The 144,179-nt window shown below is 38.6% G+C and overlaps 4 protein-coding genes and 2 pseudogenes across 7 annotated transcripts; 3 read left to right on the forward strand and 3 right to left on the reverse strand.

Annotated features, from left to right (window-relative positions):
* Positions 1-1,050: 1,050 nt before the first annotated feature.
* Positions 1,051-3,443, reverse strand: LOC125269775 (annotated as a pseudogene).
* Positions 3,444-32,309: 28,866 nt separating this feature from the next.
* Positions 32,310-39,469, reverse strand: LOC125269777 (membrane-spanning 4-domains subfamily A member 12-like). Its single transcript, XM_048192737.1, has 4 exons — positions 38,787-39,469; positions 38,484-38,603; positions 38,348-38,404; positions 32,310-32,719 (listed from the first exon to the last, which is right to left on the reverse strand). The coding sequence occupies exons 1-4, from the start codon at positions 38,952-38,954 to the stop codon at positions 32,519-32,521; spliced, it is 546 nt and encodes a 181-aa protein (XP_048048694.1). The 5' UTR covers positions 38,955-39,469; the 3' UTR covers positions 32,310-32,518.
* A 16,611-nt stretch (positions 39,470-56,080) lies between these two features.
* Positions 56,081-57,206, reverse strand: LOC125269778 (annotated as a pseudogene).
* Positions 57,207-68,148: 10,942 nt separating this feature from the next.
* Positions 68,149-75,234, forward strand: actr5 (actin related protein 5). The gene is made up of 9 exons (XM_048192738.1): positions 68,149-68,590; positions 69,731-69,969; positions 70,200-70,369; positions 71,540-71,757; positions 71,833-71,970; positions 72,218-72,328; positions 72,473-72,612; positions 73,650-73,782; positions 74,762-75,234. The coding sequence occupies exons 1-9, from the start codon at positions 68,204-68,206 to the stop codon at positions 75,032-75,034; spliced, it is 1,809 nt and encodes a 602-aa protein (XP_048048695.1). The 5' UTR covers positions 68,149-68,203; the 3' UTR covers positions 75,035-75,234.
* A 12,663-nt stretch (positions 75,235-87,897) lies between these two features.
* On the forward strand, positions 87,898-108,313 carry bpifcl (BPI fold containing family C, like). Of its 2 annotated transcripts, none has more exons than XM_048192739.1 (16): positions 87,898-88,033; positions 89,112-89,221; positions 93,640-93,751; positions 93,996-94,124; positions 100,377-100,529; positions 100,785-100,848; positions 100,953-101,013; positions 101,920-102,011; positions 103,075-103,251; positions 103,472-103,531; positions 104,627-104,794; positions 105,078-105,145; positions 106,118-106,160; positions 106,257-106,320; positions 106,469-106,545; positions 106,661-108,313. In XM_048192739.1, exons 2-16 carry the CDS (start codon positions 89,125-89,127, stop codon positions 106,709-106,711), a joined length of 1,416 nt encoding a protein of 471 aa, XP_048048696.1. In that variant the 5' UTR covers positions 87,898-88,033; positions 89,112-89,124; the 3' UTR covers positions 106,712-108,313. The 2 variants fall into 2 exon arrangements, with proteins under 2 accessions (XP_048048696.1, XP_048048697.1); XM_048192740.1 differs by having other exon boundaries at positions 87,953-88,033; positions 89,115-89,221.
* A 13,401-nt stretch (positions 108,314-121,714) lies between these two features.
* On the forward strand, positions 121,715-134,800 carry LOC125269781 (bactericidal permeability-increasing protein-like). 3 transcript variants are annotated; one of them, XM_048192743.1, is made up of 16 exons: positions 121,715-121,898; positions 123,184-123,293; positions 124,409-124,520; positions 124,740-124,868; positions 129,379-129,531; positions 129,773-129,836; positions 129,948-130,008; positions 130,419-130,510; positions 131,428-131,604; positions 132,744-132,803; positions 133,019-133,153; positions 133,446-133,513; positions 133,830-133,872; positions 133,970-134,033; positions 134,171-134,247; positions 134,364-134,800. In XM_048192743.1, exons 2-16 carry the CDS (start codon positions 123,197-123,199, stop codon positions 134,412-134,414), a joined length of 1,383 nt encoding a protein of 460 aa, XP_048048700.1. In that variant the 5' UTR covers positions 121,715-121,898; positions 123,184-123,196; the 3' UTR covers positions 134,415-134,800. The 3 variants fall into 3 exon arrangements, with proteins under 3 accessions (XP_048048700.1, XP_048048699.1, XP_048048698.1); XM_048192742.1 differs by having other exon boundaries at positions 121,726-121,898; positions 123,187-123,293; positions 132,986-133,153; XM_048192741.1 differs by having other exon boundaries at positions 121,730-121,898; positions 132,986-133,153.
* Positions 134,801-144,179: the final 9,379 nt, after the last annotated feature.

The following is a 144,179-nucleotide window of genomic DNA, read 5'->3' on the forward strand; positions in this document are numbered from 1 at the left end:
ATATGGGACGTCACGGCCTTCGCTGCTAATCCTGTCTGCCGGCAGTGTTTAAAAGCACGACAGGACAAATGCTAAGCCAACAATCTTGCTCACCAGGGGCCCGTTTCAGAAAGGAGGTTAAAGGTGCCATAGAACGCTTTTTCACAAGATGTAATATAAGTCTAAGGTGTCCCCTGAATGTGTCTGTGAAGTTTCAGCTTAAAATACCCCATAGATTTTTTTGAAGCTGCCTATTTTGGAGCATAATTAGAAATGTGCCAATTCAGCGCACGGCCCCTTTAAATGCTCGCGCTCCCCGCCCCCAAGCTCGCTACTCTATAATACATTGCATAAACAAAGTTCACACAGCTAATATAACCCTGAAAATGGATCTTTACAAACTTTTCATCATGCAGCATATCAGATCATGTGAGTATAGTATTTATTTGGATGTTTACATTTGATTCTGAATGAGTTTGATAGTATGCTGTGGCTAAAGCTAACATTACACACTGTTGGAGATTTATAAAGAATGAATTTGTGTTTATGAATTATACAGACTGCAAGTGTTTAAATGAAAATAACGACGCCTCTTGTCTCTGTGAATACAGTAAGAAACAATGGTAGCTTTAACCACATTTAACAGTACATTAGCAACATGCTAACAAAACATTTAGAAAGACAATTTACAAATATCACTAAAAATATCATGATATCATGTCAGTTATTATTGCTCCATCTGCCATTTTTCGCTATTGTCCTTGCTTGCTTACCTGCATAAAGTCTGATGATTCGGCTGTGCTGCTCCAGACGTTAATACTTGCTGCCCTTGTCTAATGCTTGAACATGAGCTGGCATATGCAAATATTGGGGGCGTACATATTAATGATCCCGACTGTTGCGTCACAGTCGGCGTTATGTTGAGATTCGCTTGTTCTTCAGAGGTCTTTTGCACAAATCAAATGTACATATGAAGGAGGAAACAATGGTGTTTGAGACTCACTGTATGTCATTTCCATGTACAGAACTCTAATTATTTAACTATGCCGAGGTAAATTCAATTTTCAATGCTAGGACACCTTTAAAGTGAACTGCCAACTAATTAAAGTGCCAATGTTTATTTGCATTCATCACAGAAAAGCCAACTGAAAGTACATAAAACATTGTTTATTTCTATGATGTATGAGACATATTATATATTATATGATATTATATTATAAATGACTGTATGTGAGATAAAGCAATTGAAAATTGAAAGAAAAAAAAAACATTGAAAGTTATCATATATTACAGCATATAGTTTACATGCACATTAACAAATTATTTTAATGTTATGAAGACAAAGTATTCTCTTAACTAAATCCTCACATAGTCGAACATACAGAAAACACTTCATGCTTTAAAGCACATAAATCAATGAAGAGAAGCAGACTAGGATACATCCATGTACAAATACATACATTCTTAGGTTTATTTATATTCTGAGAGATTGTAGTTTTCAGATTGTATCCAGTCCAGCTTCTTTTCTGATTTTTCGAGCAGTATCTGCCAGATCATTTAATCCTTCTTTCAACAGGTACTTAGTAGTAGATAAGGATATTACTGCAGCAGCAACACTGCCCACACCTGGAACGAGACTAATAAAATATTCGACAGTAGCAATTCCAGCAGAGGCTTGCACTCTGGTCAAACCTTTTTCTCGGATGGCAACAACAAACTTTGATTTGGCCAAATCTATTATGTGGGGCTTGTTCACTTTTTCTGAAAGCCTTGTCAGTGATCCTTCATCCAAACCAAATGTATAATAACAACTTGTGAGAAAAAGTACCCCCATGACGGCATCACATCCTGCTGATAGACCAGGTAAAGGGACCACTGCTATACCAGCAGAGGCAAGAGATACAGCCCAGATCATGCCTTTAAACATCTTGATCTTCTTCTCAAGGCATTCAGTGGAGCACACTGGCCAAGCTTGTAGAAGAGCAGATCTTTTTTGTTCTGGAAGCTCTTCTGCTAGTGCCTTTTGAAGGTTTTCAAAATCATATTTCTGCACATCATTAGATGATATCAAGAAAACTTTGGGGTCTCCCACTTCTTTCAGGTTTTTTTTGGCAGTCCTCTTTTATAATGGAAAGGACTTTCTGCTCATCAAATCCCTTTTTCTTTTCCTCTTGTTCGATGTCATTGTCAATCTTGGAACGAACAAAATAAAAGAGTTTTTTTTGTTTTTTTATTTCTTTAGCCAGCATGATGTCATTCTCTGTGAACCTCTCTGAGCTAAGATTAATGAAGAAATCATAAATTTTAAATTTTACATCTTTAAGGTATTTTTTTGCTTTGAAGTTTGGACTTCCAATTCCAGGCAGGTCCCAGATCTTCACATTTGGCATTCCAGGATGCTCATACATGGTGACCTCCACTGTAGTTTCTGTGACTCCAGTAGGTGCTGCTCCAGCATCATTTACACTTACACCTCTAAATGCATTTACAAATGAGGATTTCCCAGATCCTGTATTTCCAGTCACGGCGATGTTGAGTGAGACATTTAACAGCTGGTCAAGTGTTTCTTTAGCTTTTGCTGTAGCCTTTTCCAGGGTGGACTCGCCTGATGCGTTTACTGCCTCAACCACAGCAGGGTCTTGAGTTTCCATGTTCTAAACAACAAACTGAAGCATTAATTTAACGGCTGCTCAGAATTAGAGACATAATACTTATTTTGATCATATAATTTAATAATGGAACTGACTACAAAGAATTCTAATTACCTTAATTTCTTAGTTCCAGAAAGAGTGAAACAGTGTTTGTGTGTTTGTCTTCAGTTACAGGGGAGGCTTGAGAAAACACTGTAAAAGTTTTAAAGACAGAAACTGATTATGAAACAAATGAACAACATTTGTAACAAGAGTCAAAAGACATCATACAGGGCAAAAGTACTTTTCATTTTACACATTTTTTTTTAATATTATTCGAATGTAAATTATTTATAGCTATTATTTTATTTTTTGATTTTTTTGCATGAAATAGCCAAAGTGTAAAATTGTTTTTCAAAATGTGACTTTTGTCATACATACAAAAGACATACATATTATTAGGTCATATGAAAAGGTGTTATTAAGATGCATTTTCAACGTACCTTAAACTATTTCGAACCATACAATGGATTTCCGTATCTTCTGTACTGTAACACTCCAAATGTAGAAATGCCTTCTTGAGTTTGTGCGGGGAGTTTTTATTGATCAAAGTGCAAATAGGAGGAGCTTCTCAGCCTCAGCCAAATAATGCAAATGAACATATTTGTAAAAGATATATGTAATATTTAATTATATATTTTAAGTAGTTAAAAAAAAAATATTCCTCCTAGCTCTTAGCCACCTTTTTAAATTTTTATTTTATCTTAAATTAGCTATACTATGACAGTAGATATGTTAAAGGTTTACAGTATAGTGTCCAAACTAGCACTTCTGAATTTTTGTTTTTTAATTTTGTTTTGTTTTAGTAAAGTTAGTATAACACATTTAAAAAAAAAAAAAAAAAAAAAAAATTCTAATTTGTCTGAATATTGCCTGTATTATTATTTAACTTTTTTTTTGTACAATTTCTAGTCTAGGCCTATATAAGTATATCTCCCATGAGAATAAAATGACAGGAAAATAACACAAGAACATTTACTCGGAGGTCAGCATCTTTCTCACAGGTTTAAAGGGTTAGTTCACCCCAAAAATGATCAGATCAACGTACGCAGAAAATGTAAAACTCTTGTAGTTCACAAAGCTTATGCTACATCCTACGCTTTCCCTATTCAACTTACAGAAAAAGTGTAACTGACGTGACACCAGTTTACAATTTCTTCGTAACTTCAATATGGAAGGAGGTCTGGCTGAAGCTAAATATTTTACTTCATGACTTGTTAAATATGGATTTTTTTTTTTTTTTTACACAAATGCTTTTTATACACTTTTCGCTTCAGAAGGCCTTTATTACAACCCCCCCCCCCCCACCCCTCATTAACTTAATCTGTTTAAAAGCTTTATATATTATATTTATTTAAATTTAAAAGCAAAGTTTAATATTGTAAATTAATAATAGGCCTAATTATATGAATATGTCATAAATTATTCATAATTTTAATTTATAAATATAATAAATAATTAACAGCAAAAGTTTGACCTGATTGGTCAAGTTTGGGTTTGTGATCTCTATGTTACACGGAGCAGGTTAGCCGTGTAGCGTAAGTTACCATAGCAATGAACCCCGCTACAAACCAATCCACCTTCATAAGCCTGAAAAACCAGAGTTTGCTCAAACTAATCTTGAACTTACCTGGATAGCAACTGAAACCGGCTTTGTGCAACAGGCCACTGGAAGTAAAGTAACCTGTGCATGCGTTTTCACCGATTATAATGTATTTACTTAATTAAAACACGTAAGAGATGATCGTGCAGGACAAAACGAAGGTGTAAATATGAAAATATGGAGAGCAGTAGGCTCCTTCAGAAGGTTTTTTCAGCTGTGCTACAGTGCAACAGAGGCTCTACTTAAATGTACACATTTATTTATTTTCTATTTTCATTTATTATTTATTAAACCAACTATAAAGCTGGGGACACTCTTAACAACCATCTGAAAAATCAGAACACCGAATCCGCCATTTTGTCCGATAAAGCAGTCAGGAGTTAGAAGATTAACCTCGGTGGAGTTAAACTTGAAAAATTGTGTATATTGACATCTTTCCGCGTTTGAAACAACATTCCTTCAAAGACTGAGGGAGAACACGGAATATATACAGGTCAGACAAAGGGGCAAACAAGGCTAATGAACAAGAGACACCTGGAACTAATGAACTCAAATCAGGCTAACCAAGGTAACTAACTAGTGGCGGGGAAACTGAACAAAAGAACATGTGACACAAGGGAAACATACACAGAACACTGACAGTTGCAAGGTAAGATGAAACAGGACCCAATTGCAGCAGTTTTCAGGACTTATTTTAACAAATACTCAGGATACATAGAACACGGGACAACAACCACTTAAAGGATTATTTCCATTTCAAATGAAAATTAGCCCCAGCTTTACTCACCCTCTAGCCATCCTAGGTGTATTTGACTTTCTTCTTTCTGATGAAAACAATCAGAGAAATATTAATCTTTTAAATGCAACAATAACAGACAACTGAACTGAACTAAACACAGGGCTTAAATACACAGGGACTAAAGAGTTAATTGATTGAACAGGTGACAGGAATACAACAATCAGAAACACTAGGAAACTGGGTCAAATGAGGCTGGCCACACACTTGTGAGCTTTGGTTAGTGGTGGCTGAAATGCATCTTTATGCACAACTGCCAGCCTGCATGGAGAGCTTCTTGAGACTCCAGAGAAACCAGCAGCTTCAAATACCTGTTTGCTGCTCAACACTGGCTTTTTTTTAGCTGCCCTTTTAATACAATACATTTTTTTGACAGGAACTTTCATTAATAAGCCTTTATCTGACCGGGTTCTGCTGTGCTCTAAATCACTCACAAATTTTATGATAATTTGGTAATCTCCATTCAGTTTTCACACAATATTAGTTGTTTTCATGCCTTTTGCACAACAGTTAGTTTATTAACTCTCCTGTATGGTTTGTTTGTTAGGTAAACTCAGTGTCATTTTTGGTCTGTCAATCAAACTCCCGGCAAAGGGTGAATTTCACATCAGTGAATAAATACATAATAAATAATAATAATAATAATAAATACCCCCCCCCCCCCCCCCCCCCATTAAAACCGGCGTTCAGTGATAAAGCGCTCTTCTGTGTGGACTGTGCACAAGTGCCAAGAGAGCACAGTTGCATGCCACTGATAACAGCAGCAAAGTCAACAGACGCTCAACATGATTTCAAAAACAACACATATTAGTACTGTATTAATGGCAGTTTGGCTTTAATTATTGGCTTATTCTGGTCAAACTTGAATATTATTGAATAAGTGCCATAATTAATGAGGATTTAACTTTCATTTTAAAATAGGGGGGTCAAATTGCCTTTATTAGTACTGTATTAATGCCAGTTTAGCCATAATTATTGTCTTATTCTGGTCAATAAACTTAAATATCACACAATAAGTGCCATAATTAATGTGGATATATCTTTCACCTTGGGGGTCAAATTGTCTCTATACTATTTTAGCAAATTATAACTAAAAAACAATCGGCAATTAAACAATCACTAGCTTATTGTTCTGTTAACTTAACAGAATGGCACAGAAATATAATTACATCACTACACAAAAATAATATATGGCTTATTAAGTTGTAGACAATGACTAAAAAGGCGTTTACTGTACATTCAGTTAATCATTAATTACTAAGTTAAACCTTTTGTTTATTTAATGTGTATCTTTCAAATGTTTAATCATTTGTAATATAATGGCTGATATGCCCAACTACTGTATATGTTAAGTTAATCATTACTATTGTGTCCATGATTGACTAATGCATAATTCAGGACCCTTAAAATGTACAATTAAGAATTAACACTAGTAATTAATGATTAACTTGTTCACAATTAAGCATTAGTTAATCATTAATTAATGCTTAATAATGCATTATTCTGGACTCTTAAAATAAAGTGTTACCCATTTTTCACCTGGGAATGTGCGTGTCCGTGGGTGGGGCTCTGTGGCTGCGGTAATGTGGGCTGGTGTGGCTACAGTTCCAGGGCTGAATTTTTGTCCCAGTCCGCCCCTGAGACACCAGAGGTTCTAATCTGGGTTCTAATCCCCCGAGCGCCAAGAGAGCACAGTTGCATGCCACTGATAATAGTGGCAACATCACTGAACGCTCAGCATGATTTCAAAAACAACATTCCAGTGCCAGATCGCCTCTTATTTAACAAACGAATGAAATACATGCTTTGCTAGTCAACTGGAGATGTTTCATGTTCCATGCCACGAGATGTTTCAAAAAGTGGTGGTGAAAAGTGGTGGGGACCCGTCCCACCCGCAAATTACGCCTATCAGACTCCGTGTTTTTGTCTCTTGTGTGTGCATGGAATGAGCATTCACTCGTTCTCGTGCGCTTTGTCCTATTATGTGAGTGTTCGGTTTCGAGTTCGAGTGCTTTCATGCTGTCTTGTTTAGTGTGAACACGTTACTATGGAGTTAATATTGTGCCATAATTAAACAAATCCAGCATTTTGTAAACTAACACAAATCTGCTTTGCAAAGACAAAACTCGACTCACAAACAAACAAGTCGGTTTGAGCGAAAACGCAGATGAGTAAGAAATATGTATTGTGTTTTACAAAAATAAAATTAATATAAATAAATGAGCCTACATATTTCACAAATAAATACAAACCATCCTGGCATGTAATCTTTGAACATATACCAAATCTAGTGCATACAAACGCACACCTCTCTGTTACGATTGTAAGACACTGTTTTGATGTATGTTTCTATCTTTTATTTCAGCCTGGTCTCATTGTTTATACATAGTTATTAATATGTTACTTTCAAAGACACAAAATGTACCTTTTTGTACGTTTAGAAAGGTGATAAAACGTACAATATTGATGTAATTATGGCACTAAAACATAAAAATACTTAAGTTTTTACAGCGAAAAAATCATGTCATAAAATTTTTCATGTCATAAAATTTGTATCATTTTGTAGATAAATGTAAGATCCCTAAACCCACCCTGAACCTAAACCTACCCATTTTATACAGAATGTTAAAAGAATAAAACATAATGGACAGAAATGTGTAGGAAAATTACAATTTTAGTAAAATATAACATTAAAACGATATTTTGAGCCACTAATCCTACACCTACCCCTAAACCTACCCATAACCATTTCTTAAAACTTCACTCCTGCATTTATGAAGGTGAAGAGAACAAGACCAGCTGCTTTTATACAAACTCCCTCTTCAAAAGAATAACAGACAAACAAGTATAATCACAATAATTTATTTCTTGCGAAAATGTCAAAAATGGTACCAAAAGTAATTTAAATGATGATGAGTTCCAGTCCTCTCTGGCGGTAATATTTTTTTATAGGGTACAGAGCAGAATTTAATTTATTAATCCGTTAAATTATGAATCTGGCTTCTCCCTGTGAAGGCGCGATACTCATTTCAAATGTCAATCCACTTAAACACGGCATGTCGCAATCTGTGACGAAGCAGGTGAGAACCAATGAGCGTTCGATATCAGTGCCGTAAACCATGTCGTAACGCTTCTCGAGGGTGGCGCATTGGCACTACTTTCAAATTTGAATCATAACGAGCGCAGACTTTAACTGTGACGGTCGCTGCTGCTGAGAATGAAGATGAAGATTGACGGATAAAGGGCTGAATTTGGATCTGTTCCTTACAAACATATGGATTCTAAAGATATGAAGTACAGCAAACAAATAAAATGGGTGTGAATTTATGTTGTGCTTTGGTGTATCTTATGGTTGTATTGTCATTCGCTGCGTAGGAGAAAACGCCTTCTGTGTTGCACAGCAAACAAACTAAATATACAAGATGGTTAAACAATTACAGAAATTTTATTAATTTTAAGGTTTCAAAGTGTAGTCTTGTTTAACATTATGTAATCCTCCGAAACAAGTTTGCAGCACAAGTCACGAACAGAAATGTTATTTCATATTAAGTAGATGAGTGTTTTCAAACTGTTTTCAATAAATTCGACAAAAAACATAATGACATGACAATTGAATACAACAGATTTAAATAATTAAAGCCACAATTTTAATATTAAAACATGGGAATTCATATACATTCACACTTTACGTTTGTCAGGGTTCTGTCACTTCTGTCTAGTTTATTTCTTGGTTTTGTGACAGAGCTCTGACACTCCCGTTTTTGTCCTGTCTTTGTGTGAGCGTACGGTCTCGAGTGTTCTGGAGCCGTGCGCTCTCTTGTCTGCGTGCCTTGTTTCAGGTTGGGAGCGTGGCGTTCGGATCCCGGCACTCATGTCTAGTTTGGTTTCGGTTTCATGTCGGGATTCAGACACTCGCACTCCCAGTCCTGTCTTTATTGTGAGCGCACGGTTGAGTGTTCTTTCACTTGCCGTGCGTTCTTGTCTCATGTTTTCTCATGTTTTTCTTGTATTGTCATGTTTTGTGTAGCACGCGGTTTGTTTCCACCTGCCGCGTGCTTTCATGTTGTGTTTTTGTCTTGTGTTGTGTAGCACGCAGTCTGTGTTTCACGGGCTGCGTGCTCTCATGTTACTTGTTTTGTGTGAACACGCGGCTTATGGGTTCTCTCATAGTCGCGTGTTCATGTCTCGTCTTGTGTAAGCACATGGCTTGTGATTTGTCTTCATTGGCCTTGTGCTTGTGTTTTTGTTAGGGTAGAGTGGGGGAAAACGCCCCCCACCTGTTTTTCTCAAAATAAGCACTAAAGGTAGTCAATATACATTTTCACTGTTGCTATGCACTATGTTTGACAACGGGGATAAACAAATCTCCTTGGAGAAGCTGACACCAGCGACATATTTGAAGAGAAGAGGATTACATGGCAAGCGCTATAATTTTCAGATATTAGTAAACAAGTGTTTAAGAGAATACTGTTCTGCAGGATATCACAGTGATGTGTGATAGATGAATAGTGAAGTCTGTAGTTTGAGAGGATATGTTATTTATAAGGAATATAATTATATTTTTAAAATTAAACATTTTTTAAAAAAGTCGTAGCTTGTGGGGTAAAACGCCCCCTACGCTGAGGGGTAAAACGCCCCCCAGAGGGCATAGTTTATCTCATAAATTACATCATAATTACTATAATAACATATTTCTGTCTATCAAATCCTTTGTTTTACACTTAATGCAGTATAACTAGGTGGTAAAATCAAAATATTTTAAAATTAAAAAAAAAAAAAAAAAATACATCAAGTGCATTAGACTAGCTTGATAGCACAGTTAACTCACTGATGGAAGGTGGTTAGGTGACCCAATGAAAAAACATAGGGGCTTTTAATGCATTTATTGGATATATTTCAGTACATAAATATACAAATTTATAAGTTTCATATTTATTTGGGGTTTTCTGTTTGTCTTGGTGATAGTGGTGAACAAATACATCAATTATCAAATGTTAAAAATTTGGATATGTTGGATATTCCTCAAATAAATATTAAAAATATTAAATATATAGGCCTATACATGTTGATACATTACTTGCCTTTTACTTTTAGAGATTAAAAGTGTTGATCTATGAAGCAAACTGGTTGGTAAGAAAGGGGGCATTTTACCCCACCTTGGGGGGCGTTTTACCCCACCGCTGGGGCAAAACGCCCCCTTTGTACAAAAATATTTTCAGTCAAAATACTAATTAATTATGAAGGCTGAGCAATTTTAATATTTGGTGAATAACTCCTGCCATAGTCACTCAAAACTGGGATGGCAATTCTAGTCACATTTATGTTTTGTTTCACTGTAATGTCACATTTTCCTTAAGGGGGGCGTTTTCCCCCACTCTACCCTATGTTTGGTGTGAGCACATGGCTTGTCATATGTTTCTTTGTGCCATGTGCTCTAATGTCTTGTCTTGACCCTTGCAGTCCTGTGCTGGTTCGTTATCATTATCGACGTTTGTTTACCTTTTGTCGAGTCAAGTCTGTTTTCCCCCTCGAGGTAGTTTTGTTTGTGTTTTGTTTCTATTATTGAATAAAGCCCTCCTTTCCTGCATTGAGTCCTCGCTCCTTCCACCACCCAAAATACCTGACAACGTTACATGTTTTTCGTTTTTTTGCTGTTAATATGCAAGTATTTTTACGTTGTACGTTTTACGTTTTTTACGTTAGTGCTATAAATACGTCAATGTTGTTTTTTGTGTGTATGAAAACGTAAGTAAATGTACGTGTGGTAGAACCAAACTTTACGTTTAAAATAAACACGTTGTTTATTTCCCCTATTACATTTTATTTGTATGTTCTTGTAAAGCGCTTGGAGATGCAACTTTTAAAAGGTGCTATAAAACAAAGTTTATTATTATAAATGCGTGTTTTGGGGCTTCTCTATGGATACTAACGTAAATTGACACATAGATAAGTGCCATCTGCGGTTTTGGAAGAGGAATTTGCTCAACAGCATTTGTGAGAAAATCAAGCAGAGAGATCTCATAAAAAGGCAAGTGTTTTACAATCGTAACAGACAGGTGTGCGTTTGTATGCACTGGTGTTTGTTCAAAGATTACATGCCATTTGTAGGATGGTTTGTATTTGTGAAATATGATGTAGGCTCATTTGTTTATATTTGTAACAATTCATATATTTGTTACTCCACTGCATTTTCGCTCAAACTGACTTTTGTATTTGCACATCACTTTCTGTTTGTTTGTGAGTTGAGTTTTCCTTTGCAAAGCAGATCGTGTTTGTTTGCAAAATGCTGGATTTGTTTGTTTAATTATGGCACAATATTAACTCTATAGGATGTGCTTTCAGCCGTCTCTGCGAGAATCTTTCTGAAACGTCTCAAAAATGAACTGAAACTCAGAAAATAATTATCACACAAACATGAAACATGTATAAAGAAAGCTTGAAATGTCTACTTTTAAATAAAACAATTCACATTTAAAGATGACCTATTATGCCTTATACCTTTTGACAAAACATAATATAGTCTCTGGTGTCCTCAGAATGTGTCTGAAGTTTCAGCTCAAAATACCCCACAGATCATTTATTATAGCTTGTCTAATATGCCCCGATTTGGGTGTGAAAATCAAGCCGTTTTTGTGGGTGGGTTGCTTTAAATGCAAATGAGCTCGTGCGGGACAGCTGCACTCCAGGACCAGTGTTACTCATCGCTTGAGAAAACAATGGCGCCGCCATGGGTGGAAACATACAGATTCAGGGGGCGGTAATACTATGATAAGTTCCCCTTCCTACATCACAAAGGGAGCGAAATCAGAACAGCTCAATTTTTCACATACTTGTAGAGTAAGGCTTACCAAAACAAAGTTACTGGGTTGTCCTTTTTCACATTTTCTGTGCTGGTAGATGCACCATAGACCTGATTATAACACTTAAACAAGTCAGATTTTCATGATATGACCCCTTTAAAACAAATATTCTCCTGCAATGTAATCTGTATGAAACTGTACAATGCACAATTTCTGGAGTGAGCGGTTAACTGCCAAACTGTATGATTTGTTGCTGCTTCACCACGGTAAGAAAAAAATCCCATACCGTCACAGCCCTTGTTGTGTGCCTCTGTATTTTCTCTCTCCCTTCTGTCAGTTTCTTAGGCTCATCTATACGAGATGGAAATTGGTTCGGGAAGCTGTCTGTCTTTATTAACCTGAGTCACATCACAGCCTCCACTACCAATCCTGTCTGCTGCTGGTGTTAAAAACAAGACAGGACGTCTCTTGCCTTTGCCCAGACAAAGCTTTCACTATCTCAGGAAGCTGGTAACACACTGCTTTATCACGGTCAGCCTTACTTACACCCTCATCTAGTCGTTGACAGTGCTTTTGCTGTGATGTCTTTCTTATGTTCTCTGAGAATGTCTGAGCTACGTACCGAGGAGCTAAAGAGGTTGCAGAGTCGCTGCAGTAGTCCTAAAACTGAGGTTGAGGTTATGACTTCTGCAAGGAACACAAAAAGCCTTGTTAATTACAAGCACTCTTTTTTGAACACCTTGTTTTTCCCCTGATTGTTACTTGATTATCATAGGACTGGCCATGACAGTTGGCAATATTCAAACCTAGGTGACCTAGTAATGACTCGCACAAGCCCTTCCCTGTGGTATCCATTACATTGAGAAAACCGACAAAATGCTCATGAATGGAAACACCTTTCAAATTCTCAAAAAGAATTTACAATTCTTTCCACCAATGACAGCTGCTCCTGATGACTAAAATCTGTTGTGTAGTCCATGATGACAGAGAAGTATTTGGTTTTCTAACTCTCTCAACTCTCAGCATTTTTCCAAAATGGTAATGAGCTCATTGTGAATGTGTTTACTGAGATAAGCGTCACATAACTCTTTGGTTTGTATTCTCCGCAGGTGCTCTTGCATGACAGGGTCAAACTGAGACATTAATTCAAAGAAAATCTCCATTTCCAGATTCAAATAACCTCTTTGAATGGCCCTGGAAAGTAAGATGCATTCTGCTAAATGACTGACGATTGTAATCAAACATCTCGAGACCTTCCAATGTTTCATTTCCAGAGATAGAAACTTCTGCTAATCTGATCAAGAGCTGTGATGGTTTTTAGCCTCTCTGGCAAACCATGCCAGCTTTCCGTGTTTTATTTTATTTGTTTTGAGGTAGTTGCTGTGTATGAATCGACGGCCATCATTGCTAACTGGGAACATTTTTTTTTATTTGAACTGGCTTTCAAACAGCAACCGCAAGCTCACAGCATTCTTTTGTCTGACAGGTGTTTTTGCCAGAAAGCAGGATTGTCGCTCATTAATACGGCCTGTGTGCTGTTTGTGGGCTACACTCACCAGCACTTTGTAATTTTCTGGGGCCGGGAGTGAACTCATTTCCTGTATCTGATGGAGAGGGGCTGCTGTGGGAGCAGCACTGACTGTGTTGGTTGCCATCGGTGGATTTTGTGTGAAAAATAGAAGAGACTTTTGGGAGTTTGGCCTCGTTTTTTTGTTGTTGTTGTTGTTGTTCTTTTTTTCTTATTTCTTTCAGCTCTGCTTGGGCAGTGTCAGTGTTGAACAAAGAATTTCTGAGTAGGTTTAGAGTTGACAGAATCATACAAATCCAACCTGGGGTCCGTTCTTCATACCTCGTTTAATACATCTGAGATGCTAGATCTTCTAATCATGATAACTGATCTCTGGCTAATTTAGTTCTTCAAACGAATTTGTGAATTGGATTAAAATATCTGGATTAAGTTGTCTGAGATTACTGCGCGTTCTCGTGTTCCTTGAAAAGGGCAGATGTATCGATACTCATGATCAGCAATGCAACGATTGGCTGGCGGCAAGACAGCAACGTAATGACATCATAATTAGAAAAGACACCTGATGAAAAACTTGACGAATTTCTAGACCTTTATAATGAAACAGCTAAGCGAACAAAATGGCAGAACAACATACATGTTACAATAGATAAATGAAATGTGCAATTATTTTGATTTACAAGCATTTGTACAGTTGCACATTTTTATTTCAATGTTGTAATTCACAATTTATTTAATTTTATATTTGAAGCAGATTTGTTACATGACAACATTGATTAAAGTTTTAATTAAATTAATTAAAGTCAAGATCAAGTTATCTGCATCTCCTGCGCTTCATCAAGCCACTCCCATAATAGCGTCACCATTCAAATTAATGCACGGCTCAGAATAACTGTACAAGCATGTGTGTAAGACCCATAATAAAACTGTAAAGTAATTATTCCATCATGAATAAATCTTTCAATTAGTAAAACTGGCTGTGCCTATAGTATTATAGACTACACAACATTATAATATTATTTTCAAAATAATTTGTAAATTATTATTTTAAATGATAGTCCCTGGATAAGTAGAGTACTCTTGAAATAAATCAGCAGTGGCTGGGACAGATTGAAAGTATCAATAACACTTAAAAAGATGCAATCTAATCCTGTTTACATGAAATAAGTCTGCTCCCGAGCAGGTTTAAGCTTACGGACCTGTGGCAGCAAGTCCAGGATGAGCATTTAAGAACCGAACAATCCAAGATCATGCCAAATTGTCATCAATCAAATCCAGCTAACCAAGTTAGCGACGTACGAAGAAGTTTTAACTCAGAGTTGGTTAAACCTCCTTATTAAAACAGGCCCCTGATCTAAACCTATGAATATGAAAATGCCATGACTATGAAAAGCCATGATCAACAGCACCTGAAAAAAAAAAAAAAAGATTGCTGCATATTTCTCCCCAGTAGAACTGGAAGTGCTGCTGCAAGTGTAGCAATACATGCTGGTGTCAAAAGGAAATCACTTATTTCAGCCTGCAAAAATTATTTTAATAATTTAATATATTTCTGTCTGTGGCTCGAGATGTTGGGATGGACTGTAGTAACACCATGACACTCAGAGGATAAATCATTTGAAGAATAGATTAATGGATCCATGGATATAACAAATAAAATAGTCATTTTAAATTGACAGCAATATAATTAATCGTGTCTGTTAACTTGACATATTTTAAATATTATTAGGATATATAAATGTCACGGGTCAGTGACAGAAGAAAGAAAAACATGATTCTTGGATAAAAATGCAACAGTCCTTCTTTTACTCAACACAATAATAAAATCTCTTTCCCAGAAAAGGAGCACTACACACCAACCATTCAATAAGCAACGCTAAAACTAAACTGGGTATAAATACAAAATGAGGCACTAAACTAGACACAGGTGAAACTAATCAATTAACTAATCAGAAACTAATGTCAAAAAAACAAGATCATTCTCAGGAACTATGACAACCAACATAAAAACGAAATGATCGATAAGCACAGTTTTGGGCTTTATTAAACTTTATGGATCTAAAATGAATTTATATGCATTTAGTCGTCAATCTATTGAACCATTTACACGGACTTTAAACTATGAGATCTAAAAGTATTTGTTATCCTGTGGCTCCCTCTGAAAATGACTGCGCCATTGACCAACCAAAACCTGCTCTAAAGTCAATGGCACAGTATTTTATTATTATTTAAAGGGTGCATTACACACACAGGGACGCGCAGCAGCACACTAACATGACAAATATTAAAAAGAAAAGGATTACAATGTAAAAGACTATTATTGTGTGCATAAAGATAAAAATGCCTACATGTCAAAATGGATAGTCATTGCACCTATTTGCAGTAATGACGAATGAAAATGGCTAATTATTTGACCAATCGTGGCAATACACACATATTTAAAGTGACTCGTCAGGTTGAGGGTGCGTACATCCAGCTTGTTACTTTATAATCCATGTACAATGTACAAAACAATCGTCCTAGCAACACAAGTATTCATTTTCAATACAGTCGCTAAGTGAACGCAAGATGGCGCCAGTGAGTCATGGTTTGTTATACAGCTTTGTTGTTATTGACAGTCATTATCTGAAAATATCAAACCTTGGAATGTTTAAATCAATGGAAAACTGTATGCATGCTGATATACGTTAAAATATGAGCTTTAAGTAATAAATGGATTAGCATCTCTTTCTATCTCTCTCTTATGGACACACATTATGAAAAACTATATATTATACGAAAAAATTTATAAAACGTAGTACTAGGTTTAAACCCAGGTGAAAAAAAAGTATACTTGAGTGCATTAAAAAAATACTTAAATACAAGCAAGTACATTTGTAGTACATTCTTTATTTTGGTGCTAAATAAAAGTGTCAAAGTTATACTAAAAAGTATACTAAATACCAGCACTACTTAAATTGATTTTTAGTGCATTGAAATAAAGTATACTACCTCAAAAATATACATAGGAGTTTTATTAGTGTATTTGTTAAAAGTGTGCTTTCAATGCTTTAAAAATTAGTTCAATCTTAGTAGACTTTTACGTAGTAATCCTAAGTTTAAATGAAGTTCATTTTATTACAAATATATTATTAATGTACTAGTCATAAGTACATTTTCCCAACTGTGGTACATAAGTACACTTAATATAAATGCACTAATTAGCACTAACATTTAAATAGTTTATTAGTGCATTGAAATAAAGTATACTACCACAAAAATATACAGAGGAGTTTTATTAGTGTATTTGTTAAAAATGTGCTTTCAATGCTTTAAAATTAATTTCAATCTTAGTAGACTTTTACATAGTAATTCTAAGTTTAAATGATAATCACAAATATATTACTAATGTTCTAGTTATAAGTACATTTTCCCAACTGTGGTACTTAAGTACGCTTAATATAAATGCACCAATTAGAACTAACACTTCAAATGATTTTAAGTGTAGTCAGATAAAGTAAACCAAATAGTGTTTTATAAGTGCATTACTTAAAAGTGTGCTATGAATGCTTTACATAAAATTCTACTGGATTTTTATATATACTGTCATTAAGTTAAATTTTAATGGATTTTCATGAAACATACAGTACAAATGAATTAATAAACAGGTGAAAAAGACATAGGCCTAGTATTAAATGTATTAAAAATATACTTGAAATGCAAGTTGTTAATAATACATTTGTATTCCCAACATGCTTATTAAAAGTGCATTAAAAATATTTTGAATTGCATTTTAATATATTTCCAAACCGTATACTTGAAGTATAACAAATACAAATCACCAGATGAAAAAATGACTGTATTTACATTGATTTTTTAAGAGCTGCTTGCACTTGCTTAGAATAAATGGACTAATATTTGAATCTCTTTTTTTCATTCTTTCATTCGTGTGGCCAGGACACGACACATACACATGCATAGAAATCATACTGCCGCCTTCTATCGAACCACACACACAAGTGATTTCTCTATTGCAGTTTTTAATAATTAAGTGGCACCGATATATCTGCCAGATAAAATAATAAACACAATATAGATTGATCTCAGTTAGCATATCATCATATCGCCCTGATTTCTTAATGTTAAAGCATTAAGGGATAACATAACAGCTTTACCCTAATGCAGCTCTGAAATGAATTATATTGTGGAGTTGCTACACCAAGTTTTACTGGACCTAAATGGAACAAATACATGATTTCTTGACGAGAGAAGCTAAACAATCAGTCAAAGGTGTGCTGTGTCGAATTATATAACAAATAACATTTCTAAATGTGTTTTTGTACATTATTCATGGCGTGAGCACTTACATATTCAAAAGGATCAGAAATTATGAATCTGTAATAAATAAATACAAATGACAAAGCCACATTTTGGTCAAGTTGTTTATTTTTCATTGTGTTTTTACCTTCACCATTGTGTTGTTTCCAAGCTTTCTAGGGACATTCTAACACGCATAATGTGAAAAAGCTTAATGTGGCTTAATTTACAAAAACAGTGTTATTAACAAACAAAACTTAGTAAACACCAAACTAAGCGTACTATGTACATAAAATCATATGAACCCAGAATATGAACGCAACACATTTAATTACACGTTAAACATTTTCCTCCCATGTACTAAGACAGTGACATTAATGTGTGGTCTTCAGGGTCTTTTTGACCTGCAAATGATGTTTGCTCAAATGTTAAAAAAAAATGTTCTCTTTGTCCAAATGGCATGAGACTTTGTACGGTGGTTAACACTTTTAAGATCTACAAATAAAAAAAATTGGAGTGATATCTTGTTTTTATGTTAGTGTAAAAAAAAACGTTACGTTCGTGGCCTTCGGGGTCTCCGGGCAACAAAATGTAATTTTGTAATAATATAATATATTTTTAAAAAACCAATGTAATTTTACTGTTTATGTTTTTTCTCAACATTTGTGCAGTTTTTGGAGGATTTGTGATATCTTTTAAATTTATATAAATAAATTCAAAAATATTTTTTTGAAATAGGTTTTTATCCATGAACAGCTTTTTATGTAAAATTCACTTTATAAAAGGCCCAGATTTATAACTTTCATTCATGGGGATAACATGGATAATTTGACATGGTTTAGTGTAAGATTTTTGCCCATCTTTTGAAAAATGCAGTTATAAAAGTTAAAAAAAAACTATCACTTTTACCAGTAGAAGTGCTATTTGAATGACTGAAAGACATCTTTTCACAAGTTTTTTTTTCAGTTGGATTCATGTCTAAAAGTTATGAAATCACAATTATAACAATAAAAATTACTTTGTCAAAGTTTAGCATTTTTTGTGCAGGGCAAAATCAGTTTTTCAATAATAGTTTTATAATAAAAATAATAAAATTATAAAAATAATAATTTTTATTTTTGTGTGTGCGCGTGTGTGTGTGTGAGCTTGTCCATTTTGTTTTTTGCATTTTTGGAAGTGTGCCACTTCATTTCTGTCTGTGTGTATTGTGCGTTGTTTCTGATTTTGAGAATGGATTTTGTCCAGTTTCTAAGTGGGGTCTCTGTGGGTTACATTATTGATGATATTATTGAAAAACTGATTTTTTTCAGTACAATGCTAAACTTTGACAAAAAGTAATTTTTATTGTTATAATTGTGATTTCATAACATTTAGATATGAATCCAACTGAAAACAACTTGAAAAAATGTCTTTCGGTCATTCAAATAGCACATAGCAAATAGTGGAGCTCTGCAGCCATCTTCTGGTAAAAATGATAGTTTTTTTTTACTTTTATAACTGCATTTTCCAAAAGATGGGCAAAAATCTTACACTAAACCATGTCAAATTATCCATGTTATCCACATGAATGAAAATTAGAGCCTTTTATAAAGTGAATTTTACATAAAAAGCTGCTTTTGCATAAAAACTATTTTAAAAATATTTTTTAATTTATTTATATAAATTTAAAAGATATCACAAATCCTCCAAAAACTGCACAAATGTTGAGAAATAACATTAATAAACAGAGTAAAATTACATTGGTTTTTAAAAAATATATTATATTGTTACAAAATTGCATTTTGTTGCCAGGGTCTCTAGACCACGAGTGTAGTCCCTTAAACGAAGACCGCATAAGGGTTAAAAACCAAACTTAGTAAACACTATACTAATAAAGCATACTATACAGAAGAATTGGTGTGTGCAGAATTTGATCTTTTAATATCACTTATAGGCGTTAAGCGTTTTCTATAGGAAAAAAATTAAACGTTGCGTTCATATTCTGGGCTCATCTGCTTTTCTGTACATAGTATGCTTTATTAGTATGATGTTTACTGAGTTTGGTCTGTTCACATTTTAGCCCTAGAGAACCCACGGGGTCAAATTTGGCCACTGTTAATTGCTGCTGCCCAAAATGAACAAACAAAAAATTGTCAACTTCAAAAGCCCAGAGTGCCACTTCTGGCCCCTGCATAGAGACACTTAGTGGATGAATATTGAACTCACAGTTGCCAGAGTGGTAGTAACAAGATGGCTGACCACATGCTGTTTTGTTGAGCTGGAAACCTACCCAAACAAAATCTCTTCTCAGCAAACCAGCAGTTGGTAAAATTGTGTATTTTTGGTTAATCTATTTTGTATTAGCTTGCAGAATGCCTAGAAGTACGTTTTATATTCTTTTTGGATAAATTAGCGACTCTGAGCTAGTTCAAAAAACGATGGGCCAAAAATGACCCTCTGGTTGTATGGGTTAAAAAATGTTGGGTCAAAAATGACCCTTTGGTTCTTTGAGTGACTTTGTAGATGGAGAATGGTGACAGGCCTTTATTTGGCTAAAGCCTTAAAAATAAATTCATTTGTATAATATATTTTACTAAGTTACCTCAGTAGTACAGGGCCAGAGACTAATAAAGTAAATACCTATATCTTTTCAGGGAGTATGGCCGCTCCCTTTTCAGGACAGGGAAAGCAACAGAGAAAGATCACTGTAAAACAAGTACTGGAGCAACTTGAAGCTGATGATAGTGACTTTGGCCCTGAATTGGACAGTGATAGCGATTCTGATGAATTGTTTCAACCGCATGAAAGTGATGGCGGTGAATCTTCTTTCCAAGACAGTGACTCATCCAATGACTCGTCCAGTGATGAAGATGTGCCATTTGCCGAGACTGCTAGCCCACAGATGTAGCCAAATCGTGCAGCAAAAAATTACAGTTGGCGAAAGAAAGGCTTTGAGTTGCCTGACGTGAACTTTCAAGGTGAACGGGTTGAGTCGTACCAGGATGCCACGACAGATACGCCACTGGTTTACTTTCGACGCTTTGTTTCCCTTGATATGTTGGAAAATATTGTTGAGCATACCAATCAACACAGTGTTCAAAAGCATGGGAAATGTGTAGACACTTCAGTAAAGGAGATAGAACAAGTTCTAGGAATGTATCTCAGGATGGGATTAGCTCAAATGTCTGGAGTACGTCAGTACTGGGAAAGTGAAGTTCGTTATGGGCCTGTGGCAGACGTAATGAGTCGCAACCGATTCAACCTGCTACTCTCTGTCATCCACTTTGTAGACAACAAAATGGCCAGTGAATAAATAAAAAAGGATTGACTTTGGAAACTAAGACCATTTTTGGATTATTTTCGGAGATAATGTCTGACTATTGCTCTTCGCCAAAAACAGTCCATCAATGACATGATGGTGCCGTGCAAAGGGAAATTTGGTGGCATAAGGCAGTACATCAAAGGGAAGCCACATCCATGGGGATACAAAGTGTGGGCGTGCTGCTGTGTCACTGGCCTCCTGCACGACTTTGACATATATCAGGGAAAAGGTGGTGGCAATGAACAAAAAGGGAAGAGTCAGTTGGGAGTTGGTGGAGACTTTGTGGTGAAGCTATGCGAATCGTTTGCAGAGAAAGTACATTTCCTGATTTTCGCTGACAATTTCTTCACTTCGATGCCCCTCATTAAGAAATTATTGGCAAAGGGAATCTACTACACAGGAACTGTGCGAAAAAAAACGTATGTTGAAGTGCAACCTGATAACGGACAAAGACCTGTCCAAGAAAGGCCGTGGATCCTATGATTATCGAATCGAGTCCAACACCAACACCAACACTGTTTGTTTGAAATGGCAAGACACGAAAGCAGTCAGTTTGATGTCAACATTTGCTGGACCAGAGCCTTTGGGAAAAGCTTGGCGCTGGGACAAGTCCAAAAAAGAGTACATCAACATTGATCAGCCGAATATCATCAAGGAGTACAACGCTTCCATGGGAGGAGTAGATATGATGGATGTGCATCTTGCACGCTGTAAATTTCCCATCAGGACCCGTCGCTGGTATATGATACTTTTCTGGCATTTCTTGTCTGTTGCGGTGATCAACGCATGGCTTCTTTACCAGCATGACTGTGAGGCACAGGGAATCACTGGATCAAAAGTACTCAAACTTCGCAAATTTCAGGGTTTGGTTGCTCAAGGCTTGGTTGAAGTTGGAACAGCAAGAAGGCGGGGTAGGCCACCAACTCCTGGCCCCTCCTCCTCCCCGCCACCACCAAGATTTGTTCGTTTATCAGAGTGCAGATGTTCATTTCGACCAAATCGCCCATTGGCCTGTCAAGGAGGAAAATCGCCGTCGATGTGCTGTGCAAGGACCTCAAAACTGAAATGCATTGTGAAAAATGTGCAGTTCCTCCCTGCATCAACAAAAAAATAAATTGTTTCAAAGACTATCACAATGTCTAGGGTGAGTTCCTCTCTCTAGCAGAACAGATTTTTGGATAAGCAAAGACCCATGGTGTTAGTTTTTTTCAGTCGTAATTTTGGCCTTATGTTCTTGTTTCCATTGGCCAAAGTGTGTTTGTACATTTGATATCCAGTTCTAATGCAACAAATAAAGCAAAAAAAAAAAAAAAAAAAAAAAAAAAGTTAAATGTAGCTGTTACGGTACACAGGAGGCAGACACAGATGTTATCAGGTAACTTGCGTTTATTGACACCAGTAGAGCTAAGAGCATGAAACAGGTAAGCAGAGTCAATGGATGATTAGATGATAATGGAGATAGTTACTGTCCTTTTCCTTTCAGATATGTACACGCTGGAGCTTGGAGATCGCTGGAGGTGACTGGAGCAGACTGGAGCACACCCACACAGAAGACGAGGCACACAGAGGGAAGGAGACACGCTGGAGACAGGTAGGTATGGAACGAGGAGTCCTTGAGGTAAGCATTAACAGAAGTATATGCGAACGAGACCGGACATAGAGTGCTGTGTGAGTGTGCTCTTTATAGTGCTGCTGATGAGTATGGTGATGAGGTGCAGGTGGCGGTGATCAGTACTCTGGGGATGGTGTGCGCTGTGATTGGTGGATGTTGGAACCTGACGTGTCTGTGACAGTACCCCCCCCTCCACGGCCCGCTCCTGAGGGCCGAGGACCTCAACGCCGTGGTGGTCGTCCTCTTCCTTCTATCAGGGTGGCTGTCGTGGAAAGTTTGGAGTAAGTTGGGATCAAGGATGTCGTTTCTTGGGACCCATGAGCGTTCCTCGGGGCCGTATCCTTCCCAGTCGACTAAGTATTCCAGCTGACCACCACGACGCCGGGAGTCCAAGATCTCATGAACCTCGTATGCCGCGCCGTCCTCCAGGATGAGTGGAAGGGGGGGGTTCAGCGGGAGCCACGTCAGGTCCTGTGGAGAGAGCAGAAGGGTGGTAAGGTTTGAGGAGTGAGACGTGGAAAGTGGAGTGAATGCGGTACCCTTGTGGCAGCTGGAGTTGATAAGTGACTGGGTTGACCTGCTTGATGATGGGAAATGGGCCAATGAACCTGGGACTCAGCTTTCTGCAGGGCAGACGCAGTCTGATGTCCCGGGTGGACAGCCAAACCTTCTGTCCGGGCTGGAAGACGGGGGTGTCGGAACGAAGGTCAGCTGTCATTCTGCGTCTGCGCAGGGCTCGTTGCAGCTGATGGTGCGCTGAGTCCCAGACCCTCTCGCTCTCTCGGAACCAGTAATCCACTGCCGGAACGTTAGAGGGTTCCCCGGTCCAGGGGAACAGTGGGGGTTGGTAGCCGAGTACGCACTGGAATGGTGTGAGTCCTGTAGTCGACTGCCGGAGAGAGTTCTGGGCGTACTCGGCCCAACCCAGGAACTGGTTCCAAGAGTCCTGGTGGTCATGACAGAAGGTATGGAGGAAGCGGCCGATCTCCTGGACCTTCCTTTCCGTCTGCCCGTTCGACTGCGGATGGTATCCTGACGTTAGGCTGACTGCCACACCTAGGAGGGAATGGAATGCCTTCCACACTCTGGAGATGAACTGGGGTCCTCTGTCTGATACAATGTCCTCTGGTATCCCAAAATACCTGAACACGTGGTTGAAGAGCATTTCTGCAGTTTCCATGGCAGTGGGCAATCCTTGTAGTGGAATGAGACGACAAGATTTGGAGAAACGGTCTATGATGACTAGGATGCAGGTATTTTCATCTGAAACAGGGAGATCAGTGATGAAGTCCACTCCTAGGTGTGACCATGGTCGGTTGGGAACGGGCAGAGGAAGGAGTTTCCCAGCTGGCAGATGACGAGGACTTTTGGAGATGGCGCACTCCCGACAGCCCTGCACGTACCTTCTGACATCAGATGCAATCCCTGGCCACCAGAAGTGTTCTTTCAGCAACGAGAGGGTTTCATTGACCCCCGGGTGACCAGTGCCTAGTGACGTGTGAGCTGAGTGGATGGTTGGAGTGCGTCGTGTCCGGGTGATGTAGAGCAAGCCAGGTGGACAGCCCGGCGGAGGGTTTGTGGAGGCATTGGAGGAGGGAATGGTCTCCTCTGACCAAGTGATGGGGCTTACAATGAGTGAGCTCGGGATGATAGGCTCGGGTTCTTCTGCCTTTTCTTCTGGAGCATGGAGACGGGAGAGAGCATCGGCTTTGATGTTCTTTGAGCCTGGGCGATAGGAGATGGTGTAGTTGAATCGGGAGAAGAACATGGCCCAACGGGCTTGTCTTGGATTTAACCTTTTGGCAGACCGAAGATACTCCAGGTTTTTGTGGTCTGTTAGTACCAGGAACGCATGTTTGGCTCCCTCCAGCCAATGCCTCCACTCTTCCAAGGCAAGCTTTACAGCTAGGAGTTCCCTGTCACCGATGGAGCAGTTGACTTCCGCCGGGCTGAGCTTGCGGGAGAAGAAGGCGCATGGATGGAGTCTACTTGGCGTCCCCTGCTGCTGCGACAACACCGCTCCCACTCCGGTGGTAGAGGCGTCCACCTCTACGATGAAGGGTTGTTCTGGATCGGGGTGAACGAGTAAGGGAGCGGTGGTGAAGGCTTCCTTGAGGCGGTTAAAGGCGTTGGTGGCTGCGGGGTTCCAGGACAGAGACTTGGGCTTGTTTCGGAGAAGGCTGGTGAGTGGATGGGTGATGGAGCTGTAGTCTTTGATTAATCGACGGTAGAAGTTTGAGAATCCAAGGAAGCGTTGCAACTCTTTGATGGTAGTGGGTTCTGGCCAGTTGGTGATGGATTCCACCTTCCTCTCGTCCATCCGGATGCCACTGTGGTCAATGATGTATCCGAGGAATGAGACAGTGGGTTGATGGAATTAACATTTTTCTGCTTTGAGGAATAGATGGAACTGGCATAGACGGGTGAGGACCTCTGCAATGTGTCGGCGATGTTCGGCCTGGCTCCGGGAGTAGATGAGTATATCGTCGATGTAGACTAGGACGAAGCGGTTGAGAAACTCCCGGAGCACTTCGTGTATGAAGTCCTGGAATACGGAGGGGGCGTTGACCAGGCCATACGGCATGACAAGGTACTCATAGTGGCCAGCAGGGGTGATGAAGGCAGTCTTCCACTCGTCCCCCTCACGTATCCGGATGAGGTTGTACGCGCTGCGGAGGTTCAGCTTTGTGAACACAGTGGCACCACGGAGATGTTCCAGGGCCGCTGGGACGAGAGGAAGGGGATACCTGAATTTGACAGTGATTTTATTGAGAGAGCGATAGTCAATGCATGGCCGCAAGCCTCTGTCTTTTTAGCCACAAAGAAGAAACTGGAAGCAGCAGGGGAAGTAGACGGCCTGATGTATCCTTGGGCTAGGGCCTCCTTAATGTAATCCTCCATGGCCTTCTCCTCCGGGATGGATAGTGGGTAGATCTTACCCTTCGGCACTGGTTCACCCAGAAGCAGGTCGATGGCACAGTCCCATGGCCGATGTGGAGGCAGCTTGGAAGCCCTCTGTGGGCAGAAGACGTCGCTGAAGGGGGCGTAACACTTGGGGATGTCGATGGAGCATTGTTCAACTGGACTCTCGATGGATGTAGCACAGAGGGAGAGATCAGAAGATGGAGAAGGTGGCAAAGGAAGTTCAGTTAGACAGCGAGAGAAACAGGTGTCGCCCCACTTCAGGATTTCGCCCGTCTTCCAGGAGATGGTCGGGTTGTGCTGCTCCAACCAAGGGCGCCCTAGAACCACGTCAGCGGTGGAATCCTCCAGAACCAGCAGATGTAATTCCTCTTGATGGAGTAGACCGACTTGAAGCTTGAGGGGTCCTGCTACTGTGCGGACATGCTTACAGCTGAGAGGCTTGCCAGTTATGGAGTTGATCTGGTAGATCATTGGAGACGGAGAGGTCTTGAGACGTAGCTGCCGGCAGAGGGCGCCGGAGACGAAGTTGCCGGCTGACCCTGAGTCGAGGAGCGCGACCACTGTAAGGGAGATATCAGCGGCAGTAAGATTGACGACAGTGGTGAGTGGTTTCATCTTTTGAATAGAAGGAATGATGGCACTCACCATGGGTCGAGGAGATCGTGTGGGGCACGCTGCAATAGCATGCCCAGGAGCGCCACAGTATAAACATAAGTTCAGGGTCAGCCGACAGCGGCGCTCAGCAGGTGATAGACGGGAATACTCAACATCCATGGATTCGTTGGCTGGTTCTGGGGAGCTGACGGGTTCGGATCGGCAGAGGAGCGTGTTGGGAAGTGACTGGTCCTGGTGCGCTGGGAGGCACGCCTGCATGCGAGTGGCACAGCGGATGGAGAGCTTGATGAACTTCTCGAGGCCGATGGAGTCCTCGCATGCAGCGAGATGCAGCCGTACCCGAGGTTCCAATCCTTGGCGATATGTGGTAATCAGAGCTTGTTCGTTCCATCCGCTAACTGCAGCAAGCATTCTGAATTGCAAAGCATAGTCGTAAATAGACATTGATCCTTGTTTTAAATTATAGAGTTTCTCACCAGCAGACGAATCTGTAATCGGTTTTCCGAACACCTCCCGGAAGTGGGAAATAAACGCCGGATAGGACTGTGTCACTGCACCACGTTGTGACCAGATGGAATCGGCCCACTTCAATGCTTTGCCGCTTAACTGAGAGATGATAAAGGCGATTTTGGATGTTTCGCTCGGGTACAGGTGCGGCTGCATCTCCAGGACCAGTTCGCATTGCAGCAGGAATCCGCTGCAATCCTCCGCCGATCCTGAGTAGGGCGCCGGTCTGGCCATGGGACTGGCGTACGGCGGCGGTGAAGAAGATCCTGAGGTGCTGGCTGTGGTGTTCGCTGGTGCAGGTGAGGGAGAAGTGACTGGAGATGGTGGCGGTGGATTGGAGCGCATCCACCAGGGCCTGAAATGGATCCGGTTGGCTCATACTGGGTCTGCGGTGTTGGTCTGGTCTTCTGTTACGGTACACAGGAGGCAGACACAGATGTTATCAGGTAACTTGCGTTTATTGACACCAGTAGAGCTAAGAGCATGAAACAGGTAAGCAGAGTAGAGTCAATGGATGATTAGATGATAATGATGGAGATAGTTACTGTCCTTTTCCTTTCAGATATGTACACGCTGGAGCTTGGAGATCGCTGGAGGTGACTGGAGTAGACTGGAGCACACCCACACAGAAGACGAGGCACACAGAGGGAAGGAGACATGCTGGAGACAGGTAGGTATGGAACGAGGAGTCCTTGAGGTAAGCATTAACAGAAGTATATGCGAACGAGACCGGACGTGGAGTGCTGTGTGAGTGTGCTCTTTATAGTGCTGCTGATGAGTGTGGTGATGAGGTGCAGGTGGCGGTGATCAGTACTCTGGGGATGGTGTGCGCTGTGATTGGTGGATGTTGGAACCTGACGTGTCTGTGACAGTAGCTGTGTGATTGACTGATTATTTTCCTAAATTTAAAATAGTTTGCAATGACAGTGTTTGTTATTGTGATTCTTTGAAATGATACGCCTAAAGCCCAATGGGTCAAATTTCGCCCTAATCCTAAATTAGGGAATAAAGGGTTAAAATTGAAAAAGTGGATATTTTGGTGTTCAGTGAACTTATAGCAGTAATTTAATGCATAGTTCATAATTTTCCAAAGAAGAAAAGGGTTCTTGGGTTCTCCAGAGTTAGAATGTCCCGAAAAAATTATCCGTTATTTCCGAAGCTGTAGATCAGGAGATTGACACTTTTTATTTGTGCAATCTTGTTTTCTTGTTTGTTTAGTTGGAGAGTTAGGGCAGATTGTTGCATTTTATTTGTCATTTTCTTTGTTAGCCAAGTTAATCTTTTCTAAACACTTAGTTGGTTCCTCTTCCATTTGTTGTTTTGGCCTGAACCCACTTCCGAAGAGAAGTTTCCGTTAATTGTTTTACAAATGAGTCAAAAACTTTGTGGTTATTTGTTATTGTGAGCTGGGAGAGGAGGAATTGTCATTATTTAAAGTCCCTTACTATTTAATTTTTCTCTTTTGTCACCAATCTCTCCAACCCTAGACTAGACAGATCATGACAGGTTGCACTGCACAAGCATACTATAACATTAATAATATTGTCTACCATAGTTATGGTTGTCACAACAGAGCTACCAAAACCATTTATTTGGTTTATTGAAGCACTGTTCAGTAGAAGCAGGTGGTTTTAGAGATACTGAGACCAGATGCAGAGAATGAATTGACCACAAACATTTACCAACATCATGCACAGGGACAGCATCTTGTTCATTAAACTGAAACATGGTTTCAATTTTAGGTCAAAGCAAAAAAAATAAAATAAAAAAAAGTGCATGACTATGATGAAATTGTTTGATGTACTTTAATATCTCACATTACATCAATCAGTATTATCTCTCTGCATAGAACAGAACTGTGTGTGTGTGTGTGTGTGTGTATTTTCTCCACTGTATCACAACAGACTGAACATACAAGTCCAGGATATATTTATTCAATATCTTGGTTGATAATTACAAACTTTGGCCAATGTCAAATATGAAATGAAAATACAGGAGTATATTATGAATATAGAAGTATACTATGAGGCCAATTTTCTAATAATTATAAAATATGCACAAATATTCTTGCTCTGTTACAGATGTTTAAGCTTTTTTTTTTTTTTTTACATGATATTAATTTCTTGCAACCTTTACACGGTAAGATCCTTTCACTGTGACTCAGTATCCCTGTAAAAAAACAGACAAGATACATTAGTACACTAGAGATTAACAAGATCCACACACCATGAAGACTGTTTTATAGGCCAGAGGTCTTCAACTCTTCTCCTGGGGACCCACTGTCCTGGAAAGTTTATTTCCAACCTGCTTTAGCACACCAGCATGTGTAGTTTCAAGAAGAGCTTTCCTGAAGAGCTTGATTAGCTGTGTCAGGTGTGTTTGATTAAGGTTGGAGCTAAACTCTCCAGGATAGTGCACTGAAAAAAAAGATTTTTTGACGCTGTTCACTTTATTTAAACAACTTATTTTGATTCAACACCATTGTATTCGGTTTCTGGTTCAAATTTAATTGCTTCATGTTAAATTGACTTAAAACAATTTCTTTTTGACTTAACTCGATGTTTTCATATTAAGGCCCAGTTTACACGTACATGGTTATTTTGAAAAACGGAGACATTTCCCTTCGTTTGCGCCCTTCGTTTACACGCAAACTGAGAATTCGCCTCTGAAAACGAGTCTTTCTAAAAACTCCGGCCAGAGTGGAGATTTTGAAAATCTTCGTTTGCACGTTTGCATGTAAACTGAGACAAACGGGTGTTTAGGCAGCCAACGTCACAGTATGCGCCAGAGCTCGCACATATGTCAAAAATGCGACCTATGTTTACATGTGATCATGGAAGCGTTTAGAGTAGCAGTCGCATTTATGTTGGTGCAAACTCTTCTCGTGTGTTTGCATTTGCAAATACAGCTGCTCCATTATGTTGAGGAGCAGAGACGAATGAGTTCTCAGAGATCAGCAATTTTGCAACAACTTCGAATCACTTCAAGAGGAATTCGGGATTCTTTTTCGTGATTCTGATTGGCTTACGTGGGCTTGAGCTGCTCGTTACACTCTTGACGTCATATGTACACGGGTACGTGTAAATGAACACTTTTCTGAAAACTGACATGTGTGCACGATGTTATTTTTGAAACCGGAGAGGTTGAAATGTCCGTTTATGAAAATAGCTGCCCACGTGTAAACGTAGCCTAAAATAACATGTTTCAATCAAGTAAACCCAACCAGGACTCAATCAAACAGGACTTTCACTTCCCATCATGCTTTGCAAAGGGGCTGAACTGGGAGAGTAAATGTTGAAATAAAGTGTTATTTTAAGCAGTTCTTAGCGAGATGAGAAAATGGAGAGACATTTTAAATGTTTATTGTTCTATTATGTTGGTATTTAAAAGTTTCTGTTAGTTAATAGTTTTAGGGTTACCATTGTGGTGAATTGTTGCACTTGTGCTTGGGTTGAGGACCTGCTAACAAAATTTCATATTACTTTAATATTAAAGTATTCACTATGGTAGTGCTCTGGGTTGCGTTCCCCATTGTAAGCTTATGATGACCGTAAAACCATTACCACCAATGGACTTATGATCAATTTAGGCTTTACGATGATTTTGGGAAATGCAACCTTGGATGAAACCAGAATCACTTTTAGATTGCCAACACAGAACATCACATCACAAAAGTTATATAAATCATAAGACTAAACAAGAAACATTAATTGTAAAAATCAATGTATATGAAAACAATTTATTTTATATAAACTAAAACCATTCAAGTTAAATGAACACAATTGATTCTAGATAGTTTAACATGGTTGATTCTATTGGATTTTACTTGTCTCAATCATGTGGAACCACTGTCCATGATTAAATTGAGTAAGTTGGACATAACTATTTTACATAGATTCTCCCTCAGTCAGTTGTGTTGTCACAACTCAAGGATTTTGCATAGATAAAAATAAACCTTTAATGTTAATAAAAACTAAGTTGGTTGTGTGGAACCACTGTCCATAATTGACTTGAGTTAGTTTAAAGTATCATTTTTTTGAGTGTGGGTCCCCAGGAGCGCAGGGTTGAAGACCTCTGCTATAGGCTATACTGTGATGAAGAATAGGAGAAATGCCTACCCACCCACTTCAACAGTTCAGCAGAAGGAAAAGTTTACTGTAGTTTACAATGAAGAATGTTGATTTTTGTACATTAGTTTTTATCTATGTAACATAGCTACATCTCAACAATATAAGACTAAAGACAGTTTACTGAAAACTGAACAGTTAAATTTGTAATAGACTGTCTTAGATCCAGGACCACTAAGGTTGCACTAAGGTTCTCTAAAAACCTTGACTCCAGCAGAAATGTATATCTAGATAAAAAGAAGTATTGGTTGTTGGGATAAAACTGACTGACACCAGCTGGTTAAAGCAATTACATCATCACCACTAAATCATTACCTGGTTTAGTGCCACATTGACCACTGTAGAGTCTCTGTTGCAGGTGGCTTTGCAGGCAAATCCTGAGATACAGATGGAGATGATGAACTGAAGGATGGATAGCACCATCATTATTCCAATGATCCCCCAACCATATCTCTAAAAAGACAGAGCCATATATGAAAGCAGTTCCACAAACAACATCCCAGCAATTGTATTGAGTTTCTAAAAGTTACATTACACTATAAGCAGATATCATTCTGACGATCAGGAAACGTCTCAAAAAGCAGGATGTATATCAAGTTTACAAGATGAAATTCTGTCATCATTTACTCACCCTCTTGTCATTCTTAAACCTGCATGACTTTTTTAAAGATATTTTGAAGACTGCTTTAATGCAATCACAATAAATGATAACTGGAGCTTTCACACTTCAAAAATACAAAAAAAGCACAATAAAACCATAAACTGGTACATACAACTAGTTCACTATCCTCCAGTTCTTCTGAAACCATCCAATTGTTAGGGTTCATTTGTTTTGGTTTTGGGTGGATTGTGTTTAATTCAGTTTCCTTAGTTTCTATTAAGGCTTGTTCACACTGTGCGATTTTGGCCAAGATTTGGTCGTCTGAGACAATTTTTTTAAATCCTAGAAGATTCCTATAATCCTAGTCTAAAATCTGTAGTCTTTGATCTCTAGTTTGACATGCTCACCGACAGCCGATTAATGACCAAATTTTTCCTCAGACGAAATTCTGGCAGTGTCAGAAGATTTGGCGCACAGTCCTGCAGTGTGACTTCTCCTACGACAAATGTCAAATTATCTTAGTTTTTCAAGACAAGTCATGATCAAAATTAACGATAGAGATGCCTTTTTAGCCACAATTTCAGTCCCGTGTGAAATGCAGCTCACTGTCAACGAACGTGTATGAGTTGATGAAGTAAAACTCGGAAAAGTTTTCATGCACACGTCTGTTTTTAACGCGTATTGACTGTTGTACAATCTGACATAAATGACAGCTGAGATCCCACAGTGTGACATGAGGATCATGTTCGTACATTCTGACAAGTAACCATCGTAAAGGACTATTATAAAGTGTGCACCCGGCTTTAGTTAACTTGGTTATTCATTGTTTGATCATTATTTGCACCTGATTGTTCATTTTGTTAAGTTTGTATTTAAGGCCTGTGTTTCTTAATGTTCACAGTCAGTTCTTGTCGTGTGTATAGCGGTTGTCACGTCTCATGTTCTGGGGGTTGTTTTTTTTTTTTTTTTTTTTTAAATAAAGATCCACACTGCTGTGAATAGATTTTTTCTCACATCTTATTCAACCGAACGTGACATCGATAGCTTTGTGTGGGGAACAAACTGAAGTTTAAGGATGTCACGATTTTCAATGATTAGATTTGAAAGTAAATTATGGCAGAATTTTAATTTTTTTGGGTGATTAATGAACATTAAAACAAGATATCAGACATTGTACATTTAGTACCTCAAAATATATACAGAAGTCACTTTCAGAGTCACTATATGAATCGTAGCAACTTGGATATCCCCTTGGATCGACTCCTATCTGTATGCCCATCAGAAGAACGGCTATCGCTGAAGTTATGGCACTGATCACATTCATTCCAAGAGAGGCTTTCACCTACAGGGAGAAAAACTTTTTAAGTGAAAGGAATAGTAATGATGAACACTAGTCCTAAACTCTGTTTTTAACTATCTAAAGTAATGAGTCAGATATCTTGATCTGTGATTGGTAAAAGGATGAATGTCTCAGTTTGTTGCTCACTGGCTGTAATTGTACTAGCATGTCTTTCAGTCCCATTTTATATTAAGTGGTAAAGTACTATGTACTAACACATAACAGGATCAGGTGTGTTTAACACCCCAAAGGGTCCAATCCTGCTCCTGCAGGGCCACTATCCAGCAGAATTTAGTTCCAATCCTAATTAACACCTGAACTAATCAAGGTCTTAAGGGGTTACTAGAAACGGTAACACTTTACAATAACAGTACATGAATAACCATGAACTAATACCTGAATTAATAGTTACTTCAACATGAACTCATGATTAGTTAAGATATGAACTAATCATGAACTAACGAAGAGTTATCCTTAACTACGACCGGAGTCATAAGGAATCATGCATGGAAACAGAAGCCTTAACTACGCGTTAATACGTTTGATAATTAATGCATTAATTAACATTTAGGGTAAACAAAATCAAACAGTCTCTATAAGAAGGAATAATACATATTTGGACTTTGAAATAAATTTAAACAATTTATTATTGTCAGAATTTAAACTACTGACATCAGCAGCTTCATTATAAACATTACTGAAAGGCACAGGATTAGTTTGTAATTATTTTCACTGACCCTCCTTATCAAACATATAAAATACTAAATACACTAATAATTTATCTTAAAAGGTCTTATTATGTTTTGTGACATTCTTTCCTATCAAACTAAACTACTGTGACTTACATCAGTTCCTGAGGAATCGGTTCCCCAAAAAATAACCAAACAGGAAACATGAACTAAGGTTAGGGAGCGTTTGCTGGATTCAGATTCAGAAGTTCTCTCTCCATCCAGACGCAGGCCGTGATCATACTGTACCTCCATTCTCTGTCTTTTTGAAAAGTCACACAACATCACTTAACTGGGCTGAATACTTATATAGTTGTGTTAGTACATGTGTATTTGATAGTAAGTTAATGATAATCATGAGCTGAATTTGGTAAGTAGTTAACAGTGAATTAATTGTGATGTGCCCCCTCAAGTAAAGTCATGACGTAAGTATACATTAACAAACCATTAGTTGATGTCTGTATATGGTTAGTTAATAATGAGTTATTTATGATTGTGCCCCCTCAAGTAAAGTCATGACACGATGCACTTACAAATCATTAACTAATATATGAATAAACACTAAGAGTGCCATCCTTATTCCTTTACACCCCGGTACAAAAAAAACAAAATAAAATGTATTTGTATTTTATTTTTATTTATATAATTAAACATATATGGACTTGAAAGCAAGCCATAAACATACCTGTAAAGACACACATAAGGCACATTTACATGTAAAATTGGGCGCGTCCACAAGCTAATGCTAATCATTTAACCCTTTCGCACGTAAGTTTTAAATATTCTGGCTGACCCCCCAGCGTGAGTTTTTTGAAGCGACAGTTATTTAGAACGTATCACTTTATGGTTTCCATGGTGACGCATCATTGCTTGTTATGTGACACACCGCAGCACTGTATGAATGATAATCTGCTTTCATTTAATTTTTCCTTTGTTATTCAAAATATTCACAAATTTGTTGACTATAGCATGAAATATCTAATATTCCGATTGACAAATATGTGCAAGTGGATGTGTTTTGCAGTTTAAACACCTTTATAACGATCATGTTAGTTGAGCCATATGCGCGATGGGCGCCGCCATGTTAGTTTGCGCCGCACAGAGAATCGGATCTGTTGGATTTACAACCCGTGAATTTATCCACTTCTCCCGAAATACATAAGTGAGTCGGTGAACTGGGGAAGAATAGAGTAAGCTTTAAAGTTACTTTCACAATGTGTATCTGATATGAATAAAATGTGTCGTCTAATTATAATGGAAAGGGTTGTTATTTCTGCTTCTATAGACATCATTGTGTATTTTATAAACTCTAAATATATTGTTTTGTTAGTATTCGTGTGTATTTAAATGTCTGAAATCTACAATAAACATTATTTGGTTGAAAACACTGCATATATGTAATTATGAAAAGCGCTGCGCGCGTCCGTCTCTGGTTTAGCGCCAGCCAAAGCGCGCACGCACATTTGAATTTGGTAGTTGATCACGCGATGCACTGAACGTTCTAATCACACCGGTGTGATCGTACGCTCCTGGGGCCAGCCAAGACTGATCACACCGTTGTGATCGTACGTGTTAAAGGGTTAAACAACAAAAATACAAATACAGTTAATAACTGCACATAACCTCCTGAAAACCCCAATAAAACATACATGTAAATATGTCTTTAATTATTAATTCGGCTTACCAAAGCAGTCAACATTTATTAGTTTAAAATGCCAGCAACACAACAAACGCGCCAAGAGAACACCTAGCGTGCGCCACTAATGAGTGTCCCACCAGAAACAAACCCTACATACTTTAGTTCCGGGAATAAACTATGACTATTTAGCTATGACTAAATATAAATGAACAATAAAAATCAGAAAACAGTTTAGATCAAATTAAATTTATTAGTGGTAGTTAGTCTATTTTCCACATTTGATTAGACAGATCTATGTAATTAATGGCTAAATAATCATGTGCCATTCCAATTATTTGTCACAAAGCTGCAGATGGCAGATTATGATATTACAGTGTAAATTATGACAGTATTAAATCACGTTTAATTCAAATTCAGAGTACTTCTTGTTTACTCTTATGGAGCCTTTTTTTTTAGTTTACCCCTAAATGTTAATTAATGCATTAATTATCAAACGTGTATTAACGTGTAGTTAAGGCTTCTGTTTTCATGCATGAATCCTTATGACTCCGGTCGTAGTTAAGGATCACTCTTCATTAGTTCATGATTAGTTCATATCTTAGTTCATGTTGAGGTAACTATTAATTCAGGTATTAGTTCATGATTATTCATGTACTGTTATTGTAAAGTGATACCCTAGAAACTTCTAGGCATGTGTTCAGAAATGTTGGAGCTAAACTCAGCAGGACATTGGCCTTCGAGCAGGACTGGACTCCCCTGTACTAACATTTAAATGAATCATTTGATATAATGCACTTATTATGTATACAGTAAGTCTGTTTTTACATTGTACTCATATTTACAAAAATACCTGCATGTAATTACAGCTGTAATTAAACTGTTGTCTTTCACTTAACCCACTTGTAAACCTATAACCAAACCTGTCCATAATCTTACCCGTATCCCACCTCTATAACAGCAAAAGTGTTTTGCAATGTGTAGTGATATGAACTCAAGCAGTCATGTATGTATTGTTTATCATTAATATTATTAGTTGTCATTTGTTAAATATGGTTCTAACGTTAAATGTATATGAAATATATTTGTATAGTACTGTGCAAGGATGCCAACTTGAACATCACTTAGACCTGTAAACGCTGGCGGGTGACGCTAGAGGGTGATCGTGAGCCGCAGGATATAGAGCTTCATTTATATATGAAGAAGCCACTCTGGCAGTCACTAATATACAGTTGAAGATAACTAATTCTTATCTCTGTTTATGTGTGTTTACAGGTAAGATGAGTGATGTGGCATCACAGTTTGTGTTCATAAAATGTTTATACGTTAGTTATATGTGTTAGTTTGATGAATTTGTATATTAAAGCGATAGATTTAGCGGTTGATATGCGGCCGGCGGCGCCCGCGCCATGGATTGCGCAATCGCGGCTGGGAGGCGGCCGACCCCGCTGCGCTGGTGGAGGCCGCGCGAGACATCACGACATAATATTACTAGTGCTTAATGTCGTTAGACAATATAATTGCAATCAGTCGTTGTTATAAAAGAGTTGATATTTGTTTATTGTTATGTTTGTGTTCTATAAATCTGTCATTGGTTAGGGACAACTAAATTGCTGATAGAGATCGTTTACAACAGAGCACATAGAGAGAAATATATAGTCTACTAAAAAGGAAACAAAGTGCTTATACACCATTTGTGTATGTTTATTGAGTATTGTCTGTTTGATGTAATGTTAATGTGTTACAGACAGTATATAGCAATGTATTCTCATTCTCTTTTGATGTATTGTCATAAGATTGTGCAAAGTGTGTTTATTGAGAGAAAGCTTCATATATTATTTTATAAATGAAGAAGCCACTCTGGCAGTCACTAATATACAGTTGAAGATAACTAATTCTTATCTCTGTTTATTAGGGGTGTAACGATACGCTCAGGTCACGATACGGTACGTATCTCGATACGGAGTTCACGATACGATACGTATCACGATATTTTGAACAAAATGAAACTGAAATTCAAACAAGATTTATTAAAAAAACATGAACAAATTTCAATAATTTTCCTTGTTGTACATACAAGATCACATTTCAATAAAATAAATAAATATAAAATTTTAATAAAAACCTTCTGTATTCAAATTAACAGTTGAATAGGGCTGTCTGTCACTGAAAAAAAATGTTAAATTTAACATGAACTTAGAATTATGAATAGGGGCCGTTCACATATCGCGTCTAAAAACGCGCGGAAGGAGCGGCCGCACCGCTTCTCCTTCTTTCCAAAGCGCTTGCGCTCCCGTGGCGTCGGTCGTTGCTATGCAACCATGAACTGAGCTCTCCAAGAGGATCAGGATGTTTCTGCAAAGGATAGGCTAAATGATTTCTAGCCCTTGCATTAGTTTTACTACGAGATATATTGATGGAGATAAGATATAAAAACCACCATGAACAGCTATGATCAGCTGTTCGGCTGAGCTTTTGATGTTTTGTTACGGAAAGGCCATAGCTGATCGGTTGATTCTTGTCACACGACCTGCGGTGCGCTTGCGGCATTCTGAGAAGTTGAGAATTGCATGTGCGTCGCGACCGCGTTGATCCCATTATGAGCGCGCCTGCCGCCTGGCTACATTTGAAAATAATAACTGACTTGCACGCGGAAAAGACGCAATATGTGAACGGCCCCTAACTTAAAGCAAAGCATCGCAAGTGTCTTTTGCTTTTCTGTGAGCACAGCTGTTGCTGTGCACTGCGGTGAAAGAAAGCCACGACTTTTCTCACACGACCATGCAAGAGACTGACATGAGAAACGTTTAAACCTGCTTGCAAGATTCAATGTGTGCCCGAAACACTTACTGAACTAGAGAGCTGATTGAGACACACCATCTACGATAAATCGTTACACCCCTAATACTTATAGTAATTTAAAAATGTGGTAGCATTGGATCTGGACAGGAAGGATAACTCTGGGAGTTGGAAGGGGTGTGTCGCGATTCTGCCTTCTCACATCGCGATACAGGTTCGTGGACCTGCGTATCGCGATTTCGGTTTCATATCGCATATCGTTACAGCCCTACTGTTTATGTGTGTTTACAGCATGTTTAAGCAATAAAACAATATATGTGCCACCAGACCTCTTCTGTGTGTGCAACAAATGCAACATGAACATGTATATTACTTGTAAATAATGATGTACAAATAAGTAACAAAGTGACAAAAGAAGAGTTATCACCAACAGATTTCAGCACACTATAATCTACTGTATGTACATACCACACAGGGATGAAGTTTATTCTGTGCAGCAACAGACAGAGATCCAGCGCTGATATACTGAGAGAGAAATAAAGCACACTTCAGAGTTCATTCTGGAAATTAAAATCATAAAGCAAAACCATTAAATGAAACTTACAATGAAAGATCCCCAGTATGTTATTCCACTAATGACATAAAGAGTACCAAACTGGATGACATTTGTGGTGAGTACAATACCAAGTAGGAAGATCATCACTCCGATCATTATCTGGACAGTCTAGATGGCAGATATAAGACAGGAGACACAAATATAGAAGCAATGATTTATGTACTAAAGGGAATCATCAGACCAACCTAAACTTTAATAAGGTTCTGTCATTTTAAGTGATCTGGAGGAAATTGAAAGCTAAGAATATTCACAAAACCATGTATCATTATAATTCATCATTTAATGCATTACCCCCAGTGCCTTTGGTTGTGCTTTAAAAAATCCCTTAAGAGCCGTATTGTGATGTGCTCCTCTGGCCTCCTGTCCATCATCACAAATAACAGCATTTTGTGCCGCCTGTGGATTTACTTGGATGACAAACGTTGCTTTGTCATTTGAGATGATCCTGCTGGTTTCCATTCTAGGCAGAGTTTTGGATTTCTCCTGCAGAAATTAAGCATTAATAATAATACTTAATAATACAGATTTCTTCTGCTTTTCATGTAAATCTGAATTTATATTTAAAGTACAACCCCAATTCCAGAAGAGTTGGGACATTTTGTAAAATGCTAAAAAATTAAGAATCTGTGATTTTGTTAATTCTCTCGAACCTCTATTTAACTGACAAAAGTACAAAGAAAAGATTTCCAATGTTTTCACTGAACAATTTTATTGTATTTTGTAAGTTGTCACGTGTGTTTTGGTTTTGTGTTCTTGTTTATGATGTCATGTCTTTTATTTTGTAGTTTGTTTCATGTTGCTTGTTTGTGTCTTCCCTTGCTCCTCATGTTCTCCCTTAGGCTATGTGTCATGTTCTCATTGGTTGGTTATGATCATGTGTTTCTGAGTTCTGTTCTGTCATTGGTTCTCTTGTTCCATGTGTCACTTCCCCATTGGCCGCAAAGACCGATCGGCGGCTGACTTGAAGCAGTGCATGCCGGTAAGAAATGTTGTCCGACTTGAGACAGCGCTGACGTCATGTGACTGTGACGTATGGCTTTAAAGTACCGTGAGAGCGATTCGAGATCAGCCGTCTGAGGCAGCCAGCGCAGTTTCTCAAGAGGAGCTGCACGAGCGCTGATGATGACACAGCTGTTTCATGATTGGCCGGATTCACCGCATGACAACAATCACGTGTGTTTCGTGTTTATTGTCACGCCTTCAGCTCCACTAATGCTCAAAAATACTCTGTGTTCGGGCCGATTACCGAGCTCGGAGCCCTCTCCCCGGACAGCACGCCAAATACGTTTACCAATTAATTTACCTGACTTATTTGTAAGTGTGAACTCGTGAAATAACATATGCTTATGTTGAACTTTATTCTTGTAAAAACAGACGCTGTAAGCAGTACATAAAGTTTTGAATGAAAAGGTCTCTGAAACATCAGTATATTAGTCAAATATTGCATTTATTTCACTTCATCTGTGATAAAGTATGCAAACCGATGCAAATGCAGCGCGAGCGTCACTACGGGAAGCAGAATGTGTCCGACTTCACGTCTCCGTTTTCAGCTCCTCCCCGCCTGCACGCGGCTAATCTCGCCGATCGGTTACATCCAGCCGCAGCTGATGTCGAACACACCTATTGTCTTCCCCATGTTCCTTGGTCGTGTATTGTTATGTAACCCTGCTGTCGGTTAGTCTGCTCATGTTCAAGTCTGCTCAAGTCAAGTCTTCTGTTCAAGTCAAATCTGTTCTTCATCAAGTGTGTTCATATCAAGCGGTTGCTTTGTTTGTTTCACACTTTTACAATAAACTGCACTTGGGTTCATCATCTCACCTTCAGTTTGGACTGGATTTTTACAGAATACATGACCACAACATGGACCTAGCAGTTTCCCGGCTCTTGAATCTTCGTCAAGAGGGAAAAGCTATTGAGGACTATGTCAGGGATTTTGTGTGTTTCATTGATCATGTGCCCTGGGACGAGACTTAAAATGGTGCTTTCAATGCGGATTGGACGATGATCTGGCTGAACTCATGCCCTCGGTAGAACACCTTTGTACATTGTCAATATATTGACTTTATTTTGTTTTTATGTGGATCCAGTTTCACAGTGAGTGAGGCTGAGGCATATGCCAAATATGAGGCTCTTCATGTCATGTCTGCCATGGCAGAACCTGTTCACGCCATGCTTGCCACGTCTGCTACACCAGGACCTGTCACGCTAGGACCTGTTCACGCCATGTCTGCCACGCCAGGGCCTTGAAGGGAGATAATCAAAATTCCCTTGCCTCTTCACTATATATACATATATCCTTTTTTGAATGATTGACATGAATGATTATAATAAGAGTGATAATCAATATGTAACCTCTTTTATTATTAACTGATTTGAGTGATTTGTTTCATATACATCCATAGAATGATTATGTGGCTGTTGAAATGTTCTTTTCAGAAGTTCTGCTGATGTCTGTGTCCTTGTCTGTCCATTTGGAGACACTCTCACCATATGTCCAGCCATAGATCCATGTTTCTCTAACACCCTGGACAGCTAGGTCACAGAGGTCAACCCAGTAGCTGGACGTGACTTTTTCTCATTTTACAGTGTTATCCTGTCTCTATGTCCTTCTCTAAAGAATAAAGATGAATATTATACATAATTCTCTACAAAACTAGAACATGCTATCTTATGTTTTGAGAAACTTTCCTGTTTACAACCTTGGAGAAGATGTGAAGCTGTGTATCTGTGTATGTGTGCTAATAATCTGTGCAGGTCCGGACAATTGGCAGTTCAAGCTGGAGACAGAGAGACGCCACCTCACGACCCTAAAGGGACATCCAGTCCCTAAATCTAGGGGTCCCTCGTCAGATTCTTGACGCCTGGAGATACGCTTCTGACCATCTGTGGAAACTTCTAATCTTGTCTATCTTCTCTTAACCAATCAGAATCCTTTTTACCTTAGTAATGACGTAGTTAGTAGACTCTGTTAGAGTATAATTAGTGTGAAAATGTGAATGTATGCAGAGCGGCCTACGAACTCCTTGTGAGACCTGAAGCTGACTTCTGCTGATGAAACTGCAAACTATTCTCCAGTAAAATTTCTTCGATTGACTGCATCTCTGACTCCTGGTCTTTCATTCAACATATCTGGTCAAGGGTCCTAAAACTGTTCGTTCCCCAACAGCCTGCTCCCGCCATGCCTGCCATGCCAGGACCCATTTACAAGATGGCTGCCACTCCAGAGTCTCACCCCAAGATGGCCGCCTCTCCAGAGTGTCTAGAGGATGTAGTGTTGACCATTATGGCCACAGCAATTTTATGCGTGTGGGCGGCACACACATCTGCTCCAGCCCCAGATCAGCATCCAGAGGAGACTCCAACTCCTGACCAGTGTCCAGAGGGGACACCAACCCCTGAACAGCATCCAGAGGGGGCACCAACCCCTGACTAGCGTCCAGAGGGGACTCCAACCACTGACCAGCATCCAGAGGGGACACCAACCCCTGACCAGTGTCCAGAGGGGACTCCAACCACTGACCAGCGTCCAGAGGGGACACCAACCCCTGACCAGTGTCCAGAGGGGACTCCAACCACTGACCAGCGTCCAAAGACGGCTACCATTCCTGAGCCTCATCTTGCCATGGCTACCACGCAAGAACCTCGTCTTGCCACGGCTGCCACGCCTGAGCCTCGCCACACCACGGCTGCCACACCGGAGCCTTGCCACGCCACATCTGCCATGCCAGTGCCTCGCCATCCCATGCCAGATCCCCCTCACTTCACATCTGCCCAAGTTTCCTCTAAAGATTTTTTTGGGGGGGGGGCTATAGGTACCAAGCTCCTGCGGCTGCGGAGCTTGGTCCTCCAGTGCACCAGGACCCCACACTCTACGGTCCAGGTCAGCCCACTCTCCACGGCTCAGGTCCGCCCACTCTCCACGGCTCAGGTCCACCCACGCTCCACGCTCCACGGTCCAGGTCCATCCACGCTCCACGGCTCAGGTCCGCCCACTCTCCACAGCTCAGGTCCACCCACGCTCCACGGCTCAGGTCCGCCATGCCGTTTGCACTGATGCACCTCCATACCATGACAGATGTTTTCTTTTGCACCTGCTGTTGATGAAAGTCTGGATGATCTAGGGTGACCAAACGTCCCGTTTTCCCAGGACATGTCCTGTTTTCAAATCCTGTCCTTTCCGTCCTGGTTGTTTTTTATAAATTGATGAAAATGTCCTGATTTTTATTGTTTTTCATTGGGCCATTAAACTGACCGGTGTTACAAGATTTTTGGTTTCCAAAGGCGGAGCATACATTAATATAAATGAGTTTAGCAGACATGAGCTATTGCACGTGCAACTGAGAATATTAGTTCACATTGTATCTAAAGACATTAGTGGAATATTCCATAAAGCTAATTATATTCTCAGCGTTGCGGCTGACTTATGCCTAAACTACAGTTGTTTACTTATAGGTAACATGTTTTCATTAGTATGCACAATTTGTGCAGTTGAATAACAGAATAACTGAATAACAGATACTTCGAACAGCAGAGCAACCTTCAGCTACGTCTACAATGAGTTCAGCTTGTTATGCTCTTCCTATCTGTACCTTGCGATGCAACAGCTTATAATATACATTACTTTATAACTTTCATGCTTATTTGTTAAGCAACAAAAAACTGCTGGGAAAGATCAGCACTACAGCAAAATATAGATGGGCAAATAAGGAGGATGAGGAAGAAAAACAGAATGAAGAAAACTAAAGATATAGATATTTTTTCTTAGTTAGTTTTTGTAAGTTTGCGAGAGCTATTTTTGTTCAATTTGGATTGCTAATACAGCACAGGTATTTTTTAGTTATTTATCATTTATTTATTTTTCTAATACAGAAGATACATTATTTCTATCATTATTTCATTTGTTATTTTTGAAACGTGTCATAATAAAACATGTTGAGTAACCTCTGAGAAGCCTATCTAAATTTGGAGTTTTTGAAAGATCAGAATTTAAAATTCATGTTTTGTATTAGTTATTAGTGATAGTTATGGTCTATAATAATAGTGTTTTGTAGCCTAATTTCCAAACAAATCTCAAAACATTTAAATGGAATTTTATGCACCCAAGAATAACAATAAATGAATAATAATTTGCACAACAATCATGATGTGAAGAATCAGAAAAGTCAAAAGATTATAGTTCATTTTAATTAATGCAGATAAATGTGTGTAAATAATAATAATAAAAAAATCATAAATGTTAATTGATGCATGAAATATTTTACCTGAAATGAAATGAGTTGTTGATGTGGAAGTCTGATTGCTCTTATGGTGTATCTTTGTGTGTGTGGACTGAGAAGAACCGCTGAGGAGGAGCTTGTGGTTGTGTTATAAATATTTTATGTTGATGGACTATATGCACGCGGTTACTTCCTGGTTATTCCACTAATGACATAAAGAGTACCGAAATGGAAGACATTTGTGGTGAGTACAATACTAAGTAGGAAGATCATCACTCCAATCATTATCTGGACAGTCTAGATAGAAGATATAAGGCAGGAGACACAAATATAGAAGCAATGATTTATTCACTGAAGGGAATCATCAGACCAACCCAAACTTTAATAAGGTTCTGTCATTTTAAGTGATCTGGAGGAAATTGAAAGCTAAGAATATTCACAAAACCATGTATCATTATAATTCATAATTTCATGCATTGCCCCCAGTGCCTTTGGTTGTGCTTTAAAAAAAACCTTAAGAGCCGTATTGTTATATTCTCCTCTGATCTCCTGTCCATCTGTCATAGTCACACAGACTTTCAGTTTGTTTGTTGTCTTCTGTCACATGTTCCTTTGTTCTAATTTCCCGCCACAATCTGTATCCATGGACGCTAATCATTTCATCACAGCTGTTTGTCATTTGAGTTAATCAGTCTGTCTATTTATGTTCCTGTATCGGTTCAGTTAGTTGTCGGGTGTCTTTCGTGAATGCTTTGGTGTATGTTCCTATCCTGTTCCTGTACTCTCCATTTGGATTATCTAGTAAAAGACTTGTTTGATCTTATCTCCTCATCATGCTTTATACACCCTCGGTAATGTAACAGAACACCGGACCAAGACAGTAAGCGACGTGTTTGTTAGTAGTATTTTCTTTTTTGTTTTCGTGTTCAGTGTTTTTGTTTCCGTGTTTCACTCCTGCTTGCACTATGGACCCAGCCGTTAAACTCATATGCCTTAAGCAGGGAGAAAGCTCCCTCGAGAGACATTTTGAAGAATATCTGGATCTTGCACGTCAGACCACCTTCCCAGACTACTATCTGTGCTCGTTTCTGCACACCGGACTCAACAACATCACACGAGCACAGCTGTCCGGGGAGGGTCCTCGAGGGAGCTTTATGTCATATGTGGAGTGGATGCTGGTGTCCTGTGGATCAGCATTCACCGTCGGAGTTGCCGCCAGCCCCACTCCCCAGCCAGTGCCCAGCCAGAACCACCCAGACGGCGAGGATTTTCGACCTGAGCCCACCGCAGGTAGCACGACAGAGACAGCCGCGATTGAGCCACCCACGCACACAAGAGCGATCGGGGGTCACATCGCCACAGAGCCCGAGCAGCGTGAACCTGACCAGGTGTGTCAGCCGGCCGAGCCATCCATCGCCGAGGGAGTGTTGGTGGACCTCGAGGTTCTGGAAGAAAGCCCCGCCCACCCCCCTGCTATTGAGAGTGAGTTCTGCATGGAATCACTGCTGGACTTAAGGTGTGGAGAGGACATTTTCCTTGCCCCTGTTCTGTCCCCTGTCCAGCTGGTCCCATCCAGCGTGCCTCTCCCACCTTATCTACAACCTGTTTCCCTGCCTACTACCATCTGTGCCATCCAGTCATCTACGTCTCCCTTCAGTCCCACAATACCAACTCCTCTCAGTAGCGTGGTACCATCTCGGGTCTGCCGGGATCCGTCTCCTCCTGGGCACGAGGAGCTCGAAGCTCCGCCTCCAGCTTCGGACGGTCTCGAGCTGCCTCCATCCATCGCCCTGACTTCTGCACCTGCGCTCCTTCCACCCTCGACCTCGGAGGTGACCATCGGCCTTACGACCACGTCAGACTCCCTCGGAACGTTGGCTCCACCTGGGTCAGACATCGCTGCGCCTCCGCTGCGGACTTACGGACCATCCGCTGCTCTCTGGTCCTCCACCCCTTCCACTACGGCTTGCTCCGCCCTACCTCAGGCTCCATCTCCGCCCTCGGTCGCTCCAACGCATCTTCAGACCTCCGGATCCCCTCCTCGATCACCGGAGGTCGTCACTGCGGCTCCGTCACGGCCGTTCGGATCATCACCATCTCTCCACCACCTCAGCACGTCGACTACGCGGTGGGCTCCATCCTCGCCGTCGTTGACTGCAGTCCTCCCCATGGCGGTCTACTACTACCTTCCATGGCTCCTCCCTCCTTCAACGCCGCCGTGGGGTACCATTCTGGCTGTGGCCTGGCTCCACATCCTGCAGCCCCTGTTTAAGGCCATCCACCACACTTTACCACCTCCTGCACCACCCTGGACTCCCTTATTCCGCCTCCTCCCAGTGAGCCGTCTGCCTCCTGAACCACCTCCAACATCGTCTTCTGTATCCCATCGTCATCTTCCTCCCTCTCTACGGCGCGAGGACGCGCCTTTCCGGGAGGGGGCGTAATGTCACAGTCACACGGACTTTCAGTTTGTTTGTCTTCTGTCACATGTTCCTTTGTTCTAGTTTCCCGCCACAATCTGTATCCATGGACACTAATCGTTTCATCACAGCTGTTTGTCATTTGAGTTAATCAGTCTGTCTATTTATGTTCCTGTATCTGTTCAGTTAGTTGTCGGGTGTCGTTCGTGAATGCTTTGGTGTATGTTCCTATCCTGTTTCTGTACTCTCCATTTGGATTATCTAGTAAAAGACTTGTTTGATCTTATCTCTTCATTGTGTGCTTTATATACTAAAGGCACTGTAACACCATCACAAATAATAGCATTTTGTGCCACCTGTGGATTTACTTGGATGACAACCATTGCTTTATCAGTTGAGATGATCCTGCTGGTTTCCATTCTAGGCAAAGTTTTGTATTTCTCCTGCAGAAATTAAGCATTAAAATTATGCTTTTTACAACAATCCACATTTAATAATAACTAATATGATTTAATAAGCTTAATAATACAGATTTCCTCTGCTTTTCATGTAAATCTGAATTTATATTTAAAGTACAACCCCAATTCCAGAAGAGTTGGGACATTTTGTAAAATGCTAAAAAATTAAGAATCTGTGATTTTGTTAATTCTCTCGAACCTCTATTTAAGTGACAAAAGTACAAAGAAAAGATTTCCAATGTTTTCACTGAACAATTTTATTGTATTTTGTAAGTTGTCACGTTTGTTTTGGTTTTGTGTTCTTGTTTATGATGTCATGTCTTTTATTTTGTAGTTTGTTTCATGTTGCTTGTTTGTGTCTTCCCTTGCTCCTCATGTTCTCCCTTAGGGTATGTGTCATGTTCTCATTGGTTGGTTATGATCATGTGTTTCTGAGTTCTGTTCTGTCATTGGTTCTCTTGTTCCTTGTGTCAGTTCCCCATTGGTTGTCTTAGTCATGTGTTCTTGTATTTAAAGTTATTGTCTTCCCCATGTTCCTTGGTCGTGTATTGTTAATGTAACCCTGCTGTCGGTTAGTCTGCTCATGTTTAAGTCTGCTCAAGTCAAGTCTTCTGTTCAAGTCAAATCTGTTCTTCATCAAGTGTGTTCATATCAAGCGGTTGCTTTGTTTGTTTGTTCACACTTTTACAATAAACTGCACTTGGGTTCATCATTTCACCTTCAGTTTGGACTGGATTTTTACAGAATACATGACCACAACATGGACCTAGCAGTTTCCCGGCTCTTGAATCTTCATCAAGAAGGAAAAGCTATTGAGGACTATGTCAGGGATTTTGTGTGTTTCATTGATCATGTGCCCTGGGACGAGACTTATTTAAAATGGTGCTTTCAATGCGGATTGGACGATGATCTGGCTGAACTCATGCCCTCGGTAGAACACCCTTGTACATTGTCAATATATTGACTTTATTTTGTTTTTATGTGGATCCAGTTTCACAGTGAGTGAGGCTGAGGCATATGCCAAATCTGAGGCTCTTCATGTCATGTCTGCCACGGCAGAACCTGTTCACGCCATGCTTGCCACGTCTGCTACACCAGGACCTGTTCAAGCCATGCCTCTCATGCCAGGGCCTGCTCCCGCCATGCCTGCCACGCCAGGGCCTGCTCCCTCTATGCCTGCCATGCCAGGACCCATTTACAAGATGGCCGCTACTCCAGAGTCTCACCCCAAGATGGCCGCCACTCCAGAGTGTCTAGAGGATGAAGTGTTGACCATTATGGCCACGGCAATTTTATGCGTGTGGGCGGCACACACATCTGCTCCAGCCACAGATCAGCATCCAGAGGAGACTCCAACTCCTGACCAGCGTCCAGAGGGGACTCCAACCACTGACCAGCGTCCAGAGGGGACTCCAACCCTTGTCCAGCGTCCAAAGACAGCTACCACTCCTGAGCCTCTTCTTGCCATGGCTGCCACGCCTGAGCCTCGCCACACCACGGCTGCCACACCGGAGCCTCGCCACACCACATCTGCCATGCCAGAGCCTCACCACGCCACGACTGCCACACTGGAGCCTCACCACGCTACATCTGCCATGCCAGAGCCTCACCACGCCACGGCCGCCACACCAGAGCCTCGCCATCCCATGCCAGAGCCCCCTCACTTCACATCTGCCCAAGTTTCCCCTAAAGATTTTTTTTGTGGGGGAGCTTGGTCCTCCAGTACACCAGGACCCCACACTCTACGGTCCAGGTCAGCCCACTCTCCACGGCTCAAGTCCACCCATGCTCCACGGCTCAGGTCCGCCCACACTCCACGGCTCAGGTCTGCCATGCCGTTTGCACTGATGCACCTCCATACCATGACAGATGTTTTCTTTTGCACCTGCCGTTGATGAAAGTCTGGATGATCTAGGGCAGGGGTAGGCAAGTTCGGTCCTAGAAAGCCGCTGTCCTGCAGAGTTTAGCTCCAACCCTGAAAAAAAACCTTCAGCTGCCTATAGCCTTAGTAATCCTGAAGAGCTTGATTAGCTTGTTCAGGTGTGTTTGATTAAGGTTGGAGCTAAACTCAGCAGGACAGCGGCTCTCTAGGACCGAACTTGCCTACTCCTGATCTAGGGTGACTAAACGTCCTGTTTTTCCAGGACATGTCCTGTTTTCAAATCCTGTCCTGGTTGTTTTTTATAAATTGATGAAAATGTCCTGGTTTTTCATTGTGCCATTAAATTGACAGGTGTTACAAGATTTTCGGTTTCCGAAGGCGGAGCACACATTAATATAAATGAGTTTAGCAGACATGAGCTATTGCACGTGCAACTGAGAATATTAGTTCACATTGTATCTAAAGACATTAGTGGATTATTCCATAAAGCTAACTATTATTCCATAATTATTCCAAAAGGTAACAAATTCTTCAGACACTGATGCACCTCCATACCATGACAGATGTTTTCTTTTGCACCTGCCATTGATGAAAGTCTGGATGACCAAACGTCCTGTTTATATTCTCAGCGTTGCGGCTGACTTATGCCTACACTACAGTTGTTTGCTTCTAGGTAACGTTTTCATTAGTATGTACTGATTTGTGTAGTCGTCTGTAACTGAATAACAGATACTTCGAACAGCAGAGCAACCTTCAGCTACGTCTACAATGAGTTCAGCTTGTTATGCTCTTCCTATTTGTACCTTGCGATGTAACAGCTTATAATATACATTGCTTTATAACTTTCATGCTTATTTGTTAAGCAACAAAAAACTGCTGGGAAAGATCAGCACTACAGATATAGATGGGCAAATAAGGAGGATGAGGAAGAAAAACAGAATGAAGAGGAAAATGAGGATGAAGAAGAAAACTAAAGATATAGATATTTTTTGTTTGGTAGTTTTTGTAAGTTTGTGAGAGCTATTTTTGTTCAATTTGGATTGCTAATACAGCACAGGTATTTTTTAGTTATTTATTTTTCTAATACAGAAGAGACATTATTTCTATCATTATTTGGTAACACTTTAGAATACTGATCCTTCATTAATGAATAACTACACAGGAACAAACGAGTAATGCATTATTAACACTATAGTAACTACTATTAACTAACAATAAACTCTGATTAATGAATTAGTAAGTAATAGTGCTCAGTTGTAGGTGGTAGTTCACTATTAACTAATCAGTAACTACTGTTGTTTTTTCATACCTCCCAGAGAACTACTAAGAACTACTATATACAGGTTCATAATTAACGTGAATGATGCATAATGTATAATTAATTCTAAAGTGAAGGTCATAGTAAACCACTAGTAATGACTTAAGTATTACCAAATGCTTAAGAAGGAATTACTAATTATTTGGATCAGTATTCTAAAGTGAAAAGCATGATAACTCTCTAGTAACTACTGAAGTCATTGTAAACGTTTGATGTTTTTCTATGTTATTCTACAGTAATTCCTTATGATATATTTGGTAACACTTAAGTAATTACTAGTGGGTTACCATGATCTTCACTTTAGAATACTCAGTTTAACACCAATCTTATCATCTCTACACTGGTTACCTATTAAGTTCCGTATCGATTATAAAGTATTGCTAATGACCTATAAGGCTCTAAATGGTTTAGCTCCTGTGTACTTAACCGATCTTCTATCGCCCTACAATCCTTCACGCTCTCTAAGGTCACAAAACTCTGGACTTCTGGTTGTACCTAGGATAGCTAAGTCCACTAAAGGAGGGAGAGAGTTTTCACATTTGGCTCCTAAACTCTGGAATAGCCTTCCTGATAATGTTAGGAGCTCAGACTCGCTCACCCAGTTTAAATCTAGATTAAAGACGCATCTCTTTAGCCAAGCATTCACATAATGCATCTCATACCAGATCAACTGCACATGACTATCTTTGCTTAAAGTTATGAACAGCAGCTACGCTAATTATTCTCCTTTTGCTTTTCTGTTTTACCTCGGGACACCCGCCCTGAGGTGACTAGAGAGGACTTCAGCTTCAGTTTGGATCCAGCCTCTTAAGAAGACCTCAGACGACCATCACCTGTGAAGAGACGGCGCCAGCTCCTGCGAGGACTTCAGAAGACGCAATCATCTGGATCAACATTCACATTGCACAATCTCTATATCCTAATTTATTGTTAATGTAATTCATTTTCCAGGAGCTCTTTGCTTCTACCTTCAGTTAAACTGCTAACAGTGATTGTAATTAATTACCTAAAGTATATTGTTTGCTAACTGCATTCTTAAATTGTAATGCTGACATCCATTTTCTGTAAAGCTGCTTTGAAATTATATGTATCGTGAAAAGCGCTATACAAATAAATTTGAATTGAATTGAATTGAATTGAATACTGATCCAAATAATTAGTAGTTCCTTTAGAAGGATGTAGTAATTAAGTAATTACTTAAGTAATTACTAGTGAGTTACTATGATCTTCACTTTAGAATACTGATCCAAATAATTAGTAATTCCTTCTTAAGTATTTGGTAATACTTCAGTCATTACTAGTGGGTTACCATTACCTTCACTTTAGAATTAATTATACATTATGCATTATTCACATTAATTACAAACATGTATATAGTAGTTCTTAGTAGTTCTCTGGGAGGTATGAAAAAAACAGTAGTTACTGATTAGTTAATAGTGAACTACCATCTTCAACTGAGCACTATTACTTACTAATTCATTAATCAGAGTTACTTGTTAGTTAATAGTAGTTAGTAGAGTGTTAATAATGCATTACTCATTTGTTCCTGTGTAGTTATTCATTAATGAAGGATCTGTATTCTAAAGTGTTACCCATTATTTCATTCATTATTTTTGAAACGTGTCATAATAAAACATGTTGAGTAACCTTTGAGAAGCCTATCTGAATTTGTGTCTTTGGTTATAGATAGTATTTTGTAATATAACAATTTCCTATCCATAAAGAGGAGGCATACTTTATGTATTGAAATTATAAGGCATCTTTGAGTAAACTTCGAGTATCATTTGAGTATCTCATTGCCGGGCTGAGTGTCCTGGTTTTCGGTAATCAAAATATGGTCACCCTAAGATGATCCCTTTAGTCTTTGGGACTGAGAACTAATTTTTTTCCAAAAACAGGCTGAAACATTGACTCATCTGACCACAGCTCACATTTCCACTGTCTTTTAGACCATCTGAGATTAACTCAGGCCCAGAGAACTCAGCAGCATCTCTGCATAGAATCGATGTGTAGCTTTCTCCTTGTGTAACAGAGATTTGAGTTGCATTTCTTGATGCAAATTCAGAGTGTTAAGTGACAACTGTTTTCCAAAGTACTCCGAATCCATGTGGCTGTATTTAACACAGTAGCATGACGGTTTCTAATGGACTCAAAGGTCAGGCACATTCAACGGAGGTGTCCTACCTTGCCCTATACAGACTGAGATTTCTCTGAATTCCCTGAATCTTTTTACATTATTATGTATGGTATATGGTAAAAGACATAAATTCTTTGCAATCTTTCATTGAGAAATTGTGATTTTTTTAATTGTTTTACATTTGGCATCAAAGTGGTGAGCCATGACCCCACCTTAAATCTACCCGTGCCACACCTCAATAGCAGCAACTGTTTTGCAGTAGAACATAAACACAATAAGTACATTATACCTAACAATTATTATTATTATTATTATTATTTTACTCAAGTACATAGTAGTTAAAGACACCTAATACAAAGTAAGACCAGTTGTAGAATTTTCTGTTGAACATCTAGATCTCGTATAGCTACTAAACATCTTTTTGCATTTGTACTTTTGTAACTGTAAATTTATTTTCTTAATATTTCTCTTGTGGCCCATAGTGAGAAAAAATAGTATTTTTTGTGAATCGAGAAGTATTTCGTGTTAAACAAGTTGTTCTTTAAATGAGAAGTAAGCTATCTAACTAATATTTTATTGTCCTCGCAGCGCGTCGGTTATGCTGTGATGCGCTATGATATCGTGGGGCAAATAATTGCAATATTAATTTAATAATAAAAGTAGCATGATAATAATAAAAATAATATAATAGCCCTGCATGCCCATCGCAATATGCAATATAGTGTTCGGGCACGGCATCAAATCAATTAACTGTTTTTTCCAAATCCACATGCATTGTGTTCAGTACTGCAATGTCCGAGTCTCTCCTGTCTCATGATGTTTCTCATGTGTTTGCAGTCGGCGCATGCAAGAAACGTTTATTAGACTGTGCACTAGCTTTGACTCTTCACGCAGCAGAATTTTTATGACCGTGGACGGGTGTGCGTGTGCATGCGGTGAACGTGTCTTTCCACGATCATGGCCCAAGGAGTATCTTTGAAAGGTTTGCGAAAGACTTATTGAAAAATGTGTCTGAAGAATTTATTAATCTTAGTTAGTTAATTTCAGCATTTACTTACTTCATTAAAATCTAAATTTGTATATGTTAATATTAGTTAATGGTCCTGAGCTCCCATTAACTAACAATGAACAGTTGCATTTTTGGTTATTAATATTATTATGATCTATTAATTTTACTACTTTTTATTAATATTAATGAATACTGTAACAAATGTTTTTTCTCATTGTTAATGTTAGTTAATGCAATGGGACCTTATTGCAAATTGTTACCATTTTGAAACAGTTGTGAATGTGTACAGTCTTTTTGATAGGAGGAGCTTGTGTTTGTGTTATAAATATACCATAGAATGGACTATATGTACACGGTTACTTCCTGGTTGTGGTTAAGCCAGCTCGGGCATTTCCGGTGAACTGTTAGCTGTTCATTCTGTAGTTGCTGTACATCAACATAAAACCATCAATGGTTGACTTTTTAATGTTGTATTCATATTTTAATGCAGTTATCACATTTACCTAATTTGCCAATAAATCAGTTTTATTGATTGCAATGAAGACGAATCTATTGGGACCGTTTAAAAATGCGGTGTCTGTAATTAGACACGTAGCCTACATACATTTTTTCCAGCACTTTAAATGTTATTTTTATAGTGATGACCACAAACATTATTTGTTCATCCTTCTAAGATTGTCCCCAGTGTAAAACCGAACGTTTCAAAATGTAGGAAATTCAACATTTGATAGAAAACACTTATTTAAAAATTAAAAAGACGATAATTACCACGTTAACCAGCAGGTGGCGGCAAAGTAGCATTTATTTGCGCATATATCAGCCATTTCTTCTAATCGTTTTTCACTTCGTTTTTGACTTAATATTAAACATGATAAAATAACTAGGTTTAAAAATACATTTTGTCAATGTGACGTATGAAGTACTCACAAAATCTTAAGAAAAACAATAACTTTTCTTGTGAATGAATGACACAGAAAGCACTGCACTCTTCCTTTGTAATCACTAATCAGCAGCTGTCAGTCAGAGCAGCACAAGATCAGTGATTTCAGCACACTTGTGAAAACACACATTTTATTCAATTAATCGAACTAAATAGCACAATAAATATTTTATTTTGAAGCTTTTTTTTAAATAAAACTGTGAAAACTGATGATCGAAATGAATTTAGCCGATGAGGAACAATGAGGTACATCTTTATTGATTTATTTTTTATGCTGTCTTATGTTTGAATAACTAAATTAATGCTATGCCTGACTATTTAAGTGACTATATTCTGACTATAAACTAAGTATTACACTACTGATGCTCAACACACCAGCACATGACTCTCACCAGAAGTTTAGGCTTATATTATTGTTGAAGTTCTAAAGAACTAATAAGTACTAAAAAAATGTTTTTTAGTTTAAGTTTTCCTTTAAAAATATAAGCGAGGCTTAACTGATAAAATGTATAAAAATGAATAATAATTAAGATGTATTGTAGTGCAATGATGAATAATGTCAGTGTCAGACAACTATAGCTGAATTCCTTAGTTTCACACCAATGAGGGTAAAGGCAGTTTGTGGTTTCTTTATTTCCTTTCCATTCGGCTAGCTATGGTTTTGCTCATCAGCCGTACTGATTGCTTTATCTGACACGAGCAGACTGCAGTAGCCAATAACTGACAGTAGCGTAATAAAAGACAAAAAAGACACAAAAGTGCATGTTTTTTGTGACAACAATAAAAATTATTTGGTTTCAATTCTCACAGTATGTCAATCACTGTGCTGGTCTCTGATGACATAGAACAGAACTCTAGGATATAATCATTCAGAAACTTACTTAACAAATACATCCGTGTCAAACATTGGAGCATAAACTGGGAAAAGAGCAAACACTCCCCTGTGCAGAGAATCTCTTTTCTCGTTATGGAGTTTAACTCAGGCACCTCGGCCAGACCCCAGCTGTCGCTCGCAAACAGGTGACACAGCTTGGCCGTCAACAGACCACTAAGAACCATCATAAGGCTTTGAAGTGACCCTGAGACGGGTGACCCAGGGATGGAGAAGTGTCCATCCCTGGGTCACCCGGGACGCTATGCTCTTCAACAGGCATAGCTTAGGCTTATTTGAAGGCAAAACATAAAATCGTGCAACCTGCAAAAAATAAATTAAAAAAAACCTTGAACAAACTTTAGGCTAGATTTAACCTTGAATCAAAATTCATAAAAATGCTGTGAACTGCATAAATGTTTATTTGGCCTAATGTTTTCTATTTTACTAAACAACAAACACACACAATCATTATATTATTGCATAGCAACACTAAAACACTGTAATTAACCATTTTTGTCCCACAAACCATGCCCCACCACACATTTTTGACTGACTGAAGTACTGTCCCACATTAGGCAATCATACTGTCCCACTTTTTGAAACCACATTTCCTAAAGTGGGACACTAGGAAATTTGATAAAAATATAAAATATATAGTTTACACATACAATGTTATAGTATTTTTTGATGGACATACATTTCATAAGCACATTAGGCCAAAAGATATCATGATTTTTTTGTTTAAAATTAATTTATACTCCTTAATGTCAAGTTTGTCAAAACTCTGTCATTGACCTTTGGGTGGCTTTCACACAAGGTCCTTCCTTTTTGATGATTGCTACAGTCTCATATATGACTGGACATTTGAGAAGCTATGTGATTTTGATCACATGGCACCACAGCTTCAGATAACCTATAGTTTCACTGACATTCATGTGTTTATGCGGGACCTACAAACACTAAACCTTAGGTGTCCCACATTAGGGCAATTCACCCTAGTGTATGTCATCTGAGTGCACTATATCTGCAAAGAGTGAGCGACATGAAGTGAGTGAATTTGGACGCTGACGTAGCCTATAACTGTGCGTCAGAGAGCTGGAGCTATCACAGAAACGGCTCAACACGTGATAAAACTACTTTTATCCTACATGTTACTTCATAAAACAATATTAATAACAATCTTAATGACTGTATTTTGTAATCATACATACCATACATGCCTGCTTTGTAGTTTAATCGATTGTATGGTTTGTCATGCTTAATATGTGTTCATAATCATTAAATAGGCTACTATTAAAAAAACTGCAAACAAAAACAAACTTTAACAAGTGTACAATATTTCATATATTTATTAGTTATAATAAAGTTATTTTTAGTTTGTTAGAATCACAGATGACGTGGTCGTTGAGCATTAAGTTCCATAAAATTGTTCACATCACATCCTTCACTGGATACAAGTTCTAAAAAATCCAGTCGTTCACAAGGGGAAAATCAGAAAGCCACTGAAACTAGTGTAACTTTCTGGATCATCGTAAACCCAGGTGTTCCTCCAAAGCTGTGTATAAATCTTATCGCCGATCTCCAGTGAGAGAACAACACCATTGCTGCCGTTACCATTGCTAATAGGGAACCAGGCATGCACAGAGCACTGCGTTTCACCATTCTTCAAGAGACTGACGGCCATTGTTCTTCCAGTATGACTATGAGCGTAAAATCTGAAGTAATAGACTCCTTTTACTGGTGCTGTGAAAATACCTGTAAGGCACATGTAAAGAAGACACAGAAAATGTCATACGTGAACAGGTTTATAAACTGCATGTCATTACAGTATTTCTGTAATTCTCTTTACTGTACTTACCAGTGTTTGAGTCATAGGCATTTCCAATATTACTGAAAACTTTCTTGTATTCCAGAATTTTTAGATCATCCATAGGCCCAGTATGTCCTGTTCCAGATGCCAGAAGTCCAGCTGAGAAAGCAACCTTTTTGGCTGTAAATAAGCGAATACTGATGTAAAATGTGTTATTAAAACATTTAAATGTCTTTGAGAACAAAATATGCCTTATACTTGCCTTCATTCTCTTTTCGGACAGTTTCAAGCTCATTTTTTTAATCTTGTACTAAGGTTTTCAAAACTGTACAAATACACATGGATATGGTAACGTTACAATATGGCTGAACAATGAATTAAAAAAGTTGTGTAAGTTGTGATTTCTTTAAAACAGTTAATAAATTGCAAAGTTTTTCCACAATGACATGTTCAATACATATCCACCTTACCTTCATTCTCACTCAATACTTTGGTCAGTGTTTCTTCTAATTTTTGTATCCTTTCACCCATGTTTTTTAGCTTCTCAAGCTCAGCCAGTATGTCCATAGTTGGTGACAACACATCTTGTGCAGTTGAGCACAGAGCAGCAGTGCCAGCAGCAATATTGCCATTGTCTCACTTTTCATTTATTTTTCAGACAGTCAAATTACACCAGTGAGTTTTCCACAATACAGCTTTGAATGGCACAAGCTGTTCTTAAATACTGTTTTAAGGTTGCGAAAATTTGTAAACTTTTGTACTTTAGACTTATTTTTGAAGAGTTTTGTTTATTTTAGTAGTCCATTAGGGCAAGTCACATGTAGAGATAAATACACTGAAAGTACAATTTCAGCATAATATATGCATTAATGGATTATGAGTGTGTGTGGTTCAGGTATACTCTTATGTAACGGGGACAACATTATTTCAAACCAAAAACAAGATTATTTGGTGCCACTTTATAGTAACTGCACACTATGAAGCATTAGTTAAGCATTAGTAAATAGTCAATTCATCATTTACTATTACAATTCACTAGTAAGCAGTTTATAAATACAGCTATAAATGCTTTGCTCTTGATATATAAGCATATCTATAATGTGTTTTTCATACTTTTTAATGATTAATTTATAATTTCTAAATTAAGTATAACATTATTTACAAACCAGTCATTTAAGAGTTGTCAGTGGTTCATAAGATCATTTAGGGAGTGTAAGTAAATGATTAATAAACTATTTAAATGTACATTTATACATCTTATTTAGACATATAGTAATAGTTACTCAGTGTGTTAATAAATGCTTTAGTAACACATATTCCTACTGCAATTCATGATTAATTCAGGTAGTTATCAAGCATTTAGAAGTGGTCAGTTAACTATTTTTGTGAGCTCAAGTGAGGACTGTTTATGCTTCGTAAAGGTCTTATAAATGAGATTTAAAGGTTCAGTGATCTTATGATTATTGGTTAGATCAAAATCTCAATCATAGGTATTGTAGTCTCAGTCATCAGTTTAGAAACTGGCGCCTCGACCCCTGTGATGTGTGGCAGCAGCAGCGCAAGATCTCAGGAGAATGACCGAGCAGACACAGATCAAGTGTGGTACAAAGCATTCTCAGATTTATTCAGGAAGAAGGGTCATATTTATAGACATAGGTCAAACAACAATCTCCAATCATACGACTTACGAATCAAACCTTACCATGTATGGCATTTCAAGAAATATAATAACAAGTAAGAAATGTATGTGCGTAAATGAGTGTCAGTGTGTCCAAGGACTACTACTACTTGTTTTGTCTAGGTAGGTACATGATGTGCACAATGGAAAAATCCCAAGACAAAGTCAAAAAGTGAAGCCCAAGAAATAAGAAATTATTTTACAATGGCCACTTTAAATCATTTATGATTTAAAGTGGCCATTGTTAAATAATTTCTTAATTGTTAAATCGTTTAATCCATTAATGCATATATTATGCTGAAATTGTACTTTCAGTGTATTTATTTCTACATTTGATTTGCCCTAATGGACTACTAAAATAAACAAAACTCTTCAAAAATCAGTCTAAAGTACAAAAGTTTACAAACTTTCACAACCTTAAAACAAAGTATTTAAGAAGAGCTTGTGCCATTCAAAGCACATAAAAGCAGTAAAACCATCAGTAGAACAGGAAACAACAAATTAAGGTATGTCGCCCAGTTAGAGAACCATTATCTCATCCCTTTACCCCAGTCATATGCTTCAGGTGGATCAACAATTATGGTTTTCATGTGATTTATCAAGTCAAATATATTGTTGTAGTAATCTGGAATTGAAAAACAGCAAGCCTCCTGCCTTGGCTGTTAAAAGGTTTAAGGTCATTCTGTTCTGAATTACAGCACTTCTTAACGCTCTCATTTCGTCATTTAACAGAGTGATGGAATCAGCAGTGTCATTCTTCATTTGTTCTAACATCAAAACCAGTCCATTCATCTGTCGCAAGGCAGGAACCACTCCCCCAAATACCCAGAGACATTCATCTCTCTGATTGAAACTTTCAGTCCATTTCTGGTTCGTGTGACATCAATCATTGTTTTGCAGACTGAATTTCCCATTTTGTGTTCACCATTCTGACTACACACACAAGTGTCCCCCATCTCCCATTGCACTCTAGGTCAGTTCGCTTTGTTGAAAGTTTGCATGCGTTTGAAACAGTCACAACTCCATTATTCCGATTCCATAGTGCCAGTCTCCTAAAGCTAAAATATTCAAGATGGTGATTGGCAGGGTGCAGGTCTGATTACTTTTTACATCATTCATGTTGATTGTCTCCTAAAGATCATTGGATTGGATTATTGGATTGATATGATTGACTTGACATTTATAGGTGCATCTCAGTAAATTAGAATGTCATGGAAAATTTCATTTATTTCAGTAATTCAACTCAAATTGTGGAACTCGTGCATTAAATTAATTCAATGCACACAGACTGAAGTACTTTAAGTCTTTGGTTCTTTTAATTGTGATGATTTTGGCTCACATTTAACAAAAACCCACCAATTCACTATCTCAATGAATTAGAATACTTTCCTAAGATCAATAAAACATTTTTTTTTTTTTTTTTTTTTAGTGAATTGTTGGCCTTCTGGAAAGTATGTTAATTTACTGTATATATACTCAATACTTGGTTGGGCCTCCTTTTGCATAAATTACTGCATCAATGCGGCATGGCATGGAGGCACGAAAATGAAAATGGAAAATGAAATCAGCATCTCCATAAAGCTTGTCAGCAGAGGGAAGCATTAAGTGCTCTAAAATGTCCTGGTAGATGGCTGCGCTGACTGTGGACTTCAGAAAACACAGTGGTCCAAAGTCCTCTTTTCAGATGAAAGTAAATTTTGCATTTCCTTTGGAAATCAGGGTCCCAGAGTCTGGAGGAAGAGTGGAGTGACACAGAAACCATGTTGCTTGAAGTCCAGTGTAAAGTTTCCACAGTCAGTGATGGTTTGGGGTGCCATGTCATCTGCTGGTGTTGGTCCACTGTGTTGTCTGAAGTCCACAGTCAACGCAGCTGTATACCAGGAAATTTTAGAGCACTTCATGCTTCCTTCTGCTGGCAAGCTTTATGGAGATGCTGATTTCATTTCCCAGCAGGATTTGGCACCTGCCCACACTGCCAAAGCTACCAAAAGCTGGTGTTACTGTGCTTGATTGGCCAGCAAACTCACCTGAGCTGAACCCCATAGAGAATCTATGAGAGGAAGATGAGAGCAGTGTATGTGCAGGAATCCTGAAGTTAATTTCAATACCTTTTTAAGACTTTTTGAAGACCTTCTCAAAATATTTTAAGACCTCATCGCACTTCAAGTTCTAATCAGCAACAAACCTTTAACTTAATAAACAGTTGTAGTCTGCAAATAAATCTATAGAGCACAACCATACAACAGAACTCAGATAAGCTCGGAAGAAACAAAGCTCAAAAGAATAAATTAAAGCAAAGTTTATTAAGGCAAGGTTTATTAAAATATACATTAACAAAGAGCAACAGTGAATCATATACTGATTCAAACTCCTGACATGTGCCTCAGTTCATTTGATTTGCTTTCAATAAACGTTTTAGTTTGCTCCAGATCATTGAGTTTTTCTTTGTGTCTTCTCCTCAAGGTGTTGGATTTGGTGATCAGTTGGGCCATTAATGAGCCAGATTTTCCTGCTCTGCTAGCTGATCTGCATCTTTTTCTTAAAAGACTCTTTCTTAAGACTTTTCTCTTCTTTTTCAGAACTTCTAACTCGTCTTCAGCTTCTTTCCTCTTGAGGCTCTGTCTGGTAGTCTCTTTCTTCTTCCTTTCTTGTTCCAAGTGAATCCTGTACTTTGACCTCGCAGAGGCTACAGAAGCCAGGAGCTCCTTAGTCAGAGGTACCTTTAGAACACCCCCACAGGCACTGACCTTGTCGCAAATCAACCTCAAGGATGTTGCAGGTTTCGACCTGCTTGTTGACTGAGAATCCTCTCTCTACTGTGGCTTGTCCATGGGAGAGAATTAGAAGGCTCTGACAGAACTCTGACAACTCAGGGTAAGACTTGCTGATTGCTGAGTGCAAGAACACGTCAATCCGCTGCTGCAGTGGCTGAAAGGAGAGGAAACACTCATCTCTAGCCTCAACAGTGAGAAAGCTCTGAAATTGTTGGACAATCACATCACCTGCAATGAGATAATTAAATAGGTAATTACTAAATTTCGTAATGTGCCAATATTAGAGGACATACAATGACCTATCAGCTTCTACTCTCTTTATACTATTTTTCCTAACCAGCTGAGACGCTTCCTGCCAACTGATTATCCTGCAGGAATTTCTGCACTGTAGTCTTCATCTTTGTGAGACACCACTCTGGATCCCTGTGCATGCTTGTGGGCTCCAAACATGCTATGGCCCTGACCACTGAAAACTTCAAGGGACTTTTCTCCTGTAGTTTCTTAACCATGGTAACCAGACCCTGCCTACACTCTCTCCTGAAGATGAGCACAGAAAGCTCCCCTACCCCGTCTCCTGGCTCGGTCTGAAGTGCCTGACAAGTAGAACATAAAATGTAAACATACACTGTAAATGGCATAAAAAATTAAGATTTATAATTTAACAAAGGTTACCTCCCTCTAATTGAACTTATTAAATAACATAAATAAATAATAAATATATAATAAATAAATATATTTTTTAAAACTACATACAGTAACTGCTAATCATTGCTAGCAGTAAAATAAAATGTTAAAAAGGTTAATTTCTTAACATTTACACTGGTTTTCTCAAAGGGATTCTTAACATTCACAACTGGTTAGATTGGTGTACAATAAAAATCCATACACACAATGCTACAAAGAGAATATATCAAACTTGCCCTTGTGGCAGATTCAGCGCCTAGGCCTATATCAGCATTCATAACTGGGACCCAGTTCGCCTCATCAGCCACATTGACTTTGGTCAGCTGCAGGGGGGTGAGGTCATGCAGGTGCTCTCTCTTAAAAAAACGTCTCAGTAGACTCTTATGAGGATACAGCAAGCAATTAGTGGCAGGACTATTTAATATAGATTTATCATATTCAGTTGAATTAATCCTTACTGTTTTCGTTTACCTTAAGCAGCTCACTCAGATCTTTGGCCAAGAAGGGCAAAACTGGCTCATCTGTCTGGTATTTGGTCAGAAAGGGGTTGAAGGTTCTGGATATCGCCAGGAAGAACTGGAGTTTGGCAATGATAAGGGGATCAGCTTGTGCTGCCTCAATGGTGCCCGGGTTTGGGAGCTTCTTTTGCTTGACTGCATCCACGTACTGCATAAACAAATACAATTTTATTTACATACTTGGCAACATAAAGCACTTTATATGGGTTTTCGAGGGTGAAGTAAAAAAAAAAAAACAGTTAACCCAAATAAGTAAATTTAGTACTTAAGAACTGTAAAAAATCTTCCCTGAACTCTCAAAGTAAGACACTCATGCAAGCACCTGAAGAATGTATTTGCTACATAACAATTTTATGAAACGTGTGCATAGAAATATAGTACATTATAAGAAATGTAAAACTATCAAAAATTGACGAGTAAGTAAATAGTAAACAAACATAATACCTGCATAATCACTGGCCAAACTTGAAATGCCCTCTCTGCTACAGGGAGATTTTCCACCCATCTGTGGCCACAAAATGGCAGCGGAAAGCAGGTGGACCCAGTCAAGGCAGTGAAGTCCTCCCTCCTAGCAGGAACATTGTGGAAAAGGAAATGGAGTGCCCGAAGAAGCTTGTCCAGCTGTCACATGGTAAAGCCTGCCTTCACTGCATTGTGGAGTGTGTGAAGCCCACAGCTTCCAACCTTGACCAGGTGAGCTCCATACAGCTCTGCATGCTCCTTCTGAAGAAGGTCTCCCAACTTCACGTTGACATTGGGGCCGTCCATACTGATGGAGACAAGCTGCCTCATATTCAGTTTTGCAACACACTCCTGTGAATGACAATAAATGTTTATTATTGAAATACACAGGCAATCAAATCAAAATGTATTTATTGTAGCACTTTTCATACATAATGCAGCACAAAGTGCTTTACGTTATTAAATTGTACTATGTTATGTAAATAATTATTAGAAATTCAACTATTTGTTGTTCAGATTTCACAAGCATAACTACAATAAGAACATACCAGACAGTATTTTTTATACCTGAAACAAACAAGTGTTGAATACTGAACAAACAAACACACAGAAATAATGAAATTTATTAGACTACACTTACTTTAATGTGATGCAACAGGTCCTGAGCTGTTCCGTGTCCCAGGAATTGAGAGCCCAGATACCTGGACTGGACACAGTCATCATCCCAAAACCGAACATGTACGTCAAGCTGCTTCTTCTTTGTTGACTGATTGAGAGACTCGTCAAACATTAACACAAACGGGCCCGCTTTGTTGATGGTGTCAACGAGCTGCTGCTTAAAGAAGGTTGCAAGCCCGAATCTCATGATGTAACCAGTTTTGTCCTTGCCACAGGTGAATGTCTTAGCTATGTCCGAATCCGGAAACATTGACTTGAAAATATCAGAAATATCTTCGTGTGAGTTCAGTGAGTGGTGATTCACCGCAGTATTGAGACACCAGATAACCTCCGCGCGCATCGTTGATGTCCCGCCCATAGCCACCCTGATGTCGGCCGATGATGGGGCAGAGGTCGCTGTCGTAGCTGTTTTGACAAGTTCAGCTGTCGTGTTAGGTAGTGGTGTCGCTGTTGGAGCACAGAAACGGGCGATGGACAGCTGCGTAGTGATGGCCAATTTCGAAACACTGCTTCATGAATCTTTTGTTTCGAACCATTGATTCGGAGCGTGTATCAAACTCCCAAAGTCACGTGATTTTATTAAACGATGCTTCATTACGTCATCACTGTTTTGAAACATTTCAAAATATTTCGAAATTTCAATGGTTCACCGGTAGAGGGCGATGATAAAGTGAGCCCATGAATCATGTAGATTCACTGAGAACTGTTGAACAAGTGTCTATTGGCTTTACCCTATGGTTTTACATGATCTCCGATCAGGTTTATACATTTGTAGATGTTTTAATTAGATATTATAATAATTAAAATGTATAATGGTAGTTATTAATCTCGTATTTGCCTGTTTAGCTTGAGCCATGGAACAGAGAAACAAGCCTTAAAAAATTGATAAAAGAACACATATTATACAGACACTATATATTTAATCTTATTAGTTTAGTTAATTCCATTTGATTGATTTTACCTTCAATAAGACTTTTGCAATACATTTGTAAAAGGGTATTTTTAATGCATGTTTGGCCTGAGTTTTGTTGCATTTACACTGTTCTGACCGCTAGAGGTCACTGTGGAGACGGGTGTCAGATTGTTTCGAAGCCTCGACACATTACGGCACATTTGATTCAACTGCTTCAGTGTTTCACGAAGCCTCGATTTGCCCATCACTGCAGCTGCGACTGCTCTCTGCGGCCAACGGCGGCCTTGTGGCTAGCACCGTACATGTGGGACATGACAGAGTTGTTGCCCATCGAGGCTACGCTAATCTTCTTTTTACAATATGTACAGTAAGCCTCACAGTTGTTTTCAGCGACAGGCTTCAGACTTCTCCAACCAGGAGTCCGCAAATTTACATTTCCCCATTTCGGAGTCTGTTTCGCGACGTGTGGAGGGCGACACATCACTTAACCGCGCATTTCGCAAAATACGTGGAGTCACCCGTAGACGGCGCGCACGCCCTGAGCCGATCTCACTGACCGAGCATGCCGTTGTTTTTTAATAGTTATTATGGGGATGAAAATAAATATATTCATGAATACTTTTTGGAGTCAAACTCTTTTGACAAAGCTTGAACAAAATTTAATACCTCATAAAATCGTGATTAAGACTTTTTAATACCTTTTAAGGGCCTTAATTTTCCCAAAATGGATTTATCAACTTTTAATACTTTTTAAGACCCCGTGGACACCCTGGAGAGACACCAGACCCAACAATGCAGATGACCTGAAGCTATCAGAGCAACCTGGGCTCTCATAACACCTGAGCAGTGCCACAGACTGATCGCCTCCATGCCATGCCGCATTGCTGCAGTAATTCATGCAAAAGGAGGCCCAACCAAGTATTGAGTGCATAGAAATGAACATACTTTTCAGAAGCCTGACATTTCTGTTTAAAATATCCTTTTTTTATTGATCTTATGAAGTATTCTAATTCATTGAGATCAAAATCATCACAATTAAAAGAACCAAAGACTTAAAGTACTTCAGTCTGTGTGCACTGAATTTATTTAATACACAAGTTCCACAATTTGAGTTGAATTACTGAAATAAATGAACTTTTCCACGACATTCTAATTTGCGATGCACCTGTGTATAAGATACACCCATGTAGTGACGCTATCGCCAGTCGTGCACCAGGCAGCTTCGTGTCGCAAATCCACCGTAAAAACATTGACGACTCCATTGCTAATGGATTTCAAGGTTGTAATATGTAAATTAGCTAATACATTAATTTATTTCTCTGACTTATACAGCAATGTCTCTGTAAAGCCTTCAGTTCAACTCGACCTCGGCACAACCGCTGGAATTCCAAAAGGTGCGCTACAAGTCTTTTTACAATCACCCGCGAGCGCTGCGCTGAAATGCACTGAAATACTCATTTTGGCAAAATTTGTCAACTAATATTAAAATTAAGATAAAAATAAATAATTAAATACAATTAACTTCAATGAAATATTAAAATATAAAAATAAATAATCAGTGAAAATAAAATAAAAAATATATATATACAGTGCAAAATTGTTTAGTTGCGGTAAAATCATTTATAAAAAAAAAAAGAAAGAAAAAAAAAAGACAAAGGACTGAATTAAAATGTAATTGTAAATACTAGTAGCAGGCGCATTTATGATTTTAACTTGGCCTGTACTGGATTCTAGCAAGTAAAGATTTTTACTTGCTTATCCTATTTTTACTTGACTGCTTATCCTAAGATGCAAACTAAGCTAAGTAAGACAAGAAGAAATATAGCCTATATATTTGTTTGTAAAGCCCATTCAGCTACAAATGGATTAAAATGTGCCCTTATGTTTGTTATAATTTGTACCAAACAATTTCCTATAATAATAATAATAATGATGATGATGCAAAAATATTGAATGCAATATACTCAATGCAAAAAAAGAAAAAAAGTTTTACAATGCAACCAAACAATGTAAACCGTAGCAGAATAATGAATACATTAACCCTCTGGAGTCTGAGGCTGATTTGGGGCCTGGAGAAGTTTTGACATGCCCTGACATTTGTGCTTTTTTCAGTTGTTCATAAACACATTAATGACACAAGTGTCATTACACTGTATTCAACACAAACTAGGCTACAATAATATGTAAGGAACATGTATGTACATGTTTTTGTTTTTGAAGTAATAATGTTTATGCGTGGTTATTGAAAAAACAAAAAACTTAAGTCACTGAAATAAAGCCAAAAAATATATATTAAATCTGTGTTCACAAGACTTCTGGGTATTGGAGGTTGTAGACTAGAGTTTTTGCTTCAGAATTATGTAAAAATTATGCTGCCTACTCCTTCATATAAAACAATATATTGATTTAGTTTTTGTAAGTCACTTTTTGTCAAGAAACACAGTATGCATGGAGGCGTGAATGATCATGAAAAATGGGCCATTTACACCTGAGAAGACAAAAGAATCACATAATAATGACCTGTAATGACCTGCATATTAATGAGGCCTTTCAGTCAGGTAGGCTGTGAAAAAAACCCTCTGTAATCATGTCTCAGCTCAATTTAAAATAATGGTATTCTATTATATTCTTTAAAATATAATGTATTTCTGTGAAGCAAAGTGTCTGAACAATTATGTTACCTCTGTGGCATTTCATATAGGCTTTTAGCTTAAAGCATGCACATTTGGAGAAATATTGATGGATTCTTATATGTTTATGTCAAATTTCTATACAGAGGAGTAATATTTATTCTATATTTATTCTATATATCATCACTATGAGTGCTGGATACAATTCATACTTGCAGCCGGAGGGCGCTCTGTACACCTTTAGGCCACAAATCCATATAAAGAAGAAGAAGAACCAGGAACTAACTGCATGTCTTCTAGAGTTCGCTAACCATGGCTTTAACATCCAGATAAACACTTTTCAAGACAATAAATACACAATTGAGACGATGTATGCACGTATTGCCTCTGAATTTGCGTCTGAATAGCGCTGGCTCCGTGGGCGTGGCCGCATTAGCAGATAATGAGCTGAATCACAGACTTCTGACATGGCTCTCTTTTCATACAGATTACATAAACACAAAATGTTTGTTTTCGATTTGACTTGCACGATTTAAAACCTGACATTTCAACGTTTCTTTAGACATAAGTTTAATTTTTTTGTCATTCGTATTCACTAAGTTACAGTTCATTTTCTGAGAACTATCAGATTGGACTTTGTTCAGAGGGAGACGAGAGATCACGCATCATGTTAGTTTTCTTTATTTTACAAAAAGCACAGCATTTTGTTTTTACTGTGAGTGTACACAAATGAAAGAAGATATTCAACAGATTAAAATGGTGTATAACTCTTAATTGTATGTGCAACATTGACGGAGTATTTTGAGTCTCTTTCACACTGGTAAGAAAAAAAACGCGGTGGTATCGCCGGCGATACCCTCAGACCTCAGAGTGTTAATAGATCAGTATAGCCTAAAGAACCCTTTATGACAAAAGAGAATAGATACTAGTATCTAAAAAATAAGTACTAGCACAGGGGTAGGTAAGTTCGGTCCTAGAGAGCCGCTGTCCTGCTGAGTTTAGCTCCAACCTTAATCAAACACACCTGAACAAGCTAATCAAGCTCTTCAGGATTACTAAGGCTATAGGCAGCTGAAGGTTTTTTTTCAGGGTTGGAGCTAAACTCTGCAGGACAGTGGCTCTCTAGGACTTGCCTACCCCTGTACTAGCATGAAAATAAATAGTGAGGATTAGATGTTAAAACGGCTTGCCATAGTGGAGAACGCGGCTTCTCTATCCCCGAACGACAGGTGGCGGCAGTGAGCTGAGTACTCAAAAAAAAACATCATCAATGGTGATGAAGAAGACACAGAGTTGACTGCTCATGTATGTTGTTGAGCAGTATGAGTAATAAACACAATGTTTACACTTTTGAGGATTATAAATGTACGCCGGACCCTGTATTCACGGTGGAGAGGGAATGTCTAGAACCATCTCCGGCGCCGATAGTGGTAGATAACGGCTCGTTTCAGTGCCGCGCGGGTTGGGCGTGCGGTGGTTCACAGTCGGATCAGCCGCGGCTCGTGTTCAGATCGGCGGCGGCGCGCAGCAGAGGAGCCGCGCGCAGTGACGCGCACGTGGGGAATGACATTCCTAACCTGGAGCCGCTGCGCTGGACCCTCAAGAGCGCGTTTGACCGCAACTCTGTGGTGAACTTTGACATACAGGAGCTCATCTTTGATTACATCTTCATGCACCTCGGAATAAACACACAGGTGATGATGTTTATCAGTCTCTTTCCACACATTATCTGGAAACATAGAAGCTTTTGACAAAACAAAACAATACTCAAAGGCAAGCATTCACACATGCAGGTTTGTGCATTGGAGACGGAGGTAAATGAATGAGTCACGGAGGTTGTTTAATCTCTTGGCTTATACTTTGTCAGATAAATCTAGTTTGTGTTCTTGTATGTGGGGTTTGAGTTATAAATGCATTTGCACAATAAAAGCAGGTGAGATTTATCAAAGATTCAGCATTCTGATCTTCAGACTTGGGTAAAGTTGGTTTTATATTCGCACATTCGGACATCCGCATTCAATAGCCTTGTTAATCACACTACATTGGACATTCAGTGGACATTCACAAGTAAATATGCCATTAAAACAATACTTGCCTATTTTGATCGACTGTGAAAAATATTGTAAGTTGACAATCGTTGGTTGTCAATATTATGTCGCTGCTTAAAATTAGCAAACATTAATTTATTGCACATTTATTGGAAAGTTTGAATTTATCAGAAGTCCAAATGTGCGAATATAAAACCAAGTTTACCCAAGTGATCTTCAGTCACAACCCTGAAAAAAAATTATTTTACTTACCAGACTTTTTACATGAAATGCAAGAACAATGCAAATTAATATTATATTACATCTATATTAATATAAAATTTATAAATATATTCTTTTGTAAAAAATTAGTTATTTTTTACATTGAGTCTTTGTTGTTAAATGACATTAAAAACACAGACAGCAGCAGGAACATTAGGCTACTGTCACTTTAAGACATAATGCTGGGATACTGTTACACGTGTGTTTTCATTCTCGACTGCTTATGTTCACTTAAGACATAACTGACTATGGATACTCGCCAAGGGCATTTTGAGATAATTTTATGTGAAATTGTCATTCAAGCACAAGAAATTGTGAAAGAGACGTTTCATGAACCCTTAAATACTATTGGAAAGTTCGGAGAGCGGACTCAAACACCAAGCTGAGCCGAAATCGGGAACACAGGAGAAAAATCCAAGAGGATGGGATTGCGTTGTCTATTCGCTGCAGGATTTATGTGCAGTGGTTATTGTTGCACTGTAATTCGGATGAATAAAAATGACACACTTCACCTTTGTGCTCTAGGGTCATGTGGATCACCCTGTGGTGGTCACCGAGCCGCCCTGTAACCCGCTTCACTGCCGACAGATGATGTCGGAGCTGCTCTTCGAGTGTTATGGAGTCCCGCGGGTGGCGTACGGTGTGGACAGTCTGTTCAGCTTCTACAATAACAGTGTCAGTGATGGAGCAGATCTGCCCTCTACAGGTCTGGTGGTGTCATCAGGGTATCACTGCTCACACGTGCTGCCCGTCATCAATGGCAGGTATCAGACACAACATAGAAGTACTTTACAAGTGAAAGTATATGTTTTCTTTCTTTTGATAAGAAACAGACTCAGCTTTCAAGTTTTGTCATATTCGTTACGAAATTCAAACATCAAATATGGTTTTGGTTTGCATTGATGGCTTGCAATGTTTGAGCAAGTCTGAACAGATGCATTAACGACTGAGAAATAATTTCTCCGTCGGTGTCAATGGATGTTTTGAATCGCAGGCTGGATGCTGTGAATTGTAAGCGTGTGAATTTGGGTGGCGGTCAGGCCGCGTCGTATCTTCAGAGACTGCTGCAGCTGAAATACCCCGCAAACCAGACGGCCATCACACTGAGCCGCATGGAGGAGCTTCTGCACCAGCACAGCTACGTCGCTCTGGACTACCAGCAGGGTAAAACACACACCTTCATCACGTACAGTTTATTGTGTTACAGGACAGAACCGAGGAGCATTTCACTTGGAAATTTGGTGATCATTAGAATAATTTTTTCAACAGTTTCAGACGCAGTTTAAATGTTAATATTTCAATAATAAATTGGGAGTAGAAGCATAATTATATCATTAAAGAGGACCTATAATGCCCCTTTTACCAGATGTAATATAGTCTCTGGTGTCTCCAGAATGTGTCTGTGAAGTTTCAGCTCAAAATACCCCACAGATCATTTATTATAGCCTGACAAATTTGTTCCCATTTTGGGCAAAAACACGCCGTTTTTGTGTGTGTCCCTTTAAATGCAAATGAGCTGCTGCTCCGGCCCCCTTTCCAGAAGAGGGCGGAGCTTTAACAGCTCAACAACAACAAAGCTAGAGAATCTCACGCAGCCAAAATGAGGATTGTCAGTAACGGTGTTCAGCCTTACATTGTTCAAACCGGAGTCGACACTGATGGAGAGACTCAGGAAGAAGTTACAACTTTTAGAATGAAACTGGACGTTTCTGAATGGTTAGTGGGTACATTTATGTAGTTGCTGTGGAGTTGATTCAACTCATCCACTAGCATGTGCCGTCATGTTCATCTTTTGTGTTGAATTGATCCTCGTTTGTGAAGCAGTCCGGCGTAAAATGACGGCATGACAACAACACTCTACTACAACAACTCTTCCTCTTCTCTAAAGCAGCCCAACATGGCCACGCCCCCTTTGTTGTGTGTTCTCGGGGGTGGGGTTTATGTAAATTTTGGGGTTTGTGATGTCACCAATCCGGGAAGAAGCTCGTTGTAGTCCCTACCAGCCATTTGTAGTAGTCTTTAAAAAGCAATTTCTGTAAAAGAAAATATCTCTCTTTGCATTGAACTTTGAGTGTCGTAACTTTGCATGTTGTTTATGATCAAACAGCAACATTACACACTAACTAAAGTTAAAAAAGAGAAATCATAATCAACCACCCCTTTAAAAATTGATTTAAAAACTGTTCAACTTAAATCTGTACAGAGTTTTTATTTGAGCGTTGATTGTTAAATGAATTTGATTATCAATAAACTAAAAGATTTTTTTGGCATCACTATTTTGGGCTTAAGTCAACCTCAAGTTTGTCTGAACTGCTTTCATGAACTGTGCGACAGAGCTGGAGAACTGGCGCAGTCCTATCTTTTACGAGAGGGAAGTCCACCGCGTGCAGCTGCCGTTTTCAGGGCGGGCAGTGGGCGTTTGCATGAGCGCCGAGGAGAGGAACGAGAGGAAAGCACAACAGCTTCGCAGACTACAGGAAATCAACAGCCGCCGCAGAGAAGAGAAACTGCAGGAAGACCAGAAACGGCTGGAAACGCTGCTGTCTGTGCAGGTACACACAATCACATGCAGAGAGGGGAAACGCTGTGCTCCCGCCTGCACACAGTGACTGTCCTGTTCCCATCAGGAGCTGCTGGAGGACGGATCTCTGGAGCTGTTCCACAGGAGTCTGGTGGAGCTCAACATGGACTCGGCCGAGGAGCTTCAGTCTTACATCCATAAACTCAGCATGAGTGTGGAGCAGCACAAGCTCATGAAGGCCGAGGTTTGTGGACACAGATTATATTATTAATAGAATTAATAAAACTTGATTTCACTTGTATGTCCTCAGCTTTAAGACCTATACACATTGAATGTGAATATTCAGTGGATAGAGATTTTTTATATATATAACAATGAGTGCATACTGTCATTATGGCAATTTACCACTATACATTAGCCACAAGGAAGATGTTTAAAGAATTAAAAAGGCATATGACTACTTTTTAAAATGATCTTTTGTGCCTGGGTAGTTGTTGAATCAAACTGCAGAGGTGGAGCCGCCCGCAGATGACGGGAATGAGATGGAGACGGATTTAAATGAGGAGAACGATGATCCCGGCAAAACTACCAGTGCCAACCAGGTAATCTTGGAGTAAAGTTAATGAATGACGTCTTTCAGAGTCTGCTGTTATGATTCATCAAGATTCAAGATTCAAAACATCAAGATTTGTTCATTGCACATGTGTCTGGTCTTCATTTTACTCCCTTTACTTTCTTTGTGATAGCCGATGTTTAACATGGCGGAGTATCATCAGCTGTTCGTGGGAACGGAGCGTTTGCGTGTGCCGGAGATCTTATTCCAGCCGTCACTGATCGGAGAGGAGCAGATGGGCCTGATGGAGACACTGCAGTTTGTTCTGGAACAGTGAGTGATAAAAGAAACCGGCAACAATTTATTTTACACGTTACATGTACTTACTGTAGTAATAACAGTAAATTACACACATTTACAACTAATTATAACCAGGAAGCACATTTTTAATAACATTACCCAGTACGTAAATGTGTAATTACACTGTAACAAGGACACCTTAAAATAAAGTGTAACCAATAAACTCCTGAAATGATATATCAATGTATTTCGACTTTGAAAAACTGATTAAAATATGATCTATTTTTCACATGCTTTACGCACTCGTCAGCTTTAAAGCCTCGGTATGCTTCAAGCAATATTAAAGAACGAACTGATTGATGTCATTTCAAACAAAATCTGGTCAAACAAAACTTGTTTGGGGTTTGTTTTGTAAGTTTGTTTCTGGAGAAATTGGCTCCGGGTGGAAAACACCTTCAAGCTACCATTGGTCCATGGCGATGATGTAAATGGTGGGTGTGGTTCTGCGGCTCCGCCCACTTAGATGGGGAAATCTTCTCCGGTTCAATTATGTTTAGTCCACTGAGGTCTGATGTGAATAAACACATTTGTCAGATGCGAATGAAGAAACACACCGATGAATTGCAGAGCTGGTGCAAACATATCCACATCACTATGATCACATGCTTTCTGAACTGCTGTTTTCTCACTGCTGTTATTTTTGCTGAGTGTTTATTTTGTTATTAAAAGGAAAGTGCAGTACATATTCATCTAAACGTTGCTTTCAGCAGTGTGCTTATTCGATCTCTGTAATGGCTCTGAATTCACTGATTCAGTTTAAAACTCTCATCTCCTGAGCAAGTTCATCGTTGTTTGGGGAATCATTAAAAATAACCAGTGCATGAGAGCCAAACTGTTTGCATATTGGACATCATGTCTTGCACTGTTTGTTGTTGTACGTACAAGAAACACTGTCTTTGGTATTGTCCCAATCCTAGTGTACAGTTCCATAGATGTTTATTTGTGTGTGAAATACACCACTTACTGTTGTCTGTGTGTGTGTGTGTGTGTGTGTGTGTGTGTGTGTGTAGGTACCCTGCGGAACAGCAGGAGGCGCTAGTGAAGAATGTGTTTTTAACTGGAGGAAACCTGCAGTATCCTGGACTAAAAGAAAGAGTGCAGAGAGACCTGCTCGCCATCAGACCCTTCCAGTCACACTTTAAGGTCTGTACAAGGTCAAAAGTATAAAACAATCTTTATTTCATGTTCTCACAAATTGGTGACATTTTAGTTTTCCAAAAATTCCATAAAGAGAATTCCAGAATTACCACTTCATTGCTAATCTTTAGCCAAAAACCTCACATGTACTGTATACATTAGGAAAAAAATGATCAACTATGAAATATTTTAAACCCCGCATGAATTTGCCTTGACACATACATTTTATCTTCTATGTAGAACTGACTTCATCCAAAAAAGTTGTTTTGCATAAACATTGATTACAGGATCTCTGCGGGTCTTAAATCAGAGCAGAATTCATAAAGTCATGGCATTAAATGTATGCATTGCAAAAAAATGTTCTTGCTCTGTATTTTTGTCCTGTTTTCCAATTCAAATATCTAAACATCTTTAAATCAAGATACATTTACTTCAGATGCAAATGTAAAATGAAGTCTTGAAAAATGTAACAAAATGAAGTGAGTTTGTGTAAAACAAGAAGTAATATCTTTCAATGAGTTATGAAAACTTCCCTTTGAATTAAGTTGATTTTTGAGTCCATTGGCAGATTTTTGTTGTTGTTTTAATCATAAACTCACTTCATTTTGATCACTTTCACAGAAAACAACTTCATATTTTATTTCATTTTGTATCTCCAGTAAGTGCATCTTGATTTACGAATCACATTTTCACTGGAAAACAAGACAAAAAATTTTGTAAAATGAATTAAAAAGTAATGGATATCTGTTGGAACTTGTATTTTCAAATTCTGAAGTTTAGCTAATACAACTTGTTTCCCCCTAAACATTTACGTTTAGAGAAAATAATGACCTATTGTGTTCCCTTCAATTTATTCCTTAAATTTTCATTACGTGGTCTTAAAAAGGTCCTTAAATTTGAATTCATAAAACCTGTACTAAAATGTGTATTATGCCACAGATATTTGGAAACTTAAAGGATGATTAAAGTATCTTCTGTCTGGCAGGTGTCTCTGGCGAGTCGGCCGGCTCTGGACGCGTGGTTCGGGGCTCGTGAATGGGCACTCAGGAACCCTGCTGAAGAACAGGGCTGGATCAGCCGTCAGGATTATGAGGAGAAGGGAGGGGAATATCTGAGAGAACACTGTGCTTCAAACATCTTCATACCCATGAAACTCAATAAACCGACACCTACGACGAAACACATAATCATGGGAAAATTCCCAGACACAAGCCTTCCTGACACCATCAGCAATGACAATGACGTCTCCCTGTCTTAGTTGGATATGTGTAGTTTCGATTTACGCAGACTGGACTGTTGACACTGCAGGGCATTTCTGTAGCATTTACATTTTTACACATCAGTTTAAGGCCTGTTTGTACAGTTGACATGTACATTTGACAAAATTCTATTAGTGACCAAATTTGTTTGTTTTAGTGTTTTAATTAGTGTACAAATTAAAGCCTGGTTCACACTGTACGATTTTGGCCGTCTGAGAGAAATGTTGAGAAACCTAAAAGACTCCTCTGATCCTAGGCCAAAATCTGTAGTCTTTGATCGCTAGTTTGACAGACAGCAGATTTATGACCATTGCGATCAGATTTCTTCTCTGAGGAATGTTTCCAGCACCTTGCTGAATCTTTGCCATGAAGAATTAAGGCAGTTCTGAAGGTAAAAGGGGGTCAAACCTGGTACTAGAAAGATGTATATAATAAGGTGGCCAGTGAGTGTATGTGTGAAATATCTCTGTTCACATGCTGTTCTGATCTTCACGAATAGCATATACATATTTCATTCATATAATGTAGCTATTGAGGAGAAAAAAATTCAGCCAGCATAAGTTAGCTAAGGATTTAAAATTCCTCCATAATTTATTTATTTTCTCTGCACCTTTTGTACCTCTTTTATTTTCACATGAAATCACACCATATCTTGCAGACACACTTAGAATTTAAATACACCTTTGCTTCACACAATTTGCATCAGATGTAATGGAATAACAAAATAATAAATTCATAAATATACAAGGAAATGTAAAAACAAAATTGATGATGGTTTTGAATAAAATAATCTCTGATTTGTCAATGACAAGCAAAAGCCGCAAAAATATAGTTTTTTTATCTTGTGCTATAAGCACAAGACACGTGAACAGCTTGGCTTATTTTACATTTCTTTGTATGTTTATGTATTTATTTCTTATTTTGGCAGCTTTGGCATTCAATACAGGCGGCGCTTGGAACAACGTGCTGTAGCTCAACACAGTATCTGATTCTGCTTGTTAACAGCAAGTGTTCATCACTAATGCACAATCATCACTTAATCACCTAATTATCTCATTAACCACAATAATGTTTCAGTGTTACTTTTTTATACTGAGCAGTATTATTTTAACACTGGGAAAGTTGCTGTGGAGTAGAGAACTGATAAACAACAGAAAAAGTCAGAAGTCATGACTATCAAAAGACCACAATGAGGCACAACTGTAAAAATATGTGGCCATTTGTCTTGCATGTTATCACAGTTAGAAAAACTTATTTTTCCACTCTAAATGTTATAAATACAGGATAGTAAAAGAGATAGTCTAGCCAAAACACAGATGACAAATGTCTCATCAACTGTCAGGAACATCTTGACCTTGTCTTCATTGAAATGGTTCAAATGCAGCATCAAACACCTGGTTTTAGTCCACAAAATGTTTATTAATATGGTGTAGTGACACATCCATCAAGCACAGTAGAGAATTATTCATATTCTCTCAGAAATAATGAGAGATAAATCCTACTTCAACCTGCTGATAATAATTCTTATTATTTAATATATAAATTGTAAATGCTAAATCCTCTTGATGGCCATAGCTGATGCTATTGACGATATCTCTGGAAACATATCATGGTCAGTCGGCGCATCCCAGCACGAGGGTTTATCGTGCATATTTCAAACGCATAGTGTGAGCAGATCCGATATGGATCTGATTTATTATTTAAGTCACATGGGCATTAGACAAAAGTCACAAAAGTGTTTGTGTTAACACTTGATAATCTTGAACAATAGAAAATTCATTGAGTCATCATTTCTAACAGGGCCTTTGTTTCTAGTATGGACTTCTCCTTTTACTTTCACACAGTTTTTGCAATAGCAAAACTTTAAATCTAAGAAAAGAAAAGTTTCCATTTGCAAGAAAAGAGAAATGTAATTCATAATTCAATGCTACTGTGAGGAAACACACTCATTTGTCATGATTTTTGAAATGCTGTTTAACTTGTGCTCTTTAAAAACACACCTGAAGGAAGCTGGGCTGTACTCCAGAAAGCAAGGTTAACTTACCGACACACATATCCTGAACTATTGGTTAGTTACTCCAGACCTGGCTTACTCTGGCTACACCGTTTCCAAAATGTGACTGGGAGCAAGTTCAGTGATCCCAGAGTGTGTTCACAGTGAAAACAAACACAATCTCAACAGAGCACCGAATGTAGGAGTCATTCTGTTAACTCCACTTTTAGACATACACTTTTGAACTTCCTTAAGCACTTTCCCTCAGGGGAATCCCTTCCAAGTACAGTCAACTTCTTAAAATGGCAGAGGAAAGTGTACTTGGACAGACCCTTGACCCCTTGATTTTGACTGAGTCTACTCATTATGTACACGCAGATCCATAGACCACAATGCAACACAATTGTAACGTCACAGCAAAGCATGCTTAATTTACCCCCACCCCACACAACTCTAGTGAATGATATTGGAGTTACAGGTGCTGGTCATATAATTAGAATATCGTGAAAAAGTTCATTTTTTTATTGTAAATTATTTTAAAAAATGAAACTTTCATTTATACTAGATTCCCTACATGTAAAGTAAAACATTTCAAAAGTTTTTTTTTTTTTTTTTTTTTTTTTTAATTTGTTGATTAGAGCGTACAGCTCATGAAAGTCCAAAATCCAGTATCTCAAAATATTAGAATATTTACATTTGAGATTCATTAAATGACCATCCCTACAGTATAAATTCCGTGTATCTCTTGTTCTTTGAAACCACACTAATGGGGAAGACTGCTGACTTGGCAATGGTCCAGGAGACAATCATTGACACCCTCCACAAAGAGAGTAAGTCACAGATGGTCATTACTGAATGTGGTGGCTGTTTACAGAGTGATGTATCAAAGCATATTAAATGCAAAGTTGACTAGAAGGAATAAATTGGGTAGGCAAAGGTGCACAAGCAACAGGGATGACCACAAGCTTGAGAATACTGTCAAGTAAAGCCGATTCAGACACTTGGGAGAGCTTCACAATGAGTTGAATGAAGCCGGAGTCAGCGCATCAAGAGTCACCACACTCGGACATCTTCAGGAAAAGGACTACCAAGTCTGAAACAGAAACAACGTCAGAAGCATCTTACCTGGGCTAAGGAGAAAAAGAACTGGACAGTGAACAGTGGTCGAAAGTCCTCTTTTCAGATAAAAGTAAATTTTGCATTTCATGTTGAAATCATGGTCCCAGAGTCTGAAGGAAGACTGGAGAGGCACAAAATCCAAGCTGCTTGAAGTCTAGTGGGAAGTTTCTGAAGTCAGTAATGATTTGGGGGCCGTGACATCTGCTGGTGTTGGTCCATTGTGTTTTATCAAGTGCAAAGTCAATGCAGCCATCTTCCAGGAGATTTTGGAGCACTTTATGCTTCCATCTGCTGACAAGCTTTATGGAGATGCTGATTTCCTTTTCCAGCAGGACTTTAGCACCTGCCCACAGTGCAAAAACCACTTCCAAGTGGTTTGTTGACCATGATATTACTGTGTTTTATTGGCCAGCCAACACGCCTGACCCCTGAAACTATGGGATATTTTCAAGAGAAAAATTAGAAACAGTTGATCCAACAATATACAGATGATCTGAAGGCTCAATAGTGCCTCAGCAGTGCCACAGGCTGATCACTTCCATGCCACACTTCACTGATGCTGTAATTTGTGCTAGAGCAAGTCATTTGCTGTAATGTGTGCTGCAACCAAGTATTGAGTGCACAAATGAACATACTTTAAAGAACTTGAACTTTTCTGTTTTGAAAATCCATTTTTTGATTAATCTTAGGAAATATTCTAATATTCTGAGATACTGGATTTTGGACTTTCATGAGCTGTACGCTCTAATCAACAAAATTAAAAAAAAAAAAAAAAAAAAACTTTTGAAATGTTTTACTTTACATGTAGGGAATCTAGAATATATGAAAGTTTCATTTTTAAAAATACTTTACAATAAAAAAAAAATGAACTTTTTCACGATATTCTAATTATATGACCAGCACCTGTATTTTGACATTTAACCTCATTTAATACTTGTAGCCACCTCAAGCTGACTGATTTTTTACACAGTTATAGTTTATTTTAAAATTTAAACCCAAGGGTTCCGGCAGTAGTACTTTGCACTTGTGCAAAGTAAGCAATGATGTACATCTGAGTGAATGAGACAGAGGCAAGTTAGCGAGGGAAGGGTGTAAAAAATGTACGTAAACACAGCCTAAAAAGGAAGTGCGCCATCTTACTTTTGTTTACTGCCCATTTATATTCTTGTTGCATTTCATTTTGATGTTAAATATAAAAATTAAAAACAAAAAACTGAACTAAAATAAAACAGTCTGTGTTTGGAAAGATAGTATGGCTGTATAAGTTTATTCTTTTATGCTTAGACGTTTTACTTCCACATTTGTTGTGAGATGTATCATGTATATTTTATTATAGAACATTATATAGAAAATGTCCAATTTTCATTAAAAATGTTTTGAATGCACAGTGATGTGTAGGATGAGAGTGCAATAAATAAATTAGGCTAAAATAACATTGTTTTATGTTATAATGCTTTAAAATTAAAAACAATATAATATATAACTATTTAATATTGTGCAAAATCTGTCAAGCCCACTGGAGCCTCATCATGCACTGAATACCTCTAAATAAAACTAACCTATAACTGTCATGATCACCAGTGAGAGTGCCCTTTCAGCCACTAGAGGGCACTCCATCCCGGACTCTCATTTCCACCTGTTACATGGACTACATATCCCAATACACACTTCCCGGACTAATCATCTCACGTCATTGCACTCACCTGTTTTGTATTATGTCATTAGTGTCTGTCTATTTATACTGAGTTGTTTCTGTCTTTGGTGTGGTTTGTTGTTTGATGTCATGTGTCTCCTGATTCCCTGGTTGTCTGGTTTGGTTTTTCTTTATGTTATTTTGTTCCTGTTTGTTTGGACTGTCTTATGGTTTTTGACCCTTGCCGGTTCTGTGGATTACGATTCTGGATTTCCCCAATAAATGTCTCTGCTGCAAATGGATCTTCCTCTTGTTTTCATGTGAACCGTGACAGTAACATCAGCTGCCTCAAAGGTTGTGTTCAGAGTTGCTATGTCTACTTACTTACCCTTAAAGTTACTTCCATTTCAGGAACTGAAAGTTGAGGTTATCCGCTAACTTATCCATAATCTTACCCGGGTATGTCGGATAACCTGCTTCCTGTACTTGCTCCATGTTAAGTTTACAAGAAAAACATACAAAGCATGCAGAGCTATGTGGACCAGGACAGTTGTGTTTGACTAAAGGACTTCAGCAAAAACAAAACTTGCTGGTTACATGTGATGTTATGTGTTTTCTGCAAGAACATAACTGTCAAGGGACAGAGCAGTACATATCAAACTATCTGTGGTGTTGACGGTTACAATAATGAAACACCATTTGGTTTCTCTATATCAGGAAGCAATGATGGTTATTCGAGACATGTCCTGTGACTTATTTGTGAGCCTACTAAAAATTGAGTAGGCTTCATTAGATGTGTACAACGCCTATGAGACTACGAACCGACTGTGGAATAGAGAATGGTACCTTAATACAGCACACTCTCTGTCATCACCATAGATACTATTATGCTGGCTCAAGAAGCCACGTTTGGTACATCAATGAGCAATCAGCACATCAAATCTTGGCGGTCCAGCTTTAGAAAAATATGGTTTGTGTTGGTTTCATATTCTTGAGCATTGACAAAAATTGGCGTCAATTTGTTTGACGCCTTAGTTATACTATAACAACTAGTATTATATTGCAATATTTCTGCCACTAAGTTTTAGATGCATTATGTGAAAGCTTGGTAACAGAGATGCATCTTTAATCTAGATTTAAACTGGGAGAGTGTCTCTGAGCCCTGAACATTATCAGGAAGGCTATTCCAGAGTTTAGGAGACAAAGGCAAAAATCCTAGGTACAACCAAAAGTCCAGCTTTTGTGACTTTAAGGAGCATTATAGTAGGGCGATAGAAGATCAGTTAAATACACAGGAGCTAAACCATTTAGGGCCTTAAAAGTAAGTAGCGATACTTTGTAAATAATATTGAACTTAATGGGTAACCAGTGTAGAGATGATAAAAATGGTGTTATATGATCATACTGTCTTGACCTGGTAAGAACTCTAGCAGCTGCATTTTGGACCAACTGTAGTTTGTTTATTGAGGAAGCAGGACAACCATCTAGTAATGCATTACAGTAATCTAGACGTCATGAATGCATGAACTAACTTTTCTGCATCATTAGTGATTTGCAAAAAGTTTGTTATACAGTTATAACTTAAGTTTAAAGTAGATAATGTGCTTGCAGTTTTGCAGACTAAAGATTATACATATGTGTTACTGGTTTCACTTAATGTGTGCCTCAAGTACCGCTTTGTGTGTGCAAGCAATCAAAAAAATACTGTAAAAATGTGTTTGGTTATTTATGGATTTGGATCATAATTACTATTTCAGAGTGTCTATTTACATTAAATGCAAATAACCCACCTTGTTGGCAGTGTCATGATTACTAGTGAGAGTGCCCTAATCGGCCACTAGAGGGCACTCCAACCCGGACTCTTGTTTCACCGATTGGACTTCATTTCCCATAACACACTTCCCGGACTCATTATCCTGTCATTGCAACCAGCTGTTTTGTGTTTGCTCATCAGTGTCTGTCTATTTATACTTGGTTTGTTTTTGCTTTTGTTATCGCGGTTTCATTTCATGTCACCTGCTTCCGTTTGTGTTTTGCTTTATTTTGTATGGACTGTTCTGTGGACTTTGACCCTCGCCTGCCTGGATTATGTTTATTGGATTACCCCATTAAAGCTGCACTTGGATCTTACTCTCTTGTCTCTGTGCCTTACGTGACAGGCAGAGGCTATTTACACTAAAGCCCTATTCGGACGGGATTAGTTTTACATAGGGAGGTGGAGTAATGTAATTTTACCTCAGGACATCTGTAATATTAATTGGCCAATTCGCACGGGACAAGACATCTTAGTAAAACTAGCAGAAGCGGGAGGGGTAACTCGATTTACACACTGCTGTCACCTCCATGTCGTCATGTGTGTATACGTTGATTCCAGACTGTCCTCCAAAAAAAACGACCCTATAGGTCATTTTTTAAGCACCATATTACGACCTATATTTACGTTTTGAAGTCATGCGTCCTCTAGTGGGCATAAAAATAATGACCGTGTCGTGTGACGTCTGTCGTCATGAAATGACGTATGACTGTCATTACCAATCAAAATGCGTGTTCATTTAAATGCAATGCGTGCACTTTTTACACCATTTTTCCTATTTCCATTTACAAAAATTTAATTTTATTAATGACTACACCCACCCCACCCCTAAACCTACCCTTAGTGATTTATAGTGCATTTACACTTTATGAGCACATGTGTTCCCTGGGAGCGAACCCACAATCGCATGATCACATGATTGCATATTGTTATTGCAATGCTCTACCAGCTGAGCTACGCAAAACCTGAAATATGATGCAGATAAAAGGGAACAATGCATTAAAATGAAAGCAAATGCTCCTATGGGTCATATTTCACGCATTAAAATGAAAGTGTCCTGTTGTCGATAGGGGCGCCACTTTAGTAAACGCTCCTATGAGTCATATTTCAGGGAAGTGACAAACGACCTATATGGTCGTTTTGGTTGGAGAACATGTTGGTTGCTGCCTGATACCATGTGCGCAAACACATATAATCTAAATATATAAACTATAAATAACAGTTAGGTCCGATTTATTAATTAAATTCTGATTGGATTATGATGGTAATAGGCACTTAGCTAAAGCCAAAATTAGTTTTGTTCCTCTGACAATTGCTTCGATCTTCTTTTTGCTCTGAATGGTATGGAAAATATTTGAGGTTTGTCACAGACTTGTCCCACGACCTACAACACAAATTAATGTTTCTTCAAGTGCTTCCATGCTTGAAAAATGCGCAGAAAACTACTTTTAAACAGGAAATGATGGAATTTTACCACACATATTTACAGCGGGTCTATTCGGTTGGGATTAGTATTACCTGAGGTCATTTTTCCGGACCTTTTTACAGAAGGTAAAAGTCGCCATAATCTTTACTGACATTGTCCGTAATGATTACTGAGATGGCACATTCGAACAGGACTAAAATCACTGAGAAGCTCTGGTAATAATTACTTTACCCCACCTCATCATGTAAAACTAATCCCGTCCGAATAGGGCTTAACTCCACCCACCACTGTCTGATTGAGATTAAGAAGGAAAGCCATCAACAACCGGGATTCCACTGTGCCAGATGAACTGCCGCATCCAGTACCTCATAGTTCATGGCATATGAAGGTTAAGCTTGAGGTCTAGGATGTAGCCGAGCACTGCTATTTCGTAACACTGGGTCTAGACCAGACAAAAGCAATGAACTGATGATTATAGTCAGTGATACTACACTGGATGCAACACAACAAAACCTGATAGTAAACTGATGCCACATTCTATTTGTGACATAATCCAAGCTCTTACGTAGCTTCTGTTATGAAGGACAAATGGACAATGGTCTGTCATGTTTAGTGTAGAGAGCTGTTGCGGCATGACTCGATAATGGTCACGCATGGTGTAACGGTGGTCAGCAGTTCAGATTCTGGTGTGCTGATATTTGTGTGCAGCTCAACTTACCCATCCTTCAAACACATTCTCTGACATTACACTCACTGTGTGTGCAACTTTTCAAAAACCCATAAATGATATGTTACTTAATTAATTAATAGTCATGTGCCACAACAAGTAAAGTCATAACATAATGATACATTTGCAAATCATTAGTTAATGATTAATTAAAGCAGACAACTGGAAGTTGGAATACATGGCTTTGACTAATTGTGGTAATTAATGTATTAATTATTAGTTAATAAAATATGTTATTAAGGAATTAAAACTTTATGACATTTAATTAATAACAATTCATATATTACTTAATCTATTAATCATATAGAAACTTTATTAGTTGCTGATGCAGTAATCATTAATTAATGGTTTAGTTCTTCATGAGTCATACATTAACACATGATTATCTGTGCATTAGTTAAGCATGAATTAATGCATATTTATTGCACCAGTATTGTAAAGTGTTATTGAAAATACTGCTATTCTCACTTAGTGCAAATAGTCTCTGCCTTACTAATTTCACTCTTTAATCATTGGGATCACTTTATGATGCAGTACATTAAACCTTAATAAAACCAGTCCTCTGATTCTAGCAAACAGGACTCAAAATGATCACTTGCCAAGCCCCATAATATTGGCTTGTTACTGGCCAGTTGGTTTTTATCGTTTTATGAATAGCAGCATAATACCTGGTTCAATGTCAGAATTATATTCTGTTCTGCTACATTATTGAATCAAGGAAATAAACTAAATGAACATCACGGAAATACAAACACAGAGAAACTAGAGAAAACAGTGACTGTCAACAAGTTTAACTCCAGTGAAAAAATCTCTGTCAGATGTTTATCTGGAAAGGCAAGTTTGTTTATCAAAACATTTTTTTGTCAACAAGACGAAAATATGAGGAACAAATTCACAATGGAACTCTGTTTTCTGTGAGTAGAGTTTCTCTTTAGAATACTGTTAGTTAGGAGTAGTTACTCATTTGTTCCTGTGTAGTTATTCATTAATGATGGAACCGCATTCTAATGAACACAATGTAAAATACAGTTTCATGGCTGCTTTTCACAATTCATGAGTGAAGGGGGTTCGGTCAGACCTCCATGCTTGACCTCCTTCCCCAGGCCAGGTACAGTGGCTCGTTCCCGGTCAAAGTCAGATCCATGTGCCTTCTGCAGGGTGGTTGCAAGCGCAGAGTGGTGTAAATCCGGCCATCATGGTGTTTGGAAGGAGGAGACAAAACTGGACAAAATAACACAGACCAGAGACCAAGGGACTGGCATGCCTCAGGCCAGAGAGAGTGAGCCGTTTCTTTTGGTCAACAAGCCATGATACACCTTTACACCTACTCTGCCAGCCTGCATCTTTCATTATAGATTTATTTGGACTTTTGTGCTTTCGTTGATCTTTTAAAATAATTTTATATCTAATGTTCTTCATTGTCATCTTTTATCAGCAACGGGTAGTGGATTTGTTTTCAGTTCAGGTTTTAGGTTATCTAGTAAGTTCAGCGAGGGAAGCAGAGGCCCAGAAGACCATTGAGAGTTAAGGTAAGATCTGCTCATGAGAACAGGTGTAGTCAGGCTGTTTCTGTTTACTGTTTTTTTTCTTTGTTTTTAATATCATTAATATAATTTTGTAAACATATTTTGTGAATTATCAGTTTGTGTTATTTGCTGTTTCAGTTGTTTTTGTTGTTGTTGGATTAAAGGAAGGTGTGAATCAAAGTCTTAAGCAGCATCAAGTTATCTGTGATTGATTTATATGTTCAGTCTTTAACCGTTGTTAATTTTATAAAATTAAATGAGCTAGATATAATTTTGTTATGGGCCGTAACAGCTGGCTTTTAAATTAGGTGCTGTGATTTGCTCAAATCACAGTCTTTGTTGTTTTTCCCACTTAATTGATAGTAATTTGTGTGTTGTCCACTTTAGACTGTCTATTCCCTGAATAGTGAGGTCAAATAATAAATCTACTATAGGATTTCATCAAAAATATCTTAATTTGTGCTCCAAAGATGAACGAAGGTCTTATGGGTGTAGAACGACATGAGGGTGAGTAATAAATGACATTATTTTCATTTTTTGGGTGAACTAACCCTTTAAAGAGCGTGAAGGATTGTAGGGCAATACTTAATAATTGATACGTAACTTAATAGGTAACCAGTGTAGAGATGATTAAATTGGGTTTTTAAATGAAAAATTTCTTTTAAACAGTTATTTTCAATCATGGTCAAATTGTCTGTGGGGCCTATAGGTGAGATCATGAAAATGCGTCCCAGTGGTGTAAAAGTTTCATCAAAACACAAGGTGTGTATTTCAGGTGATTGATCAACTGCACATAAGTGTACAAAAATGGCCTATTTAGTTGATGCAACAAAATCATAAAGAAAAAGTGATATTATTGACAGAAGTTAAAACACCATTAAAAATCAAGAAATCGGTAGACTGAAAATATATGAATAAAATGAAATTATTTACTTATGAACATAGAAACACAGCACCTCAAAGGTATAATTTTAAAAAAAAAAATCAAATAAAAGTAGAAAGTAGATTAGCTGTGCATGTTTTTACTCTGTGATTTTGTTTCTTCCTCATGTTATGACTTGTATCCTTTGACAGACTGTCAGCAGTGGTCTGCCTTTTTTATTCATGTCGATTTGTATTTCTTTCACTTTCAGTTGTTTATCATTTGATTATTTTTCAGATGTTTAACTTTTTTTGTCATTGGCACCATTATTATGGTTTAAGCATGCTCAACTCAAAACAAAGGATAATTTTTTTTTTTTTTTTTTTTTATCTTGAAATAGCATCATGACAAGAGATGGCAATGATTTACAATGTATTTTTAGCACTATATATTAGACAAATTTGTTAACTAGAAACAGACATTTAAAATGTCATGTGGGCATATTTGAGTTACTTAAATGAATCAACACTGAAAACAGTGCTGGACCATCCTAAAGCCAATTTAGGCAATCATCCAGGGAAGCCCCATAAATTAATGCATTACTGTGTTTTCAAGCTCTTTATTACTGGATCCCACCAGTCAACATATACTTTCAGATCTACATCATGACACCCACCCCCAATTCAGAGCGATATCTCATGAATTCAATTCAAAACAAAAACTAAACAAACAAAAACCCACAGTAGGAAACAGGTTCAAACCATTCACTGTAAAAGTCCCTAAACTTCCCCTTATGGCTGTGTGCCATGAAGCCGTTCACATTCTGAGGTAGAAGAACCTGCTACACAACATGAAAACCAGCAATCAGTTCACACAAGAATGGAAGAGAACTTTTTATAGATCATTTTTAATTTTAGGAGATTATGCAAGAATTTACTAAATATTTCACAGTTTGATATAAATTCATCTTGGTTGTCTGTTATTCTTGGCTGCAAATAAGCAACCTTGTTGGCAAATGCTGTTTCTTGTCTGTCCCCACACTCTGCTACTTATACCAACAATGGAAATAAGCATAGTCAGAATATATGTGGGAGAGCAATGTTAGAATGTGACTATATTGTATTGCAACAGCATACAGCTACCTTCTTTTATTCTTAGGCCTACCAAATGTTGCAAATTTCATGTCCCAGCTGATCTATGTAGTCTACTGAGGACTGTATAATTTAGATGCACAAAACAGTTTGTCCTGTCATTATTCTGCAGATTTTTATACGGCAGTGCCAATGCCAGGAGTGCATTGGGTTGGGATCAGTGTTGGGTTGCATTGCTAAGTAATCAATTACTGTAATTTAATTACTTTTCCCTTGAAAACGTAAAGGATTACATTTACTTTTGATGTAACTGTAGTCAAATTACACTGTTTAAGATGTAATTACTAGCTAGTAATTAATTGCTTTTTTAGAGTAACATACCCAGCACTGGTAGGGATTTTGGTGGACAGGGATGCAAAATAATTAGGGTTGAAAAAAGTGACAAAGACAGGGATATTTTTTTTTTTTTTTTTTTTTAAATCAGCTTCAATTTGTGCATTTGCAGTCAATTTAGAAGGAGGATTTAAGGGGAAAACTAACCTTAGACTTAAACTTAAAGCTTTTCTTTTGATGACAACATAATTCTTGTTATGAATTTAGAAAGATTAAGATTAGTTAATACTTTTTTTTTTTTTTTTAATTGACAGCCCAAGTAATTATCCTTTAATATTTAAAGACACCCAAAGCAGGAACTGAACTCTCGCCCCTCCTCTGTGAATAATGTTCTTTTGAAGCAGCTTTTGAGGAAACACTCTCACAGAAACAACCAACTTTCCCTTCAGACACCTGCTGTGCTGTACGATTTGAGGTACGTTCTTACAATTTCACATGTTCAAATTTGAACATTATAAAAAATAAATCTATGCATAAATTAATATATTCATAAGAAAATGTTTATCAAATATTTAATATTCTTTATACAATCTTTTTTCCTGCAAGGGATTCATGTTGGTTATAAATATATACATACCAAACATAAATATGTTGAAGCTCAACTGGTAGAATTGAGTGCCAAAGTCTGGGGTTTGATTGCCAAGAAATATACATTGTCAAATGTAAAACTTACAATCACAGTTAGTCACTTTGGATAAAAGCATCTTCCCAATCAATACAGATGTGCTGTCTTTATTTGAAATCATTGCTGTGCTCAGCATACAGATTACAGTTCACAATGTCAGAAAGTGAACAAATCAAACATCTGTCATGCATGGAATGCAGACCAACTAACAGTAAAACTAAACAAATAATGCCTGTGGTTATAAACACAGCTATATATATATATATGTATGTGTGTGTGTGTGTGTTGTGTGTGTTGTGTGCTTGTCTCTGAGCAGGGTCCTCAAATAAGCAACTGTGTTTTGGTCTTTGTATCAGTTCTCTATAATTTGAGGAAGTGACTTTAATGCAGCTGAACAAAAGGATCATGATTAAAATGAGTCTTGATTTACATCTACAGTGTCATTTGATATGATCTTCTGATAAAGCAGATCATTTGTTGAATGCGAAAATAAAATACACTACAATATATCCAAGCAAAGGTCAAGGGTTCCATTTACAGGGAACACACATACTGACAAATGTGTGCATTAAAGATGTCTAAAGACATCTAAGATTTGTCATCTGCTGCTGGAGCCATTTAAATAAAGATAAAAAATCTGATTCTTTTATCATAGTACAATTGAAGTGATGTCAATTTCATTGTGTCTGTGTGTGTGTCTGAGAATTAACACCAACATTTGAACTAAATGTACAATTAGTAATTAGAATACATTGACATTCTAACTGTGATACTTTTTAATCATAATTTGCAGTGTAAATACCAATCAAATGACTTAACAGAAATTAAAATAGAGAATCTCATGTGTAATATATTTTGTCTTACACAGCAGGAGTTGAAGGATGCAGCTGGTCATTTATTTCCTGATGATATTAACATACACACATGCAGATTATCCTGCACTAAAAACTCTTCTATCAGAGAAGGGTCTCGGAGGCGGTAAGTTCTTCACTGCATTGATCTGAAATGACATCTAACAACATTCTTCATTGAGAGTTTCAGTTTGACATGACAGCCACCTGTCAGGAAACTGACTGTTTCCAGCATTGTTTCTGTAATATATTATACTTTTATGCACAGATTCCTTTCATATATAAACTTTTCCCTCCAAAAACAACTTATTTCATATCACCAAAACAGAATGACATCCATGAAAGTTAATTATATATTAGTAGGCAACGAGTAGTAGGAACGCCCATTATATAGCGACCTAAACAGCAGCCACTGGTGACATGCAGTGACAGTCACTGGCATTATGAACTGGGCTTAAAGGCACAATATGTAAGATTTTTTGATTAAAACATCAATACAATGTTATATATTTTGTTGAATTGTGTACTTTGTTTAACCCAAATGTTCCAAACAATGTTTAAATCCAGAGAAATCAGCTATTTTAACCAGTGTAATGGCCTTGTCATTGCGTCACCTGTTAGTGTTACACTCGATTTCCGGTTTTACCAGTTTAGAAACCATGGAAACACCAAAGACGCTTTGATATGTTATGTGTTTTATTAGACAGGTGAGCAACTGTTTTGATCCTTTAATGACTAATCATTGTTATAGTTCAACACAGTCTTATTGTTTGAATCTCTTGTTCCCTTTCGAAAGGGAACTCAACACTGCGCTTCACATGCTTTGGGGAACGCCTCCTCATGAACCGGTGTCTGAAAACAATTATCAAATTACGACAATCCTATTGGCTGGCGACAGCCTATGACGTCATTATTGCGTGACCCGAAGTATATAAGTAGCGCCTAGAGAAGCAGTCAGTATCTTTTCGTCTTCAGGGACTGTTTTGTTTGAAAGCAAGTTATATCAAATTGGTATTAAGGTGAGACAAATTATGTCTGACAAACATTTCAGGAAGTGTGTGCATCGTGTCCCATAGTGTTGACATCTGATCACACACATAACTTATGACATTGTCTTTTATGAGAACAAAAGAGCATGTACAGGCAGTTCTTGTGGGATCTGTTATTGTGAGTGTGTTTTACTTGTAAAATGCTCCACCCTTCTCTTGTCTTTTCCTCGAGAGGAGAAGGACTGGCAGCTGCACCTAACGGTTCAGGTCTTACTCTTGCTGAGGCAGAGTAGAGACTAGATCAAGGGGTTTTCAGCTGGAGCTTGTTGTAGAGTTGAAGGGGTGAAATTCCCCGCGACCTTTGATGGCTGACGGGAGAGAGCTGTGTGATTATGATGATGTGTTGTCTTTGACATCGTTAGATTCAGCAGCAGTTGCTCTTCTTGTTGTAAGCCAAACAAGAGAGCAGGAGATGGCTGTTGAGGATGAAGATGGTGAGCCTTCTGAATCCTTAAAGCCACCCTGCCCCCGCGTATATACAGCTGTTTGAGATTATGGAACGCGCCTCTGCCAGACTGCAGCTGTTGATGGAGTGAGTATGGGTACGTGTCGATGCCTCCTACTGACGAAATGGGTGCAACTATCTCGTAATATAGGCAGGCTTCAACGCTCCATACGCGGCAGCAGGTCAGGCAGGTATTGCTTTACACACAATGTCGGTTTGTAAGCATATCAGTTGGACCTGCTGAAATTGGCTTGGCAGGTCTCTTTATATTTATAAAAACCTTGGTTTCCTGTATAGGATGCGGTTTAAGGGCCCTGAAGTTCCATTAGGTTGGCTGGAAAGATATATTATTAAGGGTAGTACTTTGTTAGTCCCCTTTATGGATGTGTTGGCTTCATTCTTTGCAGAATTCACTGAAGACACAGAAGCTACCATTCATATGTATTCAGATGTGGGCTTTAACTGTTAGCCACCTTGTGGTAAATTAGCTTTCTCCTCTGGTAAATGCTAGAGTTTTAAGATTAGTTATCACTAACTTCAGATAGATATATGTTCAGCGTCGGCTTTACAGGCCACCTGACATTGTGTGCTTGGGTTGAGCTCTGCTCCTCTGAGCTTTATTGTAGAAATATAGTCTTCTCAGAGTTTGCCTCCTCTCAGTTGAGAGTTGTTGGTAGAGGCTGTTGTTTCTTAGCCCCAGGCAGATCTATGCTTATGTGTTGGCCTTATAGGCCCACAGCTATAGCTGGCCTAGGCTAGAACAAGGGTTTAGGCGGTCTGCTAGAAGCGGTCTGCCTACTGGATATCTTCTCTGAAGAATGTGAATTGAGACTCTGTGATCAGACAGGTTGTTGGCCAAGACTAGGTTTCTGTAAGACCAGGTTGGCCTCCCTGGTGGCAATCGGGGTCGAGTACGTTCCCCTGAAAAGTGACTGGAAGGCCTCTTTGAGGCTTATAGCTTGGACTGTTGGCCATAAGGAATGCTGTCACTCACATCCTATGTATGACCCGTAGGAGGAAGTGCTATTCTGGCACTTCAGTTGAAGCTGCTACTTCTGATGTTTGTCTAGCCATTTTTGACATGCACTCCCCTCAAGCATGGCGGCGTTGGTATATCGTTCCCTAAAGCGTGTCAAACACAGTACCCTGACAGCAACATAGTGTCGGGCCAGAACCGGCCCACATCTAGTCCGTGTGTAAACCACATGTACCAGATGTGGGCCGGATCTGGGCCACACTACGTTGCTGTCTGGGTGTTGAGTTCCCTTTCGAAAGGGAACGTCTCAGGTTACGTATGTAACCATGGTTTCCTGAGAACAGGGAACGAGCGTTTCCTAGCCATGCTTCAGGGCTGCCTGCTGAACAGTACCTTCAGACGATAAGGTACTGATTGCTTCTCTAGGCGCTCCTTATATACTTCCTGGTCACGCAATGATGACGTCATAGGCTGTCGCTGGCCAATAGGATTGTCGTGATTTGATCATTGTTTTCAGACACCAGTTCATGAGGAGGCGTTCCCCAAAGCATGTCAAACGCAGTGTCTCGTTCCCTGTTCTCAGGGAACCATGGTTACATATGTAACCTGAGACATTTTCTTGATTTGCTGCAAGTAACATGTTTGTACCTCAGAGACAACACTATAGTCAAGTGGCTAACAAAGCATAACCAGAAAGAGCTTTATTTGTATTAACAGAAATATAGCATTTTCAATATATTTTCAAATTAATTGCATGCCATTTAACAACACAAGTCATCCAGCTTTTATAAATGATATCCTAGTTTTTACTGTTATTTTTATTCCTTATGTTCTATTTTTATTCTTCTTCTTTATGTAAAGCACTTTGAATTACCATTGTGTATGAAATGTGCTATACAAATAAAATTGCCTTGCCTTGCCTAATATCGATCTAGTGTACTGCAGTGTTCAACAAGTATCTCATACCAGCCACGAGCGAACGCACAGTAATGTAGCAGATGAAATTTAGCTTTGTAGCTAATTCTGGGGCAGTTTTTATACTATCCATTGTCCCTGTCAAATAAAGAATTAAATAATAAATCAAGCTAATCAAGGGCCTCAGGATTACTAGAAAGCTGGTGAGTCAGGCAGGTGAGTTTTTATCAGGGTTGGACTCTCTAGGACAGTGGCCCTCCAGGACCGAAGTTGCCCATCCCTGTGTATGAGTAATACATTTCAGGTTCATGGAAGATAGAGGTGGACTTTAAACGTAACTTTAAACATAACTTTAAACATAAAATATACATAAACAACAAGCGGCCAAATGCAGCATATAAGCACCATAAAACAGCAACATAAAATGTAGTATATCCTTCTGGAGCTCCTCCATGGGTCGTGCAGATGTCTCTCCACCAGACTTGCCTCCAATCCCAAGCTCTCAGCCCCACCCTGCTTCATAAAGTTAATAAAAACTTTATACTCTTGTTCATTAGCCCCATTGTTTTGTATTCATTGTTTTGAATAAGCAGGAATTTAATAGCATTTATCAAAAATAGCCTCTGTATATTTCCTCTTGCTCGATGGATATTTATTGAAAGATAACAGAATATATCTGCAATATAAACCCTCAAATATTTAATTTTATTTTGTTTGAGTACTTAAAGGGTAACTTCAGCAATTTTTTTGTTACAAATGCCAGTAGTGTGTGTGAATGAACAATGATGTTAAAAGAGTCTTTTGATAGATCCAGGACTTTTGTAAAAACTACAAATTTTTGTATCCCAGTTCAAGGACAGTTGGATTCAGCCCAGTGCATTATGGGTGTTGAAGTTTTGGCAAAAGGGCCCTTTTTAGAAAGAAAAAAAAATCCAAAGCCCCTTTTTCTGTTTTCTCTAGTCATGTAACACAGATTTTATAAATAAATAAATGAATGAATCAAATCACATTTCTCCTGCATAGGCAGCACAGTTTTATTAAAAACCCATTTTGCCATTGGTGGATTAACCCTTTAAAATACATGAAATCTGGTATATTTTGATCATGATGATACTAAAGAGGTGATATATGTTGTTGTATCTGTTTCTGTGTGTGTTCAGTGTCTCAGATGATGTCTGTCCGGATACAAAGTGAACTGAAGAGTACTGCAATCCCAGAGGTCCGGGGTGGGATAGACATCTGGATCGGGACTGTAGACTACGACTTATCAAAGTCAGTACACTGACAATCAAACCCAACAAACTAATTAAAATGTTCTTAGAGTTGTCACAGATACTAAATGCATTTATTTAAGCACAAATACATGACATTTAGTCAGTAGTGCTTATATGCATCACATGTAATAAACTGTTATTTTAGCTTGAATGCAAAAAGTAATAATTTAGCAAAAAAAATTGAATGCATTAACGTGAATATATTCCATAAATGGTAAACAGATGTGTTTTTGTCTTTCCAGCATGCAGGTTGTGGAGTGCAGCATGCCAGACCCATCACTGGTGTTTGTACAGGGAACAGGTGTATCTGTGACAGTCAGTCAACTCTCATTAGGCGTCACAGGCAGCTGGGCAACACAGTTTGGCATCATGTAAGTGCACCAGTTTTACCTGAGGTGATTTTGGAAACAGATAAATCTTTTTCTATAAATCTTACTGTACAATTTCATATTCTTATATGACAAGGACCATGAACACACACTGATGCCTCTTTGGTCTTTAATAAACCCCAACAAGGGTGATCAGAAATCTTAGTTACAATGCGTTTGCACTGTTAGTGACATTAGTATGCAGAAATTGAGTTGCAATAACGAGATCATGCTTTCATGAGCTCAACAACATGTCTGTGATTGACTACAATGTTCATCACTGCAGCCAAATATAATGCCATAGATCTAAATGTAACGCAGCACTTTTCATGATTAGTTAACCTTGAGAGCTGTAACATTAAAAATGAGTTAAAAGTTTTCGAGAGAGTAATACTTAGCTATTTCAAATGGAAAAATGTTAGCCAATCACAGTAGTGGGCGTTTACACTAAAGTCTTACAGCAGACCCGCCCCTTAAAACAGAGCATTCAAATCAGAGGCTAAAATCAGGGTAGAAAAATGGCTTTTATTTCTGAATTATGACAATTTTGGATGTAAAAAGCACACTAACATTTTAAATGCACCCCAGGAAACATTATAAAACAATAAAACAATGCAGTTCATGACCCCTTTAAACGCTTTGATTGTACACAGACTATTTAAAATGAGCAGTGTAACTTTTTATATATTTGGTTGACTGTATTTTATTTTAACAATGAACAGACTGCAATGTCAAGTTACTAGAACTGAGGTTATGTTGTGTGTGTGCGTGAGGCGCCGGCGCGTTTTCTTAAAAGTGGAAACAACCTAAAGTACTCTGACATTTATAGTCCTAAGAGAAACACCATTCGAATATGTGAAAGGTTAACTATAGGCTTATTATTTTTGTACACTCTCAATAAAATCAAAACATTGCTTGTAAAATAAAGAAAACAAAATCAATTTTCTGCCGTCTCGGTTTCCTTTCCGTGAATTGCTTCTCAAAAATGAACTGAAACAGCATATAGATATAGCTTAGTCTATTACTTGTCACAGTTTTTTTTTCTTTCATTTTGTTAATATGTTAATTATTTAAGTGAAATATATTCCATGAATAGGCATAGGCTTATTCCTTTTATATGATTTTATCCTGATTTTTTCTCCGTTCACAGAAGCACTGTAGGTGTGTGATGATGATAAATCCTCATGTTCTGTTGTTTATGCTGCTATTTGTGCATGTAGGCTAAAACTAAAGCCCTGGGATTTTGTTGTTGCTGTATTTTTAATGGGTCACAGACACTTATCCAATCTAATTTAATTTAATATTCTCGGCTAATGAAAGGATAATGATCGTGTCGGTTGAAGGTCAGCAAAAAAAAAAACCTAAAATGATATTGACAAGGCAACATTTCAAATTTTTTGTTCAAGTTTTTCAACTAATATTTATATTTTCTTATATTTCAGGTTTATTTTGATTAGCATAAATGTTTTAATAGTTTTAGTTTTTGTTAGTTAACTATAATAACCCTGCCTGGGTCAGTTTTCAGTACAGTCAATTTTCCAGCTACTTAAGCCACAAATATTCACAAATTATTTAATGCCATCTGGGACACAATCTCAGGCTGGGAGTCACAGACTCATTGATGCCAATAAACCTACAGCTATTGATGAAAACATTTAACTGCATTAATGTTACATGAATAGAGTTTTTAATAAAAACCACGGTTTTGTGAGCATTAGCGGAACTGAATGTGTCAGAATAAATATGAGACGCACAGATGAGCTGTCGTCATCAGAGCTCGTGCAGCCGCCCTGCAGAAACTGCTACGACAGTAACCAAATGTTCGCGAATTGCTCCTGCGGTACTTTGATGCAGTGTTAATTTTGACAGCCATTTTTGATTTAGTCTTAACACTCTGAGGTCTAAAAACGCGCCGGCGCGTTTTGCAGTTTTTTTTTCACATTGCAGCAAAACAGACTTAAAATACTCCGTCATTTTTTATCATAGAGACATAAGTAATATATCAAATGAAACTATAGAATGTCTTCTTTTTTTTGTGTACACTCACAATCAAAATAAAACTTTGTGCTTTTTAAAAATAAATAAAATATACAGGGTGTGCTGTCCTGCCATCTCCGTCTCTGCAAACATCATTCTAAAACGTCACTAAAAGTAACTAAAATAGACGGCTTATACATGCTACATGGACATGAGAGATATGTCTTTGCAAAGCTTTAAGTGTCTACTTTTAAACGAAACAAATAAATTCTAAAAAAAAATATTCTCCCTTTATATAATCAGTATAAAAGTAAAGAGAGGTACTGTTTCTCCTGTCTTACCTAATTATCTTTAATGTGTGCCCGCCCACGCGCAGAGCGCTCTATTCATAAGATAATGTGCTGAGGCGATCTATGCAAACTGTAAACGCCCCTAACAGCGTCTTAATCTTCATCTTCAGACGAAAAAGCTGATTAGTCTTAGTCACTTTTTATAAATACAACTTTCATAGTTTTAGTCAACAAAAAGTCATTGGATTTTTGCTTTGACTTTCAGTCATTACTTTTAGTCAAACTGCAGTTACCAACATTAATTTTGGTTGCTATTTGGCTGTATTGACATTGCACTCTTAGCAGTAGCACTTGTGCAATTCTACATATCCTCTTTCCTTAGTTCAGTGGTTCTTAGACTTTTTAGAGTGTCATACTCCCTGAGGGATTTAACACCCTTCTGCGAGTCTTATATTAAAACCGGCAGTAGGTGGGGGTAAGTCACTGTTTTTAGGAGTTTATATTCATTCTTTCGGTATCAAAGCAAGCAGCTGTATGAATGGGTGTATGAATTGATGATTCGTTCAAAGCCACAGATTCATTCACGAAACACAGCTTGTGTGCTGCAGTTCCCTTTCGATACTTCACTCATACTGCGTATGAGGAAAAACTCCTTTTTTCCTCGATACTGAAGCCTTTTTCAATAGCGCAATTTTAACCAATGATGGCACGGCAGAGCTGCGCGAGCCTATGGTGATGCAGCGTGCCAAAGCCCGCCAGAATGGGCGGGGTGTCTGGCTATATAAGCGAGCATTTCGCCATAGTATTTCAGATTAGGTGGGACTCATGATGTATATTCAATCTGAAAGAGCATTTTTCTGCTGTGTTTGCCGATTTTTCTCAGCGCGTTGCTTGCCGGTTTCGGCCCCGTAAACCGCGTTCATTGAGAATGAGCGTTCTCACTATGACATGCTCTCTAACGTTTGTGATTATGCTGGAACTCTGTTCGTGTCGCTTGCTGGCTTCTGCCCTTGCAAGCCACGTTCAGAGGAAGAGCGGTCTCACTTCTGACACCGCTCAGCTGAGTATGACATGACGCTCTCCCCCAACTCTTAATATATATTCATCTGAGAGAGCATATTTCTGTGGTGTTTGCCGATTTTCTCAGCGCATCGCTTGCCGGTTTCGCCCTGCAAGCCACGTTCATTAAGAGTGAGCGCTCTCACTATGAGATTGCGAGAGCATGTTTTTCCGGGAATTTTAAAAATGCCCAGCCGCTCAGCTGGTTGCTTGCCGGCCCCGCCCCTGCAGGACGCGTTCATTGAGGATGAACGCTCTCAATCAGCTGAACGTGACATATGCTCTCTAATGTTTGTGATTACGCTGGACCTCTGTGCGTGTCGCTTACTGGCTCAGCCCCCACAAGCTGCATTCATTGAGGACTTGACTCACCTTGCTGCGTTCAAGGAACGCTTTTTCTAGAAAGCGTCTTCTTCCCTTGTTTTCCTCTGTTTTTCCCACTCTACTGAGATGAAAACAAAAGGTTACAAGGCCAAGTGAACAGGACTTAGTGAGCACTTCCGGTCTCACTTTTCCTGCACCCCCGGACGGTTCTCAGAATCTGGGAGATCTTTGGGAAGGCAGAGGTCGACCTCTTCGCCTCAGAATACAACTCTCACTGCCCAATCTGCCCAGCCTCCTCCTCTATGCTTTTCGCTCTGATCCCTCAGGTCATCAGACGAATCAAGGAAGACAAACACAAAAGTTCGCCTGGTGGCCCCACTCTGGAGGAACCAGCATCGGTCCTCAGAGCGCTCAAAGGCCCTCCCTTTGAACTGCTGTGGTCAGCTGATCTTTGACCCCTATCACTTAAGACTGCTCTGCTATTGGCTCTAGCACCGGTAAAGCATGTAGGCGATCTGCAGGCCCTCACCCTGAGCCCTGCTTGCCTCGAATTTGGGCTTAATTACTCTAAGGTCATCCTGGAACCCAGGCATGGCTAATTTCCTAAGGTGCTCTCAACTCCGTTCAGAGCGCAGGTAATTACCCTGCTACCTCCCTCAGGGAACAAGTGTGAGCTGGACTTCCTCTGCCTCATTAGGGCATTGAGGACTTACATTGAGCGACCCGCGCCTTTTCGGCAGTCGGACCAGCTCATTGTGTGCTTTGGCGCCTGCACCAAGGGGCTTCCGGTCACAAAACAAAGACTCGCGTTGGATTATGGACGCTATCACTCTTTATTACTCCTCTATGGGCCGGGATTGCCCCAGTATGAGCCCACTCCACTAGAGGTATGGCCTCCTCGTTGGCCTGGTTTAGTGGTGTTCATTAAAGACATCTGTGAGGCGGCCGGCTGGTTTGTCAGGTTATAACTTAACTTCCGGTGTTGCATGCTCGGGTCCTTTCAGCATAATTTGATGGCCTCTACGGTCGTGCTGTTATCTCATGGGAGCCAGCTCCCTCTTAGCATGTGTAACCATGAGGGTATGGTGGCTTTTGCCTCCCTACTTATCCCCTGGGCCCCTCCGGTGCCCAAGATAGGTTCAGTCGTTCCCTCCCATGGCACGGCGTGATTGTATTCGTTCCCCATACGCAGTACTTGTTACGTATCTCAGGGAACTGAGGTTACGTACGTAACTGAATACATTCTGCTGTGGCTTTCGTTAGAAAAATAGAGCAAAAATCTACATCACTTAATATTACCCTTCTGTTTGTTGAAGTGTTGTATAAAATCAATATCACATTTGAATTCATGAAACATTGTATTCTTACTCGTATAATAATGATCAACATTAAAAACAATAATAAAAATAATAAAAAACAATTTTGTAAGTGCTAAATTCCCACTTTTACAAAGGTATATTGTCGAGAACAGCACTAATGTAGTACAATTTGCTGGCTTGTGTGGATGCAGTTTTGACTGTGAAAGATGAGGTAATTTGATTGAATGTCATGTATTTACAGCATTTTACCTGCTAGAAATACATGCTCAGATTTAATTTAATTTAATTTTCAGTTGGAGTAAAATTAAATGAATGGCAAAACTTAGTATTTTGTTTGCATACTGCAGTTTGAGGGCCACTGCTGGATATCAGCCTACACTTTGGTCAGATTTAGTCAAGCAAACGAGCAGCGCGATATAGACCGACTGAATGACACTGTAGTTTAAGTAGAAAATCTCGAATGAAGATCGCTGAAGTCCTGATTGGGGGTTTAAATTCTTGAAATTTGGCAACTGTAAACATGAAAGCTCGAAAAAACAGTCTGTAATGTTTTGTCTTCTCTTTTCGACAAAACAAAGTGTGATTTTGGTCAAGTTTTGAGTTTTTAGCCACATTTCAGTCTTGTCTTTTTCCGTCAATGATATTGAATGTGTTGATATAGTCACAGTTATCATTTAATGACGTTGGTGTCGTCTGTCAAGTTAAGTCAAGTCAAGTCACCTTTATTTATATAGCGCTTTTTACAATGCAGATTGTGTCAAAGCAGTCTGTCATCGTCTAGTCTCAGTCATGGAGAAAAAGGTTGTCAATAAACTTGTTTTTCTTAGTTTTCATTATTTTTAAATGAACACTGCTTTGATGGCACACACTGTTGAAGTCATGAACTTTAACTGAGGCCAGACCACCTCTTCCCCGCTGTGAGGTTCGAGGGGACACATTTCTCTGCAAACTGGGAATAGGGATAGCGTGAGAGAGAGAAAGGGAAGAGAGGGAAAGCATAATAATTAACGTTGATTGTCTGGGCCATCAGCCATTTGCAGCAAGTGTCCCGGAGCTGTTGGGCCATTATGAAAGTTGGTTGCTGTCTGTGGGTCTAAATCCTATTAAGAATCTATGGCAGGAGCTCAAGCTTAAGGTCCATGATAGTATAATTTGCCAAAGGGGAATGGGAAAGATCCCTCAAGATAGCATCATATCAAAGAAAGTGTATTAAACAAGACATTTGTAATATAAATAACTTGATTGTTTATAAGATAATAAGATTGTCTTTTGTTCTATGATTGCAGCCATGATGATGGCTCATTTGATCTGGCTGTGTACAATGTCCAAATCTACACCCTCCTGCAGTTAGGAGATGATGCTGGCCGTCTCTCCATCACCACTGTTTCCTGTAGTGCTGACATAGGAGATGTGGACATTCAGTTCCACGGAGGTGCTAGGTAAGACCAGCATTAACAAAGCATAAAAGACTAAGATGTGAAATGTTACCTGAAGATAACATGCAACACTTGTGAATATCTCTTATGACTACCGCTAATGGAGCTGCTTATGATAGTCACAGAGTTATATTTTTGATTGTTTTTGACTCTTAAAATGAAATGAAGGTATTAAAAGAACACTATACAGAACGGAACAATTTCCCCATCAACCTCAAGAAGTAAGAATCACTTATGCTTCTATCTGTTTTGCTGCAGCTTTATTTTTCAGCCATTTGTAAGTTCTTTCAGTGGAAAAATTTCAGACATGATACGTGAGCAGGTTTGTCATAAATAATAATAATAATAATAATAACCAACACTATTATCTGCTGCTTATCTGCTGCTCATATCTTGTATTGTTGTTTTTATTTTTCATATTTTTAGATTTGCCCAGCAACTCAACAAGCAATCAATGAATTGGAGATCAAACTGCAGGAAATACCTGGTACTGGCATAGAAATGTCACAAAATTATGCATTATAAATAGGTCATATAGATTAAAGCTGCAGTCCGTAACTTTTTTTGGTTAAAAATTATCCAAAATCAATTTTTGAGCAAGTACATAACCAGCCAGTGTTCAAAACTATCTCATTATCTTAGCTCGATTCACAACGGTAAGCTTGTAATAATGTTTTATAATAAGAGTGACATGGTGGATTTCCGCGGGAAATTTGAGCATGCAGCAGTTCCTCTGTGCGTCATTACGTCACGTCCGTAAACAGAAAGGAAGGAGTCCAGGCTAGTCTGTTTTATCACGTGAGGATGCTGCTGGTAGCGGATCATTTATAGCCTTTTCAAACAGCAGCTTAAATAATTAAACTTATAATTTTGATGGCGGAGTGTAATCCAAAAAGGTCCTGTGCGGTGACTGACAGCAAGCATTAGATTCATCCGCGCTGAGCCGTGCCGAGGCACAACGCACGTACAGATAACTGTTCCGCATATGACTGCAATTGCAGGTTTCAAACAGAGATGGCAACAAAGAGGAAAAATCGTGGACTGCAGCTTTAAAACAGACTAAAAAACATTATGCATAAAGAAAATGATTTTATGACCAATAATATATTTTGCATTGTGGCATTATTTTCATAAATATGGTAAATGTGATTGTTATTTAAAAATCATAAAATAGGCCTAATTTTCTTTGAATTTGATGTGAACATTTTTGTGAGACTCACCCTACTGAGGGTTATTTTGGCTGTATTATTTAGCTATTGCTACTAAATGACATTAATGTCGTTGACGTCATTGTAAATACAAAATCCTTGGAAAACTACTTCGGCACTACAGCACACATTACATTCCACTTCATTAGATGAACAGTAATCAAGCTCAAATGATTTCTTTCTAGTTAATGTACCTGTGGGTCAGTATATATATCTGAGCATCCCTCTCACATCCTCCCCGGCTGTGACAGACCAAAGCTTTGAATTAGACATTAAGGTAAGGACTTTAATTCAGTATTTATAATAATGACTGAAGCTGGGCATACACTGTACAATTTCAGTAATGTTTTTGTTAAATACCAGCTCTCACTTTACAAGTAAATCGCATGCGATGTAAAGCCAAAGCTCACGATCTATATGATCCGACTTGATATTGGTGTCACCATGGTGTAATTTGTTTTGTTGGAGGTGCAGTGAGTTTAGGGGAAACGGTTCGTATCCTTGTTTCAACAGTGCAATACCCTCAAGAGGGCCGACCAAAATTTTGGACATTCAGAAATTCATCTGACCATCTGGTTGCTGGTCGGGAAAGGCTCTCGTTTTCCCCTGTACCCTGCATGACAAAACTGAAATTTGTCCCGACTCAAAAAAAGAGTCATACAACTCAGAAATCGGTTCAAATTTGGATGAACAGATCACACAGTGAATGCCTGGCTTAAAGGTGCTCTAAGCGATGTCACGCGTTTTTAGGCCAAAACATTTTTTGTCACATACAGCAAACATCTCCTCACTATCCGCTAGCTGTCTGTCCCCTGAACATACTGTAAAAAAAAACGCGGTCTCTGTAGTCGCCACAAGCTCCGAAAACGGCAATAAAAACAAACTGGTGCCAATAACCGACAAGAATGATTTTAAATGCGCGTTCATGACTGTTTCAGGAAGCACGGAGGGGAGGGGGAGGAGGAGGAGGAGGGAGGGTCTATCTAGCCTCTGTTTTGTTTGACAACACTTCGAACGTCAACAGGAAGTTACTCCACCTAGGATCACTTAGAGCACCTTTAATATTTATTGGCATTAATCAGATTCATACAGTTACAACAGGAGTGTCTAATCCTGGGCCTTCCCAGCAGAGTTTAGCTCTAGCCCAAATTAAACACACCTGAACCAACTAATCAATGTCTTCAGGATGACTAGAAACTTCCAGGCAGGAGTGTTGGAGCTAAACTCTGCCGGAAATTGACCCTCCAGGAGCAGGATTGGACATCTCTGAGATACAACTATTATTAGGTTTCTCTTTCTGAATATATTCAGATGACGTTTGGTTGTTGTTCCTGTGACAGGGTGAGTTTTACAGCCGCAGTTCTCCATCTGAACCACCTTTCTCTGCAAGCGTGTTTGACGTGCAGTATGCAGAAAACTCCATGCTTTCACTGGCTGCCTCTGAGTTTTTGGTAAATTCGGCAGCTTATGCATTCCTCAGGTCTGGAGTTCTCCAAATCAACATCAGAGATGACATGGTGAGGAAATACAAATGAGCTCTCATAAAAATAATAATAATATTAATAAATTAAATAAAATTAGCATATCCAATGAAACTATACAGAATTTGTGTTGGAAGAGTTGTGTATCTTACACTCATTATTTACCTACAAGGAATCATGCCCTCTTACTATTTAAAATTTAGTTTTAACTATTAAATCACTCATTTAGCCGTCTCATTTAATGTGTCAATCACAGATACCGAAGAGTTCTCCAATCCATCTGAACACCAGCCAGTTTGGAGCCTTCATTCCACAGGTCAGAATGTACATGTCATGTTGTAACGAAAATAAAAAGATAAATATTTTATGTTTAATACTGATGCACAAACTGATCCAATGAGATCCAGACTGTCCAGCAATGATTATGTCAGAGATTAAATTTAAATAAGGAATAATATATTTATTAAGTAAAAATTATAGAGACAAACAAATTAATCAAGTAAATAGTAGTTTAATAAAATCCAGAGTATTGTATCTAACAGATAAAGAGTGAAGATCACAGTATAAAGGAAGAACGAAAGAAGATCTTTGCAGAAGTGAAGGAGAGGTAGAATAGATGAAGCAGAAGCAGAAAGAGTAGAAGAAGCAGAAGAGAGGCAAAAAGTAGAAAGTAAAAAGTAAAGAACAAAAGAAGATATTTGCAGAATGAAAGGAGAAGCAGAAGCAGAAGGAGAAGCTAAGAGCAAAAAGAAAGAAAGTGAAGAGAAAAAGAAGAGCAAAGACTATATATACAGGAAACGTACACCCTCATAAACTTGTTTTGGTCTAATAAGAAAAGGTCAAACAGACTGATCCATTATGTCATAGTTGGTGTAACGGCTAGGTGAGAGTGACTGGTCAAATGTCAAAGAGAGCTGAGAATAGATAACAGAAGGTGATGTTTTGACACCTTTAAGAGAATATTGCATTATCTCATGTCTTGCGGAGATGGAAACAGACATATTTTGATACATAATTAATTCTACTGGAACATACAGCCACTCGATCTTACAGCACAGAAGAGACGCTAAAGATATTACATCTGGAAATATTCAAACATATCGGAGCATATAGTGAAAAAATATGCAAATGATTAAGGAAACCAATAACATGTAAAATAATAATAATCCATAAAGAATAATTAATAAAAAAATAATAATAAAGACATCATCATAAACATTGACCATTTTGGATACATCAAATACCAATCAATAAATAACTAGAGAATATGACTGTTTACTGATATAAAACCAGTCATGAATCTCATGTCTTTATGTCTGAATTGTGTCTGTTCCATGTTTTATAGTTTTCAGGTAAAATCAAGTAGTTGTCCAGATGAATAATGAACTTTCTTTACAAATTATTTGTTCAGCTAAGCACATTATATCCCAACATGGAGATGCAGGTGCTGTTATACGCCAGTGAGACGCCACTATTCTCCTTCAGTTCAGGAGTGATAGACGTTCATGTACCGGCTGCAGCAAAGTTCTCCGCTGTTAAACCTGATGGGGCACTGGTGCCTCTCTTTACTCTGGATGTGGTGAGTTTTGTGTTTGGATAGACTAATGACACACCAAATAACACACAGAAACATTGTCAAACAAACAAACCAAAAACAGGCTAAGAGGAACTCTCACACTTTCACAGAAAAGGGTAATATCACAGTTGTAAAAAGCTAGTTGGCAAGACCTGTTATAAGCTGTACAGAAACTACAAACGGTGATATAAAACCACGTGTTCACCAAATGTATCAATATGCCATTGTTGAAAAGGAAATTCAGTTTAGAATTAACTTTAGTTTTCCTCTCTCACTCCACCTGCAGGACTGTAGCTTCAGTGGAAGTGCTCTGATTGACAAAGAAAACCTGACTGGAGCTTTCGAAATGAAAAAGTGAGTTTTATTGATATTTGTTCAGTTAAATTGACCGTCAAATGAGCTCCATTTTTAGTTGTGTTTTCATTAGAGGTCTTGCTTTTTTATTTTATTTTATTTTATAAAGTTTCCAGAGGTCCACTTATAATGATTTGACGTCAAAAACACTCATATTTTAGAAATGATTAGCCATTTTCTATCCTATTTTTGGCCCTGATTGAAACATTAAGTTTTAAGCATTGTGTCTCCATTAAGACTTCAAATCATGACGTCATTGATGTCTGTATATCTATCTATCTATCTATCTATATATATATATATATATATATATATATATATATATATATATATAAATAAAAAAAACACTATGCTTTGTGTTGTATTAGCTCAGCAGTAAATGACAAAAAAAAATGTAGCGTTTCTAATACAAAGACTCTTCTGACTGCTGTATTCATTCTCTTGATATTTAGCCCTTTTGGAAACTAGTGGAAACACTATCATAGATTTTTTTTTTTTTTTTTTTGCTATTGGGAGAAAATGGAAATACAACAATTCTATTTGCTGTTATCTCCCATTCAACACTATTAAAGTTGAACAAACTATGACAACTACCGCTTCTGAGCACCCCGGAAATGCGAAAAGGGTCCATTTAAAAACTCAGGATGATGAATGATGCCATCCTCAAAATTAAGAAAAATGCAGTATATTTTAACATGGTAACTGGATAAACCTTATTTCTATTTTTTTCCTTTTTCCTAATAAGAGGAGGAAGTACAAAATGAGTCAGTGAGCTTTGGCAGCTTGCTTTCAGTAAATCTCACTGGACTGTAAGCTCAAACTTACAGTGTTTTTATAGTACAATGACCTCTTATATGTCAAAATATCAAGAAAATTTAGATTTCTTAATGCATGAATCCTTTAAGTAAGCCCAAAATGTTTTAAAGTTTTCTGAAACTCTACATGGTCTTTTGCCCTGAATGCTGCATCCAGTTTAACGCTGACTCTCGGATCATCTGAGATTGGTGATTTCAAGGTGAGATCAGACAGTGATGTTCATGTCAAATATTCACTTCAGTAGATCAGCGTTATAAGATGTTTTCTAATCTTTGTGTAATCTTTCAATGTACAGACTGACTCATTCCAGCGAGTGTTAGTGATAGCAGTGAAGATGTTTGTACTTCCAAAACTAAATGGTAAAATTATTTTAATATTATTTTAATATTGCAATTATTATAAACTTTTTCCATTAAGTATTCATAACCTTGAAAATGTTTTAAACCAAGTAAAGCAACGTTTGAAAACTATCTGGTCATTAACTGTTTATTCTGCTTTGCATTTTAGCGGCTCTGAAGATTGGTTTTCTCTTACCCACACTGCAGGGCCTCAGTTTGATCAATTCTCAATTGCTTATAAAAAATGTGAGTACAATTAATGAATGTTAATGTTCCGTAATTTTGGGATTTTGTTTGATATTGCAAAATTGTTGGAAAGTACAGTGGAAAGTACAGTCTGAATTTGTTTGACTTTTTTCAGGGCTTTGTGGTGATTTTTACTGATGTCCAGGACTCCCTGACAGGCCTCTAAGATCCAAACATGAACTGCACAAAATAACGAACAGCTGTATAACTGCTGAATTGTTTTCATTGTAAGAATTATATAATCATTACTTGTAATGTTCATATGTACAAGTTGACCAAATTTGACCATATTATTTTTCCACATACTGTCATGTACAAGAATGTTATTCATCCATCCAAAATAATCTACTGTGCAAAAAAAAAAACCTCTTCTGCACATAATTACTTCATTGGAGTCCATTTGCATAATCTGGCTTGTATGGAAAAGGCTGGCAGTATGTCTTTCATCTATGAGCTAGAGTGTGTGTGTCATTATCAATCCAATATCATGCTATTTCGCTATATCGCTAAAATCAAAGATTTTGAAGCCTGATCTATATGTTGTCCTAGAGCCCTGTTGTGCCGGGGCTTCACAATAAATCAGCAGATCATAACCAACATGAGACTGCTTATCATACACTCTACCTGAGAAAAGGGCTGAGCAACACTACTATTTTAATCAACAAATGGGAAAAAAGCTTACTCGTGGCCCTCTAGGAACAGAATTGGACATCTCTGTTTTAACAAGAGTCTGGAAGACAGCTGGAGTGTTGGACAGACCAAAGGGCAGACCTTGGTATTCAAAGTGCCTTGTGGGAGTGTAAAAGAGCCTTTATCATGCTCATTTAAAGGTTCAAAAAATCTGTTTAGGGGGGGGTGCTAGTGTAAGTTTACACGATTTAATGTTTACAAAACTAATTTTTCTTATAATTTACATTGTTGCAGCTCCTGTTTTCACTCTCTGACTAAACGCTGTTTTAATTTAGGTTTCTTTGAAACCCGCCTTTCAAAAAGCCCAGTCTGCTCTCATTGGTCAGTCGTCCCCAGTCTGTTGTCATTGATCTACTGCTTAGAGTGTGTTTTGGAAATGTAATGTCCCTTACAAAAATCGGTGAGTCCCGAGACACTGAATACTGCTTTAACTATGCTAATTATGCCATATCAGTTTGAGTCCGATAACAACAGTCAAGAAGAACAAACTTACAATTATCTGGATCTCAACCTATGGATTTACTTTGAATGTACGGATTTGAAAAGGACCTCAGTTTGACATCAAGTTAAGTGACTGTTTGATTCTTACCTTAGTTATTCAACATTTGAGACTGTTTGAGTTAGACCCTTTTGAGAAGTTACCTGTATGGAAGATAATCCTGTGTTTAAGTTTGATACTTACCTGAGGTCCTGAATGATCAATGATCCTCTGCTGTTACACTTAACTGGAGATCTGTGTATCCTTTGTTGATGTTCTCACCATAGTATTTACTTGCCTGCCCGATGTTAAGAGTTACACACTCACCTGTAATTCTTCAAAAAGGCTTGACAGAATTACTTTGACACTTATCTACTGGTGGAATCAATCTTCATTATCTGTTCAGTAAAGTTTTATTTAACTCTTATTGATTGATGACTTGATAAAGCCTGATGTTTCTAACTGTACTGTAACGGGGAAAGGACTATTCACCTGTGTATACTCACCGCATCCTATGATGTTTTGGAATCACTTGAATCATTCATGAAGAATGTCTGTTAATCTCGCCCTGTTAGAAATAAAAAGAGACATTATCTGTGTTATCTTTCTACTTCTCTGAATACTCACTGCTGGTGATCTTCTGTTGTTCCTCCAATCCTTTAATAAGTCAGTTAATAAATCTCTGTGAACTGGGTTCTAACTATCCTCAGAGTTTGGTGTGTCTGTGACAATATTTTACCCTATACTTGTGCTTTGAAACTTTGAGTAGTTTTTGTTTCTTTTTGAGCAGGTAGCTGTAAACAGCTGACTTGCTGAAAAGGGCAGCGGTCAGCTTTAGTTTACTAATCGCCATTTTGATTGCATGAACACCACAAAGCTCCTTACATACAGCCAGATTTAGTGTGTGCACCAAACATAAAATGTTTATTTGACATCAAATGCCCCAAGGATCTGCACAATCACATTTTCAGCAGTATGATTTTCTCTCATCCCTTGTTTCACAAAGTTTTTGATTTCCCAGTCTTCTGATATAAAATGTGCAGTGACTGTGACATCAGTGTGTAGGGAAGTCCATCTGTAGTGTATATCACATCAGATGCACACATATGTAGTAGGGATGGGACGATACACTTAAACTCACGATACGATGCACCTCGATATGCCAGGGTCACGATACGATACGTCACGATACGATATCAAAAAAGAAAAAAAAAAAGAAGAAAATATTACTGTATAACAACAACTTATTTATTTTTGTTTCAGCTGCACACAGGGAAACACAAGGCCTAACTGGCCAAACACAAACAAGAACACTCCCTTAGTGCTGCTCTAATCCTAGGTTAAGTTATCTCAGGACTGGTTCTTCTTCAAAAAAACTAACATATCAACATGTTCTGGTATAATCAGTGATCTTTGAGCAGACACAATGTCTCCTGCTGTGGAAAAGACACGCTCACTGGGCACTGACGTAGCAGGAATGCAAAGGTAGGCTTTGGCCAGGGGGGCAAGTATGGGGTAAGCATATGCATTAACTTTCCACCACTCAAGTGGACTACTGTTGAGTGGGATAGGAATCCCATTTCTGTAGGAGAGTATCTCCATTTCAATCCCTCTGCTGGACTGCACTGTCTCAACAACAGTAGTGTAGGAGCTCCCAAGGAGATCTTCTAACGCTGTCTTTTTTGGTGGGGGAGGCTGTGTCACGTCCTGCATCTGCCTTTCTCCCTCCACTGGCTCTTCCTGGCTCTGCTCTGCTCCCTGTGCTGCCTCAACCATGACCCTGGCCTGCTCTGCTGCTGCACCTGATATTGAAGCACTGGCCCTAGTGGTTCTTTCATCTATGTCACTGGTCTGAAAAAAATAAAATAAAACTAGCTCAAACATTTCTGTCTTTCAATCCTTCACTCCCTCCCTCTCTCACAGACACATGCACACAGAGACTCTCTCTCTCTCTCTCTCTCTCTCATCGACTAATAAAAAAAACAATATGAGAAATAAGTTTTCGGGCTCTGGCCTACACATACAGGGCACCTAATTTTTTTTTTCAATAAAAGTTAGCCTACCTGGTTGCGCTGCTCATGAAGTGCTGAAGCTTTTTCACGTATTCGGGCATAGACGGACTCGCGTTGTTCATCATTCAGATGGGACAGGCTTCGGAATCGTGGGTCAAGCGCAGTGCACTCCTGCAGCATGTCATTACAGTCCCCCGAGTACCAGTCCGAGATGTCGAGTAGAATGGCGCTTTTCATGTTGGCGATGGTCTGTGTGTCATTTTCGTCTGGTGACATGCTTTGCTCGATCATGAACTTCAGTGGGATTATCAGTGAAACAGTGGGCTCTTTTTCATCACAGACAACTGTTGTGGCTGTCTTCAGTGGCTTAAGCAGTTTCACTATGTCCTCGACATCTGATATATCACTGTTATCCAGAGTGTCAATTTCTCTCGCATTCCTTCGGATTCCTGGGCAGCTCAGTGCAGCTGAGACAGCTGCTTGTTGCTCCAGGTAGCCAGCATGTCGTATGTGCTATTCCACCTGGTTTGGACATCGGTGATAAGTTTATGCCGAGGCAGCTCTAACTGGGTTTGCTTGTTGGTCAGGACGGCGGTGGCCATGGTGCTCTTTTGAAAGAATGTAGTTATTCTTCGCACACGACCAAGAAGGCGCGCGACGCGGGATACAGCCAAGCCTCACTTACTGGCCAGATTCACAACATGCGCTAAGCACTTGATGTGAGGGTGGAGACCGCTCTCTCTCACAGCAATGTCCATGTTGCTCGCGTTGTCTGTGACACAAGCAATGGTTGTTTGTGGCCTCGTTAGCTCCCACTCACTCAGTGCATTTCTCAACACGTGAGCTATGTTAACACCAGTATGACTTTCACTTAGCTCACGAGTTTGCAACACAAAGCTTTTTCTCTCCCATTTCTCGTTGATGACTTCTGCCGTGATGGTTATATAACTCTGTGTTGCACGCGAGGTCCAGCTGTCGGTGGTCAGGGCGACACAGTCGGCATTTTTTAGATACTCTTTCACGCTTTGTTTGGTTTCATTGTAAATTTCTGGGATTACCTTCTCTGAAAAATGTCCTCGACATGGCATCTTAAACTTGGGCTCCAGCACATTGAACATTTGGATGAATTTTCTGTTCTCTACCATGTTAAATGGAGCCATATAGTCCGCTATGAATTCGCCAATGAGCCTGGTTATCTGTTTTGCACGCGGACTTGACGGAGGTAGAGTTGGTGTCAGCGCTTGTTTCATGGTCAGCTGTCCCTTCGGTAGGCTCGTTTTCTCCGGGGCCGTCTTCACATTTTTATGGTGACGTTGAAGGTGGTGGTTCATGTTTGATGTGTTGGATGTGGTGTACGGAATGACAGCATGGCATAGCTTACACACAGTCTTAGTCTTGTCAGTTACTCTATTGCCGTCTTTGTCTTTTTTAATGAGAAAGCCAAAATACTGCCAGACATATGACTTGTATCCAGGCGGAGCGTCCTCAATTTCGACCTCATTTGACTCCATGGTCGGCTGTTTGGGGGCAAGGCAGTTGGTGCTAATGCTAATAATATTTGTTAGCTCGCTGCAGTGTTGTTATTGCAACATGCGCTGTCTTGACGTTACGACGTACCGCACCGTTCCCAGGATATAATTTTTTTTTTTCATTTAGTTTTTTTACCCTGCCACCATAGACTGTATGTCTGCCCCATATACATACACACAAATATAATACACTAAATTATTTATATACTACGCAAATCATGCAGCAGTGCCATCTATCTTTATTTCGCGATCCATTTTTTTCGACCTCGATGCGTTTCGTCACGTTTTGTATCGCGATATTTTGTCAAACTATATTTCGTCCCATCCCTAATATGTAGGTGAACATTCTTCTTTTTTACTGCCAACATACACCTCAGCCTTCCTACTTCCTCTAGCTCCCCCTAATGGTCACTATCATACATCCCTGCTTTTCCTAGAGATATACATATATATTTGTTTATCAAAATGAACCACATCTCAAAATTCTAAACAGAAAACCAAGCAATATGCATACTTTCTTATCGAACATACTGTTCCTTCAGTGACTCGTTTTGCAGAGATCGAGTCAACTAGATCATCCATTGTGAAGGCCTCATCGACACGACAGCCAGTGCCACAGTTCCTCAACAAACCGTCCATACCGGCGTGATGAATACGATCCTCAACTGGATGGAACTGAAATACTTCGATTGTTGTGATCCTATCAGACTTATGATAGCAACCTGATTTCAGACAAAGCACTGTTTGCCAGAGGAGAACTGGCCCCCCGACTAAGCCTGGTTTCTCCCAAGGTTTTTTTCTCCATTTTAACACCTATTTGCCACTTGTTTGCCACCTGATGTCACCTGTTGGAGTTTGGGTTCCTTGCCGCTGTCGCCTTTGGCTTGCTTAGTTGGGGACACTTGACATTTGACTTGACATTTGATATTCAACAGTATTCTTGACATTTATTCAACAGTGCTTTGATCTGCCTGCATTGACACTATTCTTTAAGAGCTGCTATGCAGCAAAAATTATGTACCAGTTACCAATGTAAAGCTGCTTTGACACAGTCTGCATTGTAAAAAGCGCTATATAAATAAAGGGGACTTGACTTGACTTAACATGAACATCACTCAAACTTTTTCCTCTTTTTTCCCCAACAGACACTACACTGTTGACACCTCAAATCAACATAGAAATTAGAACATTAACAATTCTTCAAAACATTTGAAAAATCTTTTTTTTTTTTTTTTCATTTTCAATGTCCTTGCAAGAACTTCTCATAAATAAAACTCAAAGTCCAATAAAACAAAACATAATCAATTTCCATGATGGCTAGGGGTAGACTGCCCTGCCTCCCAGCTAGTGCCAGGGATTATTCTCACCTGTAATGGCAACTGCCTATCTAACATAATCCTTCAGTGCAAGAGGTTACCTCCTGATCCTCTGAGGTCTATGTCCAGATTGTTCTCCCACTGACACACGTCCAGACAGCTCTTTAGACACATGGTCTGGTCCCATCCAGGCATCATCCATGTCTACACTCTGAGTTTGTGGTGAAACCCATCTCTTTACCAAGGAAACATGTCTCATGCGCTTCACACCATTTTTTTTTCCAGAATTACAGATGATCCTTTCCTCTCCACAACATGGTACGGCCCAGGCTCAAATGCAGTGGTCAACTTGTTCTGATTCGGTTGTTTGAGCAGAACACAATCACCTGCTTGGATCATGCTGTCCACTGCTGCTCGTCTTTTGTCAGCAGCCTGTCTACACTTTTCAACAAAATCTCTCTGTCGCACTGCAACATCTCCCACTGCAGATGAAACAATGCTGCTCACCTCTGGCAACTTATTACGGAGCTGACGACTGAACAATAACTCAGCAGGGCTTCGACCAGTAATAGAGGGTGGAGTGGAACGATAGGCCAGCAAATATGTGTACATTTCCTTACGCCAATCTTTTCCTTCAGAATGAGCTGCCCGTATGGCTTGGCACAGTGTTCTGTTCTATCTTTTGACCTCGCCATTCACTTGAGGCCAGTATGGTGTGATGCGTCTGTGCTGAATTGCATGGAGCGCCAAGATTTCTTTGAAAGAAATTCCCCTGTAAATTGTGTGGCATTGTCAGAAACAATTGTCTCTGGAAATCCATAAGTGTCAAATATCCGAGTCAAACACTTGACAATGTTGCTAGCCGTGATGCGGCGAAGCACACTCACCTCCACCCATCTTGAGTAGTAGTCCATTATAACCAGCAAATGCTTGTCTGAAGGGAACGGGCCACAAGCATCAATGGCAATAATTTGCCACGGTTTCTCTGGCAATTCAGTATGTGTGATTGGAACAGGTCTGGGAGATGCCCAATTTATTTGACATGCAGGGCAGGATCTGACTAGTTGCTCCGCAGCTTTATTAATTCCTGGCCATCACACTTTCGTACGGAGGCGCTGTTTAGTTTTGACAATGCCCTGATGCCCCTCATGGGCCAACAGCAGAATGCGGTAACTGGCTGCTTGAGGAATAATGATGCGATTTCCCCTTAGAATCAAATGACCAATGCATGACAGTTCAACTTTGATGCACATGTAATCAGGACTACACAAGCTCCAACAATTCTGCAGAATGCATTTCCTCACACTGCACTGTGTTTTGTCTGCTGCTGCAATTTCCTCTAATTCACGGGGTGTAGAATCTTTAGGAAGAGCATGTTTTGCAACAAAGTAAATGTGCTCATCGTCACCTTTTGCAACTGGAGGTGGGTTCACAGTTAGACGAGAAAGTGAGTCAGATGTTGTTCTGTGGGCCAGGCTTGTAAATTACTTTAAATTTGTAGGGATGTAGCCTTAAAGGCCAGTGCTCAATCCTGGCAGGCGGTTTCGACTTTGGTGGGTAAATCACCTCCAATGGCTTGTGGTCAGTTATCACTGAAAATTCTTTGCCGTACAAGAACACATGGAACTTCTCGCAGGCCCACATTATGTCAAGTTGTCACCTTTATTTATATAGCGCTTTTTACAATGCAGATTGTGTCAAAGCAGCTTTACAGTGATAACTGGTATATAATTTTGGCTGCACAGCAGCTCTTAAAGAATAGTGTCAATGCAGGCAGATCAAAGCACTGTTGGATATCAAATGTCAAGTCAAATGTCAAGTGGCAAGCGCTTCTTTTTCAGTCTGAGAATACTGCCTTTCCACATCTGTCAAAGCACAGCTGGCATAGCAGACTGGCTTGTATGCACCATCAGCTTGTGCTTGGGTCAGGATCGCACCAAGCCCTACTGGACTAGCATCTACGATCACCTGTGTGTCTGCCTCCTGGCTGTAATAAGAGATCGTTTGTGAACTTGCCAGGGCAACCTTTAGTGCCTTGAATGGCTGCCTCTTGTTCTTTCCCCCATGGCCATGTACATGTTGACCTAGTGAGACGACTCAGAGGTTCAGCAATAGTGACCAGGTTGGCAATGAATCAAACAATAATTAACCAAGCCAAGGAAACTCCTCACCTCAGTGGCATTCTCTGGCTGTCAAGTGTTTTGCACTGCCTCCACTTTAGACTGTGCTGCCCCAAATCCATTCTTTGAAAGCACATGGCCCATGAATTCCATCTCAGTCATCCTGAAGACACACTTATCTTTGTTTAGTGTCAGCTGCTTCTCTTGCAATCGTTTCAGTACTTGATGTAAGCTTGCATCATGCTCCTGCACAGTCTTTCCAAATACCACAATGTCGTCCGAGATGTTGTGGACTCTGTCAATTAGGGCTGGGCGATATCGCGTTCATTATCGAAGGCGATTCATCTGCGATAATGAACGCGATATTGCGTAGCTTATCAGTGAACTACGGCTCTGTTTATTAAATGCTGCTCCATTTGAAAGCAGGTGATGGCGATTTAGCGGTAATCAGGGAACCGGCTTTACTGACGAAATGCGCGTGACAATCGCATGCGATATATCGCCCAGCCCTACCGTCAATGCCCTGCAAAATGACATTACATTGGCGAATTACATGTTGGTACATTTCAGGAGCAGAAGAGATTTCGAACATGACTCTCTTATACCTCCATAGGCCAGTGTGTGTGACAAATGTAGTCAATGCTCGTGATTCGGGTTCCAGTTGAATTTGGTGAGGGATCTCTTTCAGCAAGTTTCTTTGTCTCCCTCACTGACATGCGATTTACACCTTTAGCTAGTCCTGCACCCCCACCGTTGTCACAGAGTCAGTTCCCACCACCGTCACAGAAAGATCATCGTCACCGGATATCCACGCTCTGCCCACTCGTTCCCAATCACCCAAATTCTAATTAGCGACACCTGCCCCTCATCACACGAGCACTATAAAAGACTCTCACTTTCCTCACCTCAGTGTCTGGTCTTGTTTTCACTTACCTGGACTCCTTGCCCTTCTGATGTCTCTGTGTTCCTACTCCAGTGTCTCTTCTCGTCTTGTCTTCAGTCTATGTACTACCTGTTAAAGAGAAAGGACTCAGTATCTGTCATCAACATGCTCATATCTGCAAACTGCTTAACTGTGTTGCTGTGTTCGTGCCTCTGTTGTTAAATAAACTACGTGTTAACTGTGAACCTCTTGTTTCCGTCTGTTGTCTGACAACCGTGAAGCTACTAAACTGTTCAACCCCCATATCTGAGAATCTGAGACTGACTAAAAACAAGAGAAGTCACAAAAGAACAATTCAGAATTAAATCACTGTTCTATTAGCCTAATATTTTAAAGTATATAGATAATGAAGGAATTAAATCTTTTACATGTCGTAGTATTTTTGTAATAAAAGTTTATTAATTGTTAAATGTCATTATTCAACAATTGAAGGATTCAAACAGAATCAGATGCATTACTTGATCAGATTTACTCCATTTTACAATATGCTAGCTTTTCCCAAGCAAAACAAAATGGTACAGACCCTCTCATGTTAATTGTCACCAGGCTGCAGACGCTTCACGCAGCATTTTCAACCCAATAATTAGCCTAAATTTTACAGAGATCCTGGGACCCTTCCAATCGAGTTAGAAAAAAAAATGTAATTATTTTACACATATTTTTCATGTTCACTTGAGTAGACAGTATGCGTTTATGGTTTACACTGAAGAGATACTGTATTAAACATAATACAGTACTAACACAGCAATATTGCGTGTATTTAACAAACCAATCAATAAAATTATATAAAATCATGTGAAAATGCTAAAATATATATGTAGCGCCCCCTACCTGTCCTTATGTTAAATAAGTAGGGCAGCGTTAGACTGGGTAAACCCAGCCTGATCTGCCGGTGATTTGATTTCGCCCGGCAACTCAGTCTGGAAACCCGTACATTCATTTCTGCTGCATCTGTTACACTTTTGCGGGAACCAATCACAGACTGGCTTATCCACCTTGCTCGCTATTGGCGGGTACAGAGCTCTTTCTATGGCTCTGGGCGGGTATAACACGATGACGTCTCTCGCATGACTGTCAATCCAATTCCTTTTAACCTCTCAATGATGCTGAATGACTTCTTTAGTTTAGCAAACAAATCGCTCGACTGGGTGTAAATACCACTCACTTTCATGTTTTTTGGCACAACCTGCAAAAATCGCTCGATGCCATTGCTGCTTCTGCAAACCGCTGATCAATGCTACAAACCAATACAAACTAAACCTGTCTGGAGTTTTCGCATCGCTCTGCAAAGTACGTCACCCGGATTGTTGATCTGATTGGTTGAAGGACTATCCAATTGCGTGACTAATGCTCGTTGATCACGCCTCTTGTGCAGTAGGAAATACATAGCAAACTCCCCAGACCAATGTTCAATTTTAAATTGAGCTTGGTCTGGTGATAGCCAGACAAGGGCAGCGTACCAGATTCATTTACTATGTGCCTACCGATGTTGAAATTAGGCCCCTCTGGTGTCACAAATGAATTACTTCTCCTTTAGAAAGTTATATATAATGAAATCTATAGTAACTTATGAATAACTTGTATATGAATAAACTTTTAGAATGAATAAAACTCTGGTGGAAGTAACAAAATGTAACGAATTTAATTAAACAATAAAAGGGGTTAAAATGGCAAATTTTTCAGAATGTGAGCAATTCACACAATCACATTTCTCTTACATGACCAATTAACCCAATATCACACCAATAATGCAATACTCCAGGTGATGAAATTAATGGATTTTTTCTCTGTCACAAACACACTTGAGACAAATGTACAAAAACTCAGAGTATAAAAAAGTCACTCTGAAAAAACATCACAGTTTTAAGTGTACTGAATAACACCATAAGGATCAATAGAAAACGCTGTGGGCCCACACACACACACCAGTCATTCACTACACACCCCGTTGCAGGCCTGAGACGTTGCTGGAGTAAGTGGTGGCCTTAGAACCAGCAAACACTCTCCTGAGCGGGAAAAACAAATTCACACAAAAGTACCTGAATTCCGTTGTGGAATAACCAGTTAACCAAGATCCGCTGCACTGTAGGAATCGCCGGTCAATCTTCCTCCTGTGCGCGGCTGAGCGCTCTTTGAAAGACGGGCCACCGACTCCTCTGCACGGTAGTATGCCTCCGGGAAATCTTCCTCCGGTACGCAGCTGCGCGCTTTCTGCAGGCGGGCCACAAACTCCTCACTTGCAGCAGTCAAACTCACGATTCTCACATTACCACTATGATGTCTGCACTCAGATCTTTGTGTCCGTACAGATGTTATCGGAAGAATAACTTGAAACACAGTCTTTATCAATGGTTCTTCTCGCTAAAGAATGACGAAAGTCCACAATGTCGAGCGAACATACACGGAGAATTCAGTTACAAAGCAAAATAACACAAACTCAAAACTCGTGTGTCTTAATCAAGTAAATATACACAATTTAAGATATCAATATGATGAATAATACGTTAAAACTTATCTTTATCATAATCTATCTTTATCTATCTAAATTTATCTTTATCTAATCTCTAGGGGCAGTCGTGGCCTAATGGATAGAGAGTCAGACTTGTAACCCACCCTCAATACCACGACTGAGGTGAGACCCTTGAGCAAGGCACCGTACCCCCAACTGCTCCCCGGGCGCCGCAGCAATGGCTGCCCACTGCTCCGGTTGTGTGTGTTCACTGCTGTGTGTGTGCACTTGGATGGGTTAAATGCAGAGCACAAATTCCGAGTATGGGTCACCATACTTGGCCACATGTCACTTGACTTGACTTGACACTTGACAGTCTATATCTGCTTATCTTTCCAATCGGCTGCACTCTAATCTACCCTCTCATCTCCATGGCAACAAAAACACTCACCCAAAACATAACACGTAGGTGAGGGCGGGACTTAACTTTCATAAAGCAATAGACCTAAAGAAAGACCTAACTTGTAGGTCAAAACCATGTTTTTCACGTGTATGACATCAAGCTTGACATATACTCGTGTTCTTACTGGCATACACACCCACATTTTATACAGCAATATATAGAGTGGTATATTTCATTCACATTTTATCTCTGAGCAAGAACAAAATAAAACAAAATGAAATAAAGTGAAATAAACATATAGAATTTTATTCTACTGGGTTACATATACATACATACATACATATAATATAATACATACATATAAATATATATACATACACATAAAAAACATAAATGTAAAATATTGCAAATGCAATTGAACTTCATACAAGTTGAACTCACGTCCTCATGTTCTGATATCAGAGAACTCTACAACCTGTCAAAGTAAAGCTGTGGAAACCTCCAGTGTACCAGAGTATGGCGATTTACCCTTATTAGCTGATAATTCTGATTATGTTCAAGATGGACACATAGCTCTCCTCTGAGAAAACGCAATGATCAGGGGGCGGTTGCACCAGCTGTGCGTAAGTTACAACGTAGCCTCGTTTCGACGTAAATGGGCACTAAGTTGCAGCTTACGCACTACTAAATATTTTTCTGTTGCACCATTAAACTTAGTTGAAGCATAACTCTACGTATACACTCAATATTTACGGAAGCCTCCTATCAGGAGTAACGGTTGGAATAAAATAGCAGACGGACTGAATTGCATCAATAAGCTCTTGTTTTACCTGACAGACTTCATTCTTTACACATATATGATGCTGCTGACATTTACACTTTCTTACATTTTAAGAGAGAGAACATCATGTGAAAAGATTACTTTGTTAGCCACTCTTCAACACGAACCCGCTAAACAGCGTGCCGCTGTGTGCATCGGTCCTATCACTCCGTGTTGGGCATGTCAAATAAAATCAGTCATAATCAATAAATGTCATTTCTAATGTTTTTTTGTTGTTGTTGTTTCAGTATTTATTTATTGATCCTTATTAATTCCATTTCAAATACAGTTTCTGAATGTTATTTACATATAAAAAATGTATTATTAAGTAGTAGGCTATTATATTATATTTAATGGGAACTTATTTTTACTGTTAGCTACGTGAGGCAAAATAAGTCAGAATGAAGGATAAATTGAAATTCACGGAATTTCAACAACTTCTGTATTTGAAGGATGACTGAGGGTAAACGTCATATTATGTGATTACGCATTACTTTACGGAGACCTTAGGAGCTACTAGCTAAGTTCTGCCTTAAGAACAAATGGTGCAACCAAATAAAGTACAGAGTTAGTTACAAACTAGCTAGTAGTTACTAAGAAACCAGTGAGGACTTTACGTTCCAATTTAAGAAAGAACTTACGAATGGCTGGTGCAACCCTACCCAGGTGTTTTCAGTCTCATCTGAAATGAGCAGTGTTGGGGGTAACGCATTACAACTAACATGCATAACGTAATAATGCATAACCTAGTAAGTAAAGTAATGCATTACAATTAATGTGCATTATGTAATTAGATTACTTTTTGATATTACGAGTAAAGTAATACATTTCAAGTCACATCCATTACCTAATCACATTACTTTTTTTATGTGAATGCAAATTACATTCTAATAACACAAATACATTTATTTACATTTAAAAAAGTTACTGCAGCTATTTAGTTAATTAATAGTAAGAATTGTAGCTGAAATATAGCTATTGATGCATGATGTCCACTTTAGTGGACAGATGAATAATATCTCACAATCTATAATCAGAGACTGTCCTCCAAAAAAAAAACCGACCCTATAGGTCGTTTTTGATGTAACATATTACGACCTATATTTACGTTTTGAAGTCATGCGCCCTCTAGTGGGCGTAAAAATAATGACAGTGTCGTGTTACGTCTGTCGTCATGAAATGACGTATGACTGTCATTACCAATCAAAATGCGTGTTAATTTAAATGCAATGTGTGGACTTTTTACACCATTTCTCCTATTTCCATTTACCAAAATTAAATTTTATTAATGACTACACCCACCCCACCCCTAAACCTACCCTTAGTGATTTATAGTGCATTTACACTTTATGATCACATGTGTTACCTGGGATCGAACCCACAATCGCACGCTCACATGATTGCATATTGTTATTGCAATGCTCTACCAGCTGAGCTACGCAAAACCCGAAATCCGACGCAGATAAAAGGGAACAATGCATTAAAATGAAAGCAAATGCTCCTATGGGTCATATTTCATGAATTAAAATGAAAGTGTCCTGTTGTTGATAGGGGCGCCACTTTAGTAAACGCTCCTATGAGTTGTATTTCAGGGAAGTGACAAACGACCTATATGGTCGTTTTGGTTGGAGAACATGTTGTAAAATCAATACTTGGAAAATGTAACTGTGATAGGACTCACTAGATATTGCTTGATGCTAAAACGTTTTTTTTTTTTTTTTTTTTTTCTTTACCTGCAAGAGTCTCCTAGGATAGAGGAAATGGATGGATATTCTGGAGCAACTTGGCATTTCTGACTGGCCATCGGCCATCTTGGTTTGGAGGAAAAATATAATCGACATACAACGCTTGCCACTTGGTGGCAATGTATAGGATGATACACTTGTGTTCAATATAGAGGTTGATGTGCAACTGTGCCATCAAAACCCATGCTTATGCAAGACAATGCTCTTTGAATAGCTGTCCACTGTAGTGACCTCTGTGCATGAAAGGGTTAAGAGGAACTGTAGACTTTATATAATTTAACAGCTTCTCTCTCTCTACTTCAGTCTCAGGCCACAGCGAGAGCTTAAAGTTTTCTAATCAATTTTCGTTACAAATTTAGGAAGATGACGATTAGTTATATAAATGTGATTAAATAAATGTTTTTTTTTTTTTAATTGATTGAAAGAACTAGTAATTATCCTTTAATATTTAAAGGGTGCTTTTCATTTCTTATTTGTACATTCCTGTTTCCTTCCCTCATTTCCTTTCCTCGTGTCTCAGCTCCACCCGCTTAGGATTCAAGGGAAGGACACACCTGTGTACCTCGCTCATGACTCCTCATTCCTCGCCTCCCAGCGGTGCAATCTTGAGATGTCCTTCAAGATGGCTGAGTTCGATCGGTTTTAAGGTCACGGGCTGGAGGACGGAGGAGTGAGGAAATGAGGAAGCATCAGTTTAAGTATTGAGAAGCACCCACAGACACCCAAAGCAGGAACTGAACCCCGCCCCTCTTCTGAGAACAGAGTTATTTTAAAGCAGCTTTTGAGTTAACTCTCTCACAGAAACAATCACTTTCCCTTCAGACACCTGCTGTGCTGTACGATTTGAGGTACGTTCTTACAATTTCACATGTTCAAATTTGAACATCATTTATAATTAATCTAGATGTATGAATAAATATATTTCTTAGTGTTTCTTAAATATTTCATATTCTTTCCACAAACTTTCCTGCAAGGGATTCATGTTGGTTATAAATATAAACATACCAAACAGAAATATGTTGAAGCTCAACTGGTAGAATTAAGTGCCAAATTCTGGGGTTTGATTGCCAAGAAATAATGATTGTCAAATGTAAAACTTACAATCACAGTTAGTCACTTTGGATAAAAGCATCTTCCCAATCGATACAGATGTGCTGCTCAGAAGGCGAAAGATCACGGAGCCTCTATCATTCTGAGGGATGAAGGGTTTTATACAAAGAGAAAACTGGAGCACCATCAAGAGCTCAACATACAGATTACTGTTCACAATGTCAGAAAGTGAAGAAATCAAACCTCTGTCATGCATGCCTATGAATTTACTTTGTTAAAATTTATTAACAATTTTAAAGGCATTCATTTTTATAGCTTTAGGATAAAAAATAAAACTACTAGAAAAAAGCAAAAAATATATTCTCTGTAATTAAAAGACATTTTTCTGCTGGAATGCAGGCCAACTAACAGTAAAACTAAATGAATAATGACTGCTATATATGTGTGTGTCTCTGAACAGGGTCCTCAAATAAGCAAATATGTTTTGGTCTTTGTATCAGTTCTCTATAATTTGAGGAAGTGACTTTAATGCAGCTGAATACAGGGATCATGACTGACATTAGACTTGATTTATGTCTACGGTGTCATTTGATATGATCTTCTGGTAAAGCCAATGATTTGATGAATGCAAAAATAAAATATACAGTGTGAAAATTTAGTAATATAAAGGTACAGGGAACACACATACTGATAAATGGACAGTGTCGGTTCAAATCACTTGAAGAGGCATTTGGATGCAGATAATGTGGCATACAGTCTAAAGTCATCTAAGATGTGTTATCTGCTGCTGAAACCATTTAAATAAAGATAAAAAATAAAAGAACTTCACCAATGCACTTAATACACTGCATACATAAACAAATACATGCATCAGATTCTTTTATCATAGTACAATTGATGTGAAGTTTTGATTAGATTGTTTTCATCTTGTCAAAAAAAAAAAAAAAAGAAAAAAAAAAAAGAAATGTGTCTGATAATTAATACCAAAATTCTAATTAAATGTACAATCAGTAATTGCAAGAATGCAGCTCTGCAGAAGTTAAAATACAGCATCTCATGTGTAATATATTTTGTCTTACACAGCAGGATTTGAAGGATGCAGCTGGTCATTTATTTCCTGATGATATTAACATACACACATGCAGATTATCCTGCACTAAAAACTCTTCTGTCAGAGAAGGGTCTCGGAGGCGGTAAGTTCTTCACTGCATTGTTCTGAAATGACATCTAACAACAGTCTTTATTGAGAGTTTCAGTTTGACATGACAGCCACCTGTCCATCAGGGAAATACATGTGATTGTTTTCTCTTTTGTTGTTTTAGTGAAAATAACTTATAAATGTTAGTAGGCAACCAGTAGTAGGAACGCCCACTAGTGACTTAAACACCAGCCACTGGCAACATGCAGTGTCACTGGCGTTATGAACTGGGCTTAAGAAAACTTGATATAGCTTTTGATGCGACTATCCAAAGTTTGAATTTGCCTTTTTCCAATTCCATTCTTCTCCCTTTTCCCATTACATATCATATCATCTTACTCAGAGAGGCATTTATTTTAAATAAAAATGAAGAACATTTTTGGTATGAAATAGTTTGGAGCAAAATAATGAGATAGGAAACATCTTGGCTTTGTGGGCACAACAAAACCCTAAAGCAATCATAATCAATATAACTTTATATTTATCATTATTCAATATCAATCAACTGCAACTAATAATTTGCAACATAGTAAGTGGAAATAAGTGCCCTAATGGGCATTTAATAGCATCTATCGAAAATAGATATTTTGTATTTTTTTCCTTGCTTGATGAATATTTATTGAACTGCATTAAATTCTGTTTATTGACTGTATGTAATTTAAACCCTCAAATATTTCAGGTTTAATTATTTTGTTTGAGTACTTAAAGAGTAACTTCAGAAATTTTAAAACGGCTTTGAATTGTTACAAATGTCAGTAGTGTGTGTAAATGAACAATGATGGAAAAATAGACTTTTGACAGCTCTAGGGCATATGTAGAAACTAGTTGGTTTGAAACCAATGCATTATTAGTGTTGAAGTTTTGGCAAAAGGGCCCTTTTTACAAAGAAATAAAACAAATCCCATTTTCTCTGTTTTCTCTAGTCATGTAACAGATTTTAAAAATAAATAAAATCACCTTTTATTTGCATAGGCAGCACAGTTTTATTAAAAACCCACATTTGTCAGCAGTGAATTAACCCTTTCAAATACATGAAATCTTGTATAGTTTAATACTGATGATAGTGAAAAGGTGATATATGCTGTTGTATCTGTTTGTGTGTGTGTTCAGTGTCTCAGATGATGTCTGTCCGGATACAAAGCGAACTGAAGAGTACTGCAATCCCAGAGGTCCGTGGTGGGATAGACATCAAGATCGGCACTGTGAAATATGTGTTATCAAAGTCAGTACACTGACAATCAAACCAAATTAACCAATTAAACTGTTCTTTGAATTGTTACAGATACTAAATGTATTTATTCAAACGTAATACATGGAATTCAATCAGTAGTTCCTATATGCATCACATGTAATTGAACTGTTCGTTTAGCCTACTAAAAATGACTACGTTAACATGAATATATTCCATAAATGGTAAACAGATGTGTTTTTGTCTTTCCAGCATGCATGTTAGGCAGTGCAGCATGCCAGACCCATCGCTGGTGTTTGTACAGGGAACAGGTGTATCTGTGAAAGTCAGTCAACTCAAAGTAGGCGTCACAGGCAGCTGGGCAACACAGTTTGGCGTCATGTAAGTGCACCAGTTTTACCTGAGGTGATTTTGGAAACAGATAACTTTTTCTGTAAACCTTACTGTACAATTTCATATTCTTATATGATAAGGACTATGAACACACACTGATGCCTCTTTGGTCTTTAAGTCAAATAAACCCCAACAAGGGTGATCAGAAACCCAATGTGAAGTGGTAACCTGTGGTTTATTTATATCCCGCTAAATACACTGCTATTTGCAGCATTAGTAAATAATTGGGAAAGAACAACTGATTTGAGTTGAAATATTGTATTAGTTCACTTGTAATAAACTAAAAGCTTCCACATAGAAAAACAGTCCTCAATGTAGCAAACGGCTTTTATCCAAAACAAGCAAACCAGTTAGAAAAAGACGAACATGTAAGTAAAATATCATGTATAGTTATCCCGCTTATTAAACAGCTTCTCACCAAATAAATAATTATGTGGACATGAAATATGGTTGCAGTTGAAAATTGTTTTAAAATCTTATCTCTAAGTTATTTTAAAGCATTCCACTAAAAATAATTATTACAATGTGCAAAGCAATTGGCCTGTGAACAAGACGACCACTGCAGCAATATTATATTAATAAAGAATAACTTAGATACAGGTTTGCACGAGTTGCATCTGTATGAAACATGGGACAGTGAGACAGTGGTGTGATACAAGAGATATGAAAGTAGCGAATGACATGAAACCACATTGCTATGGACCATAATGCATATGAAACCATACTGCTTCCATCTAGGGCCTGTAAGTTCTCGGCTGCTCTAGCGACCAAGGCTTACAGCGCTGCTGGACAGGCCGCCTCTGTCATGGTGCTCCTGCGTGAAATGAGTCAGAGAACAGTTCCACATGAAAGAAGGTGGAGCTTTAGCGCACACCTCCTATTACGTTATCGTCACGGACCAATGGTAGTACGAAGGTGTTTTGCAGCTAGAGTGAACTTTTCCTGAAAGTTCGCTTTGGCAAGCAGTTTCGAACTCCCAAAACGAACACAAAAAGAACTTCATTTCGGTCTGATTTTGTTTGAAATGACGTCACATCAGTTCGTTCTTCAGTTTTGTTTGAAGTATATAGGGGCCTTTAATGTCTCCGCTCAGGGAATGGGGGCTACTTTAGTAACTTACATGTTCTTTGAGTCCTGGAACACACACACATACACCCACACACTTCTGTGTACTGGCGGTCCAGTTTTGCTCCTTCTTCTCATGAGTAGTCACATACATAACTAACAATTACTGTACATCTCTGGCATACAGTAGAAGGCATTTCTTAGAAACAAAAATAAATAACAGTATTGTAAGCAATGTAATATATTCAATACATAAGTTAAATATGTGTAACAAAATTAAAAAAAATGTATTATCTTCCCCAGCTCCACCTGTATAGATTTGCTACAGGGAATTTCATATGGTATTCGTGCAGCAGCAGTATGTCTTACATATTCACAGCACCATTTCTGTTTCTGTGTATGTATTGGCAGTAGCAAGTCTCTGTACTTGCTCTGCAGCAACAGCAATAATCAACAGCAGAAGCAATTCTGCCAAGACCAAATACATTAACATTGTTATATCCATTTTTGTGACAAGATTGTGTTGCAATGTTACAAAGGATTACTGTTTTGTACTTCCTGAAGTAGTAAAGAATTTAAAGAATTGGTTTGTTTCTAATTTATAACTTTAAAGGGTTAGTTCACCCAAAAATGAAAATTCTGTCATTTATTACTCACCCTCATGTCGTTCCACACCCGTAAGACCTTTGTTAATCTTCAGAACACAAATTAAGATATTTTAGTTGAAATCTGATGGCTCTGTGAGGCCTCCATAGGGAGCAATGACACTTCCTCTCTCAAGATCCATAAAGGTACTAAAAACATATTTAAATCAGTTCATGTGAGTACAGTGGTTCAATATTAATATTATAAAGTGACGAGAATATTTTTGGAGCGCCAAAAAAAACAAAATAACGACTTATTTAATGATGGCCGATTTCAAAACACTGCTTCAGGAAGCATCAGAACACAAATTAATCAGTGTATCAAATCTGCTGTTCGAAGCGCCAAAGTCACGTGATTTCAGCCGTTGACACGTGATCCGAATCATGATTCAATACACTGATTCATTTGTGCTCCGATGCTTCCTGAAGCAGTGCATACTCTCAGTTTTAACTGGTTGGGTTTGGGGGAAACATTTGGATATGTGAGTGGATGTGCATGTGCAGTGCCTCTGGATTGAGGTTAATAAAACAATTACTTCTCCAGCGTGGCCTGTACTTAATGAAATTTGGACATGTAATTTTTCTCTTAAACATTTTTCTGAAAGTCTCTTTTTCCCTTAGGCAGAAATATTAAGAAGCTTAAATAAAGAATTTTACCACAAAGCGGGATAAGATCAAGATCCAAGCATAAATCTAAGAGAAAAAGCATATACAGTGGGTATGGAAAGTATTCAGACCCCCTTAAATTTTTCACTCTTTGTTATATTGCAGCCATTCGCTAAAATCATTTAAGTTCATTTTTTTCCCTCATTAATGTACACACAGCACCCCATATTGACAGAAAAACACAGAATTGTTGACATTTTTGCAGATTTATTAAAAAAGAAAAACTGAAATATCACATGGTCCTAAGTATTCAGACCCTTTGCTGTGACACTCATATATTTAACTCAGGTGCTGTCCATTTCTTCTGATCATCCTTGAGATGGTTCTACACCTTCAATTGAGTCCAGCTGTGTTTGATTATACTGATTGGACTTGATTAGGAAAGCCACACACCTGTCTATATAAGACCTTACAGCTCACAGTGCATGTCAGAGCAAATGAGAATCATGAGGTCAAAGGAACTGCCTGAAGAGCTCAGAGACAGAATTGTGGCAAGGCACAGATCTGGCCAAGGTTACAAAAAATTTTTTTGGGGACGACCAGAACCCTTCCTAGAGCTGGCCATCTGGCCAAACTGAGCTATCAGGGGAGAAGAGCCATGGTGAGAGAGGTAAAGAAGAACCCAAAGATCACTGTGGCTGAGCTCCAGAGATGCAGTCGGGAGATGGGAGAAAGTTGTAGAAAGTCAACCATCACTGCAGCCCTCCACCAGTCGGGGCTTTATGGCAGAGTGGCCCGACGGAAGCCTCTCCTCAGTGCAAGACACATGAAAGCCTGCATGGAGTTCGCTAAAAGACACCTGAAGGACTCCAAGATGGTGAGAAATAAGATTCTCTGGTCTGATGAGACCAAGATAGAACTTTTTGGCCTTAATTCTAAGCGGTATGTGTGGAGAAACCAGGCACTGCTCATCACCTGTCCAATACAGTCCCAACAGTGAAGCATGGTGGTGGCAGCATCATGCTGTGGGGGTGTTTTTCAGCTGCAGGGACAGGACGACTGGTTGCAATCGAGGGAAAGATGAATGCGGCCAAGTACAGGGATATCCTGGACGAAAACCTTCTCCAGAGTGCTCAGGACCTCAGACTGGGCCGAAGGTTTACATTCCAACAAGACAATGACCCTAAGCACACAGCCAAAATAACGAAGGAGTGGCTTCACAACAACTCCATGACTGTTCTTGAATGGCCCAGCCAGAGCCCTGACTTAAACCCAATTGAGCATCTCTGGAGAGACCTAAAAATGGCTGTCCACCAACGTTTACCATCCAACCTGACAGAACTGGAGAGGATATGCAAGGAAGAATGGCAGAGGATCCCCAAATCCAGGTGTGAAAAACTTGTTGCATCTTTCCCAAAAAGACTCATGGCTGTATTAGATCAAAAGGGTGCTTCTACTAAATACTGAGCAAAGGGTCTGAATACTTAGGACCATGTGATATTTCAGTTTTTCATTTTTAATAAATCTGCAAAAATGTCAACAATTCTGTGTTTTTCTGTCAATATGGGGTGCTGTGTGTACATTAATGAGGGAAAAAAATGAACTTAAATGATTTTAGCAAATGGCTGCAATATAACAAAGAGTGAAAAATTTAAGGGGGTCTGAATACTTTCTGTACCCACTGTATTTGTTATGGTGGCAAACTTCAACTTTCTTGTGTTCAACTTTCAAGTGTTTATTAATTTATAGCAAGCCATGCATCTAAAAATGACAAAATTTGGCAAGTTTCTTCATCCAAATAAATACCATACTCACATGATCCGATGCATGCATGACAAACATTTTGTAAAGATCCATTTTGAGGGTTATGTTAGCTGTGTGAACTTTGTTCATGCTGTTTAAGGCAGTCGTGAGCTCCGTGGGCGGGGAGCACAAGAATTTAAAGGGGCCGCAGCCTGAATCGGCACATTTTTAATTATGCCCCAAAATAGGCAGTTAAAAAAATTAATTAAAAAAAATATGTGGGGTATTTTGAGCTGAAACTTCACAGACACATTCAGGGGACACCTTAGACTTATATTACATCTTGTGAAAACGTGTTCTATGGCACCTTTAAATAAAATATTTGCAATATGAAGAAGTTGATTGTTTTAATATGATTGTCTTTTGTTCTATGATTGCAGCCATGATCACGGCTCGTTTAATCTGGCTATGTACAATATCAAAATCTACACCCTCCTGCAGTTAGGAGATGATGCTGGCCGTCTCTCCATCACCACTGTTTCCTGTAGTGCTGACATAGGAGGTGTGGACATTCAGTTCCACGGAGGTGCTAGGTAAGACCAGCATTAACAAACCATAAAAGACTAAGATGTGAAATGTTACCTGAAGATAACATGCAACACTTGTGAATATCTCTTATGACTACAGCTAATGATAGTTATAGTGATATATTTTTGGTTTTTTTTTGGCTCTTAAAACGTAATGAATGTATTAAAAGAACACTGGATACCGAAAGTCACACTGTTCCCATTTACTTCAATAAGAACCATCACTTATGCTTCTGTTTTGCTGCAGCATTTTTTTCAAGCCATTTGTAAGTTCTTTCAGGAGAAGAATATCAGACATGATACGTGAGAAGGTTTGTCATTTTTTCAAAACAAATTAACCAAATGAACCAACACCATTATCTGCTGCTTATGATTATTTCTCATTGTCTTGTATTGTCATTTTATTATTATTATTATTTTAGATTTGCCCAGCAATTCAAAAAGCAATCAATGAATTGGAGAGAAATCTACAGAAAACACCTGGTACTGGCATATAAATATCACAAAATGATATATTATATATAGATCTTATAGCTTTATATATACAGTGGATAAAAGAAGATATACTATGGTTAACAGAAATTATTTGTAGGACCAATAATACTTTTTTGCATTGTGGCATTATTTTCATAAACATTAAGGTAAATGTGATTAATCGTTATAAAAAAATAAATAAAATAAAAATAGGCCTAATTTTCTTTGAATTTGATGTGAACATTTTTGTGAGACTCACCCTACTGTGGGTTATTTTAGCTATTTCTACTAAATGACAATAATGTCGTTGACGTCATTGTAAATACAAAATCCTTGGAAAACTACTTCGGCACTACAGCACACATTACATTCCACTTCATTAGATGAACAGTAATCAAGCTCAAATGATTTCTTTCTAGTTAATGTACCTGTGGGTCAGTATATATATCTGAGCATCCCTCTCACATCCTCCCCGGCTGTGACAGACCAAAGCTTTGAAATAGATATTAAGGTAAGGATTTTTGATTCAGCATTTATAATAATGATTGAAGCTGGGCATACACTGTGCAATTTCAGCAATGTTTGAGCTGCGCCCTCTACTGTACAGGCATAAATATGCATTTCTTTCAGCCTGAAGCTTATTCATTTCACTTTTGGTGTGAAAGACCCTTAACATTTACCAAAAATAGAAACTTTTAGTTGCTATTAAAAAACAAACAAGCAAGCTCAGCCCAGGTGAGAAAAAGTAATGCAAAAGTAATGTAACACATTACTTTTCATAAAAAGTAACCAGTGCAGTTAGTTACTTTTTAGAGAGTAACGCAATATATTGTAATGCTGTACTTTTAAAATTAACTTTCCCTAACACTGCTCACGAGGGGCGACCAAAATTTCTGACGTCGGAAATTCATCCGACCATCCCATTGCCAGTCGGGAGAGGCTCTCGTTTCCCCCTGTACACTGCATGACAAACGGTGCGCAACAAAGCTGAAATTTGTCCTGGCACAAAAAAAGAGCCGTACAACTCAGAATTCGGCTTAGATTCAGAAGAAATCTGCACAGTGTATGCCCAGCTTAACATTTCATTGTCATAAATCATATTCATACAGTTACAACAGGGGTGTCTAATCCTGGCCCACTTCCCAGCAGAGTTTAGCTCTAGCTCTAATTAAACACACCTGAACTGCTAATCAAGGTCTTCAGGATTACTAGAAATTTCCAGGCAGGAGTGTTGGAGCTAAACTCTGCCGGAAATTGACCCTCCAGGAGCAGGATTGGACATCTCTGAGATACAACTATTATTAGGTTTCTCTTTCTGAATTAGAATTTGAGTAGATTACTTGATTTGTAGACAGTGTTACAGATTTTATTTAATGACTTTGGAATTTGTACTGTAACCTGCTAATGACGCTGTTGTTCCTGTGACAGGGTGAGTTTTACAGCCGCAGTTCTCCGTCTGAACCACCTTTCTCTGCAAGTGTGTTTGATGTGCAGTATGCAGAAAACTCCATGCTTTCACTGGCTGCCTCCGAGTTCTTAGTAAATTCAGCAGCTTATGCATTCCTCAGGTCTGGAGTTCTCCAAATCAACATCAGAGATGACATGGTGAGGAAATACAAATGAGCTCTCATTAAAAAAAAAAAAAAAACAGTATCCAATGAAACTATACAACATTTGTATTGGAAGAGTTCTGTATCTTCTGTGGTGTGTCCAACTATGGGAATAGAAGACGATCCTCAAAACACGTGGTCGGCCACAGGTATCGCACATAAACTGGCTAGATGTTGTTATTTTCAAGGTATTGAGCTTTTGGTGTCTTCATTTGTATACTGCAATGATAATCTGGCTGTGCATGGCACTGTGCTCGACTTGATGCCTTGTCTGCAATAATTTCTTCAAGGTCATTTGGGTCCATGTTACATAGTTTCAAGTCCATCGAGTCCATCCTTGTAATGTTTGAGTTGAGCATGCAGCTCTGGAGCTTGCCATAAAAAACCTGCCCCAGCAGGCGCATGTCTGCCATGTGTAAAACATGTCCCGACCAGCGAAATTGAGCAGCAGGGAGGAAGGCCTCAATACCAGTGATGCCACAGGTCTGGAGTACCTTAATATTTGGGACTTTATCCAGCCATTTGACATGTGCAATACAACAAATACAGCGCACATGGAACTGAATTAAAAAAATAAAATAAAAAACATATCAAGTTAGGCAATCTGCTGATCCAAGACTTAGATCCATACAACAGAACTGTGAGGATTACTGCCTTATATACTGCCACCTTTATGTCCAGCCAGATGGCGTGCTCGTCCCATATTCTCTTGAACAGTTGACCGAAGGCAACACTAGCTTTTGCGATGCAGGCACTGACGTCGGATACCGCTGTCGCATCAGCTGTGAGAATCCTACAGAGGTAGCAGAACTTGTCAACGGCTGTCAGCACAGTGTCCCCTGCAGTAACTAGCAGTGGATTGGAGTTTAACTTGTTCACCGCTTGAAGCATGACTTCTGTCTTCTTTAGAGCAATAGTGAGCCCAAACCGGGAAGCTGCAGTCCTGAAACAATGGAATAGTGACTGAGCTTTGGTGAGGGTGTGCGCCATCAGTGCACAGTCATCTGCATACGAGGTCACGCAGAAGACACTCGTTATGGACCTACAAGGAATCTTGCCCTCTTACTAATTTAAAATTTAGTTTTAACTATTAAATCACTCATTTAGCCGTCTCATTTAATGTGTCAATCACAGATACCGAAGAGTTCTCCAATCCATCTGAACACCAGCCAGTTTGGAGCCTTCATTCCACAGGTCAGTATGTCATGACATTGCAAGGGAAAAAAAAAAATGTATAAAATATTTTGTTTAATGCCAACCTATAAATAAATATATAATATGACTACATGTCTAAAATGTCTGTTTTATAGTTTTCAGGTAAAATCAAGTTGTTATCCAGATGAATAATGAGTTTTCTTTACAAATTATTTGTTCAGCTACGCACATTATATCCCAACATGGAGATGCAGGTGCTGTTATACGCCAGTGAGACGCCACTATTCTCCTTCAGTTCAGGAGTGATAGACGTTCATGTGCCGGCCGCAGCAAAGTTCTCCGCTGTTAAACCTGATGGGACACTGGTGCCTCTCTTTACTCTGGATGTGGTGAGTTTTGTGTTTGGATAGACTAATGACACACCAAATAACACACAGAAACATTGTCAAACAAACAAACCAAAAACAGGCTAAGAGGAACTCTCACACTTTCACAGTAAAGTGTAATATCACAGTTGTAAAAAAGCTAGTTGGCAAGACCTGTTATAAGCTGTACAGAAACTACAAACGGTGATATAAAACCATGTGTTCACCAAATGTATCAATATGCCATTGTTGAAAAGGAAATTTAGAATTTCAGTTTAGAATTAACTTTAGTTTTCCTCTCTCACTCCACCTGCAGGACTGTAGCTTCAGTGGAAGTGCTCTGATTGACAAAAAAAACCTGACTGGAGCTTTCGAAATGAAAAAGTGAGTTTTATTGATATTTGTTCAGTTAAAGTTGCAGTCAAATGAGCTCCATTTGTGTTTTTCATTGTCTGTTACATAATAAAGAGGAGGAAGTACAAAACAAGTCGATGAGCTTTGGCAGCTTTCTTTCAGTAAAAGCTCAATACAGTATGGTTTTATAGTAAAATGACCTCTTATATGTCAAAAGTTCAAGTTCTTAATGCATAAATCCTTTGAATACGCCCAAGATATCTAAAATAAAAAAAAAAAAAAAAAAAAAAAAAGTGTATGTTTTCTGAAACTCTACATGGTCTTTTGCCCTGAATGCTGCATCCAGTTTAACGCTGACTCTCGGATCATCTGAGATTGGTGATTTCAAGGTGAGATCAGACAGTGATGATTCATGTCAAATATTCTCTTCGGTAGATCAGCGTTATAAGATGTTTTCTAATCTTTGTGTAATCTTTCAATGTACAGACTGACTCATTCCAGCGAGTGTTAGTGATAGCAGTGAAGATGTTTGTACTTCCAAAACTAAATGGTAAAATTATTTTAATATTGCAATTGTTATAAACTTTTTCCATTAAGTATCCATAACCTCAGAAATGTTTGCAACCAAGTAAAGCAACGTTTGAAAACTATCTGATCATTAACTGTTTATTCTGCTTTGCATTTTAGCGGCTCTGAAGATTGGTTTTCTCTTACCCACACTGCAGGGCTTCAGTTTGATCAATTCTCAATTGCTTATAAAAAATGTGAGTACTATTAATGAATGTTAATGTTCCGTAATTTTGGGATTTTGTTTAATATTTCAAAATTGTTGGAAAGTACAGTGGAAAGTACAGTCTGAATTTTCTTTGACTTTTTTCAGGGATTTGTGGTGATTTTTACTGATGTCCAGGACTCCCTGACAGGCCTCTAAGATCCAAACATGAACTGCACAAAATAACGAACAGCTGTATAACTGCTGAATTGTTTTCAGTGTAAGAATTATATAATCATTACTTGTTCATATGTACAAGTTGACCAAATTTGACCATATTATTTTTCACATACTATTATGTACATGAATGTTTATTATTCATCTATACAAAATAATCTACTGTGCCAAAAAAAAAAAAAAAAAATTACTCTTCTCCACATAATTACTTCATTGGAGTCCATTTGCATAAACAATCTGGCATTATGTCTTTCATCTATGAGCTAAAGTGTGTGTAAAAGCTTTTTAAAAATATATTATCACTATCAATCCAATGCACATGTTATTTCACTACGTCATTAAAGATGTTCAAACATTTGTTCAGGGGGTCTACTAGAGTAAGTTTACATGATTTAGTGTTCACAAAACTCATTTACATTGTTGCAGCACCTGTTTTCACTCTCTGTCTAAACGCTGTTTTAATTTTGGTTTCTTTAAAGGGGACCTATTATGCAAAATTCACTTTTGCATGGTGTTTGAACATAAATGTGTGTTGGCAGTGTGTGTACACCACCACCCTATAATGATAAAAATCCAACCACTCCTTTTTTTAATCCTCATAAATCATAAGCAGTGTCTCAGAACAAGCCGTTTCCAGATCCCTGGCAGTGTGACATCAATTTAGCCACAGGCCCCGCCCACAAATGTTGACAGACACTGCCGTTTGAACATAGAACCGCCCTGAGCACATTCACAGCGAGTTGTACACAGTCCGCCATTGCTGCACTGACGAGAACGTCTCCCAAGCATCCTCAGAGTTTGGAGTGTCTGTTACAACAGTGCAGTCCTTATTCTTTCATCTGGTTATTTTACCACATCAGCACTCTCAGCTTTTGACTTCTCCTAGTTGTCAACTTGGACAATATTTTTGCCTATACTTGTGCTTTGTGTTCCTCTGACAAATGGTTTGGACCATGGAATCATGGGTCTAAATGGTTTGCTGTGATAACTAGCATGAAGCTTAATCTAATGATGCTTAAATGGGTGGTTGATTATCATTTCACTTTTTTAACTTTAGTTAATGTGTAATGTTAAAAGAAGTCTGGGAGATCTGCAATTAAAAAAAAATAACACCAAATCCAAGTGGTGTATCGAAACATTTAAAATCTAAAAAGAAAATTTTCTCCTGGGCTGGCTTCAAAACCTAAAGAGTACTGTTCAGTGTGCTACAGAGTATTGTACAACCTGTACAGTGTTGGTTTTCCTTAGGTTACATTAGAAACTATATGATTTGCCATCATAGTTTCACATATACAACGTTTCATAAAAATAACACAATTACAAATTGAAAAAGCTATTTAAAATAAGTGTAAGTTTAGATCAATTTGATAATTACTGCGGTTCCTAAACAGCTCACCTCTGTGTGCATGTCAAATAAAATCAGTCATAACAAATAAATGTAATTACTTTAGTATTTTTTGTATCGGGATTTATTTATGGATCCTTATTAAATTCAAAAACATTTTCTGAACATTATTTACATTTAAAAATACTTATTATTTTATACATGACTAAGTAGTATTGTATTTTATTGGAAACTTATTTTTACCGTTAGTTATGTGAGGCAAAAGATGTTGGAATCAAGGATAGGCTAAATTCACAGCATTTCACCACAATTTCTACTCATGAATTTGCTGCCATTGCATCAAGGGTAAATGTAATTACATTCTAATTTAAGTCAAAACTTACCCCCCTGTTCAAACTGGAATCACACAGAAAGTTAAACACATTGTAACTGTGAGCATAATGGAATAGAACAGCATGTACTTACAGGTAGACTCAAAAATGGATCAGCACCCATGTCAGTACAACAAAGTTTATAAATGTGTATGTAGTAACCAGGGGCGTTTCCTCCGAGTAGGCAAGGGAGGCAGTGCCTCCTCAAAAAAATAGGATGAGAAAATAATCCATATTACATATAAAACAACACAAATATTACAAATTATGACATTAAAAAGAGCGCAAGACACGCGTTTTTCTTAAGGAACACTGCCCAACAGCGACACCCGCAGGTGAAGTTACACAGAGGAGTCATGCTTACAGTCTATGGAGTCATGCCTCCCTTTTCTCTCATAGGAAACCATATAAAATCATCAGACCCCCGGCGTGCGGTGGGTTTTGTGGGGGGTAATTGAGAATGAATGGGGGAAAGTCACGTGAGAGGAGGCAATGTCTCCATCGTGCTATCATTGGATGTAATTGGTTATGATTGGATATGATTGGTTTGTGCGATAAATCCCGCCTCTCGTTGACGTGCACGTCCACTCGTGGCCAGGATGCAGAGGACATATCTTGCAAGGTTAAAAGACCTCCAAGGAACAGGTGAATCTCAACATAACACCGACTGTTACGTAACAGTTGGGATCATTAATATGTACGCCCCCAATATTTGCATATGCCAGCTCATGTTCAAGGCATTAGACAAGGGCAGCCAGTATTAACGTCTGGATCTGTGCACAGCTGAATCATCAGACTAGGTAAGCAAGCAAGAACAATAGCGAAAAATGGCAGATGGAGCAATAATAACTGACATGATCCATGATAACATGATATTTTTAGTGATATTTGTAAACTGTCTTTCTAAATGTTTCGTTAGCATGTTGCTAATGTACTGTTAAATGTGGTTAAAGTTACCATTGTTTCTTACTGTATTCACAGAGACAAGACTGTCGTTATTTTAATTATTAAACACTTGCAGTCTGTATAATTCATAAACACAACTTCATTCTTTATAAATCTCTCCAACAGTGTGTAATGTTAGCTTTAGCCATGGAGCACTATCAAACTCATTCAGAATCAAATGCAAACATCCAAATAAACACTGTACTTACGCGATTAGACATGTTGCCTGATGAACACTTTGTACAGATCCATTTTGAGGGTTATATTAGCTGTGTGAACTTTGTTTATGTTGTTTAAGGCAAGCGCGAGCTCCGTGGGCGTGGAGCACGAGATTTAAAGGGGCCGCAGCCTGAATCGGCCCATTTATAATGATGCCCCAAAATAGGCAGTTAAAAAAATTAATTAAAAAAAACTATGGGGTACTTTGAGCTTAAACTTCACAGACACATTCAGGGGACACCTTAGACTTATATTACATCTTTTGAAAACATGTTCTTCGGCACCTTTAAATTGACATTTACAAAGTCTAGGCTGGTGCCAGAGGAGTTTAGTTTGACCTTTTGTGATGATGCATGAGCGCCGCCTTAAACCAGAGGTTCCAGTCTTGTGACTGCTGAATGGGAACACTTTTAGGCATTTATCACATTGCGCAAAGGGTATTTTTTTTTCCATCAGCATCTATGACACAAGAAAAAGACTCCCATACATCAGACTTGCCTGATGTGGGTTTCTTAGCAGTAAACTGACCATTTTCCAGTCCAAGTTGAACCAAACGCATCCACGCTTTGCTCTGCCATCCTTATTCTGCTCTGTCAGTCATCGACAGCCTGACAGTTCTGTCTGAGGGCCGTGTATTTACCACCGGTACAGTCTGCCCTGAGGACTGTTATGCACATGCTGTGCGCACAGACCCCTCAAATACAATGCATGACGCAGAAAGAACTGGATTGTTAATGAATCAGCACTGATGAAACAATTTAGAAGATGTCGAGACTGTGGCGCACTGATCACAGAAAAAAAACACAACTTCAGGGAGCCTAATCAGTGTTCTTTGGGAATGTGAACAAGGACATAAGGGGCAGTGGAATTCATGTCCTGGTGTGTGTGGAATTCCATCAAACAACCTTCTAGTGTCAGCAGGTACTGTGTTTACAGGGTCCACGTATGCAGGCATCTCTGAATGGGCTGCTGTGCTTAATCTTCAAGTACCACACAAAACAACTTTTTATGCAGTTCAGTCTTTTTACCTCATACCTGCAATTGATGAGGCATTCAAAGAACAACAGACTGCCTTTCTGGAACATTTGAAGGCAGGAAGCACAGAAAAAAAGGAAATACATTTATCTGAAGATGGAAGATCTGACAGGTAATTTTATATGCGAATGGTTAATTTTTATGTGATATTATGTTATCTTTAAAGTAACAATAAACATTGAAATCTGGGTTTCTGTTATATCTCAACGCAGTCCTGGATATTCGGCAAAGTACACCACATACAGCTTGGATGACAATAATGGTACACTTTGAGCAGGTGCAAGTAAGTGTTCATGACAATAGTGATGTTTGGGGTAATGTAATTTTTAATTATTATTATAATAATTAAATAATAATAATATTATAATGTATTATTTAATAATAGTAATAATGAACTACAAATTACCTGTGTGTAGATGGGGAACAGGTTATGGGTCATATTCACAAAACACTGTTCAGTTTTTCTAAGAGATTTACAAACCTTTTAATACTGTGTCTTATTTGCAATTGCCATTTCTTTTTATTATAGGTTACAGAATCATCAAGTTCTGTAGCAATGGAGTCGAATGGTTTCAGGAGAGCACTCAGCAAAATCCTAGATGATGATATTGGAATAGGTGTGGTGACAACAGATAGAGCCCCATCCATTCGCAAGATAATGCGAGTCGACTACCCAAACATTCATCATGGGTTTAATGTATGTCATTTGGCAAATAAAAATAAGACAGCTGTAGAAGTCAGCTAAATATTTACTTCAAATTTATCAGGAGCTGATCAAAAGGTGGAAGTCACTTCTGTACCACATTTGTGGGGTTCATTTCTGGACAGAAGATGGAGAAGAAAGAAGATGTCTGCATAGCGAGCTTACCTCTGATGAGCAGAGAAAAAAGAAGTGGCTCGATAAAAAGTCCAGGGCATTCATTACACTAGAGAACCTTGTCTTAGACAAGCATACTGGTCAGTTTACATATGTATAATGTATGTTCATGTACAGAGCAAGAACATTTCTGAACATTGTATTATTTTATTTTTTTATCAGGTAAGCTTGAAGTGTTCCATTCACTGTTCCTGAAGTACTGCCCCAAAAGAATACACTTCCATTACACATCGATGCTTGCACGTACCCAGGTGGCAGTGCTTGAGCACAATGAGAACATTAATAGACAGCAGGCCAGAATCAACACTGGTAAGTTTGCTGTACAATACATCAATGACTGTAATGTAATATTTCAGAACAAAAATACATTTTTTTTTTTTTTTTTTTTGAGGTACACCACGGCTCAATGTAGTGTTCCTTAAGCACTCTTGTTCCTTAAGTCGCAAAGCATGGTCACGATTCTCAAAGTAATTTTTTACACACTGACAACAGTGTAGGTTAACTATAGGAAGTGATGCTAAGTTCCACATTACATGGTGGTTTTCTTTAGTGGAGTGTGTGTGATGTTTGACATTGCCTGTTACAGTAGTATCCAAAAGTCAAAAAGCTTATAGGAAAAATTCAGTAATTGAGATATTTAAATTATTATTGATCTATTAAACACTGTATTGCATTTTGTTCCTTATTTACTTATAATAGGTTTTAAGTCGTTTTTAATTTGTTTTTTCCAGTGATTTGATAACTGTTCATTTGTGAATCTACAGATAAAGAAAATTAAACTGGTAAAATACTTGCTTTCATGTAATGTGTCAGTACTCTTTATTCTAATTGTCTGTCTATCTCTATATAATGAAACCATTATAAGTACAGAGTATTGGTATTGCACATAAACATGAACATGTATGAACATGTGTTGAAATTCTGTTTTATTTTAGGAATTCAAAGACAACTGAATTTACATAATGACACCTGCCAAAAATTTCACAAAGTCATTCATTGTTTGCTCATAAATCAATAATAAATGGTAATGCCTATAAAATAAGAAAAAGTCTTACATTACAGATATTAAATATTGAAAATAGATAGAACATAGTTACAAATTATGAGTTCAATTCAAATTTCTGCAACATTGCAAATGCATTTTGCCACCAACCTGCACTGACTGAAATATAAGGCAAACATTATAATAAACTCATTTGTTCATATGCACCCCTGTAATCGTTGCAATAACATTACAAATACAGCACATTACTCACTCTATTGACAGCGTGCTATTGGGTCCCTCTGGCCTTGGATGTCGCCTCCAGTTTATGGCAAGCTAAACACAACGTGCAAAACGCTGCGGCTCAACAGTGGAGAAAAGTCTGGATCTTCGGTCAGGCAGGTGTGTAATGGGACACTCTCGACAACACTTACTACAAGAACACCACCACTTTTGATGAAATCTCTGTCTCTCAGAGAGATGGAGGAAGCATCTGCTGCTGCAGCACGTCTTCAAGCCTCAGAGTTCTTGATCTGAGTATTCTGGTTCAAATAAATACGGTTGGGCAAAAAAATCCACGTGGTCTGTTGATATATCAAAATCGTCTTCCATTCTGATGACCTGTACGTCTAAAGACCTTTAGATCTTCACAGTGGCAGGAAACACTTTTGTAATAACTGTGCACTGTGTAAACAATGAGTGATGTACACGCGCGAGAGATCACTTCGGGCGCTTGCGTAAACTACGGCAGTCGCGTACACACCTCACACACTGGATGCCATGCGCGCTCTCAAGGCAGTTGGACATAGTGGTGTATTAGAGGTAAAAAATTATATAAACACTGTTCAGTTTCTCGCACAAACCGATCGTTTCGTGTCTTAGGACATCAATGTGTCGTCACGAGCTGCAGGGTTTAATTTGGATTTGTCTGTGCATGTTTTTTTACTCTTATAGATGGAGTTCCCATTGACACGCATTATACGACTGACAGACAGCAATGGTTGTTAAAAATCATCATTTGTGTTCTACCGAAGAAACAAAGTCACCTACATCTTGGGTGCCCTGGGGGTAAGCAGATAAACATCAAATTTTCATTTTTGGGTGAACCATCCCTTTATCCAGAATTAAATAAGACTTTGTCTTACTTCGTAGGACACACGGGCAGGAAAGGAAACAGGAAGTATCACGTTGCTATGCCAACATGTTCATGGCAGCCTCGTTGTGCTCTAAATTAATGAATGAATGAAAATTATTTATAAATTTGGAAAAGAATTTGATACGAAAATGTGTTTGCTTGTTTTATTTTGGGTAATGCATGATGAGTTGAGGCGAATGTACAACAGATATCTGTTACAGAGACAAAGGAGGAGGATATTTGTAACGAGGCGGGACACGACGTGAGATCCATGTGCAGGCTTTTATTAAACAGCGTTTGTAGTCAGACAGGCAATGGTAGAACAACAGCAGACAGGTATGGCAGAGAGCAGGCAGAATCGTAGTCGGAGAACAGGCAATAGGTCAGGGCAGGCAGATAACAATCACAAGTCCAGTAAACAATAAACAGTCCAAAAGGCAGGCAGCAGAGAATCGTAGACGTGGAACAGACTAGATCAAACAGAATGATAAACGCTCAGAATTGCAATCGTAGTAAACAAGACCTCGCAATGTGTGTGAGGATGTGAGTGGCTTAAATAGTCCAGATAATGTGCTGCAGCTGGGTGTGGTTACTGATTGGTGGAGTGAGTGCAGGCGAATGGCAGGGAGGATTATGGGAACTCGAGTCCGGGAATGACAATATTAAGAAGAACAAAGTTTATCTGTTTTTACCAGAGATTTAAGGTAAGTTAAATAGGGTAATGAGGCGACAATTATAACTACATTTATTTAACTATACATAATATTACTATTTACATCACATATACAATATTATTATAGGTGATCCCACTGTCTGTAAAAGTGCTACAAATTACATAATTTATCATTATCCCAGTGTTCATGATTTTAAGATAATTTTATTATCATGATCAAACATTCAGAATGAACAAAATGTAATGTTGTGTGTAGTATTTATTTATTTATTTTTACTATCTTGCTTCATACAGACAGACATGAGTTATTGCAGGCTCAACCCCACATCTTACAGGGTTGTGTCACAGGCTTTTGGGATCCCACGGCCAACCATACACATAATTATATACAGAGTGGCTGATGAAGTCATGGCTATTTTGCCAATGGTTGTGGCCCTGCCAAGGTCAGAAGAACATCTGCTCCAGGTTGGTGCAGGCTTTGCTTCTCTCGCCAATCACCAGGCATTTGGTAAAGCCATTGGAGCAATTGATGGAAGCCATGTCAGAATAAAAGCACCAGCTGGCCCTGATGGACAGTGTTACAAAAACAGAAAGCTGTTTGCCTCCATCTCGCTTCAAAAGATTTGTGACCATAACGGAGCATTTTTAGACATTTTTGTTGGGTACCCTCGGAGTGTCCATGACTCGTGGGTACTTAAGAACAGCCCCATTTACAAACAGGCTAAGTATCCACCGCAGAGCTTTTTCCTCCTCGGCGATGGTGGGTACCCCTGCACAGAGAAGCCAATCACAATTATGACCCCATTTAAGAATCCTGCCTCACCATCTACTCAGTGCTTCAATGCACATCTTTCCAAAAGCTGCTCAATTATTGAGCATGCTTTTGGAATAATGAAAACGTGATTTAGAGCCATCTTCCTTCAGGCACTTGAAGTGCATCCAACGTTTGCACCAAAGGTTGCATTATTTTTCTCTATTGATATATTTGACTTTTTCTTAACACACAACTTCAGTGTGAGATAAATTTTACATAGAATGTTGTTTTCATATTTGTGTGTACAGCAGCATGCACTGTGCTGCATAACATCTGCCTTGGTGTTGGTGACATTATACCACCAGACGACAGTCAAGAGGAAGAGGAAGATGATGTGGAAGCGTATAAACCACAGGAAGCAGTATCAGGTGCAGCATGCCATTTTAGACTGTACAACCCAGTGTCTGCCTTACAGGATGTCAACCAGGACCATGACTACATAACTCATCCTAATTAAAAACAAGTAAGTTTGTTGAATGACAGGTTTGCGACAATAAGGTTTCAGGAAACGGTCGTGACTAGCTAGTTGATTTGTTCAACGATGCATTGTACTATGGTAGTTCAGCAGCGAGTTACATCGTTGTTTGGACTTCCCACTCTTTAAACCTCCCATCTTGCCTCCAACCGTATAAGGCTGTATTTTTAGCCCCAGTGAAGAGATCAGAATGTTCCTGTCCGATAGATTTCTCTGTATTTTTCCTGCTCCCTATTCAAAACAAAATGTAACATGACACATTTATACATGTAGCTATCACTTTCCATGTACCCTCTTGGTAGTGTTTGGTCATTTTAGATATTTTTTTTGCAAATCTGAAACAAATTTGCAAAAAACAATAGTTCATTTTAAACAAAACAAATCTAAATTTTGTCAAATTCTTGATTCATTCATACACACACACACACACACACACACACACACACCCACACACACACCCACACACACGCTTTTTTTCTCCACCAAGATGGCTCCAATTCCTGCCTTCATTCATTGTATTTTAAGGGGCGGTTTCCCGGACAGGGTTTAAATTAAGTCAGGATAGGCCTTAATCCAGAATAGTTAATCGTGTCTTAAAAAATGGCTTTCTGAAACACAGATTAAGTACAGATTACTAAAACCTGGACTATGGAGTCCTGAATTAAAATAAACTAGATTAGTTTAAAACCAACTGTGCTAATCTGAATTAGCATGAGAGAGGGAATGAACCAAGAAAAGCTTAAAATTGAATGGAACTGAGAAGCAAATCCAAGGAAAACAATGGCAGCAGAAAAAGACAGGGAAAAAAAATGACAAAAAACAAACAAAAAAAAAAACACGAGACAGTTCTTTTAAAGCAAGCAAAATACATCAACT

This window comes from Megalobrama amblycephala, linkage group LG6 (genome assembly GCF_018812025.1).
Source record: "Megalobrama amblycephala isolate DHTTF-2021 linkage group LG6, ASM1881202v1, whole genome shotgun sequence".
NCBI lineage: Eukaryota > Metazoa > Chordata > Actinopteri > Cypriniformes > Xenocyprididae > Megalobrama > Megalobrama amblycephala.

Bases quoted from the DNA above. Each gene is read 5' to 3' on its own strand.
- LOC125269777 (XM_048192737.1), bottom strand. From the start codon at position 38,954: ATGGAAACCAGCAGGATCATCTCAAATGACAAAGCAACGTTTGTCATC. The intron at 38,604-38,786 runs GTAATGCATTAA...TCTGCCATCTAG, and splicing joins CACAACCAAAGGCACTGGGG to ACTGTCCAGATAATGATCGG. The intron at 38,405-38,483 runs GTAAGTTTCATT...TTTCTCTCTCAG, and splicing joins CATACTGGGGATCTTTCATT to TATATCAGCGCTGGATCTCT.
- actr5 (XM_048192738.1), top strand. From the start codon at position 68,204: ATGTTGTTGAGCAGTATGAGTAATAAACACAATGTTTACACTTTTGAG. The intron at 69,970-70,199 runs GTATCAGACACA...TTTGAATCGCAG, and splicing joins CTGCCCGTCATCAATGGCAG to GCTGGATGCTGTGAATTGTA. The intron at 70,370-71,539 runs GTAAAACACACA...ACTGTGCGACAG, and splicing joins CGCTCTGGACTACCAGCAGG to AGCTGGAGAACTGGCGCAGT.
- bpifcl (XM_048192739.1), top strand. From the start codon at position 89,125: ATGCAGCTGGTCATTTATTTCCTGATGATATTAACATACACACATGCA. The intron at 104,795-105,077 runs GTGAGTTTTGTG...CTCCACCTGCAG, and splicing joins CTCTCTTTACTCTGGATGTG to GACTGTAGCTTCAGTGGAAG. The intron at 106,321-106,468 runs GTAAAATTATTT...TTTGCATTTTAG, and splicing joins TGTACTTCCAAAACTAAATG to CGGCTCTGAAGATTGGTTTT.
- LOC125269781 (XM_048192742.1), top strand. From the start codon at position 123,197: ATGCAGCTGGTCATTTATTTCCTGATGATATTAACATACACACATGCA. The intron at 133,154-133,445 runs GTGAGTTTTGTG...CTCCACCTGCAG, and splicing joins CTCTCTTTACTCTGGATGTG to GACTGTAGCTTCAGTGGAAG. The intron at 134,034-134,170 runs GTAAAATTATTT...TTTGCATTTTAG, and splicing joins TGTACTTCCAAAACTAAATG to CGGCTCTGAAGATTGGTTTT.